At 43.7% G+C, this 144179-nt stretch overlaps 1 protein-coding gene across 2 annotated transcripts; it reads left to right on the top strand.

Moving 5' to 3' along the window:
• Positions 1-56530: 56530 nt before the first annotated feature.
• On the top strand, positions 56531-103598 carry CHST15 (carbohydrate sulfotransferase 15). Of its 2 annotated transcripts, none has more exons than XM_036386100.2 (8): positions 56531-56602; positions 82931-84000; positions 84749-85088; positions 88724-88870; positions 93450-93606; positions 97684-97840; positions 101652-101799; positions 102963-103598. In XM_036386100.2, exons 2-8 carry the CDS (start codon positions 83458-83460, stop codon positions 103151-103153), a joined length of 1683 nt encoding a protein of 560 aa, XP_036241993.1. In that variant the 5' UTR covers positions 56531-56602; positions 82931-83457; the 3' UTR covers positions 103154-103598. The 2 variants fall into 2 exon arrangements, with proteins under 2 accessions (XP_036241993.1, XP_036241991.1); XM_036386098.2 differs by lacking the exon at positions 56531-56602 and adding an exon at positions 74915-74990.
• The last annotated feature ends 40581 nt before the right edge of the window (positions 103599-144179 follow it).

Raw genomic sequence — 144179 nt, 5'->3', positions numbered from 1 at the left:
ACAAAGGATAAGAAAATGAGCTTAGATGGAGGGAGAAATCCATGAGGGTAGGATCAGTGTGGGGCTGGAGGAAGTTGAGGCAATTCTGTGCCTTGGGTGGACCTTGCTGAGCTTCATGGACAATTGTCACTGCCGTTCATTGGCTGGGTCAGGGGTTTCTGGACAAGGCATGGAGTGACAGGACAAGGGGCAGTGGGTTCAAACTGCCAGAGGAGAGGGTTGGATGGGATTTTGGGAATTGGGATTTGTTCCCTGGGAGGGTGGGCAGGCCCTGGCACAGGTGCCCAGAGCAGCTGGGGCTGCCCCTGGATCCCTGGCAGTGCCCAAGGCCAGGCTGGACACTGGGGCTTGGAGCACCCTGGGACAGTGGGAGGTGTCCCTGCCATGGCAGGGGGTGGAAGAAGATTTTTGAGTCCTTTCCAACTCAAACCATCCTGTGGTTCTGTGATTCAGGCTTCCCAAGCAGAGATTTCCCAGCAGCGCTGCTCTCCTGGCTCGGCAGCAAATCCCAAAGGCAAATGCGAGAGCTGCCTTTCCCCCTCAGGATTTCACACCTTGCTGCAGCGTGGGCAGGGAGCACAAATTGGCCATTTCACGCCGTGCTGCACTCCAAAGGCTGCTGAGCTGAGCCCCCAGGTGTGCTGGCACAGCCTGGAATGCTCCTCTGCTCTGTTACCAGCCCTGCTGGGCATGTCCTGCCTGTGCTCAGCCCTGCCAGCCCCGGGATGGAGGAGCCAGGGGGATGGAAAGTTCCCTGAGAAGTCCTGGGAGAGCTGCAGGGCACAAATTAAAGACAAAAAACCCCATCAACAAATGACTTTTTACCTTTGTGCTGTGCAGTCACTTGAAGTTGGTTTTTAAATCTTTCTAATAGAAGATTTCTAATTTTTCCCCCCTTTAATTAACTTTTAAACTTCTCTTAGGTATATGGTCATAGCCAGAAAGGAAACTTAATATTTTTGTTTCTTTGATTGCAAAGGAGGGCATTAAAAGAAAGAATTGCTTTCTCTTCTTAAAGCATTTATGGCACACAACACAGGGAAAAAGGCAAAAATCAATTGTAAAACCTTTTGAAATTATATTTATAATTCTGGAGAGGTAAATAGGCTGGGACTTGGCGGATGTTTCTTTTCTTAGGAAGCAGAAAAGCACCGGAAAGGAAAACCAAACTCTTCAAACCTTTATTTTCACAACAGGGTAGTCTGACTACCATAAGAACCATCTGCTAAAACCAGGCTTTTCTCTCTTTTTTTGACAGAAACTAATGTGACACTGGATCTGGTTTTAACAATGCACAGCTTTAAAAATATTTTTTGTCCTCAATAAAAGGAGAGTTATGACTCGAGACAACATGTTCCCACAAAACCCAAAGCTGGACCTTGCTAAATCCCAACTCTTTTGGTTTTAAATCACCTCCTTGATGAGGATATAGCATCTATTGGGCAAGATTTCACAAGAGCTGACCTTGTAGGTGATGTGGTCAGAGGGAAAGGATGTAGTGAGGCAGGGGAGCTGGCAGGGTGCTGTTATCCCTGAGAGTTTTCATGTGAATAGTCCCAGTGAACAATTAAACACTGGGATTTGCAAGAGTGAGGATAAATCAGCCCCTCCTGTGCCCACGTTTTCCTCCTATAAACTGTGAAGTGCTGTTCTTGCTGGAGTGGCCTCTTTGCCCCCTTCCTTCCTGCACTGCAGCTCTCACAGGGCTGCTCTTGGCTAAGAACACTCCAGATTGGGAGCATTTCACACTTTTAAGTAATTGAAGAAGTCTGCACAGCCAGGTAAGCAATGAACTATGTAAATGCCAATACTAAAATGAAATGGTTAATTGAATTTAATTTCCCTGCGCTGCTGCTTCTGCATTCTCCCAGTGTGCTGCCCTAGGACTGACAACCCCTTCAGGAACAAAGAGGGGCTTTGCATCCAGTGGAATAGCATGAAACCCATTAAAATCCCTGGGACTCTTTCCATGCTGTTTAGCAGGTCTGGCTCATCCCATTTATGAGCTCTAGGGAAGAGTGTTGCTCTTGGCCCTTTCTGCAGAGGCCCCTCTCAGGGGTCAGCGCCTCATCCCACATCTCTGACTTGGGGGGATGGACCCTTGGAAGGAATTACAGCTCAGGCAAGAGGCCAGAACACTTTTTCTCCGGTGATTTTATACCTCCTGAGAGGCATGTGCTGGGCAACTCTGATTTATTGCAGGAGGAGTTGGCACCTCGCATAAAACACCCAATGTTGTGCTAAAACAATTCTCACAACTGCTCTCTCTGAGGCACTGCTCCTGTTTGCTGGCAGCTCGGGGTAATTCCGATGACAAATGAGTGTGAATTTGTGCATGCTGAAACCTCCCCAGGCCCCAGCACAGCCTGGGAGCAGCTCTGCAGAATTCCAGTGGCCTGAGAGCAGAACCAGCACTGTCAGAAGTGATTTGGAGATCCAGAGGTGGAGGAGACCTGCAGCTCTGAGACCTGAGGATCCTCAGCCTCTGATGCTTGTGCCAACACTTCCCAAGGGATACTCAGCATTATCCAAAGCTACCCTGGGGACAGAGGTGGCCCTGATGCTGACGGGGTGACACTGGAGGGTCACAGCTGCAGGGGCTCTGGCATTAGTGCCTCCATTTGAGGCTTGTGCACAGACTTTTTCTTCTTTTTGGACTTCAGATTTTCAGTTGTGGAGTTCTCCATCTGTCCAAAAGTAATATTAATGTGGTCTTTCCCTCCCCTTGCCTCCTCTGGAGCATCTTGGATGTGTTTGGGCAGGAAAACATTGAACTGGGAGAGCAGCAAGACCTGTCCTGGTTGTTCTTGTGCTTTCCTGTCCTCAGATGCTTTTTGTGTCCTCTCTGGCACTCCCACACAGCCCCTGCTCTGTTCCCAGTCCCTTTGATAATCCACTCCTCCTGCTCACTCTCATTTTTGCTCCTTTTCCCATTCTCACTGGATATCCATGGCCCAAATCCTTCTCTCCCAGCAGTCTGGCTTTTAGGGATTTACTGCTTTGCTCATCACTTCCCTTCTCTTCAAAGCTGACATTTTAAAATAGCCCATTGCATCGGGCTTTTGGCCAACAAATCTATGATGACCTGGAGCTTTAAAGTCCATATGGCCACATTCAGCCCTGGGTTTTGATGATTCCCCAGTCTGGGAGTGCTGAAGCTTTTCTTTACTCAGAGGGTGTGAGGTCCAGAGCAGCTGTGGCTGCCCCTGGATCCCTGGCAGTGCCCAAGGCCAGGCTGGACAGGGCTTGGAGCAGCCTGGAACAGGGAAAGTGTCCCTGCCATGGCAGGGGTGGCACTTTGAGTCCTTTCCAACCCAAACCATTCCAGGATTCTTTGATCTTAAGTCTTTGCTGGGGTTCGCTATCGAGGTAGGAGCACTCTGCCAACTTCAGCCTGAGGGACAGAGTGTGCTGGGGGACAATCAGGAGGTGGATTTTGGGGATTGACTAGCTGGCATGCTCGGCTTTGGCTTGCTCAGGCTGCAAGGTGAGTGCAACTGAGCCCATCTGCAGGTTTGTGACAGAACCTCCCAGCAGCCCAGAGCAATTCACAGCACGTCTCCAGCTCTGCACATTCCAAAATTCCCTGAGAAGCCACTTCCATCCCCACAGCTGCTCTTGTCAGCTCCTTCCAATTCATTTTCAGGTTGTACCTGCTGGCTTCCCCTTCCAGAAAGGATGAGCTCTGATTGTTCCAGCTCCTTCTGAGTCTCTCAAAAGGCTGAGCCACAACTTCTGCAGCTGCTGCAGCCTTGAGCTCCCCACGGCCATCAGGTATGCAAAATGCATTTCCTCCTGCCAGAGGCTTGGAAATTCCTGTGCACCTGTGAGGAGCTGGCTCTGGTGCACCTTTCATAGTGTTTCATGTCAGATCAGAACTTTTCCACCCTGTGATATAATTCTGCCTGAATCAGGAAGCTCAGTTCTCAGCTTTTTGTTATACAAAATTGAAGTTGGTGACATTTCATGCTTTGAAAAGCTGCTCTGAAGAAGCTAAGATATTATAACAAGTTATTTGAAAAGCATTTAAACTGTCTCAGCTCCATTTTTCTCCCCAGACTGTGGGGATGAGAAGTTCTGGCATCAGTGTTTAATCTGGAATAGCCAAGGTCCTGCCTGCAGGACAGATGACCAGGGGTGGGCAGGGTCCTCTCCAGGCTTTCTTCTCTGGCAGAATCCAACTGTGCTTGGCCTGCTTTGAGGTGGGATTATCAAAAAAAGCACATTTGCAGGGAGCATTATTGTAAAGGAAGCATTAAATTGTAGCCTCTGCCTGTAGCATGGAGGCATCTGCACTGCAGTGTGGGATCTCAGCACATCGTTCCCGATGTCCAGAGATGCCAGGAGAACCCTTGGGGGTCTCGGAAACCCTGGAATGTTGCCAAGAGTGTTTGGTGGCTTGATTTTGATCCATCCACAGAAGTGACAGAAGTTTGAGGACATGAGAATCACTTTAGAGTGAAGGGTGTAAAAGGAACACATTTAGAGGGTGAAATATAAACTTCAAGGTTTTTGGTACAGGGGGGTTATGGAGACAAGATGGAGGGATCAGGGCGTGTCTCGTCCTTCTTCTTTCTTCTTCTTGTCCTCCATCTCCTGTGGTGATGTTGGCACTTGGGGATTGGTTTATGGTGAAGGTGCACTTGCCAACATGGGTGAAAAGTATCGTAAAATAAAGGTAAATATTATGTACGTAGATTTTAGTATAAAAAGACATGACTGCCCCGTGGGTGATCAGAGAGTGCCTGTGACTGCTTGCAGATCAGACCTCTGTTGGGCAGACAGAAAATTTTGTAGATAAGAAATAATAAACAATCAGAAGACCGAAAAGCTGAAGAGTCCAGACTCGTCCTTTGAAACACGTGCCACCCAAGAACCACCCTACCCGTGTCGGGGCAGAGACAGACAGACAGCCGGACCCGACACTGCAGCTCCTTCATGTCTGGATCCATCAATATGGATCTTCCCCTGCCTGAATCCTTTGGCAGATTTGACACATTTCATCACTTATTTTTCATTTCCTTATTCATCTGATGATGGATACATTGTACCTTGGTGTTTCATTTATGCTTTTCTGTTCCTGTGCAAAAATCCCATGGTTCTTGAGAATTAACCATATTTTTAATCCTACCTCTACCTCCCTTTTCCCCCCCCCCAAACCCAACAATCTTCAAAGGTGCAATTTTAACTTTGACTTAATGTCTTAGGCTACAGAACCCTTTGGTAGCATTTTTTCCAATACAATATTTCTGCTTTACTGGCCTTTCTGGCTGATTTTTAACACTATTTTCTGCTATGACACTTGCCTGAGTACCAGTTTATGGCACACCTAAGTTGAATTGTTCTTTAATGAAGGATTTCGTTCCTCTCTACAGGATTTTGTGAACAAGCTCTCAGTGTACAATTCCCTTCTCTTCCAGTCTGAATGGCCTTTGCTGGATTCTCATTCACTTCTGCTCATTTGGCTGCAAATACTTGGGAAAATTGTTGCATTTCTTTCAGTGCTTGAAGTCCTTTCCCTCAAAATGGGCCATCATGAAGCCTCAGTCTGAAGTCCATGTTTGCTGTTCAGCAAAGAAGGGAGGGAAGTTTCCATGTTCCCCTTATTGGCAGAACAGGCATCCATCACCTGCCTCCCATTGTGGAAATGTTCCCACCCATTTTTCACAGTGAAACGTGAGGGAAGCTGAAGGATGGGAACCCCCTCTTGTGACTATTTTAAATGCCTTGTGCCTGGGAGAATGTCTGGCTTGCTCACTTCTTGGCTCTCCAGGTTTCTTGCATCAGAAGAAGAGCACAGATGACATGAGAGCACAGCTTCTGTTTGCTGCAGGGTTTTATTTTTGTCTACATTTTATGCAAAGAGCTGTGGCCTCAGCCAGCCCGCTCCTCAACACTGACTCTGGTTTTCAACAGGAGAAATCCTCCTTCCCATGGCCTCTGGGGTCAATTAAAAGCCCTGACATCTCCTTGGGGTTTGGTTGGGTCTGGCTGAATTCTGCTGGTTGGAACCAGGAACTGGCAGGGTGTTTTAAGAAAGAGCAATAAAGTGTATTTCAGGGTGAATAAAGTGACAAAGTGCTGACAAAAGCTTGCCCCTGTGTGCTCAAACAGCCTCAAGTCACACATCCTGATGGCTCTCAAACCAGGCAGTCCAAATTTTCTGCCTAAATTGCTGCTTGTGGCTGAAAAACCAGGCCAAGCTGCCTGAGCATCTCTGTTATCTTCCCCAGTGTCTGGATCTTGCAAGCAATTTTCTGTGTTTTCACTTGTATTTCATTTTGCATCTTGCACAGAAAGGTCTCTGTATGTTTCATTTAAGCTGGGATTTACCATTCATTTCCCTGCTGAAATTAATTGAACTGTTTGCCTGGAAAGGCTGTAGCATGCAGAAGCTCTTGCTCTGTAACACATCACAGATTTCCATGTGCTTTGGTTGAAAATTTGTCACTAAAAAACCATGCAAATAACTGAAGATAGCTGGGGCTGAAACTCCGGGTTGTGATGAGTTTAGGACTGCAATTCCCATCTCCACTTGTGGCTCCTGTGTGCAATTTGTATTTTTTTTCTTTTATTTGTAATATGAAAGCAACATTTTTCTGCCTAGAGGTGGATGCAAGTGGAGTTGGTGGCGTTGCTGGAGTGAAGGCAATATTCTCACCTTTTCTTGTTGATTCAAGCTGCAAGTCTTTTCCACTCTGAAGGATTACCATGAGTTTGGTTTTCCAGCCTTGCTAGGAAACGTTTTGTATCCTCTGAAAATAGGAACATTCGAGTTGCAATTGGCATGGACTGAGAAAGGCCCTATTAATGAACCATCCTGTTTTTTCTGCTGTAACTTCCATGCCCTCAGAGTAGGAGCAGGAGGTGACACTTGTGGACATCAGGAGGGGTGGGAGATCAGCTCAGCTCCTCTAATGAATCAGCTCTAATTCAAAATGTGGCCACAAATGCGGTGACCATCATGCCTGGTTGGGACAAAACTGGGAGTCAGGAGCTTCCATTGGTCTGTTTATTGATAGGAAGTGTTGCTGTAAAGCTGCTTTGGTGTTGTTCTTTTTTTTAAAATAAAAAATAAAGACACATTTGTTCCAGTAAGAAATACTTCATGCAGCTGAGCCATGAATAAAAGTAGAAAGGAATAGTGGAATTCAATGCATGATGTTATTTATAAAAATGGCCTTCACATTTCTGTGGTTTCTTCAACCTGGAAAAGCAAATTTGCCCAAGTTTTCGTTTCCTAAGAGGAGATAAGAGCCCCACTCCCTGGAAAAAGCTCAGTGAAAGGCTCAGCCTTGATGTGTGCTGGCTCATAAAGCTCTGCTATATGTAAACCACAGAAATGGAATGTAATTGCAAACTCCTGCTCCATCCCATACATACAGTGCCCAGACAGTCTGGTCAGCTCTGCCCAAAGCAGGGGTTTGTTCTCAGGGAGCCAAAGCTGTCTGGGTGTCTGCTCACCTCTCTGTGCCCCTTCCCTGCCTCCTCCCTGTGCCCCTGCCTCCTTCCTCATGCTTGGGGAAGAGCTGGTGTCCTCAAAATAAACAAGAGCTGAGCACAGGGAGGATGATTTACTCACTTTGCAATGCTCAGCAGGGCTTTTTCTCAGTCTGTCAGAAATCCTGCTGTAAACTGTCAATGTGGCAGCCCTGGGTCTGCAGAGGGGTGCCAAAGAACCCAGCCTACACCTTTCTTCCTCTCCTCACTAACACACCAGTTTTTCACATTTCTCCACTCTGAATCTGAGCCCTCCATCACCCCATTCAATATTTGATGCCTGAGGAGGTGGTACAATCCTGGTTTTGGTCTGGAATTGCCCCAAATGGGACCAATAGCCCCAAATGGGACCAATTGCCCCAAATGGGATTCAATTGCCCCAAATGGATTCAATAACCCCAAAAGGATTCAATAGCCCCAAATGGGACCAATAGCCCCAAATGGGACCAATGGCCCCAAATGGGACCAATTGCCTGCTGTTGCTCCAGCCCTCAGAGCTGGTGTTAGGAAAGGAGTTGTTGTCTCCCCAGCCCTCCTGTGTCCCCTCCAGCCACCCCCTCTGACCTCAGATCCCAATCCTTGCATCTCTCTCACTGGAAGGCAGTTATGGTGCAGTGCCACCAGCCCAGGCCTTGGGGCCTAAACCCCTCACACAATCAGGTTGGAAAAGCTCTCTGAGATCATGGAGTCCAGCTGTTCCCCCAGCACTGCCAAGGCCACCATGGACATGTCCCAAGTGCCACATGGACACGGCTTTGGAGCATGTCCAGGGCTGGTGATGGGCACTCAGTGTTTAATACTCATACAATGGGCACTCAGTGTTTCATATTCATACAATGGGCACTCTCAGTGTTTCATATTCATACAATGGGCACTCTCAGTGTTTCATATTCATGCATCACTTCACATTGCCTCTGCCATCCAGGGCCATTGCTTGGGTCTGTCTGCATTGCTTTTATTTGCAACTATTTGTCTCCTGGTTATCATCAGATCACTTTCTTTCTTTCTTTCTTTCTTTCTTTCTTTCTTTCTTTCTTTCTTTCTTTCTTTCTTTCTTTCTTTCTTTCTTTCTTTCTTTCTTTCTTTCTTTCTTTCTTCCTTCCTTCCTTCCTTCCTTCCTTCCTTCCTTCCTTCCTTCCTTCCTTCCTTCCTTCCTTCCTTCCTTCCTTCCTTCCTTCCTTCCTTCCTTCCTTCCTTCCTTCCTTCCTTCCTTCCTTCCTTCCTTCCTTCCTTCCTTCCTTCCTTCCTTCCTTCCTTCCTTCCTTCCTTCCTTCCTTCCTTCCTTCCTTCCTTCCTTCCTTCCTTCCTTCCTTCCTTCCTTCCTTCCTTCCTTCCTTCCTTCCTTCCTTCCTTCCTTCCTTCCTTCCTTCCTTCCTTCCTTCCTTCCTTCCTTCCTTCCTTCCTTCCTTCCTTCCTTCCTTCCTTCCTTCCTTCTTCTTTTCCTTCCTTCTTTTTTCTTTTCTTTCTTTTCTTCTTTTTTTTTCTTTCTTTTTTTCTTCTTTTTTTTTCTTCTTTTTTTTTCCAAGTGCAGATTTAACTTTGCTTTTTTTTTGTCTTTGCTCTCAGCTGTCTGAAGCAGTGATTTGGATGAGCCATGGCCTCTGGAGGATTGTGGTCTTCACCAGGAGCTCAGCTGCAGCCCGTGGCAGTGCCAGACAGGCCAGAGGACGGGGCCACCACTGCCCCATTCCTGTGTTAAACCACATCCTCAGGGCTGTGTTTACTGATCTGTGCAAACTGCACGTTGAGCTAAATGTTGGGTACTCCAGGAATGTCTCATTCCCTGCAGGGCAAAGCACCTGGGGTGGATGGGCAGGGTTCTAAACCATCCCCTCTCCCAGGAAAATGGTTTCTGGAGGAGGCTGCGCCCCAATCCCACTGGGTTTGCCTCTTGTGGGATTTCTGCAGCAAACCCCTGTGCTCTGTCCCCCCAGCTCCTCATCCTGGTGCATCTCCCAGGGCTGGGAGCTCCTGCAGGCCACAGGAAAATACCCAGCTTTTACCTGCTGCTGGCTTGGACTGGATTGAAACTGAAGCAGGTCTATAAATAAAAGACCCTCCCCATAAATCTACAAATCAAAGACCCTCCAGTCCATTACCTGCCCTCTGCAGTTCAGGCCTGCCAGACTCACTGCATTTCCAGTGTAGCTGTAGAAATAAACCCAGTATTTTGTGGACATGGACACTTACATCTTCACCTCAGCCATTTAGGATCACATGAGCCTTTAAAAGCTTTCCCAGGCTTCAATTGCCTGAGCTGATTATGCACAAATCTGATTTGGGTGCTGGCTCCTGTTCCTGTTATCATCCTATCCTATTTCAGCCACCCCTTCCATCTCTCCCAGAGCTATGGAATCCAGATTTAAGGGGATTTGCCAGAAGGTCCATGACAACCTGTCTTACTGAATCTGAAACTGATTCCAATAATAATTAATCTTTCCAGCAAAGCTTCTTTTGCAAAAGTTCTGCTCTCCCTTTGCCCAGCTACCGACATCCATCCCAGTCACTTTATTCCTTCCCTGCCCTGTTTTATGTGTGTTTTTCCAAGGAATAACTGTATTTTATAACACAAGAGCAAGCAGGGCTAGCTGTATTTCAATAAAAGAGCCAAACAGAAGTTAATTTACACTTGCCAAGCACAGAGATAATCTGGGACTACAAAAATCAGGTACTGAATTTTAGGTTGTCAAGTAACAAATGTTTAATAGCAGAGGATTTATTAATGGAAGGAAAATTGCATATACTTCTCATATTCTCTGCTGGGGCTGTCAAAGTTTGGGGAAAAGTGCTACACAAGCACTTTTCCTCCTGAAGAACAAAAGAACTGCCTAACCTTTCATTTCATTCTAACTTTTGTTTAAAGCTGCCATAATCCTCACCCCTGCCAGCTCCCTCTAGGATTATTTCTGAGTGGGATTTCTCTCTTTGTTTTGCAGCACTAGCTGGAGCATCACCTGTGCTCCTGTTTTTGGGGGATTTCATACAAGATGCATCAGCTGCTGCTGAGCTCCCAGACACGAGGGTGGGAGCCCTTCCCTACAGCACCACTGCTCAAGGTTGTCTTCTAAAACCTGCACATAAAGGATGTAAACTTTATTTTTTCCCCTTTCTCTACAGGCCTGGGGAGATTTAAAAGTCATTGGGAAAATATCCAAAAAAGAGATGGAGTGTTTAATAATGCTATTTCTGTCCTGGGCTCTGTGAATTCCTCACATCTTCCCCTCCTCCCCTCTGCTCTGACTTGCAGGGTGGGATTAATGAACTGATTCAAGTGCAGATTTTGAAACTCAGAGGTTGCTTCTTTCTTCTGCTGAGGTATTTCCCCCTCTCAGCCCAGCCTGACCTTGAATTCCAGCTCTGCAGCACCCAGGGAGCCGGAGGGGGGATGCTGGGGGTGCCAAAACCAGGGGGGATTCAAAGGGGACCCCCTGAACCTGCACCCACAGTGCCTTGAATTTCTCCTCTGCTAATTCAGGATTGAATGTAACCCTTCAGGAGAGGGGACAGTCCCTGTTCACAGGGACCTGAGACAGACCAGGCCTCTCTGGTTCCCTTTTTCTCATCATATTTTTCCCTGTAAGCCTCCTCACAGCCTTGCCATGGCTGACGGAGAAATTTTTTTTCCTTCATTTATTTCTTCTCATCTGGAACAATTTTTTAGCTTTCCTGCTTCACTGGTTCATACATTTCCAAATGATGCCTGTTCTCTCCCTTGTGCCCATTAAATTCCCTCCCTTCCTCGGAGTATTAATTAAAAATATTAAAATTTTAAACCTGATTTGTGATAATCTTTCAAAATCAACGAGGGCTTTGGGGATTTTCTGGGTGATCATGTGTTGGAGACAGAAAAATCTGCAGTTTGATGCTGAGAGTTGCCCTGGTTGCTTTGCACCTGAGTGACTCCAGCCTGAGGCTCTCCTTGGGCATTTATTTGCTCTTTTTAGGTCAGGTGAGAAGGAAATGCAATAATTCCTTCAGTCCATTCTTCTGCAGGATTAAGGGTGTATAAAATATTATAAATTAGCAGTATTTCTACTTCATATTCTGCTTAAAACTAATTGGAGCTAGAAGAAAACTTGAGTTTCCTGATTAAGACTTAATGAAATATGAGAAATTACAGAGTTAGGAGGAAGGAAATGAGCCTCTTGTCTTTGTGAATGCAGATGATCTAGAGTATACTTTATACAATTTTTACATTACTCTACTTTAACTGATGGATCTTCCAGTTTATTTAGAGGTAATTTTCTAATCTGGCATTGCCACCACCTGGATAATTAGTAATTTGAGAGACAAATAAAGCTATTTTGTTTTCAAGGTAAAAACATCACCCTTAAGTAATGCAGATACTTTTTGCCAAACTTATTCCAAATTGCCTTAAGGAGCTGAATCTTCCTCTTTGAATATTGTTAGGAAAATAATTATCTCTCGGAGATGCAAGTAATTGTATAAAACATGGAAACCATGTTGTGAGGTGCAGTTTTAACAGGAGTTGGACAGTGTATCACCATTCCAGCCCATCTTTGCCCCAGATAGTATTTGCTCTTGATTTATCGTTGTTTGGCTTCAGTTTTGCACTAGAAAACCCAAACAAAATGATTTCATGTTTGTGTAATATTTTAAAGCTTACCTATCCAAAAGCCACAAAACCCAAATAACTCTTCCCCCTCATTTCTTTTTTTGTTTTGTTTTATGATGTGGTGAAGCACAGACATACCAGAGGAAACACAAACAGCACATCCTACAGAGATGTCATTTGCCACGTTGTTTATCCTAAGTTAAAATGTTTTGGGGGGGCTGAATGGATTGAAACCATGGGACAGGTGACAGCGGCTGCTCCCAGAGGGATGGGAGAGTGTCACTGACATCTTTTATGGAAAATCCTTTCCTTAGGACTTTTCCTCCTGACAAGCTGAGAGGAACAAAATGTAACCAATGGTTATCTGCTGCTGTGGAATGCAACAGGTGCATCTGGGATTGGGCTCATGTGGTTGTTTCTAATTAATGGCCAATCACAGCCCAGCTGGCTCAGACACAGATTGGAGCCACAAGCCTTTGTTATCATTCCTTTTCTGTTCTTAGCCAGCCTTCTGATGAAATCCTTTCTTCTATTCTTTTAGTATAGTTTTAATGTAATATACATCATAAAATGATAAATCAGCCTTCTGGAACATGGAGTCAGATCCTGGTCTCTTCCCTCACCCTAAGCCCCCTGTGAACACCATCACAGGAGAGGTTTTTTTTCCCCCCTGTTTAGAGGTGTAGGGGGATTGGAGCTCCCAGAGGGATGGGAGAGGTTTATATCACCCCATTTAGGGGTGCAGGGGGGCCCCAGTGTCTCTCCTTGGCTGCCACAGCCTCAGAGCCCCTCCAAACCCCACCTTATGAGTCCTGCGAGCCAGGCCTGATGCTTTCCCAGGTTGCCTGAGCTTCGCTCCCCTGTTTTGGGATCTGGAGCTCAGGGATGCAGGGACACATCCTGCCAAGCCTTTGGACCTGCCAGCACAGCCAGGGGGGCTGCAAATGTCATTGTTGAGATTTGATTCCTCTCAGTCCCATTCTGTGCTGGAGGAGGAAGGGCAGGGCCTCCTGGAGAGGCGCTCTCTGCTGTGTTTGAAGCAATATCTGATCATTGGGATCAGCTCAAAGATCAGGGTTTCCTCTCTAGTTTGGGATCAGGATTTCCTCTCTAGTTTGGGATCAGGGTTTCCTCTCTAGTTTGGGATCAGGATTCCTCTCTAGTTTGGGATCAGGGTTTCCTCTCTAGTTTGGGATCAGGATTCCTCTCTAGTTTGGGATCAGGGTTTCCTCTCTAGTTTGGGATCAGGGTTTCCTCTCTAGTTTGGGATCAGGGTTTCCTCTCTAGTTTGGGATCAGGATTCCTCTCTAGTTTGGGATCAGGGTTTCCTCTCTAGTTTGGGATCCAAGCTGCTTTGCCCAGTGCTGGCAGTGCGGAGCAGCCTAAGCCTGGCTTGGGCAGAGCTCTCAGCTCTGTGGGTGCTGCTCAGCACCCCTGGCCAGGGCCCAGCAGGGATCCCAGCACTGGGAGCACTGGGAGGGCTCCTGTGATCCCAAAACCATGGAAATTTTGGGTGTTTCCCTGAGCAAAAGTCAGCACTGCTCCAGCAGAGCTGCCTGAGCATCCTTGTGAGGTGGGTTGGGATAGTTTGTGCCTTGAAACACTCCAGGGGATGTAAAAATGGGTAAAACCCCATTTAAAATTTAGTGGTGAGTATTTAACTTCAAATGTGACCCCAACACAGAGCAGTAAAATGCCTCACATCAGCTCTGGGGTTTGTGTGTGAGCTCCCTCTTAATTCCAGAGGCAACAGCAGCATTAAGGTGGTCAGCATCTACTTAAAAAATCAATCCTAAGGATACTTGATACATTTTTCTTAGATTAAATCATAAATTTAAATCCATTTATTTCCCTTCCCCCAAATAAATAAATATGGTGTTTTTACTTTTAATGCTTTTAAGAAAAAGCATTTCTCAAGAAGTTGCAAGTGGAGATTTGTTACGTTTCATTTCAGAAGATTTATGGCCTGAACTCGCTCCTGGTGAAAAATGAATCAGGTTTTTTCAGATCTCTGCTGAGGGTTTGGAGGAGTTTTTAATTATATAAATGAGATACAGAAAGAGAAAAGTACATGTGTGTTTTCAATGCTTGAGAAATATTTTCTCTGAGTTCCACACACACTGCTGGACCGGTCTGCTGAGCTTTTGCAGCAGCACAGGTTTGTAAAAGCCTCAGGAAAACAGTTGCATAATTGTATTTACTGAATTTTCCCACAAAGAGCAGTTTTCCTGCCTGAGAAAAACGTTTTCATTACAAAAGGTCTAAGTAAATACAGTCATGTTTCCAGAATTTATTACTTCTTGGGGAAAACATTTTATTGGGGGTTTTATTCCATTACAACTGTTGAATAGGAATTCTGGAGGGGTTGTGTTTGTTTTCTGAAGCGTGCTTAATTTAAGCTTCACCATTGGCCACGACTGCTTCATTACCATACTCAGTAATGGACTTGCATACATTAACATCCATTTCTATGTCCCTGAGAAGATTTTCAGGGGAAAAAAAAAAGAGCATTACATTAAATACCCCATTTTCTAGAAGCAGAAAAGTTATGGCCAATTAGGGATGCAAGATCCCAGCTCCCAGTGATGTCAGAGAGCTGAGAAAAGAGGAGGTTGTTTCCTATTTGACAAATTCCCTCAAGGAACTTGTCATTTCTCAGCTTTGTTTCCCTCTGTAACCTGAAAGTGACTGAAGTTTTTGTTTTATTCCATTTGCAGTCAGCTAATTCCCTCTGCAGAAGGAGAGCTGATGAACAGAGAGGGGAAAGTTTGCAAGTCCCAAAAGTGGGAAAGTTCAGGGGTTGCTGATGAGCTCAGAAATGTGGAGCCCTGCTTGGGGTGAGCAGAGCTCCCAGCCCTCCTGTCTCCAGAAAGATGGGAGAACAAGTGAGGATCAGCACCAAACAAGCCAGCAAACCCTGATTTGAGCTGTGGGAGGGAAAAGTGGAGTTTTTGTTTGAGGCTGGGTGGAGGAGCAGTCCCACACTTGAGTGGGGAGATGCACGTCCTGTGTCAGCTCATCCCTGTGCATACAGAGCCAAGGGACAGGGCTCAGGAGGTGGATGTGCTTCAGAATTATGTTATTCACTTGCAGGCTCCCCCAGCTCTTTAATTTTAATTCTTATTGGCTGATTTGGGTGTTTTTTTTTTTTGTTTTTTTTTTTTTTTTTTTTTTTTTTTTGTTTTTTTTTTGTTTTTTTTTTTTTTACCTGGGATTACTGCAGCACAAGTGGACTGAGTTGAAGAATCTCATTAGCAAGGGAGGAAAGTCTATCATATATCAACAAAATAAACCAGAAACGTAATCAGCCTTTAGAAAAAGGCTTCAGGTGGTGGAGCCACCCTGAAGAAGCAGCTGGGGAATGGTTCAGCTGAGGAAATCTGGTATTGGGAAGAAGATGAAAAGGCACAACACTAAACACCAGGGTGTGTAGCATTTCTATGAGCAGTTACAAGGGTATAATGGCCATACCTAAAAAGAATGCCTTTTGAATGGGCTGGGGGCTTCAGAAAGCTTGAAAAAGAGAGAAATAAAGCAAAAGTTTTGTGTGATGTAACACTTGGGCTTGGTGCTAAGTGAGGGGAGTAAAGGTGAGGGCTGGCATGAGCTGACACTGCCCAAAGTGGGGTGCAGGAGGTGTGATGAGCTGTGCAAAGAATTGTTCAGGAGCAGAAGAAAGCACTTTTTGGCATAAAACCCAGTGAAGGGTGCATGAGCAAGAGAGCTGCTTCCCACAGACATTCTCAACATCATTCAGTGTGGTGAGAGTTCTGAAAAATCTGCACAATCACAGAATTGTTCAGGTTGGGAAAGACCTCTGGGATCACTGCGTCCATTCACCCAGCACTGCCAAGGCCACTGCCACCCACAAATGATGTGTCCCCACAGCCTCACATCATTTAAATCCCTCCAGAGGCTGTGACATCACTGGCACTGCTCCCACCCAGGTGCTGCCAGCCTTGCCCCGTGCCAGTGCCACCCCCATGGCACCACCAGGACCCACCTGCACCACTGCTTGGGGCAGCCACTGGCACGGCTGGCATCAAGGTGCTGAATTATTTCAGCAACAGCCAGCTTCAAAAAAATCGACCTGGGCTCGAGTTTCCTGTGCAAAAAAAGCAGCAGATGAAGCCTGAGGTGCTAATGGAAGTTAATCTGTGGGTGCTGGTGCTGGAGCTGCTGTACACATCTGTGTGAGCCAAGCAGTTCTAGAACAAACCACCAGGAAAGGAAAATAACTTGCCAGCTCCATGTTCCTCTGGGACAATCTATTAAAAAAAAAAAACCCAAACCAAACCATCATTTTTTTTCTCTGTAATTAAAGCTTTGCCGAGAGTTTTAGAGGCACATGCTCAAAATCTTTGGGAACAGAGAGCACAGTCTTTTCCAGGATCACACAGGGGTTCCATGACTGCTCTGGCAGGAGGGATCCTGCAGCCAGCCATGGAGGTGCTGTGCAAGGAGCACACAAGGCAGTGCAGGCTGTGCTAGAGCATTTATGCACCTGGAGACCCCCAAAACCCATCAAGGAAGCACCCCTGGGGCTCTGGGGGACCTGGTGTAAAGGAAGGTTGGAAGTAGGTGGGATTTCCTGTCCCTTCCAACCCAAACTACTCAGTGATTCTGTGGTTCTATGAAAAAAGATGAACATGGGTGGAATGACCATGAATAGGATGGGATAGCTGGCTTGGCAACCCTAGAGGGTCTTTGTGGATTGCACAGCATTTCTGGTTTGACAGCAGCTCCTTCTCCCCAGAAACTGGGGTGGATTAATCATTCCCTGCCACAGGGACAGCATCTTCAAACAAACACCCAGAACCAAGGCTGCTATAAACAGCAGCAAAACCAAGAGGCTTCCCACTTGCAATTACATTTTCTTTGCCAACCACTTCTGGATGGGGAATCCCAGCCCTTGCTCTGAGCCCTCAGGATCTTTTCCCTCTTCCCTGTGCTCGATTTCAGCAGCTCCCATTCCCTGACCTGACACACACACACAGACACAGCCCTGGCCATGCTGGGCTTGCCCACCCGCCCCTGTCACTGCCAGCCCTGCCTGCTGCTTGTCTGCTTGGAGCCCAGCCCTGCCCTGCTTTTCTGGGATGTAGGAAGGGAGAGACAAGGAGGCTGCAATGACTCACCGAGGAGACAAAAGGATTGGGCATGTTTTTCACACTCACTTTGCATGGCAGCTGCTCACATCCTCCTGGCTGTCCCAAAGCAAGTAACCCAAAAAGAGGTGGGAGTCTCCACAAGCCAGACGTGTTGTCTTCAGAATAACACAGAATCGTGATTTAGCTCATTTTTTTTAAACATCCAGCCTCCAAATCTTCTAAGCTAAAGTCTGTTCTTTTGAAAGACAGACGTTTTCAACGTTTAAATTTTGTCTGGACTGTAGAGAAGCTACAGTGGGATTTAGATACAAATCTGCAACTGATAAATTAGAGGTATTAAAATCAGGCAGAAGGGAAAGGCTCCCAGCTTTACTTAACTGAAGTGGATTTATCTGAAAAGGAAGGCTTTCCTTCTCAGTTGAAAAATGAGATTATATAAAAATCCACCACTGGAATGTGGCAGGTATCAAAAAATTTGCCTTCCATATTTAAATCCATGTAGGCAGGGAAAGAATCTCCTCAGTCCCTGACTCCTCACCCACGCAGGTGCTGGGACCCATCCAAATGTTATTGCTTGAGGCAGCTGCAGTGACATAAATCACCAGCAGCTCCTGGCCTGGCCCCCGAAGCTGTGACATGGAGCACTCGAGGCACTGATGGTGAAGCTGCATCTGCCCCTCTGACAAATTAAGTGCAAGAGCTGTTAATTCTGCACTCATGTTCTTCTCCAGGTCATAAAATGCACTCACAAAGAGTTCTGTAGGGTTTAAACCAGAACACTGAGATCTTTTGGGGATTTGATCAGTGAGCAGCTTTCACCTTTGTGGGTCAGCTCCCACCCTGTGTACCTGGCACTAATTCCGTCCCAAAAACACTGACAGGAAGGAAGGTTAGCAGAAAATCTGTAGCACTGCAGTACAAACTTTGGAAAAAAAAAATTGAGGGGGGGAAAAGATGAATCTCTGATTTACATTCTCAGCCAAAAGTTTTCCTCCTCTCTTTGGTGTTTTTTGTGGGTACAAAGTGTCTTGGTCAGGGATGTGCCTCATATTTAGTGCACCCACAGGCAAATCCAGGTGTGTAGGGTCCCCCCAGCACTGCCCTGTGTGTTTTGTTTTGTAAAAACAAAATTTTCCAGGCTTCTTGAACCACCAAATGATGGGAAAAGGTTGCATTTCGCAAATCTTCTGCTGATTTGGCTCACCCCTGTGAGTAGGATGGGTGTTTGCTGCCCCAGCAAGAACAGACCTGTGGACAAATCACTTCCTGTCGGTGTGGCAGGATCACCCACGCAAAAATAGTTCTGATCAAAAAAAAAAACAAACAGGTTTGTTGCTTGCTAATTTTAAATCAAATTACCTACAGATTTGCTTGTTTGGAAACAAAGCTCGGCTGATTTCAAACCCAACATTTCAACAAAAATGTGTGTTGGTTTTTGCTCTGAAAGAATTTCCTGTATGAAAAACAGGCTGCATTGTTACTGGAAGTAAACAAGGCAAATGTTTACAAATAGCCCATATGCAGTTTTGGTTTGGGCAGGACATTTTCATTCCACCCATCAAACAACTGCAAAATCCATTCTTCTTGCACTGCTCTCTTTTAAAGGCTGTAGAGTCAAGCCAGCAGAGCCCAGCCTGATAACTATAAAATAATACACAGCATAAAATTAGGTCCTCAAATACATGCACACCACAGTACTTGACTCCATCAGCATCTTGGAGTTTACATATAAATGAGAATATGATGAGTTAATATCCACTGGTGTACGAGGGCAAGCTCTGACACACTGTAGAAGCAGAGAAGTCTTTTTAATGCAGTTCACATATTTCATTTCAATCACAAGAACAATGTGTTTAGGGAAGTAAGATCAATAGCTCCGTTGCTGCCAGCCCTCTCAAATGCAAAGTGGGCTTATTCTCAAAAGAAAAATCTTGCTTCTTGAAAAATCAGAGTCATAGGCAGGCTTGGGTTGGAAGGGACCCTAAAGATCATCCAATTCCAACCCCCCAGAATGACATCATGGTGATGGAATGCTGTGATCACCACATTGCAGGATTCCTCTGGGCATTGCTGGAGTTAGTCCAAGCTGAGCAACCGAGCAGCACTTCTCAAAAGGGGCCAGCAGATCCAAGGTGGGAATTAATGTCAGGTTTCCCAACGAGCCCACAAGTCCAGGGCTCCAGCTCCAGCCTGAATTTCACTCTCTGCCCCCACTGTTTGGATTCATGCTGAGTTGAGAGGGAGCACAGCTCATCCCCAGGGGGGTTGATGTGCTGCCACTGGGTGATGCACATCCACTGATGCTGGACCCCTGTCACTCCTTAAAACAGCCTCTGCAGCAGGGCAGCACTCCCTGGGGAGGAATGGAATGGGAAGGGGATAGGAGGGAAGGAGGAGAGTGGGGAGGAAGCAGGAGAGTGGAGATGAGAGAGGAAACCCTCCCACCTCTCCCCTCTGGCTGCACGGCCCATGGGAGGCTCTGTTGCCTTCTCCATGTTTCCAATATTCCACTGCAGGCTGAGAGGAATGGAGTTTTATGTCTGAGGCAAACACAGTGGAAGAAAAAGAAGCCTTGCCAATGTTTGTGTAGCCTTGCCTGCCTGATGTCCTGCAACCCTAGTACTGGGATTTGCATCGTGTGCCAGAACTTGATGAGAATGATATTTCAAGATCAGCTCAGAGCGTGGGTGGATCCTGCTCCAAGACATCATTTTTTCTGACTTGAACTAGAATTTACTTATTGGAGAGTCTATTTACACTGCTGGTAGGCTTTTGTGTGCTAAGGACCCGGTTAAAATAAATGTTATAAGGAGTAGAGGCAAGCCAGGGCAATCAATTTAATAACTGTGACCATTCTGGGGCACCTCTGGAGTCCATCACATCAGAGCAGTAATTAACTCCCTATTATTTATAATAAAGTCAAGTATTTGATGTGAGTGAAAGACGTAGGAGAGTTTTGACTGACAGCCTTCCATTATCACAGGCTGCAAAGGAATTTGTAGAGTTGTCAAGCAGGAGATACCCGGCGTGTTGGATTTGTCAAGCAGATGTCATCATATCTGTCTGATTGCTGGGATTGTGGGGTTTACAACTCAGGAGCATTCCTCCACCTCCAGGAGCACTGGCAGCTCTTCCTCAGCCTGGAAGATGAGCTGGCACAAGGGCTGGTTGTTGGGTCCCTGCCTGGATGCACCACAGCATCCCATGGGTCTGCTGAGCTCCCATCCCAAACAGGGAAGGATTTGAGCCCACCAAACTGCTGCTCCCTTAAAAAAACCAGAGTGATTCACACTATCAATACCTCAGTGACATTTTAATTAACTTCAGGATGGCCAGAGTGCACAGAGCTCCCTGCAAAATCCCCATCACGCTGCTGTCCCATGTGTGGTGAGTTAATGCCACGTGGTGCATCCCCAGCGCGCTCACTCAGAGTTTATTTCTGATTCTGACGAGGTCAGCCCACGATGCACAGGCTTGTTTTGGAAGCTGATTTGAGTCATCCCAAATATTTGCTGGGGAGCTGCTGTCTCCCCACCTGCGTGGGTGAGCCCTGCAGCTGCTCAGCAATCCTGGGAAGCACCCATGGCATGGGATCCCAATGGGATTGGGAAGCCCCAGCTCTCAGTCATCCTACACTGGCTGCTGTCTCTTCCAGGCTGCAGGGAAAAAAACCCTCACTCAGGTTTCTTTTTGTGTGCAAAATTAACAAATATGGCAGTGAGAACATTTTTTTCAACTTGAGGTCTATGGAGAAGAACTCTGGGAAAATGGGAACACACCCTAATAAACAACAGTTCTGGTATGAGTGTGATTGCTTTAAAAGCTGTGCACAACTGGTTTGTGCTTCCCAGGTAGTTCCTTTGAGATTAATTAGTGCAAGATTGTTTGTTAATCTTGTGTCAGGGAGGAAGTTTGGAAGAAACAGTCGCTACTGACCTCAAAGTTCTGGGTTCTAGGAAAACCTGAAGCAAATATATTTAAAATAAAGTGTACTTCTCTCTTTAATTCTCTTTAGACCCGTGCTGTTTCCCTGAGTTAGAAAGTGACATTTGAAAACTGCTGATGGAGATGAGAAATCTTGGAAAGAGTTTGTCATAGATATCACATGGAAGTGGAGAGAAACTTCAGTATGTTGATGCTAAAGCATTTCCATGGGAGGAGGACACAAACTGAATGGAGTGATATTTTCTGTGATTCCAGGCCTGATAAATAAGGAAAGCACAGGGAGCACAGTGCAGCATTTCCCCACTAGAATCTGAGAAAAGCAGGCTAAAAATAAACGGTTTGGAGATAAATACTCTGTATTTATGTGCTGAGCACTGGAGGCTGTTGCTGGCCCTTTGTAGCTGTTGGTTGCAGCAGTGAAAATCACACGCTGAGGGAATGTCTGAACACCGCGAGGCTTCAGCACCAGCCCTGAAATTACCAAGTATTTTTAGAAGGTATTTTACACCACAGAGAACCCATTGGATGTCCATTGGTTTGCTCAGAGAGGCTGTGGATGCCTCAAACCACGTTCAAGGCCAGGTTGGAAGGACTTGGAGCGGCCTGGGATGGTGGAAGGTGTCCCTGCCCATGGCAGGGGTGGCACTGGGTGAGATTTAAGGTCCCTTCCAGCCCAAACCATTCTGGGGTTCTATGAAAATCAATCATTTCAATCAATCAATCATTAGGATCTTCCTAAGATCCTACCACAGACAGCAGGGGTGGGCACCTGGTCACATGAGATGTTATGAATTAAAATCAGCAATTCTGTAGAAAGCATTCCATAAACCCCAGAATTCTGGACACCACAAAGGCAAGGAAACCCCACTGCTCCCACCATTCACAGAGACTTTCTGGTTGTTCCCTAAGCTGGGAGTGTTTTTAACCAGGTTGCTTGCCATGGTTTATGTTCACCACCCCAAATGATGAAGGCACATTATTAACCTGAAGATTTCAGCTGAAAGCTCCTGCAGTGTACAGAAATTCATGGAGAGAGCACCCAAGTGCTTTAGGAGGAAAAGACCACTGAGAAGACAGCAAGGGAATATTAAAAATATTTTATTTTCCTCCATCAGTAATCACTTCCCTCCAAGTTACCACTAAAGAAAGCAATTCCAGAGCAGAGGATTTTGAACAGCAGTGGAACCATAACAACCAGGGAATGTTATTTAATTACAGAGCCATAACAATGCCCAGCATTTCAGCAGCCTTACAACATAAGTCTTAGTTCAGTAACTTTTAGGGTTTGTTAGTCTTTGCCTTACCATGCAGCTGTAACATCATCCAGGTGGTTATCTCTACAAGGTTTAAATTTCTGATCTATTAAAGCAATCTTAGCAATCTATTATTTCTAGGCCATTGAGGGAAGGTTAAAATGAAAATTACACTGGAGGGAGTAAGTTCTGTTCCAAGTACAGGCTGAAAACATCTCAGAAGTGGAAAGCAGTAAGGTTTCAGTGGAAGAAGGGAAATGAAATGACTGATAACAGTCATTTAAAGTGATTTAAAGTGATTAAAGCAGCTTGAGAGAGGTAATGTGAAAAGATTCTTTTCCCCCCACTAATGTAATGGGGAATTTTCAATGCATGATTTAGACAGCTCCTACCTCTGAGCTGTTTTTGTACAACTGAGTTAGGTTTTAAGCACTACATTACAGGAATGGAAAATCTCATTTTCAGGAGCACACAAGAGGAGCAGCATCCATCTCCACACAGCCATGCACCCAATTTAAATAGAGCTGTGTGGCACGGGAGAAGCAGAAAATAGAAATATTTGGGAACAAGGCTGAACCCAGCTGAAGAAAGATTCTTTGACATTAAGACCTCATGGACCCCAGGTGGATAAATCACAACTTTTATCCAAGTAGCTGTGATGGGCAGAATCACAGACTGGTTTAGGTTAAAACTCACCTCATTCCAACCCCTGCCACGAGCAGGGACACCTTGCACAGAAGCAGTTGTGCCACAGACATAGCAATGCTCTGTTTTGGCCTAGCTGAGTGTCATTTATCTAATTTAAATTATCTAATTTCCCCCTGTTCCTGCCAGTGAGATAAATCCCAGGGAACAAAACCCATGTGTACCTGTTGGTACAGCAACAGCAGCAGCAACACAACCTTGAATAAAAAACCCTTTAACACCAGGTCTGTTTATTAATTTATTTTTTTTTTTGCTAGAATAGCAGCAGTTGATTTTATTAATTTTTATGGTGCTATTGGGAAATTTAATAGTCCTATAAAAGCCAGTTTAAAACTTTCTGATTGTCTTATCTCTTCAAACAAATGCATACTCTGGGAATTAAAAAAAAAAACAAACAAAAGAGAGTATCAACTGGATAGAGCCATTACTATGAATAATTTCCCTCTTACTCAACTCCAGAGCCCTGACACAATACACAAGAGCCTCCATGGTGTTTTTTTTTGGGGGGGATATGCCAAAGCTCACTAAAAAGGGTGTTTTGTTCCCTGCCCCCTGCCTGCTGAGGGCTCCCTGGGAGCTGCCACGTGTGCAGAGCAAATGGCAAGGCACCGAGGGCTCCTGTCAAACCAGGGGTTGCACAGCCAGTTGTTTGAAAACAAACAATTCAGTCATTTAATGGATTTTCACCCAGTGAAAGTGGTGAGTGGCTGCTGGGGATGAATGGCACACACTCAGTGAGAGGAACAACCAGGCTGGGGCCACTGCAAGTGAGGCAGGAGGAGGTGGAGGTGAGGGGAGGTTTTGAGGGTCCCAATTTAGGCAGAGGGAAGAGGGAAATGGACATTTCATGAGAGTGGGGTGTGAGGTGACTGCACCTCTGTGTGCCCTCAGAAATGTCACTGTGCTCATACAAGGGCTTGATGCACTGTGATTTGTAACAAATGAAGTGGCAGGTCAGAAGTGAGCAGTAGAGATGTGTCTGTATCTGCAATTTCCCTGTACAACACGCCACAGACACACAAGAGGGTGTAAAAATCCCATTTTCTCCTTTTCACTTTATATAACCACAAAGCTACACCATACAGGTATCCACTAAATGAAAATTACTGCCAGGCCTGTTTTGCTGCTATTTTTGTGGCATTCTGATCATTTCAAAAGAAAACCAAGCCTTTCTAGCTCGCCCCTTCTTAAAACACACAGCAGGCAGAGTGGTCCAGCTCCATCCCAGCATGTCCCAGCTCCATTCCAGTATGTCCCAGTCAATCCCAGCATGTCCCAGCTCCATCCCAGTATGTCCCAGCTCCATTCCAGTATGTCCCAGTCAATCCCAGCATGTCCCAGCTCCATCCCAGTATGTCCCAGCTCATCCCAGTATGTCCCAGCTCCATCCCAGCATGTCCCAGCTCATCCCAGTATGTCCCAGCTCCATCCCAGCATGTCCCAGCTCATCCCAGTATGTCCCAGCTCATCCCAGTATGTCCCAGCTCCATTCCAGTATGTCTCACCTCCCTCCCAGTATGTCCCAGCTCATCCCAGTATGTCCCAGCTCTATCCCAGCATGTCCCAGTAGCCACTCCAGCATTCTCAGGGCTCACCACCACCCTGAGTGCCCAGTCTGCTGCAAACAGGGTTTGTTCCCCATCTGCTCAGCACAGGGTTTCTCACAGATCACGTTTCCATTGAGTTATTCTTGGTTCTGACAATGCCCTTCACAGCTGCAATTTTATCAGAGGTAAATGAGACTTTTGAGGCAGAGCCTATAATGAGGAGGTTTTGCCTTCTGGGATCATCTCTGCTGCTGACAGAAGCTCTAAGATGGATGTTTTATGCTCTCCTGCGTGAGGGAGAAAATGAGAACGAGAGCAGCAGATCTTGAATGGGGTTTCTGCCTTCCTCCATGAGCTCAAGCAGCTCCTCACAATCCCCTCAGGCTGGTGCCAGGGTGGTTCTGCTGTGGGCTGCAGATGGAGGGATGGGGAAGGACATGGGGCAAGGAGGTGACTGAGTTTTGGAAGAGAAGGTCCCAGGCTTGCTCTGCGTCCTCCAGATGTCCTGAAGTGCTCACAGATCACCTTCTCCCCATACACTTGTATTTTACATTTTATTTTTTACTTTTGATTCTACTTTTAAGTTACTATACTTCCACTTTTTAACCTAAAAGAGGATTGATTTAGGTTAGATAGAAAGAGGAAATTTTTCACAGTGAGATGAGGTGGCACAGGTGCCCAGAGCAGCTGGGGCTGCCCCTGGATCCCTGGCAGTGCCCAAGGCCAGGCTGGACACTGGGGCTGGGAGCACCTGGGACAGTGGGAGGTGTCCCTGCCATGGCAGGGGTGGCACTGGGTGGGATTTAAGGTCCCTTCCAACCCAAACCATCCTGGGATTCTCTGCTCTACCCCAAACCTCCACTGGACAGGAATAAATTGGTTTTGGCCCAGTTGTGTAAATACTTAAGATGCTGTTCTCCCTTCTTCAGCCTCCTCTGCATGCTGAGCATGCAACAGGCAGATAGAAGCTACATTTTGATTTTATTTTTTATTTTTTTCAGAATGAAAGACACCATCTGTGCCATATCCTCCTGTTTATGTCTGCTGCATCTCTGCAGGCTGGAACCACTTGTGGCAGCCACAACAGAGCCTCTCCAGCTGATGAACTTCTGGGTTTGGGTTTTGATTTTCCTTTTTTCTCACATAATAGCTTGGAGAGAAAGAATTTCCAGTTGCAGGGCTATTTCTGAAAGCGTGCTTGGCACCTGAAATCTTGCCTGAAAGAGAAGGTGTAAAGTCCACAATACCCAAAGGCAGAGTCCTGATGAATTCCTGACAGGGAGGAATTCATCCATCAACCTGGGGAAGACTCTGTACCTCTCTTCCAGATAATTGAACTTTAATTTATTTAAATTTAATGGAAAACCATATGGAGAGGAACAGAAAGCTAATTTAAAGCACTGCTCAAAGCAATCAATATGTTAACAGATTCCTTCAACATTTTACACTCGGTTGCTGAAAAATATTTAAAATGTATGGGTTTTTTTTAATTAGTATTATGAAAACACAGGATTTCTGGCATGTTGTATTCAAAACTCAAGAGCCAAAATAAGCTTCTGTTGTGAAAATTGAAATATACACTGGAAACACAAATCATTTTATTGGAAGTGGAAGTGACAACTGTTTAATATTTTACCAAAAAATCCACATCTCTGAAGACTTCTAGGAAGACACCTATAAATCCTGAGGGCTCACATCACTGGGCTTCATATGGCCCTGAAATAAAAGCAGTAAATTAGTTGTAGGAGTTGCATTAAGAGATTGAAGTTGGCAGGAAGAACACACGAAGGAGCAGTTCAGTGTAAATGGATTAAACACAAATTAAAGCAGAGGAATGCAAAATTTCCAATTATGCACATCAAAATTTTAATTATTTTCATATTTTCCTGATTCCTTTGATGCTTCTCAAGGTCAGTTCTTTTCATTCTGGCTTTTGAAAACAAGTTTTTTTCAATGGCAGGATAATTAACACTCTCTTTCTACTCTTAAATGTTGATCTCCTACCATTGACCATGTTCTGCCCCACAGCCAAATGCTTTTTTATTCAAGGTACAAGTTAATTTACTTTTATATTAAAAAAAAAAAACCCATATGTGTAGGCAATTTAAGGTCCTAGAAAAGAATAAATGTCCCAATTCTATTTTATCTTATAAAAATACAAGGGTTTAATGATGACAGTGATTCTTATACCTGCAGTTTGTAATTTTCATTATGGTTTCATCTTTGTCAAGCTCCAAGAGTGCAAGCTGTAAAAATAAGTGAAAGGTTCTTTCAGAAGGTTTAATAACTTGGGGTTGGTTAAGAAGGCTGGAATCTGAAAGGAGCAGCAATGCTCATGCTCCCTGCCATGAAATTTCAGCAACCCGAACAAAGTCTTATGGAAATTCCATAAATAGATTTCAGTCAAACCTCATTGAGGGCAGGTCTGACTTTCCTGTGGCTTTTTTAAAGAGCAAATTATTTTAAGCACCCTTTTTGAAAAGTTTATTTTCCCCTTTTGCTAGGGAAATGATCCTGCAGCATTTTTCATGTCAGATTTGCCAAGTCCTCTCCCAGAAACTTATTAGCATGATGGCTCAACTTTGCAGAGACTAATAGCTCCAATGGAAAAAGAGCAAATAATGGCTAAAATATCTTCTGGTTTATATTTTATTTTATTTTATTTTATTTTATTTTATTTTATTTTATTTTATTTTATTTTATTTTATGTTATTTTATTTTGTTTAATTTAATTTTATTTTATTTTAATGTTATTTTATTTTATTATTTTATTGTTATTTTACTTTATTTTATTGTTATTTTATTTTATTTTATTTTAATGTTATTTTACTTTATTTTAATGTTATTTTATTTTATTTTATTTTAATGTTTTATTGTTATTTTACTTTATTTTATTGTTATTTTATTTTATTTTGTTTTATTTTATTTTATTTTTTACAATGCAATATTAATTCATTTTCTTTGTATCTTTTGCCCCCGGATTTTCAACCTCTTGGCATAGTCCTGACTATAGAAAAACAGACAATTAAAATGCTGAGGTCCTGCAAACTCTGCTTATTCCTTGCAAGATCAGTGTAAAAGTAAATGGTGGATGCCAAATAAAAACGAGGGGCTCTTTTAAATAAAATGCATCATAAAACTGGTCTAATTAAACGAAATTTGTCTTTCATTGGCCAGTCTGCTTGAAGGAATTTCTCTTACAGTGGAATGTGGAGGAGCTGGAAATTGCACTTTCTATGAGCATTTTAAGGCCCTGTGAAGTAAATCTGAATGATCAGCAGGAAAAAAACCCCTTAAAGCCACTAAAATTGCAGCCAGGTTCCAGAACAGGTGGGAAGTGAGGTGAGAGGGGCCCGTCTGATGCTCAGGGTGGGACCCTCCCTGACTCCAGGTGCAGCTGGAGGGATGCTCCCTCCTGAGCTTTCAGACCTTTGACCATCCTGGAAATGTTTCTGAGCCCACCTACAGAATATTTCTGGGATAATATAGAATATTTCTATATCACACCCCTCCAAGTACCCCAGCTCAGAGTGGGACCAGCCCCTGCTGATTTGTAGGAACACAACAAAACCTCCTCCCATCAGAAGGTTCTCGTGGTCCTTCAAGCAACCAGAACTCAGAAGAACAGAAATATTTAATAGCCTGAAAATGATTAAATCAAAATTCATTGACAACTACTCAGCAAATATCCTTTCATCTCCCTGTGGGCAAAACCATAGTTCAAAACCTTTAATTTCTAATTTAAGATTCCTTCTGTTCTGTTACCAAATCCGACCCAGAAAGCTGCCAAGATGCTTAGGTTCCTTCTCCCAGCATTATACTTGATGGAGGGTTTCTAAAATTCAGTGTAGTGATTAGAGACCTTCTAATTCCACACTTAAATATATTCAGGGCACATATATATAAATATATTACATATATATATATATATATATATATATATATATATATATATACACATAGCCATTTGATCTTATCCTACCCTTCCACTCAGATAATTCTTCTGGTTATCCCCAGATGATTTTTAGAGAAAATTATCATTTCCTTCTTGGTCTTTAATCTCCTGATTTCTCTGTGATATCTGAGTAGCTGAGCTGGGTAAGCCACAGGACTCAGGCTGCAGCACGTGAGCCCCTGTGCTGATTTTCCTTTACACCCATCCTGCAGTTCTGGTGGAGCAGTGCCCACCTTCACTGCCCTCCTTGAAGTTTTGTGGAAAATTTGTGGCAGTGGCAAGGGGCAAACAGAGACACAGCATTGCTCTGTTTGCTGAGCAGATCCCCTGTGGCAGCAATGGTGATGGTTTTATGAAATTAGCAATGTTGAGGGGCTGAAATGATGAAAGGAGCAGGCAATGAGATGGTAAGCAAGTATTTCACCTGGAATTTCAAGGGCTTGCTCATGAGCTAGATTGGTGTTTGAATTTTTATGCTATGAGCAGTGATTTATTTTATTGACTTGAGTCCTCTCAGAAGTCTACACCCAAACTTTGAGAGTCCCCTAACTTGAGACACCTGACTTTGGAAATTATTTCATGGCAGAAGCCTCAGTGACCATCATTTGGGGTGGGCATTGAAGTGGTTTCAAAGCCCACAGGTCTCCTGTTTGTTTTTCTTCAGCCCCCTCAGAGCTTGGCTGTCCACACATGGAGCACAGAGCACCCGTGGGGCTTGGAATGGGGAAAGGACCATGGAAAGCAAAATTCCTGATGGCCAAAGGCCCCTGGAGCCTTTCCCTGCCTCTGGAGCAGCAACAGTGTGCTGTGGGGGTGAGCAGAGGCTCTGGTGCAGGGCCAGGGAAGCAGATTCCAGCGGGGAATGAGGAGCTGTGCACACAGGAGGGGCCTGGGGGAGGGATGGAGGAGCTGGGACCCCCACTCCCAGGTGGGAGCAGTGCTCCTGGAGATGCGGCAAAGCCATCTGAGCTCGCCTCAGCGGCTCCTGAGAGGTCCTCAGAATGCTCTGAGATCATGAAAAACACTGAAATCAGCTCTGATTTCACTCAGAATTCTGATTTCTGAGTCACTCAGAAGGTTTGGATGGCATCACACAGCGCTGCCAGGGACTAGCTGGGGTTACAAACTTGATGTGTGCGTGTGTGTGCCCCAGGGCCATCCATCACCAGGAGAGCAAATTCAGGGAAAAGCTGAAGGCATCATGAGCCCTTGATGGGCTGGATGGCACCAGGAGAGTGTCCTCTCCCCAGCCTGAGCCTGCTTTGCTGCTGTGAAGTGCTCCTGACTCAGCCTTTTCCATGTTTGCAAGAGCAATGGTGAGCATTAAGGGAATAGGAAAGATATAATCATTGCTGCTGTGGATCACATCTCTGCTGTGATGTCTGAGGGCATTTGCATAATTAAAACATGCAGTTCAGCAAGAGAAGTTGCCTTAATGGATGACTCCCCTCACCCTCTACAACCAAGCACCATCTGTCATTTACAAAGAAAACTGGCTTTTCAACCAAGTTCTTTCTTCACTGGAATTTAGTATTTTTTTATTTCCATGGCAGGAAGCCTTTTCTGGTTCCCAGAACTCAATTTGGGATCTATAAATCAAGAAGTGAAGGAAAATGGCTGCTGCCTAGAGTGTGTCTGGCATGTGCCTGTGCCCAAGACATGGACTTAGTTCTGGAAAACCTTGCTGAAATTAGGAAACCCTTCCTCTGACGGACCCTCTCATTATTTGGATTGCACACAGGGAACAAATCCTTTCCTCCTTCAGGATTTCCTTCCCATCATCTGTGCATTCCCTCCCACCTGCCCTCACCTTCACATCTGCACTCCTGTCTGAAAGCAGAAATAACATCAGCCTCTTCCATCAGGTTTTTCCAAGCTGGATGGAAAGATTGGTTGGTTTGCTGTGATTCATTGTTGTTATTTCCCTTTTTTTCCTCCCTCAGAGTGGGAATTTGTGTTAGATGCTACCTGGCAGAGAAAGCTGAAGGGAGGAGGAGAGGCTGGGTGTGGGTTTGATCCCGGGGCAGGGCGGGACTCTGGGGGTGACAAAGGAAGAATCTCAGATCCTTCAGCACTTCTGCTCCTTTTAGGGGAGGAAAAAGCCAAGCTGACATATTTTCAATTCATTCCCTTTGAATTTTCTGTGAGCAATCCTCAGAAAAAGGAAAAAAAAGCCAGAGTGAAGCAACATTCCCCTAACAAAAGATTACAGCAGGCAAAACTGGAGATCCCAGCATTCTCCCCCAGTTGTGGTGGTGTTTTCAGGGGTCTCAGGATGAGGGAAGAGATGAGAATCTTGACTCTATGTTTCAGAAGGCTGATTTATTATTTTATAATATATATATTATATATTATATTAATTATAATATACATTATATATATAATTACAATATATAATAATATATACATTATATAAAATATATAACAATATATAATAACATAATATATGATATATAATGATATAATTATATATATAATATATAATTATATATAATTATAATTAGAATATATATTATATTAAAAATCTATTAAAACAATACTAAAAAATAAAAGAGAAAATTTCATCAGAAAACTAACAAAAAATAGAAAAGAAAAATGACAAAACCTTATAACTAAAGAGTCTAAAACAACTAAACTGTAATTAAATATTAATTAAAACCAACTACACGAAACCAATCAAGGTTACACTTGTTGCATTCCACAGCAGCAGTTAATAATTATTAACATTTTGTTTCTGAAGCCTCTCAGCTTCTCAAAACAAAACCAAAACAAGCCCTCCCTGGAGCACTCAGTCCCCAGGCTCTGCAGCGCCAGGGGGTTCCTAGGCTGGGTTAAGAGCTGTCCCTGGCTCGGTGCTGTCTCCCCATGGGAGCAGCTTTCCCATTGCTGTTCCCAGCTCCCAAGCCCCCCACAGCCCCTGATTTCTGCACAGATTCTCTGCTCTCGTAGCACACAGCAAGGAATTCCTGTGGTGGTGTCTCCCAGTGCCAGCACATGTGGGCTGTTCCTTGGGTGCATTTTTGTGCTCTTTCCATTTCAGCATGATTTAAGGCTGTGGGGAAAACAGTTACAAAGGGGGGGGGGGAACAAAACCAAACCCCAGCCTCTCCCAAACTGTTGGTTTCATACTCACCAACCCAAGCTGCTCTGAGATAATTAGCCACAAAAGTCAAAAGAAACAAGCCAGATGTTCCCAAACCTGTTCAGCAGAGATTCTGCCTTTGATTGTGACAGTTTAGCATATGAAATAAATCTGTCTAGAGTAGGAACTGGAGTTTAATTTCTAAGATGGTTAAAAAAAAAATCTGCTTCATAGGACAAAACTATCCCAGGAAGGAGCAAAGGGCTTCTGAAAACCAGCAGGATAAAAGGCACAGTTAAGTAAAATATTAATGAATTTTACCCTCTGTAGAGTATAAGTCCCAGCTACAACAGAAATTGGAGTATATAAAAGGTGATTATGCACACAAAGAGACAAGTAAAAATCCTGGTCTTTACAATCTGCATTAAAAATAATAATTATGGGAAACAAGTGAACAGGCCATCCCTGCCTATCAAAGAATTTGAAAGGAAGCACATGGAAAAGCCATGATACTTACAACATTTCAGCTGAATTTTCAGTAGTTTTCATTTACCTTCAGTATTAGACTGGATTAAGTCAGCAATGGTGCCATGAGTTATCCCATCTGAAGAACTCACCCCATTTTATTTGTTTGGTGGTTTTTTTTTGGTTTTTTTTTTTTTTTGGTGGATCTCAATTCTGGAAGCAACTGAAGGGACTGTAGGATGACTGAGAAAGGAAAAAAAGAGAAGTATGAGAGAAGGAGCTAATTAAGATTCTAGACTATTGGAAAATCCCAATGCCACAGAATATGAAAGGTCAGGTAACTAAGAAACAGTCAAATTAAATTTACTTTCCCCTTTAGCTTTCCAAGAAAACCTCTGCAGCCACAGAATATTTCACCCAAAGGAAAACTGCATGGAAATATGAGGTGAACTTCAGAGAAAGGGCTTATTGAAATGCTTTCTGAAGAGCCCTGGAACACTGCACTGAGCTGCACAGACACCTGGGAAGTGCTGGGGCAGAAATCAGTGGCAAAGCAGCACTCAGGTTGATTATCTGATTATCCCTCCTGATGAGGACACTCAGCCAAGCCTGAGCTGCTCAGAGTCCACTCTGTGTGTGACCTTTCCTGCTGCACTGCTCTAATCCAATAACTCCCAGTGCTTAATGTGAAACGTGTGGTCACGGATAAAATCTCTCCAGAGCAGTCAGGAAGAGGAATGACTGCAGCTCTGCCAGAAGGAGAGAGGTTCCCAAGTTCAAGTCTTTATTGTGTTTGACTGCTGGGGGAATCAGTTCCATCCTGCCCAGTGGCAGCTGGTGTCAGAGCTCACCCTCTGACCAGCCAGCACTGATGGGGCTGATCTGTAAATCTGGGAGCTCTATTAATCACTTCCCAGCTGGAATCATTTGCTGGGCTGACATAATCTAATGGTTCACTGCAGTATCACAGACTGTGATATGGTTTCCTTTCTGATAACATTTTTAATTCACAGTCCATACTGATTATTTTTTTTTAAATAAAATATCCCACTGAGTTTGCACATCTGCTCAAGGTTATCTACAGTAAGTTTGTCATAATTTTTGTACAAATTTGTAACAAGAAGGGTGATTTTGTAATACACTGTTGTACAATAACAAACAAATCTCTTGCAGCTACAGCTACCCAGTATTGAGCAGAGTCCTCAAGCAATTGTTCCCAATTTGTTCTCATTCTTCTGCTTCCCTTTTAAAAGACATCCTTATCTAGATTTCTGTAAACATGCTAGCAAAGCCCATCTGAGAGCCATTCCTAAGAAAAACTGACTCAAATCTGAGTTTAGCTGAGCCTGGTATCATAGAATCAGAATGGTTTGGGTTAGGAGGGACCTAAAGCTCATCTCATTCCAACCCTTGCCAAGGCCATTACACCCATCCCATTGCCTAACCCCAAGAGTCAGTGTTCTATCAGGTGACACCAATGAGGATGCACCAAAGGACAAAAGCCTTAGACATAAATATATCTAATTTTCTAACATTGTCTTGTCTAATGACGAAGTCCCCAGATTCCCAGTAAAACTGAGCTTTTCTTCTGCTGTATCAGAATGCAGGCAGCAACCCCCTGGGTGGCTGCAGCTCCCACATCAAAGGTAGCTGGGGAAGATTGATGGCTGCTAAATATTTCTTCACATAAAGCTGAACAAAACCCTGCAAGTCGAACCAAGTTGATTTTCAATAGCAGTGAGAAGACCTTTAAAAATGTGACTTGTGGAGGAAAAAGCATCTGCAGAGGATGTTCTCTTTAGATCCTTGGAAAAAAGCCACTGCTGTTTCTTTGCTGCTTTTCAGGCTGATATCTACTCACTCTGCTTCCCTGTGAAGGAGGAGAGAGTTATCTTCATTTCTCACAGAGCATGGCTGAGTTTCAGACACTGCCTTATCTAAGGCCACAGGATGACAAAAATAGGCACAGAAGGACATCCAGACCACTTGAAGCTGAGCATGTCGAAGCTGTTGAACTTCATCCCTGTGAGCAGGAACTGGACTCATAGCTGTATAATATCCTGTTTATTAGGGCCACTTGTCATAGAGAAATGTTTTCAGGGAAAATCCATGTTTAATGAATTAGTAAAAAGAAAAGCTGCTTTTAAAATAGCTTCTGCCTCTAATTATAGTAGGAGAGGAAGAAACACTTCAGCTTCTTCTGCAAAATTCTATTTGCTTTAGTTGGAACCACAACAGAACTCAGATCCTGCAGGAATACAGTGAAAGATTACGTGTGTCTTATTTGTTCAGTATTTACTGTCTTCTTTTAAAATATTTGGCCAAGACTTCTCTTCATAACCACCTTCCTCCTAACAGAACCCACACAAAATACAACTACAGTTATTTGGAGGAATGTTTGGGCTTTTTAGCACTCACTGGTCTGACAGGTAAATGTTAATTGGCTGAAAATGCCTCCCAATTTAATTAGGACAAAAATAGTCTGCACCTAGTCTATTGATCAGAAGAACACGCTGAAATATAGCTGAGCATCAGACACAAACAAGTGTCATTTCCAACAGCCCAAATCTTCCAGCAAATCAAAATATACTTTTATTTACTGCTTGGAATGCTGTGTAGAAATATGATCAATGGGGCTATGAGGGTGCAATTCTGGCATTCAGAACTTAAGGGAAGAGACGAATTTTTAAAATACATTTTAGGGCTTTGGTGGGTGAGGACAAAGCAAACACGACAGGTCACAGTCCGAGTGCACGCTGAGACCTTGGTGTCCCTTGGTGTCTGTTTCATTTTCTTGGGTCTGCCTCCAGGGAATTATTCCAAATAAAGTTTGAGCTGCAGGGAAGCCTTTGGGAGGTTTCTCATGACCCATTCCAAGCGTGTCCTCCCTGGTGGAGATGGCTCTGGCACATGCCTTGCTCCAAACAGGGCCGGCGGCTTGGTCAGCTCATGGCAGATGGGGAAAGAGGTCCGTGAGTCAGGGGGGAAGTGGGAGCTACGTCATCTGTGAGCTCCACAGGTCACATTTGTGACAGGATGAAGCCAGCTGGACATGGGCTGCTTTTCCATGGGCTGGAAAATAGGGTCTGGATTGTGCAATTGGTGTCTGTGGTGAGGGGAATCCGGCTGTGACACAGGAAGGGTCACGCAAGAGAGGACTCATCCCGGGAAGCGTGTGCAATCAGCCGGGATCATCTCCTGTGGAATGTTGTTATCAAGAGAGACAAAACCCACACAAACCCAACCTGAGGATGTGCTCCTGGGAAGCAGGAGCAGCAGTGTTTCATTGCCCAGCACTCACCACCTTGCAGGTAAACGGGAGGGAAGGAGCCCCTCAAGCTGTGAGCACTTTCCTCCTCTGTGTCCTCCTCTACTGACCTCTCTGGCTATTCCTATTTGGTTTTGCAACACTGATATCTTGATTTCTCCTTCTCCACTCCCAAGCACTCCCCTGTGCAGAACCAGGACCTGGTGATCCTTGTGTGTCCCTTCCAACTCAGGATATTCTATGGTTCTATGATCTCTGATTTTTAAGTCCCTCTGTGTGTTCTTCCTTGACCCAGATTTGACCTCTTTCTGCAAGACAACAACTTGTTCATAAAATGTTTTCTGTCTAAGCCAGTTCTTTATTTAGGCAGCTGCTTTTCTCTTTCTGTCTGCATACCATGCTAAAAAAAAAAAGTTGCAGGTTTTGTGTATGGTGTAAACCTCCACAGTTCTGCTTTTTACTTTCAAGCCTTGCAGTGCCTTTCACAACAAAGATGCTCCCACCCTTGTGGGATCTCCCAGTGTATCCAATAGATCTTTCCCGTGTTTTCATTTGGGGTGAAAACTGGAGATGGGTGACTCTTCAGGCAAGCAGGAAAGAGAACATGCAAACAGTCAACCATAAATTCCCTGGAAATCAGCTTGGATATTTATATTGGTTCCTTAATTTGATTTTAATTTGGTTCCTTGATCTCTTTTTCCAGGCTGAAAAATCCCCCAAGTGAGGACTGCTTTTCACACATCAAATAGCTCCCCACACCTCTGCTTTGCTGGGAGTCTTGGAGAAAGCTGGGCACTGTGGACACAGGAGCTATAACATGGCTGGGAATTACCTTCAGTCCCCTTCTAAACACCCTGTGCCACACTATTGATATCACAGATGGCCGAATTCCTGCAAAATCTACCCCTCAGTTCACAAAAGAGTGTGCTATCAGCAGATGTCAAAGGGAAGAGGGAAGACATAAGGAAATGGGGCTGAGCTCTACAGCATCTTCCAAGGGTAATTGGATAACCAGAGCTCAGGCTTGGGGCTGGATCTTTAATTTTAAAGTGGTGCAGGGAGAATTGAGCATTAACAGGAAAGGAAGTCCTCATGAAGCAAACCAAAAAGCCTGAAAATGCGAGTTTAAGCACAATAAGTGGCAGCAGAGAGATAATTGGGTGCACTTCTGGCCTTATCTGCAAACCCTGCTGTACATGGAGTCATTAAAAGCAATCTCCCAGTGAAGAAGAACACCCGCCTCACATTGAGCTGTTTAAGTGGTTGCTGTAATTGTGCTTACAGATGTTTTAGCAATTCACATGTAGGAAACTGCAGGTCTTTAATTATAGGTAGGCTAGCAGAGGGTGCACCCTGCTCCACAGCAAACAAGCCTGGGCTGACCCAGGAGTCACCTCCCAGTGCCTGGCTGGGACGGCAGAGGCTGATTCCTTCTGCATCCCAAACCAGCTGCAGGGACAAGGACCTGCTCTGAAAGGACTTCCCTGCTCCAGATCTCTGTGCTGATCCCTCCTGGAAATGTCGCTGTGGATGGATAGATGGATGAATGGATGGATGGATGGATGGATGGATGGATGGATGGATGGATGGATGGATGGATGATGGATGGATGATGGATGGATGGATGATGGATGGATGGATGGATGGATGGATGGATGGATGGGATGGATGGATGGATGCATGATGGATGATGGATGGATGGATGGATGGATGGATGGATGGATGGATGGATGGATGATGGATGGATGGATGGATGGATGGATGATGGATGGATGATGTATGGAGCATGGATGATGGATGGATGGATGGATGGATGGATGGATGGATGGATGATGGATGGATGATGGATGGATGGATGGATGATGGATGGATGGATGGATGGATGGATGGATGATGGATGGATGGATGATGGATGGATGGATGGATGATGGATGGATGGATGGATGGATGGATGGATGGATGGATGGATGGATGATGGATGGATGGATGGATGATGGATGGATGGATGGATGATGGATGGATGGATGGATGGATGGATGGATGGATGGATGGATGATGGATGGATGGATGATGGATGGATGGATGGATGGATGATGGATGGATGGATGGATGGATGGATGGATGGATGGATGGATGGATGGATGATGGATGATGGATGAGGGATGGATGGATGGATGGATGGATGGATGGATGGATGGATGGATGATGGATGGAGCAATGGATGATGGATGGATGGATGGATGGATGGATGGATGGATGGATGGATGATAGATGGATGATGGATGGATGGATGGATGGATGGATGGATGGATGGATGGATGGATGATGGATGGATGGATGGATGGATGGATGGATGGACGGATGGATGGTGAAAGACAAACTTTTACTCTTCACTTCTGATTTTCTAATTGTAAACCAAGGTACTCAGGGTATAATGTTTTCCTGAAGAGGATTAAGCCCTTTTTAAAATTAAGATTAAATATTTGGAGACAGTGAATACCACACGATTGTCAAGAATGTATTGCTCATATTGCTCATATTTTTTTTCTTCTTTTCTTTTTTTTCAATTTGGAAAGCACTCTGAAATAATAACTTTCCCCTCTCCCAGATTATCTATGAACCACAGGTGTGGTAGATCCACCTGTTTTTTTCCAGAGAAAGATTTTCACACCCAGATACCTTTTTTTGATTGTGGAGTTACCTTTGAACTGAGCAGTCCTGGAGAGAGAGGATCCTAAAGAGGACCCTAAAGAGGCTGAGCTTAGGGGAAGTCCTCGAAGAGGTCCCCCCTTATTTTATTAATGAAAAAATACCCAATAAACAGGAAGGAAGTGCATGTGGACAGACCACAGAAGATAGAAAGAAAAGGGAGAAAAGGTTACAGGGTGGTTGACAAATTAAGATGTGAATGTTTCCAGACTCTCTTGGAACTGGATGAAAGGTGCTGATCTCCTCCAGGCTATTCTCAGTGTTTTGGTTCAGGACTGAGATTCTGCATTATGTAAAATATGCTTTTCTGCTACAGTTTCACCATTTCCTGACCTTAAAACCCAGAATAATTTAACTGTTTCAATTGGTTGGCCACAGGATGTCTCCTGATAACTTGGAGTTAAGGCCTTTCCCACATGTAAAACCTGTCAGCTTTTTTTTACTAAAATTATACCAGTTTTTTAGCAAATGCCTTCAATGGCAAAGAACTGTGTAGAACACACATAGAACCATCTGGGTGAGGAGAACTGCTGTCCCAGTGTTGGGGGTTTGGTAGTGGAAGGTACACACATAAATGAAATTTTGAAAACAGCCCTAAAAGTAGTGACTAATCATAGAATAAAATCCAGGAGGGTCTGGGGAGGAAAGGACCTTAAATTCCATCCAGTCTGACCCCCTGCTATGGGCAGGGACACCTTCCACTGTCCCAGGCTGCTCCAAGCCCTGTCCAGCCTGGCCTTGGGCACTGCCAGGGATCCAGGGGCAGCCACAGCTGCTCTGGGCACCTGTGCCAGGGCCTGCCCATCCTCACAGGGAGGAATTTCTTCCCAATATCCCATCTATCCCTGCCCTTTGGCAGTTTACACCCATTTTCTCTTGTCCTGGCATCAGAGGAGCTGATTCTCCTGTTTAGGAAAGCAGTAGTTGGTTTTTTAGCCCTTCACCCTACATGTGGATTCATGAATTTTTGGCTGGAATGTAAGTGAGCACCATCTTGGACTGAAAGGTCTAGTCTGGACACTTCATCAAAATCAAGGAACTCATCCTGTGGGGTTTTAAAATTGAACTCCATTTCAATGTGATTGAAATTGTAATTGTAATTTTGTCTCCAAATCCACAAGCTTATGGGTTATGAAATGTCAGCACCATAAAATGCCTGCATGCTCCAGCCTGTGCTCCTGGAAACTTGGGTTTATTCTCACACCACTGTCCATGAGAGTCAATTGAACCACTCCATTTTCCAGAGGCTCTGGGGGAAGCCTTGTGCCTAAGGGGCAGCTTTTCCTATCAAATGAGGTATGGGAGAGAGAGATATTCAATGAGGAGCTGAGGCACATCCTGCAAACACCACCTCTGACTGGAGTTACTCTCCCTTCCCCACTGAACTGCAATGAGGAGCACAGCCAGGTTATGCAACAGAGCTGTGCCATTGCTGTGCATTCTGTACAAATCTCTTTAGATAAACAGATTCCCGTCTCCTTATCTCCATAATCATCTCTGGAGCTGGCCATGGAATTTCCACCACGATGGTCTAGGGTTCAAGTGGAGTAAAGTCTCTTAGGAGGAGAAAGTTTATCTTTCATTGGATTACTCTGAAAGGACAGATAAGCATCCAGGCATGCAAGTCCAAATGTTTGGAAAGGAATTCCTTGTTGGAGACCTTGGCCTTTCTCTCCAGTTTTTTCAGTTTGTCTAATAGAAGTATTTTTCCTTGCAAAGCTTGCCATGGCTGTTCCTGAAATGCTGCACAGAAGTCAGGGAACAGCAGCCTGGATTCCCAGTCAGGAGAGGCTCAGAGGCAATTTTCGAAGGGCTGGAACACCAGGCACAAACATGAGTTACACACAGGTCTCATGGGCTCAGATAGGAGCAGGTCTGATTTTTTTCTTTTGGCTGCAGACACTCAAGCCCATTCCTTGGCAGTGTTACAGGAGCAATATTTACACAAGGGTGAAGGACAACTTTGTCAAGGCATTTGCACAAATTAAAAACGTTATTTTTCTTTGCTATTATTTATAATAGCAGACTGAAAAAACAAACCAACAAAAACCAAAACAAACCCAACCCAAAGCTGGTTTCCCTATGAAGGAATTTTAATTGGTTTTCATGGAAGGAGTGAGCGACACTGTGTTTTCAAAGCACAGGCTGCATCTTGAGTGAATTGTTTGGGTGAGGAGGAAAAGGAAAGTATTTTTCATTCTTATTGGAATTCTGTATTGATAATGAGGAGCAGAGGCTTTAACACAAGGGATCAATGCTGAGTGATCTGTGCTGAGCTGGAGAACAAACCATTTTTTCACTCATACAATGAAGAAAATTTAGTTTGGCTTCAGGCTGATCCCTGAATATATGATAATGTAGATAAAAAAATTATTGAATTTAGCTTCAACTTTAAAAGAATAAAAGAAAAAGGAAAAGTCAGTATTTAAAAATCTGTGACCACATATGGACCTTGGTAAGGTCTGTTGATATTGAACACTCTGCTGGAGCTGCTCAATACACAGGAGATACACTCTGTGCACCAAAGAGCAGAAAAACAACAATGAACTACTGAGTTAACTCCCCTGATTGCTCTAGAATTGAACATAAGACATTACATAAGTTTTTGAAATGAATGATCCCATAGACATTTCATGCAAGAAATAAACCTGTATTATTATATAAATCTGAAATAACACCTGCATGGTTCACGGTGGCAGAAAATGGGACTGTGTCCTTGGTGGCTGATTAGAGCTATTTGGAAAACAGCAGTTCCATTTTGTAGGTGAATGCTGGAATTCCTTAATCCCTTCTCGTTCTAAACTGGAATAAAATGGTAACATTTGCTGGTGCAATAATCACTGAGTTAGCAGTATTGTGGTTTTATAGTTGGAAAAGCCCAGACAAATAATAAAAAAAACCCTGAAGGTAACATCTTACTGAAATGAAACATTGATAGATTCATCAGGAAACCAGAAAATGGAGTCCAAACTAATTTGTCACCTCAAACCTGCTGCTGTAAAACCAGCCTGGTCCTAGTGCTGCCCCATGTCTGTCTTAGCAAGGGTTTCTGGATACAGCCCCAGATGTTCTCTATTTCTGCCCCAGCAGCACCCAGAGGGTGTGAAACACAGTGAGCTTCGCTGATATATTTTGGGGTGAAAAAACCAAATATTTGGGAATCTACAATGTCTATATTTCTACTCCCAGCCTCACTTCCTCTCTGAAGTGCAGATTTGATCTCACACTTCAGTTCTACCTCAGCCTTGCAATGAAGCAGTGCTGGAAATGGTGGGAAACTTTATGGCTGGTGGGCACAAAGGGTGAAGCCAGTCCCAGAAAGTCCATTTTGCTCCAGAGCTCTTTAAAGTGAAAAGCCTCAAACATTTATTGTTGCTGACAGAGTCAGAAATGTATGAGGCTGTCAAAGCCCAACTCAGATGCAGTGTTGTGTCTGTCACGGTGTTGGTGGAGTTTAGATAGGAATGAGAAAAAGAATTTGTCTCCTCGGTAGCAGAAAATTGCTTATTTTACAAGGTGCCACGGAGAGTGTTATCTACTTGGGATTTATGGGGTGGAGGCTTTAATAATGCATCTCAGCAGGAAAGGAATATTTTGTTTTATGACATCCTTCCCAGGGTGGTGCTTGGCTTTTAGATGCACTGTGGCTTGGAAATTACCAATGCACCTATCAGGGAGCAGAGACACCACTTAACCCCGGGGCAAGGCAGGATGTGCAGAGGGGTGGGAGCCCTGATTTTTCCCAAGACTTGGGGGCAGCTGGGCTGCAGAGGCACCCTGGTGGGACAATGTCAGGGACAGAGCATCGAGGCATTAAATGCAGCCCATTGTTTTGGACAGCACCTCTTTGTGTGGAAGCAGCATTAGCTACAACAGTGGGGCTGGAGCTGTAAAAGCCAATTCCTGTAGGACAGCACCAGTATGAAACACTGCCCGCTGATATTTGATAACAACAGCGAGATAGCACGAGCATTTTGAGCCAAATAAGGATAAAAATGATGCTGTTGCTTCTATATTGAAGCCAGAGGCTCCGCAAACAGGCTGTAATGTGAGTTTTTTTGGCCAGCAGCAGCTCTGTCAGCTGAGTGGAACGGCCACAGCCGGCTGAGCAGGGGGGAAGCGCCGTGTGACAAACAGCCAACAGGAGGGCAATATCATGGAGGTGCAGAGAGTTATTTGTTGCTTAATGAAGAGCCTCTCGAGGCTGAAAATTTACAGTGCTTTCACAGTTCAATTTGGTTGGAGGAGGGAATAAAAATAAGCCTTGAGTGCAGCGCGGTGAGGTCGCGGTGCGCAGAGGAAGCGGCGCAGACCCCGCAGACCCCCGGCCCAAAATTGTACTGACAAGGGAAGGCAGGCTGAGAACACGAGCCAGCCAGGGCAGCCAGGGCATGGTATGGGGGTGGTAATTAAGCCACTAATTAGATTCTCTAGGGCAGGCTGGGGAAGGAAGAATGCTTTACAGTAGGAAAAGGAAGAAACGAATTCCCGGCGCGCTGTCAGACGTGTCCCTTCAGACCAATCTGCCTCATGATGGCCATGGTGAGCCAAGTCCTGGGGGAAATGAGGAGCAGCTGAGCAGCTGGGGGTGGGCTACAAGGACCTTGTGACAGGGGTAAGGAGGTTTTCTTCACCAAAGAAACAGGGAAGTTCAGAGAAGGACCTGCTGCGAGTCCTCCACCATCTCCAGAGGGAAGTCCTTGGTCAAACAAATGGGGTCAAAGCTGGGTTTGGTGAAGGAAGGGGAGGATTGGAGGTGTTCAAGACAGGAATCTTGAGATTCCTGGAGAACTGAGAGAGAATTGAGATTGGAGAGATCTCACTGTCTCTCCATAATGTGTAGGTAATGGGAGTGAGGTGAATTAAAAAGACTGAAAATATTCCCTGGAGAAAACCAGGTCCCCAGTGAGGACAAGAAACTGAATTTGTGTCGTACAAACACTGCAAGATGATTTTCTGAGGTGGATTTCTTGCAGAATCACACTCCTCAATGACTTGTGCTTGGCTTCATCCTGATCCCCTCCTCCTGGTCAGATTAAAAAATCACATTTCATCATATTTTTCATTTCTGGGGCTGTGAGATCAATAGTCTAGTCACATATAAACATAATCCAAATCTTCTTTTTGTACTGTTTTTTGTTGTTATCACAGAAAGGACTTGGACTGAAAAGAACATTTTACAAAAGATTGTTGATTCTGCTGGGATGGATCAAAGCTAGAGCTGTAACACTGAGGGAAGAGAATTCAAACAGAAAGGAAAAAGTGAAGACATCTGGGACATACAACAAATGAATCACTTTAGGTATGATTTTTCACCTCTGTTTTACCTGGTTCATAGGAGGAAATTTTTCCCTGTGAGGGTGTAAGGCTCTGGCACAGGGTGCCCACAAAAGCTGTGGCTGCCCCTGGATCCCTGGAAGTGTCCAAGGCCAGGTTGGACAGGGCTTGGAGCACCCTGGGATAGTGGAAGGTGTCCCTGCCCATGGCAGGAGAGTCATAAATATGTGAACATATCTCCAATCTATCCACAAATAAAATCAGTGAACTGTGCTGGGCCAACCAGACAGGAGAGAAACCGAGCCTAATCAACATTACACTCTACTCTTGTGGTGTTTCTTATCTCTGTGCAACTTGAAACTTTGGAGTCAGGTACAGATCATATTGAATGTACAGCATGGAAAGTCCTCCCCACAGTCAACTATCCCCAACAATTAAATCTGAGGGGGAACAATCTTTTTTGTGGATGGTCATTGGAAAGAACACAATGCCTTCAACTCCACTGAAAAGAGTTCCCTATGGAAAAGTTGCACTCCAAGAGAAACCCCCAGATTTAGTGGTGGAACTTTTCTGGTTGTATCTTCTTGGAATTTGGATACTTTGGTCAGAATTACATCCAATTCAATTAAGACCATACATGTCAGCAACACTTGTCCTGTCACTTTTTTGGCCCAGCGCTGGGACAAAAAGAGGGAGACTTTGGATAAGGGAGAGGACTTTTGGAGCAGTTAAAAACTGAGCTGTGCTCCTTGGCTACAGTGAATGTAAGAGGTCATTGGCCCAGAAAGTTAATCAGAGGTCACCTTTTCAGCTCCCCAAAGCAGAAAGCACCAGCAGCCTTCGCTCAGCTGGCAACCACTTGAAAAGGAAAAAATAGATTGTCATTTTTTTGGGCAGCAGCACTTGCCAGCCTCAGCTGCAGCCAGTGGTGAGATTCCTTGTTGCCTGAGGAAGTGTCCAGCAGAGCTGCAGGGAACACAGAGTACGGAGGAAGGGCTGGCTCTGTGCTCCTGGGCTTTGGGAATGCTCTCCCTCCATGGAGCTGCCAGCCCGGCAGCCAGGGTCAGCGGCGGAGCATCAATCCAACCACAACTTCTCCTGGCAGAAAAAGAGAAGAGAAAAGGAGCAAGAATAAAGCTTGATTGTGGAATTGGAACATGAGGGATGCGGCAGGAGGGAGAGGAGTGCCTGATTTGGCTGGGCTGAGGTGCAGGGGGTGAGTGGAAGTCGGAGTGGAGCATCCCACTGCACGCCCTGGCCAGGACAACAGGAAAGGCTCAGCTAACATGGAGCCCTGGGGACTAAAGCAAATATTTCAGCTTGGGATGGAAGCACTGATTTTATTGTATGACACAAATTCAGTTTCTTGTCCTCACTGGGGACCTGGTTTTCTCCAGGGAATATTTTCAGCCTTTTTAATTCACCTCAGTCCCATTATCTACACATTATGGAGAGACAGTGAGTGCACGCTGGCTTGCAAGGGAAGATTCCTGTCTTGACCACCTCCATTCCTCCCCTTCCTTCACCAGAACCCAGCTTTGACCCCACTTGTTTGACCAAGCACTTCCCTCCAGAGATGGTGGAGGACTCACAGCAAGTTTCAATCAGAGGGGCCACAGCAATGATGGGTTATTTTCTTTTCCTTGAAGGAATGGACAGAAATGGGGAATTTTATCACCTCCCACCCCCAAAAGATGTGCAGGGAATGCAGAGGGAGCTCACAACACCCCGGTGGCTGCTGAGAGCTTTCCCAAGTTCACTGGGCAATACTCTGTGTTATTTGCAGGCAGTAATTGACAGCAGCAATTTAATTAAACAAAAACAGCAAGACAGTTTCTTGCTGAAAGGGCAGGCAACAATAATTTTCCAGAAATGGATCCTTCCAGCTTTCACTGAGGATAAACACTCAGAGCCCTTGCAAATCCTGATAAGTGACTTCGAGCTTGCCTTGTTATCTTGCTTTTTTTTTTTTTTTAAATACTCTGAAGTTGTTGGGAGGAATAAAAAGAGCCAGAAATCTTTATTATTCTTCCTAAGGGATTCATTGCATTCTACTTTGCATTGCTTCATCTTATTACCAATTTTCACTGTACATGCTTTTAATAAATACTTATTGCTATAAAGATAATAACTTTGTTATCACATTAATGGCTTTGCAGTGGTGTAAATGAAAATTAATATTAATAACATTAACAGTAACCTTGATACAGTAGAGCCCCGGTAAGTGGAAATATTTGAGTGTTTTACAGTACAAGAAACCTTTCTTTTCTGGTTTTCCTATGCCAGTGCTGGAAGGGAAAGTAGGAGAGACAGAAATTTAGATATTTGTGGAAAAGGCTTGGTGATAATTTCCCATTATAGATCACTGCAGTCTGGTTTATTAAAAATATCTTCTCATCCCCAATTCTTCCCTGAGGTATTTCTGCTGCCTACCAGCTCTGCAATGAATGAATGCAGACACCATATGGGCACTTGTCTTCCAGCCTGTGTGTGGGTCTTCTGGGGCTCTGCTCAGATTCCAGCAGATGGGTCAGACTGACATTTCTTTTCTGAACCAGAAGAGAGGGGGAAAAAAAAAAAAAAAAGCAATGGGGCTACACTGCCATTCTAGGCAGTTCTGCATCTTCTCAACCAAAAAGCTGAATGAATCAACCACAGAGAATTTTAAATTGCATCCCTTTGCATGAAAGAAAAAGTCACCTGCGAGCAAATCATCAAATATGGTGATTTTTGCCTGCTTGTACATTTCCCAAACATTCTCCTTTGTTCATATGCAGGCTGAATTTGAGATTGGGAGCACATGCAGCTGAGCACCAAAGCTTTTTTGAAGAATTTTTTTCACCTGTGTTGGCCTAAAAACTCCAACAGGAGCTGCTGATATCAGTGGTTGTGTGTTCTGCAGCAGAGAAAAGAATCAATTCTGAGCAAAGAGCTCTCTGTTAGTACAACATAGAGGAAATTCCAGTGTGCTGGGAGTGAACTCAGAGGGAATAAGTATTGCAAGATTTCCAGTACTAAGCAGAGATTGTGAACTGTAAAACCAAGGGTTTACATGAGATTAAGCCTTGAGATTTTCAAGTCTGAAAAATCTGATAATGTCAAAGTTCTTGTCTTCACTGGGATGAGCCCTGTCACACTGCTCATTTGCTTTCATAGTTTGGGGACATTTTTACACACTAAGGCATAAATTTAACAGAATAAACAGCAGTGTAAAAAACTGCAGATGGTAACGACAGAGCAAGCAAGCATTGGCTCCAATGGTGAATTTAACTTTAGGGTTCCCTGCTTTAGCAGATGGCAGATTTCAGGCCTGACTTTGCATTGATGTAACTTTCTTAAGTGCAATCTTTTGATGGGGGGGTCAAATTCACCAAGATTTTGCTTTAGCTGAAGTTGCCTCAAACATCAAATGTATGTTTGGGTATGGAACTCATCTCATCTCATCTCAGGTGTTTGTGTTTGGGTTTTCAGTTTGGGGAACGCAGCTGGATTTTACAGCAGGATGGAGAGTGTCAGCCAACACCTGGTGACAGAAGTTACAGGACATGAAATCAAGAATTCCTTTAATATGATCATGTAGAATAACATATTGCTCTGCTTCTAACTGGAGATGGAAATAAGAAAATGTGGCTGTAGCACTGTAGGAACCTTCATTAACTCCACCAATGACTCCTGCAGAGCCTGAGGAAGTGTGCAAGAGCCCGACCTTGCTGTCAACATATCCTTCTTTTCCACAACATCATGACAGTGTTCCTATCACTAGCTATAAATGAAAAGTAGATGCATTTTACAGGAATATGTAGATCCCAGAAGGCACATTCACCTCTCTAGGCTGGCACCACTAATCTGTCTCTCTCCATCACTCTGATTTACAGCAGTCCTCAAAATGCAGACTAAGGCCTCTCAGTAGTGTTTATCTCACTGTCACTTTGTCACTTTGTCTTGCTCCTGTGCCTCCGAGCAGGCAGGAGCTGGCAGCCACTGTCTCCAGCATAAAAGTGGATTGAATAGATTGAAAGTGGCCAAAGGGTGTTGTGGAAAGCAGAGGTGTGAAGGAAGGTGGCCAGCTCTCCAAACAGAATGATTGAAGATGGCAATGCAGCCCTGGCGGGTTAATGCGGCATCCACTGCCCACAAATAACACCATAATTTCACCATCCAGAAATACTCCAGGGAAATAAACATTTCTCATCATTGCCAGGAAAGAGGAATCATTAAGGAACAGAATGATGATGAAATGCAGAAAGTCTTGCTTCTTGAGCACAACACATTAGTTTCTGGGACATGAGGCTCATTTGTAATAGGGATCTAATTCATATAATCAACACCAAGGCTAAACACTGAAGAGAAGGTTTTCTGAAATAAAGATTGATTTCTGTGCCAGCCTTTCCATGCTAAACACAGTCTCAAACTGCATTTCTGTGTCCAGGAGCGGGGTGTTTAGAAGCCTAAATATCCATTTGTGCATACCAACGGGCAGCTTGCCTGTGCAACCCGAAAAAAAGCAAGAGAGGGATGGGTTTTCCAAATCCCAACTCCCTGGTGGTGCTTCTTGGCTCTGGCTGAGAGCAGGACTGGCCTGGTGTGCTTCTCTGTCCCCAGTGCTCCTGGGCAGGATCCACAAGGCATTGAAGTGCTCCATGGCACCGCTCCGAGCCCTTTGGATCGGGATCAGCCTCTCGCTCCCTCTCATCTGCTGCTACAGCAATGCTTGACATTAATATTTCCCTCTTCAGCACAAGTTCTCAAAGCCCTTCTCAAGCCTTATTAAGGTTCACATCACACTCAGGGATGATGCAGAGGTCCTAATGACAAGGAAAAACGAGGACAAGAGAAGTGGCTTGCTCAATGTCAACGTTTGCAACCCAGGGACCACAAAGGGAGGATTTGAGTCTCAGTAGTTTGCTCTGAGCCCTAATGAATACTAATTACTGGCCATATTGATAATTCAGAGTGCTTCCGCTGGGTTTAACACACACAAAGTGCTGTTGAAATGCTCATTTTGTCAGCGATCACTGGGGCTCTGCATGGTGTTCATCCCACAGCCCACTCCACTCTGCAGATGTGGAAATCCACTGAGTTATTCAGATATTGCTCCACCAGTGGGAAGCTGAGCGTGGAAGTGGTTGCAGGATGAGCCATGAAATAGGATGTTCACAGTGTCTGGCTTCTGGCATGTCACCCAATGCCTGATGGAGGGGTGCTGAGAACTTGGTCTCCCTGACTGCCAGAAGAGGAGCAAGCTCCATTAGAAGCCCATTCAAAGCATCTGAATTAGAAGCTGTTTCTCTCTGCTGAGCCTCTGGAGAGATGAACATTAAAGGTCTCAAGCTAGACATGTGAATATTCTCCCTTAAGTGCTTATTATTATTCCCATTTTGAAGGTGGGTGAACTGGAAAGGACAGGACTGTGCTAAATTAAGCGAGCTGGTTAGGCTCCCTCTCTGCTCCCTCATAAAACTCCTGCAAATGTCTATGAGAGAAAAGAATGTAAAGCTGCATAAATCTCCAGGGGAATATGTTTAGGTTGTAAAAATACAGAGACAGCATGGAAATACCTCCAAGTGCTCTGGGAATATATGGTGAGTCATGAGTAGTGTATATTAAATGGTCAACGCTTCTCCAACAGAAGCAATTCCTCATGCGAGACCACAAGAGTCACAGGAGTTGGCTTTGCCCCAAACTGCCTGATTCAGCAAGATAGCAGCACTGTGCAGGAACCCTGCTCTTGTGTTTCAGCTTTTAGGTACTGGGAAAAGGGAAAAACTGAGAGATTTTTGATGGATTTGAGCACGGCAGTGTTTTAACTGTGTGAGTAGGAAGTTACCAGAAAATATAAAATGCAGTAAGAATAGATAATCACAGAAGCACAGAATGTTTTGAGTTGGAAGGGATCTTAAAGTTCATCTCATCCAACCCCCAACACCTTCCACTAGACCAAATTGCTCAAGATAATTAGTGCATGAAGTGCATCCCTCCCATGCTATTTCTTCTGTCTCTCAGTTTTCTGCCATGTCTGGCATTCTTCCTGAAGCCAGAACTCAGTCTGCAATCCTGGTAGTCATTAAAAATTATCATCTAAGAAAGTGTTTATCAGCTCTATCATTGCAGGTGCACTGGAAGAATGATTGCAAATTAAAATGGCTTTGTAACAAGGCCTGAGCTAGCAAAAAAGGAAAAAAAAAAGAGGCAGAAAAAAGGTATATTAATTTTTCTGAAATTAGAAGGTAGAATAACACTCACAGGAAACATTTATCATTATGTCAGCACAAGGAGGTTACGTGATAGATCTTTTTAATAATGGTTTTCATAACTTTGAAGGTAAAGACAGTTGGTCTATCTTGGTACTTTTCATAGAACATCTAACAAGTTAAATTACTTTATTTGTGTATGTAAAATGAAGGCTAATACAGCAAAAGCAGGCTTGGAAATTAATCTCTTTGCAGTTGTACAGGGGCAGGGCCCATCCTCTGCTCCTGAAGGAAAAACCAGGATGGCACAGGCCATGTCTGTACAAGTAGACCCCACAAACTCAGCATTAACAAAGCAGCCTCGGTACTTGAAATATTTATAAATTATGGCTAAAAGAAACATTTTTCCCCTCAGCACTATGAGATGTTTGTCCAGAATGTAAATAATTTTTAGGGAACGATTCATATGTGCACTCACACGACTTGTATGTAAATGTGCTTCATGCCACAAGCTGTTTTATTAATACTTGAGCCACTCTTGAAGGCTGGGCTTTGCAAGGAACTTCATGAATGAAGAGCAACAGATGGGAAAGGGGAAAAGACTGGGGTATGTAGGGAAAAGAGTCTATAAAATGCAGTTAATCTGTTTTTTTCTGGAGGTAGACAGAAGGGTAAAAATCACTTAAGGAAACAAGGCACACATATAATCCAAGCACTCATTAGAACACATCCCTGATCAAATTTTAAACGGTTCATTTTGAATTCAGAGGCTGGAGGAGGAGTAATAAATGACATGAAAGTGAAAACTCAGGGTGTTGGAGTGTGAATGTAAAGGCCCAGTGAACTTAAATTCCCTACCAGAGGCTCAGGGACCAAATGTGAGAACACAAAATGCACCTGGAGAGCCACAGCTTGTGTATGAGTCATAAAAGGAAAAATGTTCTGTAACAGGAACTAAACAGCTCCAGGAGTGACAGCCTTCCCTCCTTATCCAGCAGAGCAATGTGAAACCACGGGCTTGCTCAGTTGGGAAAAGAGGAACCAGGAGCAGAGATCCTCTGGACTCCAGTGTGTGCCTTAAATCAAAGCCAGACGTGGTGGGGACACAGAAGCCACCTGATCATTTTAGCAGATCTGAGAAGTCTTAGAGCATCTTTCATCATTTAATCTGCTGCTCAGCTATGTCAAGCTCTTCATTAATCAAAGCTCAAAATCAGTGCGGATTTCTAAAGAGTCTTTTTTAAAAAATGTTACTGAAGAAAACTATTTAAACAGAGCTTGAAGCAACCTAATGTGAAGCTCTGGGCAGCTGCCTCCCTCAGTTTTGCCAGTGCTGTGATGAGCCCTTGGGTGCTGTCGCCTCTCTGGGAGCTGCAGGAGGAGCAGTGTGGAGCTGTCACACGTGAGCTGTTCCTGGTGCCAATCTGGATAGTATTTGTGGGGGGAAGGAATGATAAATCTGACTCCATGTTCTCAGAAGGCTAATTTATTTTTTTATGATACTATAGTATATCAAAGAATACTCAACTAAACTATACTAAAGAATACAGAAAGGATACTACTGAATGCTAAAAAACTAATAATGAAAACTGGTGACTCTTTCCAGTCACAGTTGACTGAGTCCTGACACAGCTTGGCACTGATTGGCCAATGAGTCAAAACAATTCACATGAAACCAATGAAACAGCCACCTGTGGGTAAACAATCTCCAAACACATTGCACATGAGCACAACACAGGAGAAGCAAATCAGATAATAGTTGTTTTCCTTTTTCTTTAAGGCTTCTCATCTTCTCAGGAGAAAAATCCTGAAGGGATTTTTCAGAGAATGTGAATGCCAAAACCTGAACCCATCTCCAGCTGTCTTCTGGATCAAAACTTCCCATCCCTTCAGAGGCTCACAGTGCTGTGCATGCAGCAGGTTTCAAAGCTTTGCCCGCCCTGGGAATCACAAGCACGTGCTTCCAGAAGCAGCAGGTATTCACAGGCTCCAAGGCTTCTCGTTGCACGCGGTGCCACAAAAGAATTATAGTAACTCTGAGCACTGAGCCATTTAAATTCTATTTTAATTGATTCCCAGCTACCTCACAACTCCAGCATATTGTTAAATCAGTGGTGGATGAAAGTAGCAGGAGGTAGCATCTTCTGCATTGCTGCAGGGAGAGCATATCTAAAACAAGGCAGTAAATCCTGGGTGCCTCATCGCCAGAGAGATGCAGACAAATTGGAAGAAATTCATAAGAAGAGTAATAAAAATGATTAAAGGTCGGAAGAGACTGAGTTATGAGCGAAGATTAAAGGAACTTAATATGTATCACTTGGCTAAATGATGACTAAGAGGGGAATGATACCCTTCAACAAGTACTAGGAGGGCATAAAGATCACCAATAAAAGGGAGCTCTTGAGGGTGCTGAAGGACACACAGCTCAGGATGAAAGGATGGCATCAGGCAAAAGGCAACTGAAATCTAAAAATCATTAAAATCTAACAGACCATTTGTGGGAAACCAGATTCTGCCACATTTACCTAATCAAGTTTCAGTTTTAATTTTTGCCTGTTCCAGGGACAAAGGCATTGTCTTCAATTAAAGGCTGAGCATGAATTCCCAGAGGCATTCCAAGGATGTGCGTGCCAAGAGGAATAATTCCCAGCCCAAGTTGAGAAAACAGCAAGAAAAGGCATTCAGAGTATCTGAAGGTTGATATACCCTTTACTCAGAGCTGAAGGATGTACAAGATATGAAATTAGTGATGTGAATGTGCCTGTTGCCAGGATACCGGGGGCAAAATGAGAGTAATAATGCATTTCTTTAAAATACACACATTCCATTAATTCCAGTGAGAATTACACCAATATTTTAATGGCAGAGCAGACAACTAAGAATAGCAAATCTCCCTGCAATTTTCCCACAGCACCAACTCCCAGCCTCGGAGTTGGGAGAAGAGCTGAAACAATCTCTGGGGGTGCTGGAGGGCTGGGGCTGCACATCCTAAGCCCAGCCTGCATCCATCGGGATGGAATTGGGCTGGAATTAGTCTGAGCTGCAGCTCTGCTCAGCGCTGAGCCCTCGAGCTGTTAAATACAACATCCATAGCACCTGGTGGTTTTCCAGGCTCACTGCACGGAAACTCCCGGCTGGATTTACAGGGTTTTTTGTTGTTGGTTTTTTTTTTGTTTTGTTTTTTTTTTACCCAGGAAGTTGTTTGCTTCCAGCTCCACCACACCTCTGCTTTTCCTGAGAAAGGGGAGTCCTGAGGTGTCCCTCGGGGAATGTGGCAGGTCCCTTTGCTCCCAGCACCTCGTGGCACAAAGGGGACTGAGATGTTTTGGGGAAGTTTGGGTCTTTTCCTGTCACTGCCCGTGTCTGTTTCTGGTGGAATTAGGATTTGATGTAAGGCTATCACTTTGTGCTGGCACCCTGCAGCAGCATCCCTGGAGAAGGGCTTTGGGAAGCACTGCCTGGGGACGGAGGTCATGGGAAAAGGGCTCCCCAAAAGCAGCTGGAGTGGGAAGCAGAATCCTCCTCGGTCCTTGCGGGCAATGAACTCCTTCCTCTGCTTTATGAGTTTGGGAGAGGGGAAGCACAAAGCAGAAACATCTGCACGTCTAAGCCCTCTCTGTGAGAATAACCCAGAGATGCTGATGCTGGGAGAGGCACGTGGAGGAAAAGCAGCCCTTTTCCTGGGATTAGCATCCCATTACAGCCGTGCTCTGAGGACACAATCTGATTTATTTATCCCAGAGTTTAATCTGGCTATAAATGCACAGCTCTGCTACTGGCAAACACAGCCATTGGACCTGGCCACCAGATTTCTGCCCCAAGCCACAGCCAGCGGCAAGGAGAAAGGACTCACATGGTTAAAAAAATCACCTTTTTAATTCACAAGTTTGCACCACTAATTGAAGGCCTGCTTTTCAACACTGCTAAAGGACTTGTCCATCTTTTTCACCACATAAGCCTGCTCAGAGCTAAGAAATATGTACAAACTTGCTTTAAAAGTGGGATGATTCTTCATATGTTGCAGAGTAAGCATGGCAACCAGCAGAAATCAGATTTACAGAGGTGGAGGTCAGGACCTTTCTTTATATGAAAACCAATCTAGTCAGAGATAGCTCTACTATAATTTCTATATTGAAACTTCTTCATTTCCTCCCTCTTTGAACTCTGAATCATGAGAATTAAAGGTCAGTCTCAGCTTTTAGATTTTCAGGCTGTTTATTCTGATTTTCCTTCCTCTGGCAATCATTACAAGAGCGTGTAGTGACAGGACAAGGGGTAATGGATTCAAACTGACAAAGGGCAGGGTTAGATGGGATATTAGAAATAAAATTCTTCCCTGCGTGGGTGGTGAGGCCCTGGCACAGGGTGCCCAGAGAAGCTGTGGCTGTCTCATCCCTGGAAGTGTTTAAGGATGGGTTGGATGGGTTTGGAAAAACCTGGGACAATGTCCCTGCCCATGGCTTTAAAGTCCCTTTAACCCAAAGCATTCTGTGATTCTGTGATTTTTCCTGGTAGCACTGTTCCTGAGAGGGATTTATCATGCCATTAAAGTTTGTGTTTTCCTCCCCATCTCTCCAGATAACACTGAAGAGTCTGTAAGTGTCTGTGAGATGGGCAGACTCAGCCTTTATGGAGTGCCTCTGTGGAAGTTTGAGCCACCACGTGTGGAAAACACCACCAAGATTTCTACTCCAGCTGCTGCTTGGTGGGGAATAATGCAAACAGAGACTTCCCCAGGGAATGAAGATCTTGTTTTCATGACAGCTTCTTTGATTTTTTTGTTATTTAAAAATACAGAAAAAGGAAGAGAGTGTAATTACACAGAAATCTGGCTAAGGATAATTGCTATTCAGAGCATCCCACGAGGCCAAAAAAAGGCCTTGGAGGGCAGCATATTTAACTCAGAACAGAAATGCTGAATATGTGTGAGTATTTTATAAATCACAGGTGTCACCTCGTCAGGGTCTTTATTCTGAGTAGTTTTTTCCCCTAAAAACCAGGTGAGATTCAGATGTGATCTGAACAGAGATCCTCACGTGGTGCTGTAGGAAATGTGTGCATGTGTGGCTTTTAAAAGCTTTTAAAAGTTTTTATGTGGTCTTACAGGTGCACAATCACCTGCTTGAAATCGTTAATTTGTTTGGCTCCCAATCAGAGCTGTGTAATTTATAAGCTGCTTTGCATTTTACTATTAAGGTATATATGGTTTCACTGCAAAACAGATTCCCACAGAGCTGAGTTTTAGATGCTTCTGAAAGTTAAAACCAGAGATGGGCTTGATCACAAAAGGAAGTACTAAAATAGAGAATTCACTGTTCTTTCATATTCAGCTCGTGCTTCATCACTTCAAGCTCTTAGAAATAATATTGCTGAGCATTAAACACGTGGATTTAAGCTTAACAGTGTAAGGAGGGAAATATGAAGAGTTTTCCTTTTGATAACATTGGCTTTGCAAGTGTTGCATTAAGCCTTTGAGGGAAATGGTGTGTGCTGCATCTCAGAAAGGATGTGTGTGCGTCACAGGTTTCATCACCAGACTATACATTAAACCACAGATTTATCATCATAGAACCACAGAACAGTCTGGGGTGGGAGGGACCTTTAAGACCATCTTGTTGCAACCCTCCTGCCATGGGCAGGGACATCTCCCACTATCCCACGTTGCTCCAAACCAAACCTGGCCTTGGGCACTGCCAGGGATGCAGGGGCAGCCACAGCTGCTCTGGGCACCCTCAGGGCCTGCCCAGCCTCACAGGGAACAATTCCTTCTTAAAATTTAATCTCAGCTTGACCTCTGACAGTTTAACAGTTTTTAGGTATATTCACTTTACACATATATGAATAAACATTTTTTTTTTTTGGTAGGATCTCTTGTTTGAGAGCAAACTTTCCATTCAGCTGAGTAGAAGATTTTGGCTCCTTAGCCACGCTGGTGCTGTTGCCATTCCAAGCCCGGAGCAGGGCAGAGGATGCTCGCTGCAGCCTGCCAGGTGTGCAGCAGGATAGCTCTGATCCCCAGCCGTGCCCTGAGTCTCTTCGGGCTGACCTTTGTCTGCTCACTGCCATTCGGGACAGCCCGAATTCCCGTCGGACGGCTCAGGAGGGGCCCATCTCCTCCTGCATTCCCTCGGCCCATGGCCCGGGATGCCGCGGGGGATGCCCGGGGGATGCCCCGCATCCCGCCCCAGAGGGTTCCGCGGCGCATCCCCCGCTCTGCTCGGATCCCATCCCCGCTCCCCATCCCGGGGGGTTCCGCGGCGCATCCCCCGCTCTGCTCGGATCCCATCCCCGCTCCCCATCCCGGGGGGGTTCCGCGGAGCATCCCCCGCTCTGCTCGGATCCCATCCCCGCTCCCCATCCCGGGGGGTTCCGCGGAGCATCCCCCGCTCTGCTCGGAGCCCATCCCGGGGGGTTCCGCGGCGCATCCCCCGCTCCGCTCGGACCCCATCCCCGCTCCCCCATGCCGGGGGGTTCCGCGGAGCATCCCCCGCTCTGCTCGGAGCCCATCCTGGGGGGTTCCGCGGAGCATCCCCCGCTCTGCTCGGATCCCATCCCCGCTCCCCATCCCGGGGGGTTCCGCGGAGCATCCCCCGCTCTGCTCGGATCCCATCCCCGCTCCCCCATCCCGGGGGGTTCCGCGGAGCATCCCCCGCTCTGCTCGGATCCCATCCCTGCTCCCCATCCCGGGGGGTTCCGCGGAGCATCCCCCGCTCTGCTCGGAGCCCATCCTGGGGGGTTCCGCGGAGCATCCCCCGCTCTGCTCGCAGCACATCCCCGCTCCCCCATGCCCGGGGGAACCCCCACGCCCCGGGGAGCCGCGGGGCAGAGCCGAGCGCTGCACTCCGCCTCCCGGGCTGCGCAGCGCGGCCGGGGAGCGGCGGGGCTGCTCCCTCCCCCTTCCTCCTCCTCCTCCTCCTCCTCCTCCTCCTCTCCTCCTCCTCGTCCTCCGCCCCCCTCCCCCAGGGCAGAGCCGGCGGAGGCGGCGGGCGCGGGGCAGAGCAGAGCCGAGGCGGCGGAGGTAGGAGCGCGGGGATGGGATGGAATGGGGTGGGATGGGATGGGATGGGATGATGGGATGGCGGGGCCCCCCAGGCCGCGGCTCCCCAAGTTTGCAGGCAGCGGGACTTTGCGGGAAGTTGGGCAGCGCCAGGCTCGGCACGGCTCGGGGGACGCGGGGCTGTCCCCGCTCCCCGCGGGCTGCGGCACCCGCGGCGCTGCCAGGGCATCCCGGAGCGGCGGCAGGAGCGGGGAAAGGCGGCAGGAGCGGGGCCGGGCTCCCGGGACCCGCGGGCACAGGGCACAGGGCGCGATGCTGCCACTGCCCGCAGCCGGCTCGGGGCTCGGGGACAGCGGACACTTGTCCGGGGGCTCTCCTGAAAGAGCCTTTCCATCCCGGAGCGCATCCCTCCGAGGAGCGAGCCGGGCGTGCAGGCGAGTATTTTTGGGTGAAGAGGGGGATTTCTGAAATGCAAGCTGCTGGCTGTTAAAAATAGCTTGATAGCTGCTGAGAATGCAGGCAAGGTTCAGTGACGGGTTATTGTGGTCAGAGTCTGTTAAGCAACAATTCACCAGCTGAACTTTGGCGGTCTCATATATGGGCTTCTCTTTTTCTTCCCCTTCTTCTTCTTCTTTTTTTTTAATTTTCCTCTGCTGCTTCATTGTAATACTACAGCCGTACTCTGCAGGGATCTCAGTGTCTTAGGCACAGACAGATTTGTAGGTTAATGGGATATGTGAGAGTATTGATTGGATGGTGCATCCAAACACCTACCAAACTCTCAGATTTGGAATTTTAAATTTTTTTCATTTTATTTCTTACATCAGTTCCCTTCACACTGACTTGCATACGACATCAGAATGGTTTCACTTCTTGAATTGTTAGCCAGACCAAAAACCCATCATCATCATCATCATCTCCTGTAGAACAAACACGTTCCTTTGTGTTTTGAGACTTAAAAGAAAGAGTAGAGTGGCCAGCTGGGCACATCACAGATTAAATCTCAAAGTTTGCTGGAACTGTTCATGAAAAATAAATATTTTTAAGGTTTAACTGCAAATGGTATGTGCTCGTTTGGATAAACAAACACCTGATTGAACAGCACTGCACTTGATACTGACTGGGGACTGCTTGATCTTTGGCAGAGAGGGAAATTTCCACCAATAAAACATCCTCAAGTGGACGTGAACCATACATATATATTTGTATCTGTGCTATTTATAGACATAGAGATGATTTTTTATATACAGTCACTCACAAATAGTGACTCTCACTTAAAACCAGCAAGCACTTACAGAGTAGCTGCCTTGAAGCCTCTTTTTGTCAGTGATTAAAATGTTGTCACACATCTCATGCCCTGAGAGCTTCTCTGCTGCTGCTGGTGCCATTTCACTCTTGGGCATTGAGTCAAAGGATTCATCTGGCTCTTCACGTGCCAAAAGAAAGAAAATCAATTTGAATGCAGAAAGACTACTTGTATGAAGATTAAGTAGTGAAACTACCTTCTTTCTTTCCTTTTTTTTAATAGCACTTAGATCCTGTGTCTGTGAGTTGCAGCCACCGTGCAGTTCTGAAATCAATAGGAAAATAGTTTTATGGTTCGGATTTTGTCACAGGAGGACTAATCTCAAATTCAGAGTGTTTTATTTGGTGGTTTGTAACAGGAAGATGATCAAACAGTGGAGATTTACATTGCAAAACACATAATTCCACTAATGCAATGGAAGGCAGTAATGGATTTTTATCTTCATTGCTAAACTAAAAGCAGCTATCTGGAAACCATATAAATGAGAATGGTGAAGCAGACTCTCATATTTGAATTATTTCATGTGGTTGGATGGGAAGGATGAAGGTGTGTAATCCACCAGCAGTATGAACAGGGATTTTATGTAGGCATAATCACAGAGATGCAAATAAGGTACTGCTTATGTTCTATTTTAACATTATTTCAAGCAACCTGTGGCAGGAGCTCTGTGAGAAGGGGGAGTTTCAGTGCTCAAAGCTTTTGTTGGCTGCCCAGGTGATCTCAGTTTTAAGGATGGGCTGGTACTAAAGCACCTCTCAAAGCAATGGTTTGTGTTGAAGATCAAGTGGGGTGGCAGCAAACTCTGCTAAGGATTTCTTGTGGAATTCCTCTGCTGACTAGGAAGGGGATCCTTCCTTTTATAAACTACTTTTCCTGCACTGATTTCTTCCTCATATGTGCACAGAGCAAAATCTCAGTATTGTAGCTCAGGGCTGTGTCACCACTGGGTGCTGATAGAATTTGTCCTGAGGTGAGCTGACAGCAGAGGGCTGATCTCACCTCAATGACACATGGATTTAGGAACTTGGAACACCCAGCTGTGCTTCTCTTCCAGCACAGATGCATCACTTAGGTGAAGAAAAGCCATGACACCAACAGATACTGATATGCCCCTCTCCCTCCCAATTACCCCTACAGTTAATGTATATCCCACAGTCAGAAATTCCAATGGGATGAGCTCTTAAATCACTCAGTGCTGCCCTGGGTGGAGCACTATTTCAGACATCCCAGAGGGTTTGCAGGAGATGGACCTTGATCTGATCTGGGCTTGTTAATTGCTGGTTTTAGACTCCCATTTAACCCACCTGGTTTCCTCCATACCTCCCACAGAGAGAGGTAATTCTAAATTCCCACTGTACTCCTTATGTTGCTCAGCTAGAAGAATCCAAAGTGCTGTGGAGAGCCATGGTAGATTTCCAGTAAGACAGCATTTTTTTCACTGCTTTCCCACACAAATTAGCATTTCTTATTTATTGATGTTTTTTAGTGAAGTGCCCTGTTTTGCTTGCTGACCAAGTGAGGTGTCAGATCTGGAGTCTGAGCACAGCCATGCAGGGGAAGGGATCTGTAACCTCCTGCAAGTTCTTGTTTAGAAGCAGCCTGGGTTGCACCCATCTCTCTACTTACACTGCAATTTCACTAAAATTCCAGATGATCTATAGCTTTGCTGAGCCATTCTCTTAAAAATTTGTATGGCTGCCTGTGTATCTGACAGAAAACATGTTGTGTTTGTCCCCACAGCCTGCTGGGTTGTGTTTCCCAGGCTCAAAGACATGATTACAATTCTGTCCTGGTGCCTGGGCTGGGTTTTTACAGGAGAGGGAGCCAGGGAAGCTCCCGAGGAGGTGGAGAGCCTTGCAATGGGAGCTCTGTAATCCTTTGATTACACAGCTGTGCCTGACATGCCACTAAACAGCACTTTAGGGGCAAGCAGTTAATGTAGCTTTTCCATGGAATATTTATTAATTTATGTTACACCTGCTTTCCAGCAGTTGTTGAACGTGGGTTGTAAGCTTTAGATTTAAGGAGCATCCTCTGAGGGGACAGAGGCAGGTGATGCCTTGCAAGAGGAAACAGAAGGAAAAATGTTGTCCTGGTGGCAGTGACAAGGCAGCTGAGGGGAGGATGAGAGGCCTGGTGAGGTGGTGGAGGTGGACAGGAGTGAGGGACCCTTGGCACACTGTCCCACTGCCTCTGTCCCCTCTGGTGGCAGCACACAGAGGTCACAATCTCAGACTGGTTTGTGTGGGAAGGGAAAGGGAAGCTCATCCAGTTCCAGCCCTGACATCTTCCACTGTCCCAGGTTGCCTCAAACCCATCCAGCCTGGCCTTGGGCACTGCAGGGATCCAGGGGCAGCCCCAGCTGCTCTGGGCACCTGTGCCAGGGCCTGCCCACCCTCACAGGGAACAATTCCTTCCCAGTATCCCATCCAACCCTGCCTCCTGTCACTTTGAAGCCATTCCTCTTCTCCTGTCACTCCATCCCTTTTCCAAAGTCTCTCTCCAGCTCTCCTGGAGCCCCTTCAGGTTCTCTAAAGTCTCCTGGAACCTTCTCTTCCCCAGGCTGAACACCCCACTGTGACCGTGTTCACAGGGGTCTCAGGATGAGGGAAGAGATGAGGATCTGACTCCATGTTTCAGAAGGCTGATTTATTATTTTATGATATATATTATATTAAAACTATACTAAAAGAATAGAAGAAAAGGTTTCATCAGAAGGATAGCTAAGAATAGAAAAAGAAAGAATTATAACAAAGGCTTGTGTCTCGGACAGAGTCTGAGCCAGCTGGCTGTGATTGGGCATGAATTAGAAACAACCACATGAGACCAATCACAGATGCACCTGTTGCATTCCACAGCAGCAGATAACCATTGGTTACATTTCATTTCTGAGGCCTCTCAGCTTCTCAGGAGAAAAAATCCTAAGGAAAGGATTTTTCAGAAAATATCATGGCTACAGCCCAGTCCCAGCCGTTCCTCACAGGACTGATGCTCCATCCCTCTGATCACTCTGACCTCTCCTGCACCAGCCCTCCAGCCCCAACCTGCTGCCTCTTCTCATTCCCACATTCCCAAATCACCTTCCCCCAGCTCCCACAACAGCCTGAGCTGCCTGAAACACTCATTTCCCAAACCTCAGCACCTGGCTGCTGCTTTCCTCCTGTCCTTGCCCAAAAATGAGGTGGCCCACCTCAACTCCGGGCACATTTTTGGAGCTCCTGGTGGTGTGAGCCTTCCCCTGTTGCTTTGCTGAAAGCAGCCACAGCTCCTGCAGCCTTGGGGATGGTGGGGGGCACGTGGCTGCCTCCTGTGCCACGGGTTTCCTTGGAAATGAGCCCAATCCCGTAGAGAACTGATGGGATGGAGTAAGGGAGCAAGCCAGGCTTTTATTTTGTTTATAGACCAAGCAGCACCAGATACACACTTATTGTTCTAAAACTTACTATGCCATCATTTACTCACCAAGTAAGCAGAGTGTTTTATAAATAAATGGGGTTTTGGGCCAAATCTGTATCTAAGGTGGGTTGTTCCTCACTGTAAAAGGTGCAGATCTGTACCTAAATAGCAAAATACTCAAAATGACATTTTCCATTTGCTTCACGCCTTCCAGTAGGAAAAAATAAGTTCCACAAGGAGATATTTTTTTCCCATAGAAAAATCTTGATTTTCAGTGTGGGTGAATGTACCCTGCTATCTAACCATAAAATTAGAAAAACTGATGAGAGTGAAAAAGGCTTTCGTATTGTTTTATTTTACTTTGGTTTTTGCATTTATTGGTGTTTGGCTTAGATACAAGTTGAAGTTAGACTTGTAACTTCTCAGGATTGCATGGAATAGAGAGAAGGTCATTTCTTTCAAATAAGTCATTGAGTTACAGGTGAGCTTGAACTGGAAGAACTCTGAGGTCAGACAAGAGTGAAGATAAAATGCAAAGTTCAAAGTCATACAGAGGAAACAAGATAAGACTGCTTTGAAAAATGAAAAACTCTACAAGATACAAAGGCAAAAAAATATAGAGATTTATGTGCAGCATGTATACTCAGGAGATGGAAGAAGCCTCACAGTGTTGAAAGAGTGCTCTGAGGATGGGCAGCACGTGGATGTGATATTGGATGGTTTGCCCAGTTTCAGGTCTTGGAACAGTGTGGAGAAAAACCACTTAATTAAAGTGCTTTAGAACTGGCACCAAATGAGTAATGAGATACCAACAAATAGGAGAGACCTCAGGGGAAAAAAGTAGCAGAAATCAGGATTCTGCAGGGTTTTACCCATAATTTGGAGGAAATATGAGCCCAGTGTCAACCTTGCTGTGCCTAAATTGGGATATAATGGTCTGAGTGCCAGAACTTATTAATCCAAAGAAAAAGGACTCTCTGACTGGGGCAGCCAGGAGGTTTGTTTGTGTAAAGCTGGAGATAGGAGGAAGTGGAGAAGGATGGTTTAATAGTTTATTAGGAGAATGTATCACATAATGAGATGGGTTTGCCTGCAGGCCCAGCTCCTCACAGGGGAGCTTCATCTCCTGAAATTCCTTTAGCAGCTCTTAAAACCAACACTTCCTTGCAAGCCCATCAAACACCTTATCTAATATTCCCTCCCAGCCTCTTTGATTTTGGCTGCTTTTTAGTTGTAATTTGTCTTTTTTGCTCAGCTCTGGAGATACTAGATAATCTTAAACAGATACTGGTAATGTTAAGTGGATAATGAATCTCAAACTTTTAAGTTCATCATTTTGTAGATGTATCTCACTGTGCTAGGCTGGTGATTGGGCTCCTGCTCTTGCCTTCCACCCCTTCCTAGTGCATTTTTAGGGCTGCTGCTGTGCAGCTCATCCTTGGGATTGCTGAAGCCTGAGGATATTTCCTGGGGCTGTCTCTGGAAAGGATTTTGGCTGCTGCTGCTGCACCCAAAGAGGAGCAGGTTTTGAACGTGTCCATCAGGTGTGGAGCCCGTGCCCAGGTGATTCCAGGGGAGGAATGCTGGTTCACACTGTGAGATTCACACCTTCAGGATCAGGGATCCTCTGCCTGCTTTGTTTCTCCCTAGAGCTCCGAGACATCTGGGTTGTAACTGCATCCATTGCAGGCGATAAAAATTCAGATAAAAACCCTGCTGTGTGTTAAAGACTGCCAATAGAAACTGCAGCCCGAGATGCAGTGATGGGCTGTTAATTTAAGAAGACAAAAACATGTTCTTGAGCACTCCAGCATGGAGTACTACAGCTTCATGCCCTGAGCGACTCATCGGAGCCGTTCACAGAGTAAATAATTTAGATGAAAAGTTTCATCAATTATAAAGCTCTGAAAACAGTTTCTCAGCTTCAGGATTAACTTGCCTGAGGATCAGATAAGGATAAATCAGAATGAAACCGCTATTGCACTTGACACTTAGTATTAGAATTACTTTGCAAGGCTATTTATACCATCTTTAAAACAAGAAATGAGATGTGAGAGGTGAGCAGGAGGGAAGGGTGGAATCTGAGCTGATCCTCTCGCTGAGGAAAAAGGAAATAAAAATTTGTCTGATGTCACAGACACATTTTCTGAAAAATCCTTTTCTTAGGATTTTTTCTCCTGAGAAGCTGAGAGGCCTCAGGAACAAAATGTAACCAATGATTATCTGCTGCTGTGGAATGCAACAGGTGCATCTGGGATTGGGCTCATGTGGTTGTTTCTAATTAATGGCCAATCACAGTCAGCTGGCTCAGACTGTCTCGGTCAGTCACACGCCTTTGTTATAATTCCTTCTCTATTCTTAGCCAGCCTTCTGATGAAACCTTTTCTTCTATTCTTTTAGTATAATTTTAATATAATATATATCATAAAGTAATAAATCAGCCTTCTGAAACGTGGAGTCAGATCCTCGTCTCTTCCCTCATCCTGAGACCCCTGCAAACACTGTCACAGTCTGACATCAGGTGATTTTGAATAGGGAAGTTTTTAACCCTTCAGAGTAGGTTTTTGAGTGTTTCTGAGGAGATCAGCAAAATGAAAATATACAGCAGAGTAAATGCAATCTAAATTGGTATCCATGGAAATCCCACGTGGATTTTTCTGGCATTAGGCTGGATCAGGAGTAATTCACCTTTTGGGTTTCACTGGTGTGAGGGGGACCAAAATGTGGGAGTGGGAACAGTTTCCCATTTGTTTTGGAGGGGTTCAGAGCCCTGTGCTCACCAAGGAGTGTGGCGAGGCTGGGAGATCTGGGTGACCCTCCAGAGCTTGTCAGGGAGCAGCTTCTGCCTGGAGTCAGTAACTCTCTCAGATGGGCCCACTCACCTGCTGCTCATTCCTGCTTCAGCTGTACAGATTGAGCATTCTCCTGGTTTAGCAGCAGAGCTGGAATGTTGCAATAACTCATTCTGCTGTAATACAGGGGAATGCATAAAAAGCCTCTGCTGAGTTTTGATAGTGTTTTCCTGTAATGATACCCATTAAGTGAGTGTAGTAATCTCTCCAGTTTTCCATTTTTTTTTTTTGTCTTGCTGTGCTGGTACATTGGATAATGAATGAAAAAGAGAAAAGCCCTAAAAATGTGCCCTGAAAATGCTGATAAATATGTAAATGCCAACAGTATCTTTTTTGGACTATTACAATTCCTACAAGTTAAAGCTTTCCAAAACTGCAAAATGAACAGGCACTTGATGACAATTAATATTTATGCATTAAAAACATGCCTGTTAGTGAAACAAGAGTATCCCATCCATCATCACTAAACATTTTGCAGTGCACAACTTTAATACCCTCCTTTCTGTATTGTGACAGCAAATAATTCTAGCAAATAGATAGCAAATTCTAGCAAATGATAGCAAATATCATTAAGTTGCATTTAACAGAAAACTTGGATAGTTTCAAATGAGATAACATAAACCCTGTGTTCATTCCAAACAGCAATTCTCTGGATGAACCTCTGCCTTCATTAAAGTCACTGAAATGTCTTCCTGCTGACTTCAGCATGCCAGCATTTCAAAAAATAAATTGAAATGGGATCTCTAAAAGTTTTCTTCTTGATGAGTGGCTGGAGCTAAAGCCATTCAGCTGTGCTTTTCTGTGCATATGTTATTTAGCTCAGCCAGGAGGTCTCGAGGTGAAGATAATGTCTGGTGGGGATGAGGGAATGTGAGCAGGAAATAATATTTCCCTTTGAAATAATCCATCAGTAGCTGTGCTCTCCCAGAGGCCCCTTTTTATGGAGATCCTGCAGATGTGGAGCCCCCTTTCAGTGCTGAGGGAAGCCAAGCATGCAGGTGGACATTCCTCTTAAGGATATTTAGGCCTTAAAAGTGATGGAAAAGCCCCAAAGTCCAACTCTTATTTATTGCACTGCTGCAGGGTAGAAGTGTAGCCTTCAGGCATGGCTTTGGGGACATTTTTAGCTTTGTCCTTTTGGCATCTAGGGGTTTCTGTGCAGCAATTGAATAGGAGGAAGGAATTAATTAGATTTAGCCATGTCAAGCTGAAAATCTGAAGTTCCTCCTTGCACATCCTTCGAGGAACCCTCCATGGTCTGGATTTAGCTGCCATCCGCTCCATTTTTACTGCTATATTTTTGGACTTCCTCTGCTGATAAATATTTAGAGTCTGTTTATCTTTCATCTCATTTCTGTTACATAGTGCTTACAGATATATTTTTTGCCCCCATAAATACTTATTACTGCAGAAATTAGTGTTGCAAGCCTTGATATTGCAGTGCCAGCAGTTTTGTAATTTTAATTGAGGCTGGCTGACAGTACTTCTATTAATTATCCAGGAGAGGCTTGTGGCTTTCTAAAAGAGAAGTGTATTTCTGGCTGGAGGAGTTTGAAGGGGAGTTGTAATTGCTTTATGTCTGGAGTGCAGGTTTAGGTGCAGGAGGCTTGGCTGGATTAGATGTGGCCATTGCTGAGGATCAATAAAGCATGAAAAGGGGAAAAGCTGTTTCAAATTTGTAAAAGTTGTAGCTACCAGGATGCTGCTGAACTCAGAATGAAAAATGCAGCTGTTTCTTTGGGGTTTAATTAAAATGCAGTGAAAGACAATTCAGAGAGACCCAAGTTGATAGTAATTACTTTGAGCATGTGAATAATTGGAGCAGGTGAAAGATTTCCTTCACAAGATTCTGCACAGCCTTTTCTTACAGCCTGGGTCTATGTGACTCTTACTGATGCTGCCCAGCTAAATCTTAGAGCTGTTTTCCTGAACCTTCCAGATTCTTTTGTGGAGTTGTGTTTTTCCTGATGTGAATAAGACAGTCCCACTTTAATTGGATAACAGCAGTTGTCACCCTGCAAGAGGGATTTTGATGCCCAGGGGCCTCAGAAGTATCTGCATGAAAATAAATAAATAAAACATCTGAAAAGCTTTGCTAAGAAGCAGTAAATTTAAAAACTGATTTGGTTAACAGCATTGAAATGCGGTGCCTTATTCTATTACAGCATAAAGCCACCAGATGTCACTTATTTTGTGCACCACTCTTCTGGGGAGAAGCATGTCCTTGGCATGGAAAAGATTAAAACAAAAAGGACAACTTACTTTAAGTGGCTTTGTTTCTGTTTGTGTTCCTAACTGGCAACTGTCTTCCTTGATAAATATTTTCATCTTAAAATAGAGCATATAAACTCATTTCTCACAGATCAGACAGACTTGCATTTTTTATGAGCCTTAAATGTCAGCAGTGCCATTTTGAGAGCCAGTCTTTAAGAAAATAATTAATAGGCTTACTCCATTTTCAGAAGTGGGAATGCACATTTTACAGATAGGATGGTTTTATTTTTATGAACTGTTCTATCATTAAAGACACCTCAGCCAATGGCTCACACAGATATTCATCTTCAGCCAAGTTAAAAGCAATGGGGGGGAGTTTTAAAGTCATACAGAAGGTGGAAGTCATTGTGGAGGGAAGAAAAGGAATGATTCTGAAATCAGAGACCAGCATCTGCTTCTGGAGTGGAGCAGCTCTTTCTCAGGGTTTAAAGGCTTCAAGGAGAAGAGGAGCAAAGTGGGGTGGGGTTGTCTCTAAAGAGGAAAAACACTTGGTACCCCAGGCAAAGCTGGATTTCCTGGCTTGGATGGGCATGGCCAGTGTCGGGGGCTGGAAGAGGCGACAATTCCTCACCAGTCCTGGGTGTGTCCTGTTCCACTGTGAGTTTTCCCTCCCCTCACCAGAGATGCCAAATTGAGAGGTGCACACACCCTTTCTGCTCCCTGCTAACATAACCCTCCTGCTCTTTCATTCTTTGGCCTGTACTCAAAGGCAGCACCATTCAAAAGAGGAAATTTAATTTGCTGGACTTGAAGCAGAGAGGCTGAAAATTGAGCGTTTTCCTGAAGGATAATTATTAGTGATTTTTTTTTTCCCCCACCTAGTGGTAGTACTGTAGTTTGTTTTTACATTTTAAATGTGTAATTTTTTTACATTTTAAATTTTAAATATGTCTCCTCCCTCAGATTTCAGCTTGGGATGGAGTCCTACTCACTCTGTGGATCTCATGCAGGTTGGAGGCTGTAAATCCACAGCTCTGAGTGAATGATGTGAGAGTTCCTCTCCAAATAATTTTCCATTTCAGTCCTCAGGAGCAGCTGTGCTGAAAGGCTACCTGCCTTCATTTTTCATCTGAGGTGAAAAATGTACTCTAGCATGGCATTCCCTAGCTGGAGGCAGAGTACATGACACATTTTCCCCTCCCTTTTCCCTCTGTGCTTGAGCAAAAATAGAGGTGAGCAAAACACTCCTTAACTAATAGAAACAGTGTTGGCTTCTAAATGCAGCAAATTTGTATTTTAGCACCTCGTATGAAACCAATTACATTAATGAGGGCTCCAGTTCTTAACTGGGAGTTGTTTATGACAGGGAGGGTTTCATTTCCTACTGCAGGTCTTGCACCATTGCTCCTGAAAGTGCCATCTGCCAGCTTTGGACCCAAAAATGCTCCCTGCCACTGCTGTGCAGGGAGATTCTGGCACAGCTCTGGGATGGGGAGCATGACTGCAGCTTGGGAAGCTGGGAAAATTCACTTTCTCTGTAAGTTGAGCTTATGAAAGGCTGAAATTCATTCTGTTTAATGTGGTTACTGAGGGAAAGTCAGAGTCTGTGCTGTCTGCCTTAGGTGGTTTATTTAGAAATTGGATTGCTGGTGGCTTTCTGTCTTGTGAAACACATACCTGAATTTCATTCAAAATCCCTCAATTCCCAGGTAATGGGATTCTGGATGGTGAGTTAGGAGATCTAGGTTTTTCTTGTACTTCTATCATGATATTACAGGTGACACATGTCAGAACTCTGTCATTTTGTCCCCCAGAGGTGGAGCAGCACCTTTGAAAAGCACTCTGAGGTCTGATGCTGAGAGTTTCACACCCTTTCTGGACCATAACCTAACCCCAAGCTACATTTGAGTGCACTCTGTGGTTCCTGTGTATGGCATGAATGGTTACAGCTGCATTTTCTCATTTAATTAATTTTCACCTTGGGCAAAAGCATCTCTGTCAAAACACTGATAAAATAATACATGTTGTATTTCATTGTCCATGTTTGGATAAAACATTTTGTTTGTTCCAGATCAGTTTTGTTGGCCCTATATAAGTAACCTAAAGGAGGAACAGTAAGAGTAACATCAAATGCAAGTTTTCATGTGCAAAAAAAGAAGCCCAAATAATTGTAAGGTTTCATTCTGATTTACTGTTCTTCTCAAAGTGTAATTTAAACCAATGAGCCATGCAACAAAGAAACTGAGGTGTGTTATCAGCATGTGATTTATTTTTTCACCTAATGAGGAGAACTGTGGAATTTTTTGAGTTTATAGATTATTCTGAACTTCTGCAGTCACTTACTTTGATTATAAATGGTTTGGATGCTGAAGGCATTTTCCAGGATTTAAATATGCAGGAAAACGTCAAATTAAATCAAATGATTAGTGGTGAGACTTATTTCTCTCCTGCACCTAGGATGGTGCTCTAGAATGCCTAATTTCCCACATACTGGTGAAATAACTGCTGTAAAAGTTGCAGGACTTCGTTATTCACATGGAAAAACTGTAAAGTCACAGCATGGTTTGGGTTGGAAGGGACTTTAAAGCTCGTCTCATTCCAGCACTTCTACCACCCCAGGCTGCTCCAAGGCCTGTCCAACCTTTCATTTTTGTTCAGGAGGGTCAGAGAGCCCATCCCTGGCTGCCTTCCCTTGAGGACTCTGGTCTGGAGCTCTGCTCTCCTCAGGCATGGTGGGGATGCACCAGGGGATCACCACGCTCCAGCTGCCACCTCCCCCTTGACAGCAGGACAGAGATGAGCTCCTGGAGCAATTCTTTGGCCAGAGCCTGGAGGTTTTCATGGCAGGGCCACCACAGCAGTTCATGAGGCAAAAAAACCCAACCAAAACAACCAATGTAGCTCCAGGCTCAGGAGGGCCCTCCCAGCTGGGTGGCAGTGCTGGAGTGGAGATCGTGGCTCAGTGGTGAAGATGATACCTTGAGAAGGCCCAGGACAAGTTATTAATGAACAGATTTTGCCATCCTTGGTGCTGTGTGGCTACTGCTGATGCCTTGAGAAGGCTGACCTAGAACAGAGGCTGGACAGAGCTAAAGGATAAAGCAGGGATTTATTAAAAGCATCTCCTCCATGGATCCACCTTGGGCAGCACAAGAGCCCAGCCAGGGCTGCACCCAAGATGACCAAAATGGTCACAAAATGCACCTGAGATGAACAAAATGGTCACAAAATGCACCTAGGATGAACCAAAATGGCCCCAAAATGCACGGCCGGGCACGGGGCTCTGTCCCTGGGATCAGTTCTGCTCCATTTGCATCTTGCAGTTCATTGTCCCATTCCAGCTTTAGCCCCTGCAGTCCCACCCTGCTTGTTTTTCTCTCTCCAGCCCACGGGGTTTGTGCTCTGGGGCTGAGATTTGGATCATTTGTCCTTGGTGCCCAGCTGGAGCAGGAATTGTTTTGTCTCCCTGCTCTGTGCACAGAGCTCAGCATGCCCTGATGTGAGCCCAGACCCACACACTAAAGCAGCCCAGAATGGGAAAAATAGAAAGGCTAAAACCTGAGGCATCAAAGGTGGCAGCTTGAGGTTGATGGTTGGGCTCAGTGATCTTAAGGGTCTTTTCCAGCCTTAACAATTCTCTGATCAGGCTGCTGAGTTCACCCTGGAGCTGTTGCTGTTGGAGCCAGGGCAGGCCAGAGCTGCTGGGGTGTGGGCAGCCTTGCTCTTTGGACATCTCCCGTAGAGGACAGAAAGCAGGGTGGAGGGGCTGCAGTGCCCAGAACTGCTCCAGCCCAGCTGCTGAGTCACATTCCAAAAGATCTGATGGAATATGTGGCATTTCTTGGCATTTTGTTGCACGTTGCTGCCTTTAGCTATGAGCGTGGAGTGATCTTTGCAGGAGACAATGATTGATACAGCTTGTTGTGGCACCTGCTGTGCTTTTTAAACACCATTTTTGAGGGTGGAAAGCGTTAAGGAAGCTGAGCACAGGGGCAGCTTCTGCAATGCCTTATTCCCAAAACCACGCAGCTCCTTTCGGTGCCCACTAAAAAGTAACTCGGCAGCATTAGTGATAGGACAGCTGAGGATAGAGCTGTTTTTCACATTTCTCTGGATCTGAGGCACCAACAGAAGTGTTTCCTCTTCCAGCTTGATGCATCAGTTGGGCTGAGCTCTTCTGCTGACCAATACAGCCTTTTTCTCTACAGATACCTGCATATAATATGAATATTTCATTTATCATTGTTTCATCGTGGCCAGGTGTCACTTTTGAGACATGAGCATTGCATTCATCAAAGCTTGAGTCCTCACTTACCTGACAAGGCTTGAGGGGTTTTCCTTAGTGTTATTATTTAGGCTCTACAGCAGGGCTTAGAAGGAATAAATGGGTTTAAAAGCCATCTCTTCCAGCCTAAGACACCCCAGGAAGCTTTTATGTAACTGTAGTCCTTGCTACAGAAATAGATTAAGGAATTTCTAATTTGTTTCACATTAAAAACATCCCCTCCAAATGTATCTGTATGCTCTTGATGCCATCTTAGTCTCCTGTATAGTTGAGAGCTTTGAATGCATTAACAGCCTAAACCGAGTTAGTACATTAATCTCATGAAATCAAAGATTCATATCTTTGACTGAAGGTAAACAACATCAGCAACAGAGAAATTGAACAGATGGAAATGTGTTTCAAAACTTGGGAGGCATTTTTGCTGGAGATTTTTTTTGTTAGATATGTTAATTCTGCTTAAGTTGGAGTTTGTAAGTTCCTGCAAAGTATTTTGTGGGGTGTACTCTGGAGATACTTCTAGCTCTTTGCAGTTTTATAATGTTAACAGTTTCAGTCTTTCTGCACTAGAAACAGCTTTTTGGGTTATCATTAACAGTCATGCATCTGTTCTTGAAAATCTGGCTGCCAACTGCAGTTGATGGAATTTGTGTCACTTCAGATTCCTTGTGCGATTTGCCTCAGCAAAGGGTTTATTTCAGGCACTGGTGCCATTTCAGCTGCAATGTCCTGTAGCGACTCCACATCCTCCTCTATTTGTCTGGAACCAAATACATCAACAAGCACTGCAGTTTAGAAATAAAACCTCATTTTACCTCCCACTGGTCACTTTTGTGCTCTGCTGCCTCCAGGGACACGGGGGTTTTCCATGGCGGTGAGAGATTTCTGGCTGGAGCAGGGAATTTGGGAGCAGTTGTGCTCCCTTTCCCTTAGAACTCTGGGCTGTCTCAGGAGATGCTCTGCCCCACAGGGCAGATCTTGGAGCGTCCTGGTCCCAGGCATCCCTGTGAAGCTCTCCAAAGGTGCTCAGGTAGGGATCATGAAGGATTTGAATAAGGCACTTGTGCTATCTCGGAGCTCCATCAAAGGTGGGCTTTGTTTTCTCAATTTCTCACTTCAAAACCTTAAAAAGTGAATTTTGACCCCTCTGCAGTTGAAGCAGAGGGAGAGTGGAAGGTTAGTTTGGGACAGTTTCCCAATAACAGAATTTAAGTAATTAACATATCCATTGAAATAAAAAAGTCTCTTGGAGCATTTGCCTTGGGTTTCCTCTGCCCACAAATAAAGACCATCTAGTTTGCTAAGCTAAATGTTGTATTTATATTGCAGAAAATGTTGCAGAAGAGACATGGTGTGAGGGAGTGCATGCCAAATTTCCCTTGGTGCATTCATCATTATGCAGAGTTGGGGTTTTGGTTTGCTTTTCTAATTTCTTTTTCCCCTCGGTTTCTTTTCATGGAGATTGAGTAAAGCACATTCTCAGATTTTTATCTTGTTTGCTTACAATCTGGAGGCCAGCTAAGTGCAGTGTAAGGCATGAAAAAGGTATTTGTGGTTGTGTTCTTTCCAAGTGGAAAACAAGCACACTGAAGCCAAACACGGGAGAGACCTGCAGAAGAGAGAGTCCAGTCAAGGGAGTCAATGGTCCAGTGGCTGAGGAACAGATTTTCTTATTACTGTCCTGGATATTACAATATGTACTCACTGGGTTTCATATTTAGCGTGGAATTTTTTCCCTTTTGTTATGACTGTTGTAAAGTGGGGGCTTTGTACCTCTGCAAGATTCGTGGGCTGGATTTTGCCCTGTTGAGAGAACAGCACCAAGAGCTGTGATATTTCTGAGAGGCTGGTGGCAGAGTGCAGCACATCCTCTCTCCTCCACTTGTGGAAATCAGTGAGTTAAGGTATTTGAACTTTGAATATTTGATATTTGAACTCCTTTGAAGCTTGTGGTAGAAATGTTGTTCTTTAGATGTGATCGTGTGAAGACAGGAGAGGACAACCACAGGAGAGTTTAAACCATTATCAAATGGCTTTAGCTTCCACATCTAGAGTGTGCTCTGCCTGGGGTGCAGAGCTGCAGAAATGTCTTCAGAATGATGGGATCTTATAAACTGTTTAATAAAAATGTATTGCACTTTTGTGTCGTTAAAAAGCACAGATTACATAGGGGTGAGTGAGGGAGCCCAAGCCTTTACTGAAACACTTAGGAATAGTGATAGGAGACTTTGGAAGTAAATGTTGCCTGACTTCTGCAGAATAAACACTTTTCTAGGGAGCTGGGAGCAGTGTAATGAAATATATATATATATATATATATATCAAAAAGGTTTTGCTTAATTAGGTGTAGCCAGCAGTTACCTGTAAAAATTTTATCTGGTGATATTTTAGAGATAGCTAATTAGAAATTTCTTGAGAACACTTAGAGCTTTCTTGGGTTTTCCACTTAGGGCTCTGAGTCTGCTGCACTTTGTAATGAACAAAGTGGTTTCTTGGTTAATGGACTGAGGTTTATCTGATGTGTCATTGCTTAAAGAATTAAAGTTGTTGAACATTTAGAAAAGTTACTACTAAGCTTGGAACAGAGTTGGGTTTTTTTAAAGTGCTGAAACAAAGCCCCAGTTGTGATTTGGCATCAATGAATAGTTTGAGTTGAGTAATTTTTGTTTGAATTTACAAGAAACTTTAATGACAGACTCTAATGCTGAGTTTGTCTTTTCAGGATGCAGCTGTGTATGTTTCCTTTCACCCACTCAGCACTAGATGAAAGATGAAATGCCCTATTCATGCAAAAGCACTTACATGGTACTTATGTACAGATGAGATACGTTTTTCCATCCATTTCAATGCATGTCTCACAGAGAAGGCACCGTATATGAGTCACAACAAAAAGAATTCAGATGACTCTGTTAAGATAGTAAAGTTTATGGAGAAAATTCAGCTTGGGGGTGGAGGAAAATCCCTTCTCAGCCACTAAAAAATCAAATGAGCAGCTGCGAGCATTTACGTTGCTCTAGAATTGCCATAAGTCTATTGTGTTTAAAGCAAAGTTAAGCCTCACATAGAATGGGTCCCCTTTCAGAAAAACTGCTTATATATGAAGTGTGAAGGTGTATCAGATGAATTCCAGTAGATACCACTTGGTTGCATTATTGCATGCAAAACCATTTTACCAGAGCATGAGATAAACAGGAACCCGAAGGCATTAAGTGATGCAAATTCTATTTATTCCATACAATGTTATTCATCCCTCAAAAGGAGCCTTAAATTAGCAGCTGATCTCTCACAACCCACAGGATTTAGCAATTTGTGCTGCATACCCCTTGCAAAGTGGCAGAAAGTATTAGAGATCAGATGGTGGATGGAATATGTTCCTCACTTTAAATCAACCTGAGGGAGCAGCTGCTAAAATCAAGGAAAATCAAATGTGTAAAAGGAACAAGATGGTAATCAGAGTAGCTCATAACTGTGAGTTATGCCCACTATTTTGCAGCATGTCAAGGCTGAAAACGCTTGGCAGGACATTGGAAATACTCTCAGAACATTTTTCCCCCACGTGCTGGTTCTGGACCAGTAACCAATGCAAAGAGACAAAGAGCTGGGCTTAAAATATCCCTTCAGCACTGACAGATCCCCTCCTGCAAACCCAACTGTGCTGCACCAGCTCTCCTCCTCTCCCTTGGGTGACAGTCAGCTGGCACATTGACTCTGAAGGTTTCTTTTCTTTTGCAGTGAAGTGATTCCATTATCCCAGGTTGCTCCAAGCCCTGTCCAACCTGGCCCTGAGCACTTGCAGGGATGGGGAATCCACAACATTTTTTCTGGTGTTCAGGTAGAGTGATGGAATCACTGTGCTGTGCTCACCTGACTGAGCTCTGCATGGAGGGAAACCCTCGTGTCTCTGTGGAGTAAGCTGCTCCAGAAGAGCTGTTTGAATAAATTGCAGCACAATCTTTCCAGAGAGTCAATGAAGCAGCCTTGGGAGCCTGAAGTTTAACAGGATTCACAGTGGATGGGAAGAGATAGGTAACTACAGAACAGCTGGGTCTGAGACATCAGCTCTGTCAATACCAGACCAATTCTTTGCCTTGGGCGTTTTCTGAAGATAAACACTTATTTATTTCTGATTACAGCCTGACTGCAGGGCGTATGAGAGCTGTATTTAGAGATGATATTTTTTTCCCTCTTGCCAACCCCCAGACCTCTTCAGTTTGTTTGATAAAAATAACTGCAGTGAAAGAGCTTCATAACAGATTCAGCCTTCGTGCTCTGTGCTTCCCTCTTGCACTCACACTCAGAACAGGAATGTGGCTGATTTGTGGGATGAGAGTGGGATGTATTCCTTGAAAGAGCAGGCAGGTAAGAATTTCTATTATTGTAAATTATCGTGATGTCCTGTGTTGGAAATGAAACTTCAGCGGCTGCCTGGTCTTATTAAAAATGCAATACAAACATTTATGGCAAGACCAGCCTTGTCATATTCACTTTCTGCACCTGAAGTTGGATTTCAGGTGATCCCTGTGCCTTCCCAGGGAGCTCTTAGCTTATTTCTTTTCCCATAAAACAAAAGAAAGTACATAGGGCAAATTTAGACTGAACAGTTCTCACGGATATGAAATCATTGCATGAATTGTTTGACCTTCTGCATCTGTCTTTATCTAATTTTGGTGTTGGTGTCTCCCTGGACATTTAAGTAGGTGCATTTTATCTTAGGAAGTGGTAAAAATTAACTCCCAGTGGCATCAATCCTTTATTCTGGCTCTTGGTGAATCGATCATTTTAATGAGGGACTGGCTGGGCTTTGTTAAATAGATGCAATTTCTGGTTGTGTTCTGAATGTCAGAACTTTCTAATCTGGTTCCAGATTTTTGGGAATGGAATCTGTGAGCCCCACAGGACGGGTGCATTGGTTTATCCTTGTTTCCATGGAGGGACCCCCAGGACCATGTGGGGTCTGTTGGGAGGATGCTCACAGTTATTCTGAGGATTGAAAATAAAGATACTAAACTTTGACCATGCAGAATGATTTCTGAAAGTGGATTAAAGTGGCTTTTTTGTGAGAAGAAATGCACTGGAGTAATTTATGTAAAGACACAGTTTTTTTCTACAGTGTGCATCTCTTTCATATTCAATATAAACCTGTCAGTGATTCTGTAGCAAGGCACTATGTGAGATGAATAGGAACTAAGGGAAGGGAAAAGATGAATTGCTGGAGCTGTTGCACATCGTAGGCAGCAAGTTTTGATCAGGAGTTGAGAAGCCAGTGTGCACTGCAGGCAAAATTCTGCTCCAAACATCCTCAGAAATGTATGAAAACAGCACTCTGCTCCCTGTTTGTACAGAGGGAGGATTTAAACACATTGATGGGAGCTGTGCCCTGACACAGCAGCTCCAGGCGTGTGCTGCCACAGGTTAGGTTGTTGCTGGTGCTGCTTTTTTTCCTTCCAGGGGTTTTGGACCTGTATTTCTGGAGAAATTGCTGATTTTTGGTTCTATTTTATTTTCCTGCCTGCAGTTTTTATCCTGTAAGTAGCCCAAAAAGTAAGATTTTTTTGATTTAGACTGATTTAAATCAGATAGAATAGAAAGAAGGAACACTGAAGTCATTAAATATAATTGGTGGGTTGGTTTTTTTTCCTGCTGAAAAAGGCTTTAATTTAAAAGTGGGTAACACTGAGTTTTGTTATTTTCACATTCTCAAGGCAGACCAAACAACAGCACATCAGAACACGTGGCTGTGGCATTTTAGAGTGCAAGGAGCTGGACCTTGGCAATTTCCAGGAACTTGCACAAGAGTTTAGGTGCAATAATGCATTTCTGGGGGAGGGCACGACCCTGCTGTCACAGATCCAGGTCAGGGAGCTCCCTTTCACAATCCCCACTCTTTTTTCCTTGAATCCAACAATCTGTTTATTCAGGCAGTGTTTATGCCCTAGCTGAGTGGTGATTCGAGCTCAGTAACTATTTCCTGAGCGTTGCAGCCCAAATAATAGAAGTCAGCCTTATGTGATTGAAATGACTACTGTTATGCTGATTTTAGGGGAGTTTGCTGATTTTTTCTTTTTTGCATGAGGAGCAAGGAATTTGTTCCATTCTCACATTTTATTTGGAAGTGTATGGATGAGGAAGGAGCAGATTGTGTTTGGATTAGATTCTGAGAAAGGAACCAGCTGGGTTGTGGAAGAAACCGCTGTTGTTTTTTAGGCGAGATTGCTGATTCAGTGGTGATTCAGGAGGTTTTCTTTGGCTTTAAAAGGCCATGAAATGCTTTCTTTAAATAAAAATTTTAGACTTGAACAAGTGTTCAGCAATTGTTCAACAGGTTGAGTGTGTAACCATGGGCTGTGGCCACCCTTTTCTTGCTTTTAGGATGCACCTGTTTTCCAGTCGAGTGCCTTGAAATTGGTTCCATGGGTTTATACAGCATCTTGGGAGTTGTCTTTATTGATGATTCTTTAAAAATTAGGGGATTTAAGTAAATAAAGGAGCTTTACATAACTTCAGTCTGCAGGAGGTTTCTGAGCTTTGTAATGAGTCCTGTGGCTTTTCTAAATCACTGCAATTGCTTTTTGCTTGTTTTTGTTGTTTTGTTTTGGGATTTTTCCCTTTTTTGTTTGCCAGAAGTTTGCAGAGCTCGGTGATTCATGATCCTCTTTTTATTGACATATCATCTTTCTGGCATCTTTCTGATTTCTCTGAGGTAAATAGATGTGAGTTCAGGCAAAGTTTATTTCCAAAAATGAAAACTTGAGGAGCCAAATGTGTCCAAGAAGCACGAGAGAGAAAATCTACGATTATTTCTCTCTTTTCCTTACATAATGTTCTTTCTTTTTAAATTTAGCTTAGATTTTATTCCTTCTACTGGGCTATTTTTTATTGAAATGGTACAACCTGCCCACTCACAGGATGAACTTCCTCCTGCTGTACAAATACTCCCCTACCCTTGTACAAATACTTCAGATTGTGTGCTGCCTGTAGTCTGCTTCAATTCTAACCATTTCCAGTAAGCTTGATAGCTAAAAAACATCCGTCATGTAAGGTTTTGCGGGTTTTTTTTGTGTCCAGACATGTAAGGTTTTGCAGGTTTTTTTGTGTCCAGAGGTCATAAATTTATCCTGCTTGGGCTGAAGAATTGCTGTTGCACATGGACAGTGTTGCACTGAGTGATGGAGGAATGGAAAAGGAATTACGTGGTTGGGCTGCATCGCTACTGAACATTGTTGGACTTCTTCTTTCCGTATGAAAATGTTACGAGGATTTCACTCCACCAGCCTCACTTTGCCCTTTCATGTTTCCATTCCTCTTGATGTGAGTCATGGAAAGTTGATGGTGGTAGGACTGTGGGCAGCCTTTCAGAGCTGCATCTCTGTGACTAATGACAGCCTTGTCTTCACAGGAGCTTCTCAGGGGGAGACATTTCCACATGGGAAGTTCATTTCTGGATTGTTCCGTGGGGCGTGGGATCAGCTTTGCTCTGAGATTGCGAAAAACATCAGCAGTGCAAACTGAGAACTTGATTTAAACAAACCTTCCTGATCTGGCTGGGAAGGCACTTAGGCAGAAGGAATATTTATCCAGATTAGTGGAAACAATCAGGATACTATGGATAGAATGACATAGCTGTTACTCTAAGAATGGCATTAGATATATTAAATTAGGAGCAGCGTGATGGTCCTGGCCAGATGACTCAGCAGTGTTATCTTTTGCCTAATCTTTTGTTTGGGTTTTTTTTGGATAAAAGTGTTTAATCCTTAATTTTATAGCATCTGTAGCTTTCTAAGTAGGCTTCATCCCATCTAATCTGAGAGCTGGTGGATTATTTTCTCGCTTTCCTTAGATATCCGTATTTTAGGTTGTGAGCTGCCCATCAGGACTGATTTACCTGAAATCTTCAATTCTATTGTGTGAAGGGAGGAGACAAAGTGCTGGAGCTCCACTGACATAAATTCAGGGGAACATTTATACCCCAGGATGAGAAATGTCCTCCTGGTGTACCTGAAATGTGTTTATAACAGGTGTTTATAACAGGTTAACAGCCACCTTTTCGTGTGGTGGGAGGAGAAACTGACTGTGATTAGAAGTAACGAGGCTACAGGAAAATGTGACCTGAAGAGCACCAGCAAAAGTTTGATTTATGTTGATTTTAAAGAGTTATTAAAGAAAGGAAAGCATATTAAATATTAAGGAACTGGTGACCTGGAAAACAGGTCATCCACATGGGTGTATATATATGTGTAAAATCTGTTCAATTTGTTTTATCTTATTCACAGAGGAGCAGAATTTTAGCTACGTGACTGAGCATATGAAAGTAATTGCTTTTTATAGTCTGTTGGTCTCTTCTCCCCAGGGACAAGCATTAGGACAAGAGGAAATGGCCTCAAGTTGCAGCAGGGGAGGTTTAGTTTGGGTATTAGGGAAAATTTCTTCATCAAAAGCCCAGGGCAATGCTGAAGTCACCATCACTGGAGGGATTTAAGAGCTGTGTGGATGTGGCACTTGGGAACATGGTGGCCTTGGCAATGCTCAATTAATGCTTGGCCTTGATGGTCTTGGAGAGCTTTTCCAACCTCAGTAATTCCATGATTCTGAGATTCTGTAGCCATTTTGGTTGCAGTCTTCCCTTACAATCCTTAAAGAGAAAGGGGAGGAATTTCACGAAATGTTCATTCAATAGGAAGAATACAGAATTTCAGATACTTTCTATCCAGTTAACAAAACCCGTGTGGATGACGAAAAATTTTGCACCTTTTTTTTGAGGGGAATGTCTCTTTTTACCCTATGGGTGAGATGAGTAGGGGCTGGCGGATGCTGTATTTTCAGTGCTTTGTGGTTTGTTTTTGTGGTTCCTGCCAGTGTTACTTGCCACCCTCCTCTCCTGCATCCTGAGCCTCCAACAGCCCCTCCTCTCATGGAATGCAGGAATTGTTCAGGGAAACTGCCATTAAAAGGTCTCACCTGTTTGCCATTAAGTTCTGTTGCATATAAATACCTTTGTTAGCTTGAGCCTGCTCCAGTTTGGAGCAAGTCCCCCCTGGCTTCAGTGGGAATATATTGAAATCTAGGAGAGCTTTTCCTTTTCCCCCCCCATTCCGCTGTGTGTCATCTTGTATATCCATGTTTCCTCCTCAGGCTATTCCCAGAGATCCTGATTTTTATGAGGAGGGCTGCTTTTGGCCAAGGAGCCTGCAAAGGTTGCTGTTGATTTCTGCTCTGTGGTTAGGGCTGGCACACATTAATGTACAGCAGACAAATGCAGTATAGACGTGATCATAAATAATTCACCCTTCCCTTCAACAAGGGGAAATTACATGCTACATTATTCAATATACAAAGACACTGCTTGTTGTGTAAAGAGAGTAATTTTCTGCCAGTGAACAGCCAGCAGCTTTGCAGCTAAAATATAAGGAGACACACATGGTTTATTACCAGCTCAAGCCTCATAACCTTCCCTCTGCCTGCAATCCACATCCTTCTGCTCTCAGGAGTGGAATACAAAGAGGTGACGTGTGCTGGTGGCTGTGGCTGCTGGGAATGTTGGATGGGAGGAACAAAAACAGGGCACTGTAGATGTCTGGATTTCATGGGGCGAATGAGGGAAGTGAGGGCTGGGGGAAGATCCTGCCCTTCTGGCGAGCATCCTTCATGCCATGGTAAAATCTTAGGGAAGGAACTTCCATCAAAAACTGCTTGGCAAAGAGAAGGGAGTGGCACTGGGGAATTAGATCCTTTTATGTGTTTATTACAACTCAAATTTTTTATTTCATGAACGTTGACAGTGCAAAATCATGTAAAATGGTGTGTTGGCAACTAGCAGTTATTAAAAAAAAATTAGATCAACGTGTTTATTCTGTTAGTTAAGTGATCTGTCATTGTCCTGTGATAGGTCATCAAACTGATCAGCTAATTAAGCAGCCTGATGCAGTGCTTGTGCATAAGCTGGCAGAGTTATGGTTGCTGGTGGAACTTTAAATCTCCCCTCATGGCTGGTGTGATTAATATCTCAGCTTTACTATAGCCTAAACATATTTCTGTTTTTTCCCCCTTTTATCAGCTTCCTGATAAACAATTTTCTTCACCTGCCAAAGATATAGTTAACATGGTTTTTTCTTGGCTTTGTGATATTTGTGGCAGATTTTCATGGGAAGTGTCTGCAGCTGGGGAGGGTTCAATAAATTCCAGTCCATTTTTTAACACACAAATGGACATAGGACAGAGAAGGTTATGTGGTTTTTCTAAGGTCCTGTGGTCTGCATTCATTAATGTATTTCTGATTGCTCCTTTTTAAAATTTGAGAATTGATGTCAAATACACAAACCTGAATTGATCCCATAAGGCTATCTCAGATAATTCTGTACAGTCGGTGTCACTGAGCAGGATGCAGATGCCTGTTAGAAGAGGACTGGAAGATAAATTGGATTTTTTTCTTTATTTTAAATAGCCAGTGCATAGGAATTGGTCTGTGGAAATAAACAGCAAGGAGTTGGAGAGCAGAGAGGGTACTGAGGTGGATATCAAAGAAGAGGGGTTCAGGGTAGAAGAATTTCATAAAAACAAATGTGTAAACCATGATAAATGTAATTGAAGAGATGCTGTAGGGTAGGTTTGGGTTACAAGATCTTTTCTAGGTACTGCTTTAACCTGTAGCCTCTTCTTTGTGCTTCTTTTTTCAGAGGGGTTTTTTTCACCTTCCTTTTTTATCTTTTGTGATGAAGGCCTTCACCTCCATCCCCCTTTTTTACAGTATTTTTTTTTTGAGCTATCTCTGTTTTCATGACTTCCTCTGTTGGATGTGGATGCTGCCTGAATATGCCCTGACACTGCCTCTGTCTCTGTCCCCCTTTGCTTCCCCTCTGAAAATGTTTGATCAGGGTCTTATTTCTGCCTGAAATATTTACTTGGGAAGTGGAAACTTCTCTCTTCTTGTCAGGACTTCCCTTTCTTGTCCTTCTCACCACCATTGGTGGTGTTTGGACAACCATCAAGGTCTTTCCAAGCTTGGCTCCTTTCCATAGTTCCTCTTTTTCCTTTGAATGTTTAGTGGGGGGATATTTTACACATAAGAAAGCATAAACTTTCTAGGTTTAAAATTACCCATGTGAATCTGATTTAATATCTCTCATTGTCCAAACTTCTGTCAAGGTCATCACAGCTTTGCTCCTTTGGAGAGTTTTTAAGACTGGTCTCTTTGAGAAGTCTTGCACTGATTTCTTTCCCTTTGGTTTGAATATAGTCAATAATGATTATGCTGTGATTTCTGTCTGCCTCATCTGGTTTAGAGAATAAACTCATTAAGGAAATGAACTTTTTTGGGTTGGAAGGAGAAGCATTTTGCAAATACTTTTGCTCAATATTTATCTAATTATTCTTGAGTCCTTGAGACACAGCCTACTTGCTCTGATTGCAGAAATCCTCCAATATGTGACCGTGTTCAGTGGGAGAAACATCAGAATACAAATAACTTTTTACAAAAGCACTTTGTCTCATACAAAAATGCAGCCAGAAGGATGATGATAAATGTGGGATCTGAAGTGACTGCCTCATTTGATCAGGACACTTTTGTAGGAATGAACCAGGAGTTATTATCTAGAATTATAGCAGTGTTGCTTAAGCATTAAAAATAGGTGTTGATAGAGCTAAAGGCAAAACAGTCAAATTGTGGGACTCATAATAGTAATGATTATACTTCTCTGATTTGGTGAGTAATAGAGAACCCATCATTTGGTCCAGAAACCTGAGATGCTGTCATTAGCCTTTTCCTTGTGTCTGTTTTTTAATCCCTTCACTTTGCTGAATGTTTTACTCATGGCTTTTGATTTTTTTTTTTTTTTTGTTTGGCTTTTTATCTCCCATGTTTGAAAGGAGATTGTTACTTTATCCCTGCCTCAAACAGGTCCTGTCCCCACTTCAGGACTGTTCATTTAAGGTCCTCAGGAGCAGATAAAGTGTAATTATTTAAACCTGTGTCACTGGATACTGTCCAGAAATGCTCCCATATTTCAAAAGCAGATTAAGATCTGTTGGGTGGGTTAGTGAGTCGTGTAGTGTTACCTGTAGTAGCAACCAGTCACTGATGTGAGCAGATGGGTGATGGAAAATCAGAGGCAGCTCGCTGTGAACCTGGAGCCAAATGTTCCCTGGGTTTAATGTCCTGAGTGCTGTAATGAACAGGCCTGGCAAATGGCAGGCATCTTTCAAATAGAAATCTGAAATGACTGGTGGTCGGTTGTGCTTTGCTATGGCTGTGGATGGTATGGATATGATGCCTGGGTGTGTATGAATATCTGGGTTTGTTTCTCTAGGTTGGACAATGCATCTCTTTGGAGCCACCTCTGGGAAGATGAAGCTTCCAGCAGCAGCAGCAGTACGGTTTGGAACCTGCTTGTTTTAAGGGAACCTGGAAATTTCTACCCATATTTGCCTATTCCAGCATAAAGCAGAGGAAAATGAGTTATTTTTATTTTTTGCATATTTTCACACTACGCAAGAATTTTTTTCCCTTCTCATTTTGTTCAATGGGAAAAACTTGAGCCAGTTTTGTAGCTGATCCTTACTTCGCCACATTCCTCTTACTGAGCCAAATTCCTGGGAGCCACATCCAGAGTACATCTATTTTTGTGTAGTTCTGGTGGTTGGGGCTTCTTTTTCTTTCTGTGACACATGTCACTTTTTATTCTGTTTTGAACCTGTCCTTTTGCATTGCTGAGTAGCTGTAGAACCACTCCAGGAATGAAATAATTTCAGACTTGCAGAAAGATGACTCATATGCTTCAGAAACATTTTTATGGCTGCGTTTGGCTCATTAACGTAGGAGTTTAACAGTAGTAATATGAGGCATTGTATTAATTGCTGCATACATTTATTACCAAATGACTTGCACAGACAGTGTTTCAGATGCCGTGGACCTGACCACAATAACCAGAAGTGTCCTGTGTGCAGAGGAGAAAATAAAATCCCTTTGTACACCGACAGCAAGCAGATGAAGTGGCTGGCGGTTCTGGAAGTGAGGACTGATCACTGTGAGAGCTGGAATGGGTTTTTCTGCCTGAGGAAGGGGAAGCTCTGCAGTTTGATGTTTGGGTTGATCATAATGACTCTGGTGATGGTGTCCTACATACTGACTGGAGCCAAGCACGGCCTGCTGCTGATCCCGTCTCCTTTCCATTACGGAGCTTTTGCTAGCAATCCCAGCCTAATGGACAATGAAAGCCTTAGTGACATGAAAGACTATTACCAGCCTTCAAAAATGAATATTTCATATGTAAAGGATTATCCAGGCATTAAATTAATTATTGACACCATTACTTCAAAGATAGAGTTTATAACGAGGCAGCGCCCTGATTTAGAAGAGCTGAGGAAGCAAGAGCCACATGTAAGTATGAAGTGAGGTGTGTCTTAAACTGCTTTTAACATCCTTATTTCAAGGCTTGTGGATCAATCTTTTGCCTAGATATAAAAAAGTGCAACTGCTTGGATGTTGATGCAGTGATTTACACCACCTAGAGTCTCCTGATTCACAGCAGCTGAGGAGTTGATATTGTAGATCACATCCCTCTGAGTCACGGGCAGGATGGATGGGTTCTATAAATGGTCTTGACACCTGAAGCAAAAAATCAGGCAGTCTTCTGGTAGCTGTACAACGTCACTGAACTTTTACCTTCTCTCATGCAAAATCATTGTGACTTACATTTACCTGTCACCTGAAATGATAAATAAGAAAGGAACTTTCTAATAACTGCTTGCCAGGGCACCTTCCTGAAAATCATTGCAAACCTTGTATTTCAGAGTTAAAAACCGGAAGGTAATTTGATTTGAGTATTGGGTGTTTGACTTTAAAAATCAGTTCCTGGGATTGTAGAGGAGTTGGGGCGATTATTTAGGCCCTTTCTGGTCTTAAAATAAAATGATTTATTTCTAAATACTTGTCTCCTAGCCCAGTGGGTTGCACAGGGTTTGGTTCCTCAGAAGCAATGAATGAGGTCAGCTTTGTAGGCAGAAATAGTGTTCTGTCCAGGTAGCATTTCTGCTGTCTCACTGCGCTAAGTAAGAAAACTAAGTGCTAAGTAAGAAAAGTTGATTGCTTGCTGCCTTGACTGAAATTGTTGTTCTTTATGTTGCAGATGTTTTCGGTAATTCCTAACAAATTCCTTCCAAACAGCAAGAACCCTTGTTGGTACGAGGAGTACCACGGCAACACGACCGCGGATCCCTACGCCACCAACTCCTACGCGCTGTACTCCAAGCGCTTCCGGATCATTTTCGATTACCTCAGGAAGGTCTTTTGGAACCACCTGTACCACTACAAGGACAAGCACTACCGCCTGCGCTGCCTGCCACACTTCTACATCATCGGGCAGCCCAAGTGTGGCACCACGGACCTGTACGACCGCCTCCGGCTGCACCCCGACGTTCGCTTCTCAGCCATCAAGGAGCCCCACTGGTGGACCAGGAAACGCTTTGGTGAGTCAGAATGTACTCTGCTAGCCAGGTTAGTTGTCCCTCTTAAAATCTTGTGAGTATTTGGGATGAGGTTTATAGATTTGCTGCGTGTTGGCTTGCCTAGGAACCGCTGGAGTTGGTGGTTTGGAGAAATGCAGGTGGTGGGTGCTCAACCTGCTGTTGTTCAGTGGTGGTTTGGGTTAAGCCTCTTGAGAAAATGCACATTTCATTTGGTTTTATTTGCAGCAGTTTGGAAAATCTAAGGGAAAACAAAACCAGTGCATAAAACCGACCTTATGAATTTATAAAGGCAAGAAGAGAAACTGTTAGGTTGTCATGGGGGAGTTGAAGAGAAGCAGTGATAGTTTTGTACTGCAAAATTCTGTAAAGCCTTTCTTACATCAATAAGTGATGGGTCACTGTTTAAAATTTCAGTCCTTATGATTCAATAAATACAACTGTGGCAGGAGCTTCATTAGTGCCACAACTCTGCCAACACTGATCAGTAAAGAAGAAACTGCATGAAGAAACTCTCTCACAGTGAGGGTCCTGCATGTATTTTTGATCCTTTTTCTGGATGGTATCATTATTTCCATCTCTGAAGGCAGACTTGACTAGCTGGGGTTGTGGCCAGCTGGAGCAAAAGGCATCCATCCCTCCTGATTGCACCTCCAAAGGGTGTCTCAGGGCTCTGGGGCTGAGCACAGAATTCATCCATCTGAAGTGTTTTTCTCCTCCTTCTCTCTCTCTGGATGCTGAGGAAGGTCAGTCTTGTCGTTAGAGATTAGATGAGCTGCAGAAGACCTGTTTGAGTTTCCTAACTGCTCCCTTCTAGATGTGGATGAGTGTTGTGCCCTCTGTATTCCACCCAGGCACTGGATTTTCCTCTTCTTGAATCTGGCTGTTAAGTGCTGGTGTGCCCTCACTTTGTATGACTTTGGTATCAAAGACTTTTCAGTGATTTTACTGTTTCCAAGAGGAAGATTCTGCTTATTTTGGTGACATCTTAATTTCTGTTTCTCATTTGCTGTTGCTTTATGGCAGACACAGAGTTTGGATCAGGAAAAACTGGCACTGGAGTGTAGATGAGAACTTTGATCACTGCTTTCTTTTGGTGCTTTTCTAAGCTTCCTTGGAATGGGAAAATGATGAATTTCTGTGGCTAAAGGCAAGAAAGGACACTTTCTGAGGCATTGGGACACTGGCAGTGATGCTTCAAATTCTTTATTTCTCCTGCATGTGGTTTTGTTATTTCCATCTCGTTTCCTTGTGCCCTGGATCCCAGAAGAACCTTTGAGCTCCTGGAGACAGGATTTTGTTCCTTGCTTCTTGGTGAGGAGCTCTCAGCCACAGAGATGGGATTTTGCTGTTAAATTTTTAGTTTTCTCCCTTTGCAAGGGAAGGCTGAAGAAAGAAAGTTGCCTGAACTAAATATTTTGGACATTTTCTAAATACTTTTTTTGTAAACTAAGATGTAAAGCCATGTGATGAAAATGCAGCTTTGCTTTTGAGATAACTTAGTCCTGTTTGAAAAAACCCTGTAGGCCCCTGTGTGAATTGAGGTGTGAAACCAAGTCAAGCAAAGAGAAGCATCATGGTGCTCCATGAAGACCCATGAGAAGGGACTTTTTCATCAGTCAGCAGCTGACTGAAGACAAAACATGGGAATTATGGAATAGTTTGGGTTGGAAGGGACCTTTAAGCCCCTCCAGTTCCACCCCCTGCCATGGCAGGGACACCTTCCACTATCCCAGGTTGCTCCAAGCCCCAACCAACCTGGCCTTGGGCACTCTCAGGGATCCAGGGGCAGCCACAACTTTTCCTCATGTTCAGATAAAGTGATGGAAACAAGGGACTGTCAACAAAAACTGTGGAGGATTTTGTGTTCCATGGTAGTGCTGGCAGGAAAGGCTGAACCCAACTGATACCCTAAACTAAAATGTTTTACACCTCCACTTACATTAACCTCAGCATAAATGTCTGGAATGAATTTTGGAGGAGGTAATGCACCCAGCCTCACTTCAGCAAGACTGGGCTCACTAAAGCTCTGAACCTGACCTACCAAACAGGCAGAAGAATGTAAAAAATCAGGCTGGAGTGCATCTAACTTGAGAACAAGGGTGAATTCCTATCTCTGTCCACAAGCCTTCCACTTGCAGTCTTGTGGTCAGCCACTGGGGACCAAGTGCTGATCCTTGAAGAGAACATTCTTTGCATAATTCAGTTTTTTTGAAGTTGTTTTGTAAAGCTGGAGAATGAAGAAACATTGCAGAGCTCGTGGTCTCATGGGAGAGGGATCTGTAGGGATGACCTTCTAATCATCTCAGCTGTCTGCCACTGAGAATGAAAGATCAAGTTTATTCCTGGTGGCTCAGTCCTTTAATTCTGCCTTTAAAGTACATTACCTAATGGTTACTATTTAAAAATTAAGAAAAGAAAAACAGAGGATATGACAAACACTCTCACAAGTGAAACTGAGACAGCCAGCAAGTGGCTATGACTCCTATGCTCCTGGCTATTAACTTGGTTTGGTTTCTAACACTTAAGCTGGACAACAAAGTCTCTTTGTTCAATGGCATCCTCTGATTCAGTAGATTTTTATGAGACTGACTAATTTCAGCTGAGGTTAAACAGCCCTCTGGGGAGGCCCCATTTCACAAATCACTCCTTTCCCCTTCTGCTGGGATGGTTGATGCTCCACAGGACTTTGTCTCAGCTAGACTGTGTCTCTCTGCTGGCTCCTTGCCACTGTTTCTGTTCCCAGGAGTGGGGTGGCAACAAACCAAGGCTGTCTGTAGCACCACACTTGCACTTTTTTTCCCCCCTCAAAACAAGTCAAAATATGCTGTTGAACTTTCTCCTACCCTCATTAAATCCCACTTTCCTAAAGGGGAAAATCAGAGGCAATGGACAAAAGAACTCCCTTGCTGAGTTTTCCTCTCACATAATTGATAATTATTGGCCTTGTGGGAACAAGAAAGGGAGAGCTGAGAAATCCTGTGTGGGGAGCATGTGCAGCAAATGGAGAAGTGAGACTAGATTTGGAAACAGGAGCAGGAGAAGGAGTATAAAAATCACAGGATGCAGCTGAGGATGCTGAGAAACGCAGGGGGAAGGTGATACTGAACTCACCCTGGAGTGAAGGAAGGAGAGGAGAAAAACAAGATACTACCGTGGAGCTTTATTTGCATACCTGTGAAAGGAAAAAACCCATGAATGATTTCCCAGTGTGTGTTCATTTGCATATTTGGCATCAGAGCCTGTGCTCAATCTCAAAACAGTAAATCTAGTGGGAGTCCAATATTACTGCAATTTACATGGGTGCAAATGGAAGTAGAATCTTATCTTCTATATTCCTTCCAAAAGCTAAATTTAGAAGAAGATAAATCCAAGCTCATTCATGCAGGGACTACAAAACAGAGCACTTAAAATATTTCCTATCACTGCGAATTTATGGTGTAATCATTCAGTATCTCAGATCTCAGCCACTTCATTATTGGCACTTTTATCTGAGGGTTGCACTTGGTCGATCTGATCTCGTGCTGATGTTGGCTGGCTTGGGGCCAACCACCTTGGTTTGCACCAGTGGTTAGCCTTGCCCTGTTGCTGTCATAATTGCTGATTTTAGTTCTCTCTTTTTGGCTGTTTTTCCTCAGGAATCATCCGGCTGAGGGATGGATTTCACGACCGCTACCCGGTGGAAGATTACCTGGACCTGTTTGACCTGGCAGCGCATCAGATCCAGAGTGTGCTGCAGAGTGATGCAGTGAAGGAGCATGGCAAGAGGAACAACATCATCATTGGTAGGGCAAAACCAGCCCCCAAGTTCTCTGTAGCTCCATCCACACTGGCAATGCTCAGAGCTGAGGCACCAGAGAGGGATTTTGTGGCTGGTTCTCAGCACTGAGCCCCTGGTGTTGCTCTTCTCTTCTCTGCCTGGAAGCTCTTGGCTTTCTTTTCCTTCTTTCTTTGTTAAGAAGCTGTGATTATCTTCAGAAAATTCCTGAGCAAATGCTGTATGTCTGATGAGCATCAGCATTTAATTAATGTGTTTTTTGAGTTTTTTCCCAAGAATGAGAATGACCTTGGTGACTCGTTCAAACACAGTTTCTGTTTTGTTTTCACAGGACCATTTAGGTTGGAGAAGCCCTCTAAGGTCATCACTCCCATCCATTCCCCCAGCACTTCCAAAGTCACCACTAACTCATGTCCCCAAGTGCCACATCCACTTTAAGCACAGTTATGAGGGGGTTGCCTGTAGTGCTGGGAATTGTGGCTTCACTTCCAAATGCTGGAGCAATGTCTGGGATAAATCAGTAACTCTGGTGGTATGACACACACTGGGTGCTGCAGAAATCCTGGAGCTGCTTGGAGATGTGGTAGCAAAAGCTCCCGGTGGCTCTTAAGCTCCAACAGAAGAAATAGATATAATTAGTTGGTGTTAAATGACCTAATTAGCACTAAGAATGGTCTAGAAGTGCTGTTTTATTGTACTTTGTGGAAGTCCATGGCGAGCACGGGGCTCTAGGGAGGGATCCTGGATTGCTTTCCATGACATCCACTGGGCTCATCCACTCTGGCCCATGGTGTACTGGTTTACAGTGCTCATGAGGAACATAAACTTCTAAATTCTGCTTTTGCTGTCTGCTAAAACCAGAAAACTGAGGGGATGGGAATTTTACCAGTCTTATTTCACAGGGAAAGCAGACACGTTCCTTGCAAAAAGTAGCTGTGCAAGTGACAGTTCCCTGTCAAAAAGAGACTTTTCAAGTAGGCTTGAAGTCACAATTCTACAGAAAATAGAGACAAGATTTTACTGCCTGCCCTCAGAATTACTGGGGGTTTGGTCTCAAGATATGCTAAAATTTTAACCTATTGCTGGCTGGATGAGATGGTGACGATGCCTTAGGTTGGTTAAACCAGAGCCCTGTCTGAGTCACATTTCTTCAGTACTTCGCCAGCCTCCCTTTGAATCCATCATTCACTTTATTAAACATTGCAACACTGAGCAACTCATGCAAGATGGGGTTCTTAAAAAATGCTGCCATCAAGGACATCTGCAGATTTTCCTGCTACTTACAATAATATCTCCTGTTCTTTGATGGGTGAAGTGCTTGTACTAATTAAATTCACTAATCTAATTGGCAACGTGCATCTTTGATTACCCACCTCCTGTTGCAGCTTTTTGTAGGGTTCACTTTGTGTTTCTTTTTCCTGTGGTCTCATTTCTTGTGTCATTAAGGTTCTGCTGGGTTTTCTTATTAAGTTTACAGGAAAAGTCTTGAATGATTATACTCATTAAGGCAGTCTTTTATGACCTTGGTAAAAAACAAAACAAAGCCATCTAGCCTAAAATGAATCTGTATGAACATCAGGTTTTCTCATAATCTTCCTTTTCTTATTTCAGATGACTGTAAAGAAAAATCAAATTAAAACTGTAAATATTTCAGTAGTTTATCATGTTATATTATTTTGAAAAGTTAGGCTTCTTTGGATATTAAACCTAGTGGGTAATAACTGCATTTTCCAAAAAAAACCCCATTATCTTTTTAGAGATGAACCCCAGAGGACAGGGCTGATCCAGCCCAAGGCGTTCTGAACAGGATTTGTTTATGTGGAATCATTAATAAGATAAATTCAGAGGAAATACTTGTGAAAACACAATATGATGTTAATCCATTAATGACTGAATGAGGAGGTTATGCACCATTCTTTAGGCAATTTAATAATTCATATGATCTTTAGGTCCATAAGAAAAAAAACCAATTCAGTTGCACCGGCGTAATTAAGCACAAATAATTGTTGGTGATTAATTTATCTCATGTTTAGTATGGCTTGTTCTCTTTGCAGGTATTAAACCTGTATTATATTATAATTATATATAATTATAATTATATAGATGTAATATATATTACATATACAATATATAAAATATATACTGTTCTATAGCATATATAGAATATAATATATATTCTATATAAAATATATAATAATAGATATTAATATATAATATATAATATATAATATATAATATATAATATATAATATATAATATATAATATATAATTATATTATATTAAACCAAAACCAAACACTGTCAAATTGTCAGAAAAATTTTTGTTTGCCTGCTTCAGGAAATTAAAATTATAAAAGTCAGCAGGGACCAGAATGATTATTATATTTTTTTATATATATTTTTTTTTCCCCTCATTAAATTCATTACAGTCATCTTGTGGGAAGATTTAGCCTCTTGAGCCCAGGTTTTGCTGGCTTGGAGCAGCAGTTTGAGCCCTGTTAATGCTTTAGCATGATTTGGTTTTGTGCCTGTGATCTTGGGTTGGACTTGACCACCTTGGAGGTCTTCTCCAACCCTTATGGTTGTGGGATTTGTGTCCCTGCCTTGTGTCCTGCCTGCAGACTGGGGGTGGTGGAATTCACAATGCCTGTGGAAGGTGGGCTCTGATGTTAGGAGAATCTCCCATCTATGTGTAAATGCACTGGGGTTTTTCTGTAGCTCACAATGCAGCCGTGTAGGGAGGTGTTTGCAGGTTTGGCCATGCTGATTGGGATAAATCCAGCAGAACACCCAAGGTGATCAGGGAACAGAGCAGAGAGCCGTGAGGGATGATCAGATCTAGTCCCGAGAGGAGTAGGTGGCTCACAGATTTTAATTTCCTTGCCATGATTGAGGCAAACATTTCTGAGGGAGCTGTGGGAGGCTGTGCCTGCCAGGGGATGGAGCAGGGACTTCCCAAGGTCACCCCCATGCCTGGAGTGCCCTCCCCAGCAAATCCCTGCCTGCAGGGGCTCCTTCCCTCTGTGTTTCCCCACGTCCTGGTGGTCAGCAGGGCTTTCTGTGGCAGGGCTGTCTCAGCTCCTGGCCTCTGGTTAATCCTTTGTGTTTCTGCCTCACCCAGCGTGGGAGCTGGGCTAATTGAGTTTTAATTGACAAGTGGAAGCCTGCTGGTGATTAGGCAGTGCTTTGGCTAATTAATTTAGAATGGGAGAGCAGAGCTGTTGTGGACACCCAGCTACAGCCAATGGAGCTGATCTCCTCCTCCTGAAAAGAGGCAAAATGAACGTGACAGAAGATTAATGTGTTTTCTAACAAGTCCCAGACTTTATTAATGAATCACATTATGTTCAGGCCAAGTTTGGAGCCAGTAGCTTTCTCATGTTGTGTTTTGTCCATCTTTTTAAATCTTTATTGGGCTTTCCCAGCAGAGGAAGGAATTAAAAACCAGGAAGTAATGTACAAGTCCATAAGCCTACAACATTATTATTTTTGTAATCTCCTTCCCTTTGATTTGAAAAACCTCATAAGCAAGAGTTAGCTTTCATTAGATTGTCAGAGTGTAAGTCCCCAAAAAGCTTCTGTACATGTTTTATTGAACAGTACTGTGCCACATAAATGCCAGGATTACTTAAAAAGACAGAGAAGGTTACAAAATTCAAAACAACATATCAGATCATTTATTTAGCAGCTGAACCATCATATATCTCACTCTGGCAGAGATTTTTACTGAATATATTTCTCCCTGTAGCATTGCATTTCAAGTGAGCTTCTTCAGCCACTAAAGATACCAGAATCTGGTATTTTACCAAAGTGTGCTATTTATTCTATAAACCCTTTATCTATTTATAAATAGTTGACTTGTTCTACATGAATAATTATATAAAAAATAACCTTTCAAACCTTAATGATGCATCTCAGCTGCTTTTTAAATATTTCTCATATGCTCACTGATTCTCCTGATTATGTTTCCCACACTGTCGATCAGCAGGGGTGGTGGTTTCCACATTTTTCTGTGGGAAATTTTACAGTTTGTTAGCAAGCTGCTTCTCTGAGATTGGGAGCATTAAGGCCAACCTGTGGGTGCTACAAGGAGCATTGCAAGGCTTCAGCAGGGACAAACTCCTACCTCCTCAGGGTTGGGTTGGATGAAGTTTGGAGCCACATGGCCTAGTGGAAAGGATGTGAACAAGATGATCTTTGAGGTCCCTTCTAGCTTAGATCGTTCTGTGATTCCGTGATTCCTCACTGGAGAAGGTGCTAAACCCCTGAGCAGTCCATTCCAGCCCAAATTAAATCTATTTGCATGTGTTAGCCACCAGCAGGAAGCAGTGTGGCTGTGGAAAGCAACATTTCAGGTGGAATTGCATAAAACCTGCCTTGAGCATCCCTGCATTCCCAAAGGCACAGAGCAGAGGGATTGCTGCAGCTCTGGGAGCTTCAGCCAGAGCAGTCTACAACAACTAGGGTGTGCTGGAATTCATTTTGAGTCAATTTTGATCTGCCTTATAGCACTTAAAAATTCAGCCAGTTTCCACTCCAGCATGAAGAATGGAATGAGTTCCAGCAGAGATGCTTTTCATTTCCAGGGGAGGCCAGTGCCTCGACAATGTGGGACAACAATGCTTGGATTTTCTTCTATGACAACAGCACTGAAGGAGAACCTCCCTTCCTAATCCAGGATTTTATCCATGCCTTCCAACCAAATGCAAAACTTATCATCATGCTGAGGGACCCTGTTGAAAGGTGAGCAAGAAAATTTTCTTGTTATAATAATATTTTCAGCTCTCACTCTGTTGCATGCAAGTCAATATTCAGTAAATATTCACGTGGTGTTTGAGAGCTACTTGGCTGTGACAAGAGGGGTTTTATTCTGTGTATTTTGGCACAGGTAACAGTGATAATGTTTTAAAGAGAAGCATGTGAGTGTGAATGCCATGAGTGCCTGAGCTACTCTGAAAAAAAAGAATTTTTAGGTTTCCAAATGCAGTCAAATGCCATTACTTGAGCTAATATGCCCTGGTTCTCAGCAGGGCTCTTTAGACTAGGAGGGCACTGTGTCTCCAGATCTCAGCAGAAGTAGTCCTGGGAAATGTTTCATTTCATTTAAGTAGTAAAATCTATGTTTTCATGGGGTTTGCAGTTCAAACTGATTAAATAATAATGATTAAGAATGATTAAATAGCTCCAGAGTCAGCAAATGATACAACTTTTTAAAACTCCTTAAAGGTGCTTGGTGAGACAGTCACGTAAAGTTTCACTGGGGGTTTGTAGCTTGAACAACCAATGGCTACAGGAGTTCATCCTTGATCTTCCTGAGTTTGCAGGGAAAGGGCTTGGCTTTTCCCAAGGTATGGGCTGTTTTAAATGTCTGTGGAGAGTCAGGATTGTCCAGCTTTCCACTTGCATTTCACTTTTTCTCTCTAGTCTTCCTCCAGATTTCTGGCTCATTCCTTCCCACTGTGTCCTCTGAAGCAGGATAACCATGATGAGGGTGATGGGGAGACTGGAGGGGATGGAGGCAGAGTCCACAAGGATCAGAGTGAGGGGGTATGAACGAATTCCTTCTCACTGTAGGTCCATAGGGATACTCAGAATACTTGTGGTAGGGTCAGTGCTCAGGGGCAAAGCACCAGAAAAACTCAGGGAAGGAAGGAAGGAGATGAAGGTGATGGTGGGGATGCAGGTGGTGGTGAGGATGAAGATGATGGTGGGGATGCAGGTGACGGTGAGGATGCAGGTGATGATGGAAGAGGCAGGTGATGGTGAGGGATGCAGGTGATGGTGGGGATGCAGGTGATGGTGGGGATGCAGGTGATGGTGAGGGATGCAGGTGATGGTGAGGGATGCAGGTGATGGTGGGGATGCAGGTGATGGTGGGGATGAAGATGATGGTGAGGGATGCAGGTGATGGTGAGGGATGCAGGTGATGGTGCAGATGCTGGTGATGATGGAGGAGGCAGGTGATGCTGAGGGATGAAGATGATGGTGGGGATGCAGGTGATGGTGGGGATGCAGGTGATGATGGAGGAGGCAGGTGATGCTGAGGGATGAAGATGATGGTGATGATGCTGGTGATGGTGGGGATGCAGGTGATGGTGAGGATGAAGATGATGATGGAGGAGCCAGGTGATGGTGGGGATGCAGGTGATGGTGGGGATGAACATGATGGTGGGGATGCAGGTGATGCTGAGGGATGAAGATGATGGTGATGATGCAGGTGATGGTGCAGATGCTGGTGGTGGTGGGGATGCAGGTGATGATGGAGGAGGCAGGTGATGCTGAGGGATGAAGATGATGGTGATGACGCAGGTGATGGTGCGGATGCTGGTGATGGTGGGGATGCAGATGATGGTGAGGAGCAGGCTCTGGTGGCTCTGGCAGAAAAGCAGACCTTTGCTGTGTGTGCAGGCAGCCTGCAGCCACTGCCCAGCAGCTTCCAGAGCTGGGGTGGTGCTCCCCAAGGAGCTGCCCTGCTGGCAGGACGTGGCTGTGGTGGGAGCAGGGCTGGGAGATGCTTCCCAGCTCCTGTGTCAGGAAATGCAGCTCTCCACATCAACGGCATCTCCTGACCCCAGGAGTTAACAGATGGTAATTTTATGCAAGAGAGTGGCTGGAGTGGCTTCCTCATGTAAATTAGTGACAAACTCCCTGATTGCCTTAGCCACCCTCTGTAATGGAGGTGTAGCTCTTTGCCAGCTTTAGCAGGGGTCACAGAAAAAGTCAGCTCCATCTCCTTGACTGTGTTTATGACAAATTGGCTCCTCTTTGTTTGCAATTCCCTGCATGCCTGATGGCTCATCTGAGCTGCAGGAGCAAAGGCAGAAGGGACAGCCCAGGCATCCATTGGTGGGACAGGTTCCTTGGAGCAGCCAGGAGGGCAGGGGGCTGAGATGGGCTCTGATCTGACCTGCACAAAGTCTGGGTATCCCCAGCTGGGAATATTTGAATAACATCTTTTTTTTTTGAGATGGTTGTTGTCAACTGGTGTCATTATTTCATTGGAATGGACAGAGGTGGAAGGGAAGGAATTCAAGTAGCTAGAACAGCTGAAATCCTAATCAGCAAAGGCAGATGTCCTCAGAATTAAAAACAGATGGGGAAATAAAGAAAAAGAAAAATGGAAAGGAAATCTCAACTGCCCTGCAGAGGGAGCACTTGTCCTCAAGAATGTAGTTTTTCATAAGATGGCAACGAGTCTGAAGAATGATGCATTTCTTTTGATGGATGGTTAGAAGCACCAAGCAGTGATATTAAACCTTTGTAATGACCCCTCAGCCGGGCTCATGCTGTACCTGCTGCCTGCTGGCTGATTTTTCCCAGGAAGAAGCCTTTCACCACTCAGTCCCACCATCCCTGGGACCGGCTGGGTCCTCATATCCACATTTCCTGCAAGCAGGAGATGCTGTTGAGTGTCTAATTTAGGTGAACTCAGCTGGCCTGGTCCTTCAGCTTTTCCCTTTCTTCTTTCTTTTAAAATGAACAGAGAGTCTTCATTTGTTTCACATGGGAATTAAAATTCTATTCTTGCAAAACACTGACATAAATAATGAGTGCAGAGGGGCTGTTCCTGTGCTTAAGTGCTTTGCTGGATTTAGGCCTAAACTTTCCAAATGAGGTGTTTTTAAGTACCCATGGAAATATAGGGAAGTTAAAGGATAAATAAACTAAGTGCAATACAAAAGGTTACTGCAGTAATAAGTGAGACCTAAATAGATTGGTGATTTTATTTCTTAAACACCTGTGGTTTTTTGAAAGCGGGTGAAAAATATGTAGGATTTCTGGAATTTTATCAAGAGAAGGGTATTGTGGAGGCATCAGATCTGTGCTGCAAACACACTTGGGGAAGTGACTCCCTGAGTGATACAAAATTGTCTTCAGAATCCTGTGTAATTGTTGTGGTTCTGGTCATTCTAAGCCTAATTATGAATGGAAGTTAAAATGTCATGTTCAGCAGATCTAATATTTGTGTCATGTCTGAGTATTTCCTTTGCCTCTTTAAAACATGTTTATCTTGCAAAAGCCTAATCAAGGCTTCAGGGCTTAATGCTAAAATTTATATTTTCCTTGCCTGTAGGTTTTGGGTTTTATCACTGCATCACCCCCAAAGGAATTTGAATTTACATTATCTTTTTAAAAGTGATTTTAAGTAATTATGCTAAAAGTGAGCAATGAGGGATAATGCTTTGTAGCTTAGAGAAACTCCTGCTTCATCTTAAAAAAATACAGAAAATCAACAGGTAGACTGCTGTAAATTGGAAGTTTTTTGATGGAAAGTCAACATAAGATTGGAGGTGAAGCTTCCTGTGAAAGGAATGGGAAATCTGGACTCTTTCTAACTCATGACTGTAGCCAGCTTGGTAGTAATGTAAGAACTACTCTTTCTAACCCACCTAAAGTTAAAGTTTCTAAAATCAGCTTTAATCTTAAGAGACAAGGACTGTTCCTGGCCATGGAACACCAGGTGTAGAGGGGCAGCAACATCAGCTGAGACCATTTCTGTTCGCAGAGAACATGAATTTAAAGTCTAAATTTTGCCTTCAGGAGAAAACATTGGCTCACACGATTTCTAGGGTCAGGTCTCCAGAGATGCAGACCTTGAAAGTGGGGATGCTGTTCAAAATCCCCTGGAGAGGGTTTTGCTGTGAATGAAATGAAATGAATGAAGAAACGTCACGGGGTGACAGGCTGTGGGTGGGACGCTGTTCCCCACACGTCCCCTTTCCCAGGATTCCTGCAGCTGATTGGAATTGCCAAATCTGTGGTGTAAATGAACGTTCTTCCGTTCCCTCAGCCCCTCACTGGCACGTTTTCCCCTCACAGGCTGTACTCTGATTATCTGTACTTCGCCAGCGCCAACAAATCCGCGGAGGATTTCCACGAGAAGGTGGCGGAGTCCCTGCAGCTGTTTGAGGGCTGTGTGCTGGACTTCTCCCTGCGAGCCTGTGTCTACAACAACACCCTCAACAACGCCATGCCCGTACGTATCCCTGCCACCTGGGGCTCCTTGCTCTTCTCACACAGTTCACAGAGTGACCAGGTTGGGAGAGACCTTCACGATCATCGAGTCCAGCCATCCCCAACAGCTCAACTCAACCCTGGCACCCAGTGCCACATCCAGGCTTTGTTAAACACACCCAGGGATGGGGACTCCAGCACCTCCCTGGGCAGCCATTCCAGAACTTTATCACCCTTTCTGTGAAAAACTTTTTCCTGCTATCCAACCTGTATTTCCCTTGAGGCTGAGTGCTCTGGTTGTGTCAGTGCTGCTGGAGAAAGAGCCCAGCCCCAGCTGAGCACAGGCACCTTTCAGGAGCTGTGAGAGCGATGAGGGCAGCCCTGAGTCTCCTTTCCTCCAGGCTGAGCACCCCCAGCTCCCTCAGGGGCTCCTCACAGGGTTTGTGTTCCCAGCCCCTCTGGATGTGCTCAGTGTCCCAAGGCCCTTCCCAAGCTGAGGGCCCAGAGCTGGGCACAGCACTCCAGGTGTGACCCCAGCAGTGCCCAGGGCAGGGCAGAGTGACCTCCCTGCTCCTCTGGCCAGACCATTCCTGAGCCAGGCCAGGAGCCTTTGGCCTCCTTGGTCCCCAGGGCTCTCTGCTGGCTCCTGTCCAGCTGTCTGTCCACCAGAGCCCCCAGGTCCCTTTGTGCCTGGGCAGCCTGGTGGAAAGGTTGTTAAAACACCAAAATTCTGTGCAAGGAAGCAGAGAGAAATCAAACCTTTCTCCCTCTTCATTTGTAAAGTGGAGGGTATAAATATATATGTAGACATGCAAAAGATGGTGTGGGGGCCCAGCTGTCTCCTCAGCCTGTTCCCTGCTGAATGCCAACAGGGATAACACAGCTTTCCTATTGTGCAAGTGCACGGAGAGCACATTTAGTGAAGATTACAATTTAATGTGCAAGCTTTTTGCAGATGTCTCCAAAAAAGTAGCTCTGGCAAAGATCTTTGCAGTACCAAATTGCCTCAAAATCAGAATAAATTATGTGTTCTTTTGTAAGAAAAGGCTACCAATAACTAGATTTTTTTTTTTAATTGTCCATGCCAGAAAATTATACAAGAAAACACAGAAACTGCTGGCAGGGAAATGGATAAGTATTACAGGCTTACAATTCCAAAATTCACAGTTTTAGCATAGAAGTGACTTCAGATTTTGCTCGAGGGCAGAGAATAATATGGGATAGATGGACTGGAAGTATCTCATCTGGCCAGTTTGCCATTCAATCCTCTTTTATTTGCTCAGGCTGTAAAGGATTCTGAGGGAATAGTTCCCTCCTTTGCCTCTGGGGTGAAGTTATTGCCTCTTCCACTGGATAAAATAACAGTACAAGAGTGCATTCCATGGGCTGGGGCCCTGCAGCAGCAGAGCAAACAGAACACTGCTCTCCCTTACCAGGTAGGCTGGAGCTGCTCAGCCCTGACTGCAGCCCCCCAGGACTCCCTCACACACCAGTTGCTGCTGGGCAGCATCACAGAATTTTCCAGCCATCTGCTTGCACAAATGTATTCCTTCCAGTGTGGCAGAGAAAGGCAGAGAGAGAACCAGAAGGAAAGATTTTCCTCTTATGTTCATCCTCAGGGTGCAGAACCCGTCTCCATTTGTTGTCTTCAGCAGCCCTCTTGAAGAAGATGCTTTTGGAAACGAGCAGAGGAGGCCTCTTTCCTTCCATAGAGCCACAAGCAGGTGCTTGTAATAAAACCCACATGCCAACTGTGCTCCTCAGTGGCCTTTTTTAGCTTCTTCTTCAGCCAAGTTGCTAAATCTGTTGTGCTCGTGGTTTGCTGTGCACTGAAGGAGTGAGGATCGCTGTCCCTGGTGAGCTCATTAGGTTGCTGATTCTGTGGCTGTGCCAGGAAAAGAAGGGGTTTGCTACTTGTTAATGTGTTTCTGAAACCAGAGAGGTGTCCTGGGCGTCCTGGCTGCTGATGGATGCTGAGGGGGAGGAAAGGGATGTTTGGCACTGGAATCAGAGGCGAGAACGTTACCCAGAGAAAGGCACAGTGACCAGGGTGATCCCAGCCTGCCAGCACCTGAAGGAGTGCACAAGGAAGATGGAGAAACTATTTACAAGAGCCTGGAGTGAGAAAAGAAAACATTAAACCCCAAGTTTGCCCCAGTGCTGAGTGGAATGAGGCGCTGACTGAGGGCTGAGGTGCTGCCCTGTCATGGAGATGTTTTATGAAAAACCCTTTCCTTAGGATTTTTTCTCCTGAGAAGCTGAGAGGCCTCAGAGGAAAAGAAAATTATTATCTGCTGCTGTGGAATGCAACAGGTGCATCTGTGATTGGGCTCATGTGGTTGTTTTTAATTAATGGCCAATCACAGTCAGCTGGCTCAGACTCTCTGGTCAGTCACAAGATTTTGTTATCATTCCATTCCTTTCTATTCCTTTCAAGCCTTCTGATGAAATCCTTTCTTCCATTATTTTAGTATAGTTTTAGTATATAATTTTCTTTTAATATAATAGATATCATAAAATAATAAATCAGCCTTCTGAAACATGGAGTCAAGATTCTCATCTCTTCCCTTGTCCTGGGACTCCTGCAAACACCACCACACTGCCCTGCCAGAATTATTTTTAATTATTTTGAATTATCCCATCTTAGCCTGGTGTCTTCATCAAATGAGAGGTTCCAGGTTCTGGTGTAGCACATCTATAAAGAAATCTGCTAAATGTGGAGACTTATGTTACAAAGAGCCAAAGACACACATCAGAATCGCACAGGATAATAATAATTCAGCAATAATTCAAAATAAGGTATTTTTAGGGGAATTTGGGTATCAGTGTATGTCATGGGGCAATGTCAGGAGTGAAAGGAGCTGTTGTCTGACTTGATGGGCTCTGTGGTAAGGCAAACTGAAGATGTTAAGTCTCTTTTATGAAAGATGCTTAAGACTGGGGATTCATGTTCCTCTCCTCTGAGCCTGAAGGGATTTAGAAAAATATTTATAAGCACAGTTGGAGGCTGGACTTTTTAAGAACACCAAGGCTACTCTTTTTATGTTTCAACTTGTTATGTAAAATTGAGGAGGGAAAAAAAATAGAGATAAGGGCAGGAGAGGCTGAAAATCTGCCTTTTCCCCTCTCTGGTCTGACTCTCTGGGTACTCAGACAAGGCACCATCAATGCTGCTGCAGCTGAGATCTCAAGCTAATTACTGCAATCAGAGGATGCAGCAAAATGCACCCAAATCTAACAGCTGGCAGCGAGGCAGAATATTTGTCCTGCTCGTGGCAGTGTGACCTGGAATGGAATCATTTAGGTTGGAAAGGACCTGTAAGGTCACTGAGTCCAAGTGTTGATGCAGCACTGCTAAGCCCACCCCTAAATTACTTCCCCAAGGTGAAATCAAGCTGAAATAAGCAGCCTTGGGGACTGGAGAAGGGGCAGGACTCAGCACCTGCCCTTGAATCACTGTTCATCCTGGGGCTGAGAGCCCTCAGTGCTTCCATGAAGGCTCCAAGCACAGAGAGCTTGGCTGTGAGGTGGCTGAGCATCCTTCTCCAGGTAATTGTGTCTGTGCAGCACTTTTACACACACACACCTGTGGCTGGTGCAGCAAGTGCAGCTTGCTAAGATGACATCTCTCACCAGCAGAAAAGCTGTTTGCAAAGATTTCTTTAAGCTGTTCTGAAAATGAGAGGAAGATTTAAAAATATTCACATTCTTTCTTTCTGTCATTCCTTAAAAGCACATTTTGGGGGATTTTTTTTTTTTTTGCCCAGATGACGGAGTTGAGTGTTGTTTTGTGTTGTAAGGTGAAGTAATTTGGGTTTTTTTTGTACTTCCAGGTGAGGTTACAGGTAGGGCTCTATGTTGTGTATCTCCTGGACTGGCTGACAGTTTTTAACAAAGATCAGATCCTTGTTCTTCGCCTGGAGGACCATGCATCAAACATGAGGTACACCATGCACATGGTGTTCCAGTTCCTGGATCTGGGTAGGTGCTTGCTGGCTGGTTTAAGTGTGCAAAATCATTATTATCCTCTTTCTTTTAGGTTGGTTTTGCTTTATTAAGGGACAAAAAGAGAAGCAGAGGAATCTGGCTTGAAGAATGCATTACTCTCATTGCCTGGAGCCAAGCAAAATTTAATTCTCAAATGCCTGGTGTTAGAAGATCTTAGTAAGAGTATATAAAGGGAAAAAAAAAATCCAGACCACTCAGAATGCAGGGATTTATCTTCCCACACAGAAGCCAGCCCTGCTTCTGAAGGCACTCAGGGCTTGTTTGCCACAGGGTTACGGAGATGCAAAGTTATCCCTCACAATTTTAACAAACTGAAGTGCTACCAGCCCAGAACCTAAATCTGAGCATGATGAAAGGTTGTGTTTGTAGCCGAGGAGAAGGGAGAAATTGTGTTTTTGCTGTGCTGATTGAGACATCTGTTGCTAATCCTGGGAAGAAACGCCGGCAGACAAAACGTTGCCCAATGTTGATTTGACAGTAGCAAGAGAATGAAAATGTGGCTGAAAAATCGTCTGTCTGGTCCAAGGCTTGGTCTAGATGATGGGAAAGTTTGGATGGAGCAGGCTGAACAGATGAAAAGCTTGGCATCTGCTTCCCGAGTGTGGTTTGTGCTGGAAAACTCCCTAGGTTTTTATCTTGCTGATGCACATTTATTCCCAAAGTGGGGTGTCACTGCACCTGTGTCCACTTTGATCCCACTGCCAGCCTCCAAAATAAACAAACCAGGCCTTTCCTGAGTGCTGAGGGAAGCTTGTGGGGTTTTTGTGGGGTATTAGTCAGCTCACACCATGAAATGAAACAGCAGCATAAAATACCTGCAGCTCCAGAGTGGAGGGGAAGTTGCCTTCAATCACTTGAGTTTTTTCTGAAAATAGCTATTTTCCTCCAAGAGTGATTTATGCTGCTTTTTATAGAGAGGATTAATTAATAGGAGAGGAACATGTATTATTTCCATATTTACCAGTAGTGATTTACTTTACTGATCTAAGCCTGTGTTCAATATTCTGAAACATTGTGGCTGCTAACAAAAATTACATTTTTCTCCCCATGGCAAACCTTCTGATTCAGTCATTAGATTTCTTTAGGGTGGGCATTTTGGGGGAAATATTTTATGATAATGTTCTCTTTTTCCACAGGGCCTCTGAGTGAGAAACAAGAAGCTCTGATTACCAAGAGTCCTGCATCCAACACCCGAAGACCTGAAGACAGAAGCCTGGGCCCCATGCTGCCAACCACCAAGGCAATTTTAAGAGATTTCTATAGGCCTTTTAATACAAAACTGGCACAAGTTCTTTTTGATGATGCTTTTTTATGGAAGAGGACATAACGTGTAAATTTCTTGCCACGACTACAGCGCTCAAAGGAGTTTTTATTTTTTTAAATTCTATTTTTGTGCGTGGATATTTTACGTTTTTTTTTTCCCATTCCAAAGAGCAGCCGATGGATGAGCTGAGAGTCTCATCTTCAGCCAGCACACATCTCAACAGCTCTACCACATTTTCCTTGGGAGAATGGAAAGCATCTTGCTTTAATCAGTTTATTGCAGCTTCTCTCACCCCAGCAAAGGAGTGGACAAGCATCAGGACAATGATGTCTTACACTCTTCCACAGGGGTGTTGAAGTGGAACCTTCTCTGAGATGCTGCAACACAGAGTCAGCATCAGTTTCCTACAATTACACTTATAATCTCTCATTTTCAATATATGTTATTCACTCTTTTTTTTTCAAGCAATCAATGTCATTTAGTCATTAAAATTTTTAATTGAATTCAACCTAAAGTTCTGTTTCTTTTTGTCTGTTTAAAAATGGTCTACACTAACACTTGAGTGTGTTTCATTAACTCTGAAAGAAAGATGAAGTGCATTCACATAAATTTCCAAGTCTCATTTATATCTTCAAGATAAATGGACTTTCCTAGCCACAGTTCTTGTAAAAGAAAATTTTGTAATCCAGGTGAGAATGGATGGCTGAAACCTAAACAGGCCAATTTGGTGCTTAGCATAACAAATTCATTGCCTTCCATATTTTGTTCATGTAAGTATGAATATGTATAATTTATTCATGTCACTCACACATTTTCCCAGGAAAACACTTTTAAATAAAAGTCTATTCCTGGCCATGAAGAGCTTTTATGGATATTCCTGCTAAAATTCTGCAGGATTACTCTTCTCCATTGTGAAGGAATACACATTTTAAAAGCCATAGGAAATTTTGCTATTAAAATCAAAACTGAGAAGGATTCTCAGTACCTTACAGAAATGATGTGTTACCTGAGGAATTAGGTTATGTGTTCCCTTCTTCAGGAAAAATGTCTATATTTAGTTAAAGAAGCTGATACATGCAGACTTGATGAAAAAAACCCAACATTTTGAAAGTTATGGAGAAACTTTGGACCACCTGAAAGTTTTATTTGACAAAAAAAGATAAGTTTTTTCCATGGATGTGCAACAATTCAGTCTTTGATTTCAAACACAGCTGGTTATGTCACTGTCAGCTGTAATCTGCAGCCTTCCTCAGGTGGAAGTCCCACCTAAGTAAGGGATTTTTTAAGAAACAAATCTAAATGCTACCTGTTGATCATTTCCTCTCGTGGGCTAACCTGTTTCCTCCTGTGTGTTGAGTGGGTCAGAGGAAGCTCGTGTCCTGCTGCAGCCATCAAACCCCCAGAGAATCGTCCCTGATCGGCTTCACGTGTCCTTTCAACCACAACGCAGTTTTATTGACAGACTCACAAGTACATTTACAAATATTACAGGTAACTTCTCCCTATCCCCCTCCATGGGGACATATTAATTCATTTCATGTGTTTCTAAACTGAGAATTAATGTGAAAACTTGATGGATCCTGCACATTTCACACAGGGATATGATTGCTGACATGTGAGATGTTTTGCAACAGAAGACTGTTCCTAGGTTCTTTGCCAACTGGTAATGTGCTGTTTAAAAAAGGATTCAATCTGGGGTTTGAAAAGCCTAAAATAAGTGATTTAATGAAGTATTCTAGACAACCAGAACAGATTAGTTCTAGTTCAAAAATTCTCAGAGACCAAAAATGGTTGGAGAGCTGAGAATGGACTCCTTTAATAAGTAAAAATAAAAGGTATCATGGGACTGTGAAACAGAAAATCAGAATAAGTTGCCACCATTTGTAGATATAAAAAATTTAATCAACAACTTATTTACACCAAAGAGTTCACCCAGCTGTGCTTTGATTTGGAACCAACACTGTGTGGTCAGGATAACTCCATACAGATGTTTCCTAACCTGGCCTGCCACAGTCAAATATTTCCATTTAGTTGTCAACTACAGCCATGATCTAATGATATTATTTTACCAGCCCTAGAAGCTAATTAATACATCTGTCCTTTTCATTAACTTGAGCTCACACACTGATTTGTGCCTGTGGTCCTTCTGAAAGTCTTCATTGAGGCTGATTTTATGTCTCCATCTCCTTCACAAGCTCCAAAATAGGATCTCCTGATTTTAACACATTGTAGTGTGTTGGGTTGTGGCATGACTGAGAATCAAACAGCAGCAAGTATTGTTCAAGAAGTTGTTTTGGAGGTAAGGATATCACTCTGTAGCTCAGGCTGCAAAAATAAAATTGATCTGGTGACTCAGAATGAAATAAACCAGCGTTTCCTCATGTGATGTGGCAGTGCTGGGTGTCAGAGCCCTTCTTCTTCAGCCACAGCCAGCCAGTGGCTTCACAGCAAATCTCTCACAGGACAAGGCTCCCCCAAGTTCTTCCAGTTCCTTTTACCTTTCTGCTGACAATTCCAGCAGTGAAAAAAAAAATCAATTTTATTGTTATTAGTCACTGTAGCACTGAGGTGACCCACCTCCCCAAAAGAGCAATTTGCCAAGAAGTTGGAATTAATGTCAAGACAACATGTTTTCATTTTTGGTGTCTTGTGCCAAAGCACAGCAGTGGCTCCTTGCAAAGACCTCAGAAACTCCGTGTCTCATGCTGTGCTTTTGCTCTTATCTCTGCTGAACAAAACTAATCAGACAAAGATGCAGCTTTCCTGAGTGCAGAGGCACTGAGGAAAGGGTTGTTTCCAAATGTTCTCGCTGCTACTGCAGAGGAATGTGAAATGTGTTTTCTGTGAGACCTTGAGCGTTTGGGCCAAGCACCTTGGCTGTCTGGAAGAGGGACAATAAAAACAAAGGAAAACAGGCACTGCTTGACGTGGAAAAGGATGTGTTGTTATCTGCTGAGTCCAAGCCACAGACCTTGAGCTTCAGCTTGGAAAACCGGGGATAAATGGTGAAGTTGTTGCCGTTCTGAATGTATCTCTCTGCCAAGAAATTAATCCCTTTTCCAGCTAGGCCAAACGTTCTTTTGTTAAAGACAAGGCACAAGAGTGTCATAAAGAGTCATTCCTGCTTGATGCCCCTCACACAGGTGAGGGGACATTCAATAGGATCAGAGGACACGGCCTAAATCTGCACCAGGGGAGGTTTAGGTTGGGTTTTAGGAGAAATTTCTTCACTGAACGGGCTGCCAGGCATGGAAGAGGCTGTGCAGGGCAGTGAAGTCACCACCTGTAGAGGGATTTAGGGGACCTGTGGATGTGGGGACATGGGTTAGTGGTGGCCTTGGCAGTGCTGGGGGATGGATTGAGATCTCAGAGGTCTTTTCCAACCTTAATTCCATGTGCAGTGTGTTTGCAACAGGAATTCTTGTCTTGCAGTACCATCTCGTGGCCAACCCCAGCACTGCTTTGTGCCATGAACACGGGTTTTTCCTGCTCGGGAAAAAGAAGAGCCAGGTGCAAAAGGAAAAAAAATAATTTCTACTTCTTTTCAGATGCTCAGGAATACAATTTCCAGTGCAGCTCAGGAGCTGGTGAGCGTGTGGAGAAGTGCTGGCTTGGCACAGCCTCAGCACTGTGGAATCACAGAATCATTTAGGATGGGAAAGACCTGAGATCATTGACAGAGACCCCAGCCCTGCCAAGGCCACCACTGCCCCATGGCCCCAAGTGCCACATCCACACAGCTTTAAAATCCCTCCAGGGATGGGGACTCCACCAGTGCTGGACAGCCTTTTCCATGTAGAATTTCCCCCTAAAATCCAATTTAACCTCCCCTGCTGGAAGCTGAGGCCTTTCCTTGTCCTGTCCCTTGCTGGGAAAAGAGACTGACCCCACCTCATCCAGGGGAAGATGTCACCAGGAGCTGCTCCCCTCTGCTGAATTCATCCCTGTCCTGCTGGGGACAGATGCTCTTGAGCCACAGCTCCTGTGGAAAAAGCCCTGCAGTGCCTCAGTCAATGGAGAGACCCCCACAATGATTGCCAGCATGGCAGGGGCCTAATGGGCCACCAGGCTGGAAGCTGCCATTAAAATTAGAGGCCTGCTGTGTCGGTATTAAGGCACAATTAGCAGAAAATAAGGTCTGAAAGAGACATAAATAGTAATCACTGCATCCCAGCTCAGAGGAAAGTCACTTTCCCTCGCCCCCATCATCTCTGAACTTGCCTTTGCTGGGTGAAAAACTTCCAGCAGGAGCTGATGTGATGGTGCCTCAGCTGGGCTGGCAGGGGTGGAAGATCCACTGAAAAAAATGCTAAAAATACAACTCAAGTGGTTGAAAATTGCAGTTTAGTCTCTGAAGGAGCAGTTTCTGTGTGACACTGAACAGCAGGGCAGCTGCACAGGGCACCTTCCTTGAGGGAAATGGGGAAGATTTCCAGTTCTTTCCTCAAGCTGGGAATGTCCCACACACTTAGAAAATTATTTCTTCCTCTATTAATGAGGAAAGGGAAAGGCTCTGCTGCTACTCAGAACACTGCAGTCGATGGACAGCTTCAGAGCAGCTCCCAAAACTTCATTTAATTTTGAGCTATAGAGGCCTAAGCCGTAGATGACTTGCAAATAACTTGGAGTTTAGCTTTTAAAGAAGCTAAAACCAGCACATCCTGATTGTTGGACACATTGGGTGTCTCAAAGACCAAAGATTTGGGGCTGCTGCTGCACTGTATGGGTGGTTAATTGGGTCAACACACATTATTTCCTCCTCCAGATTGTTGAAATTAGAGATAGAAAGCAATGAAAACTTCTGTCCATCAATACAAGCTGGGCACTCCCACAGGGCAAGGAGGCAAAGGCTGTGGTAGAACAGCTACAGAAAGGAATGGAGAAATGGGAAAAAATTAGAAAGAAATCCTGCAGCTGTGTCTAGTGAGATCCCGGAATGCTGAGAACAAATTCCTGACACAAAATTGCACGAAAAAAAGTAAAGCCAAGCAAGGCAGCCAAAAAAACACCCAGAAGAAATAAGACAGAGAAATAAATAGAAAGGGATGTATGGCTGTAAGATGAAAAGGTGGAATTATTTTTACCAGCTGAAAAGGCTTAGGAAAGGAAAATAATCTTATCACCTGGGAAAGTGCGTTGGCCTGACTGGAAAGGCATCAGCTGAGCCCACTGCAGACTTTGCTTTTGTTGTTTATTGCACTGAGAGGTTTAAATTCAGCATCAGGGATGGGATCCATAGAAATGGGGGTTCCTCACTTCCTCTGCCTGCCTTGTACAAGACTCAAACGCCCCATTTAAGCTTGGGAAGGAAGAAACATTGAAAAGGAATAGAACAATTATGGAGGGGAAGGTCTGAAAAGAACAAGAGGTGCTTGGCTGGATTAAGAGTCTGAAGGAGAAGCTAAAAGCTGCATTTCTGGCTAAAAAAGAGGAAAGGATTGGCATTAGAGATGTCTCAGGTATCATCTGTCCCTGAGTGCAGGCTTTAGATGAGAGGACCCATAAAAGAGCAGGACATATAACAGGTGGCAAAAATACAACATTCCTTTTATTTTGGGCTCTGTCTGGGGAAAACTCACTGATTTCAGGTGCTGGGGTGCGCTGCTGCTGACAGAGACAGGTGAGGTGCAGCACTTTGCCATCCCAGCCCTCCAGCTGCAGCCCTGAGGGGTCACCAGACAATTTTTTATTTTCCAGTGATGTAAAAGCAGCAAGAAATAAGCATGACTGGGCCAGCAGCACACCACGAGAGGGCAGGGCATAGCTGGAAATTCAGCTGCAGCTGGAAATCCAGTGCCACAACCAGAGCCAGCTCCTTGTCCTGCATCACAGGACACCTGGAAGGTGGGAAAAGGAGGGACTGCTAGTGAGTGTCTGGTGGGCAAAAACCTCAGAGATTTCACCAGAATTGCAGCAAGTGGCGGAGAGAAATTGGTTCTCATGCTATGGAACATGATCACACATATAACACAAGATAACTTGTATATAACTTATGCAAAACAAGCTGGGAGAGTTACACAGAAGGGCTGAAACACTCTCAGCAGTGTAATTTACTCACAGTATAGAATCATGGAATTGTTTGTGTTGGAAAAAACCTTTAAGGTCATCAAATCCCCCCTGATGGCATTGATACTCTGTGGTGGTGCTCACAGGGGTCCCAGAACGAGAGAAGAGACTGAGAATCTTGACTCCATGCTTCAGAAGGCTGATTTATTATTTTATGATATATATTACATTAAAACTATACTAAAAGAATAGAAGAAAGGGTTTCATCAGCAGGCTGGCTAAGAATAGAAAAGGAATGATAGCAAAGGCTTGTGACTGACCAGAGAGTCTGAACCAGCTGGGCTGTGATTGGCCATTAATTAGAAACAACCACATGAGCCCAATCCCAGATGCACCTGTTGCATTCCACAGCAGCAGATAACCATTGGTTACATTTTGTTCCTGAGGCCTCTCAGCTTCTCAGGAGGAAAAATCCTAAGGAAAGGATTTTTCATAAAAGGTGTCTGTGACAATGCTCCTCACACAGAGCCAGTGGCATCATAATCCCACTTCTCTCTCCTGCATGAGCCAACCAGAACTGGGGGAACTTAGACTCACTCTGATCCACACTGCCTAACCCCCTTCCTCAAACCTCAATGCATTTTGAAGGTGCCAAATAAAAATCCCAATTCCTTGCTGTGAGTGGCAAACATAAACCCAACACCTCTGAGTTTATAATTTCAGTGGGATATTCAGTTATCCTCTATCAGGATATGTCAGGAAAAGGAGCCATGAACAATTGATTCCCACTGGCACACTCAGCAGCCAGCTCAGCATTCATGGAATCCTTAACAGCATTTCCTATGTGCTCTGGTGCCTCACAGTGATATTACCAAACCAAGCACTGCTGGAGTATTTTTCCTTCAGTAGTTCTATTAATCCATGAAAGAAAGTTTCTTGGACTGAAAAAAAATATTAAATAGCACCTACCAAACTGGCAAATGTGAGTCAGTCCTTGGCAGTGCTGTGTCATACAGCCCTGGGTGAATCTGGAACATTTGCTCCCAGTCCAAAGCCAAATGAGCAGGAAGTCTGGCCTATCCCAATGGTTAATATGTGCCTTCCTAAAACTGGATTTAAAAAGATTTCACTTCAGCAGGTGGTGCTGCAGAGCAGTCCTGTCCTTCTAACCATGCCTGAGCTTTTGTGCTGCTGCATTTGAGAAGAGCTGAATTTATACATTTTCATTGGGCTGCTCTCAATAGTTTCCCTTTCCTCTGTACAGAAGTGAATATTTCCTAATGAACACCCCAGTAGGTACCTCTTGCTCTGGAATTACAGGCTGGGGGGCAAAGGCAGCACAGCAGGAGCTTTGAAACAGAACAATTCAGCAAGAAATCAAAGCCCTGAGCTTCTGAAGGCAGGAGGCTCAAAGCACTTGGAGGAGCAGCAGTGAATGGTTGTGAGCACGCTAAAACCTCAGGAGGCAGGAGCTGTAGGTGGCCAGCACTGCAGGAGGCAGGGCTTGCTCAAGTTAACAGCTGCCAGAGGCAGCAAATTGGGAATCTGAACACTTGTGTTGAGGAACTGATGTGGGGAGCTGAAGAACTCAGGGCACAGAGGGGTGAAAGGCTCCAGGTGCAGCCCTGGTGAGGGTGAGCTGATTCATTTTAGGGAAACTGAGGCATGTGCCAGGTTTGGTCCTTCAGCTGCAGAGAGAACCAGCACAAGAGATGTTTGCTCACTGCTGGCTTGGCAGGTATCTCAGACATTTTAGACTGCAAATCTTTAAAATCTGAAGGGCCTTCACCTGTGGGTGTTCAAAAATCTGCTACTGCTCCAAGGACTACTTTTTTTAAGATCCAAGTTTTCTTCATTTTTCATGTCTCCTGTATTTTCTTTACTTCCAGGAATGCTCCATCAAGGGTTTTCCCACAGACAACAATAAATCCAGCTCATGGTTGTAGTGACAAAACCTGAAGAAATTATGATCTTCAGTTATCCCCTGCTTCCTTGGGATTCAGAAGACCTTAAGGACCTTATCATCCCCATTTCCTCCCAAAACCTCAAGGAAACCTCTAACAACAGCCCTGGGCTCACCTTGCCTTCCCCTCAAACCTCAGGAGGCAAACCAGCCATGCTGGCTTGGCTTTACACCTAAACTGGGACTAAAATAGCACCAAAAGTTCCTGGTCTTATGAGATAAACTGGGAAAAAAATAAAGAAGGTAACCTAGGTAATCCAAGCTACTCACACAGGGCTCCAGGTGAGACTGAAGGACAGTGGAGAGAGTTTGCCCATCCAGGCATGGGGAGAAATTCCCCTGCTGCAAGGAACCAGCCCAGTGTCTGCTTTCTGGTTGATTTAAAAGGACAAGGCAAGAGGGGATGTGTGGAATGCAACTGATTAGAATGAGGAGCTTGAACAATATCCTGAGATTGTTTTGGTACATGGAGCTGTTCACAAAGCTTTGTGAGGGTAGCCAAAAACTGGTTGTCATTAAGTCCAAGAACCACTAAAATATTGAATTTTATTTTTTATAAAAATATTTTATATACTTTGAAACATGCACATTGTTAAAAATGCACATTGTTATTTAGCTCCATCCAGGCCTGGCTTTCCTAACATATTTATCCTGATTTTCCCTGGAGCAACCAATCTCCACACACATGCTGCAGATTTTCTGCTTTGCCATTGAACCCATTTCCCAGAATAAGCTGGGCTGGTTCCTGGCTGTCCTTGAAGCATTTCCACACCAGCCCAGGTTCAATGAGCAGAGGCAACACAAAGGGCTCAGGCCTGCAGGTCAGGGAGATGCAAACACTTGCAGAATGCCAAAGTTTTTTCATGGAATCACAAAAAGTGGAAGGGACCTCAAAAACCACCAAGTTCCAATCCCCCACCACCATCAGGGACACTGCCCATGTAACACATGCATTTTAAAACCCATCAGGAAGAATATTAAAGTATAAATATTTTTTTTTTCTCTGAACTACAATCTCTCAAAGTTACTCCACATTAAGGATATGGAAAATGCACACATTGACATGCAAAGCCCTGAGAATATTATTCCAGAAAAGCATCTCTGGGTGAGTCACAATAGGAAATACAGATGCCCAAAATGTGCATGCAGTGCTGTTCATTGCAGTTTAGAAATCATTTTACATGTTTAAAGTCAATTTGAATGTGACTGTAAGGGGCAGCAGCAGCAGTTCCCAGCATCTACAATTTTGTTTTTGTGTTTTATTGAATGTATTTGGGAAAAGAATTGCCTTCCCTTGCTCCAGTGTGAAAATGAAATGAAATGAGACGAGACTCACCCTTGCACAGCAGAGCAGAAGCCTGGGTGTTGGACAGGAGATGGTGCCACCACATTCTCATCAGCAGGGACATCCATCCCTCCTGCAGACACCCAGGTGTGCACTGCAGGGAACGGGGGACAGCTGGAGAGGGAGGGACAGTGCCAAAGTCACCCGTGGAGAGCACAACACAAGTTCTCCAAAGCCCTGGGCCTCCTCTGGGTGCTTCTTGTGGTGAAAAGACACTTCCTTTCTTCTCCACTAATCCTGCTTTGCGGGAGCAGCCAGTCCCAGCTGTTTTCTCCGGAGTTTGTTCCACCCAGGGCAGGTCAGAGCTCAGCAGGTCCTGGGCAAACAGGAGTGCATCCAACACACCTGCTGGGACCCAGCTGGAGGCTGGGGAGGAGCTTGGCCACTGCTGGAGGAGCATTCCTCGCACCAGGAGTTTGTTCTGACCAGCAAATCCAAGCTCCAGGCGCGGGCTGCTGTCCTGGCTGTGTGAGTCAGGAGGCTGGAGTGGCCTAGTTCTGGTAAAAGAGGCACTTTTGGGGTGAAATGTTCAATCTTCTCATCCCTGGAAGAAAATGTCTCATCAAAATTTTATGCAGCCTTGGGATCTTGGTGTTTCATCAACAAGGCCTTTCCAGATGCATAAATAAGTAAAGACTGGAATATCACAAATTGCTGGTCGAGAGGAAAAATGAAAAGTAGATTAAAAAAGAAAAAATAAAAAAAAAAAATCAAGCGTTTACTCAAAATTTATGAACATTTATATACACATTTGGGAGTTTTTCCAAACAGCAATACTGTTGCTCTTGCAGGAAATAAAAGTAACTGGGAATTTCCTACATCACTCCTCCTTTCTCCCTGGGGTATTTCACCTTTGAGCTGAGCTCCTGAATGTCTTTCTGGGATAAGGGGTGCAGGGTGTGGGGATAGGTCACCTCAGATGGGGTTTTAGGGACCTCCTAAACTGATATGGCAACCCTGCATTCCATGGGATGGGAGTTGATGACCCAAGTGGTCTTTTCTAACTTCTTATTTAATAAAATTAGTGAAAGAAACGTTTGCTGTTCTGGGGCTCTTTTTAATTGCCAGGATGAAGCTCTTACATAATAAAGAGAAGATTTTAATTTGCCATAATAATGTAAAAGAAGGTTTGATCTCTTTGTACTCATCAACCACCTCCCTAGTGAAAAAAAACATTTTTTTCTTTACAAGAGAAATAGACAAAAATTACTGCTGGTAGCGAGGTTTTTTTTCAGTCTATCCATACAGAAAGTCCAGTTATACACTGCCCCAGGCCAGGTTGGATGGGGTCCTGAGCACCTGATCTAGTGGTGGTTTGCCTGCCCATGGCAGGGGGTTGGAACAACGTGAGCCTTGCTGTTCCCTCACAACCCAAACCATTCTGTGATTCCATTAAAAATGTAATCTTCCAAAATTTTTAAGAAAATTACAAGCTTTTAAGAAAAGAGAGATTTGGGCTGCTAAAGTACTCTAGAGTGCCTCAAACACTGCGTTTATTTCCTATGCATTATTTTCCATCCTTCCCAAATATACTTGAAATTATTCAGAATCCTCTGCTTCTCATGGCCCTGCAGAGCTGCTTGTTGGGCTAACACAGACTGGTAGAGAGGATTTATCAACTGCAGGGTGGCTACCCCACCCCAGAAGACAAAAATAACCCAGGCTGCTGTTAATGGAGCCCTTGGGGTGGATTAGAGTGAAATGACACTGAACAATCAGTGATTGTAAATATACACATGGAGAGTTTACTGTAGAAAATTGGGTTGCACAGGAAAACAGTCATGGAGCTGTTGGGGTTGCTGTTATCCATGGGAATATGGCAATATAAAAGCATAAAAACATCACTTGAGAAAATGTAGAAGAAGGAAGGGATGAGAAGAGACAGATCTCACCACCTGTAAGCCTTGTGATGAGACTTGTAGTAATTTTGATGAGCGTTGGTCAAAGCCACAGCTGCAGTCTGGATCCATGGGGTGGTGGGAGAAATCCCAAAGAAGCAGGAGGCAGAAAGCCCCAGGAGCATCTGTTGGCTTCATATCACCCAGTTTTAATGGGAACACCCAGGTACCTCCCCTGGGGCAGGGAGATGCAACTGGATGATGGAATGCTGTGGGTCAGACACTTCAGGAGCCTTTGGCACCTTCCAAGGGGATTCAGCTGGTGCCACATCAGTGCAGCTGGGTCAGCTGTGGCCCATCAGAGAGGGCAACACCTTCAGGCCATGTGTGAATTTACCACAGCTGAGGACAAAGACTCAGTCCCTGCCTGCCAGGGCTCTCCTCTTTCTTTGTCTCATTCATCACCAGCTCTGGTCTGACATGGGCTGAGCTCTGCATCATTCTACAGAGGATGGGATTCAACCAAAGCATCTCTAGGACATTCATTCTGTACAGTACTGGAAAATGTCAGTTTTACTGAGCATTTCTACACAAGGTTCTTGGACCATGGTGTGTCTACAAAGCAAAAGATCTCTAAAAACCATTTGGTCACATAAGAAATTCTATATTTTCAGATAATTACAGATTAATTAAATGAAAAAATATTGTATAAAACATGTGAACTGCTGCTAATGCCATGTACTGAAAAATGCAAACTCCAAACCCACGAAATATGAGATTAATTAAAATAAAACATTAGTGCTTTTTCTGAAACTTGCATTTCCCCGTTTCCTACTTCATTTTCATGCTTGCCTTCCCAGCCACATAGGCTAGAAATGAACCTCTTTTTAAAAGAAAGTTGAGACTTTTACACCTTAAACAAGTTCAGCTGAAGGAGCCCTAAAGAAAATATTCATTCCCAGGTGAGCTGTAATGAAACCTGCCATGGCTGGCACAGGCTGCTCTCCAGGCTGGCTCCTGGGAGGGCTGGGGGTCTCCTGGTGCCTGGCTCATCTCCAGCCCTCTGCCAGGTCAAGGCAAACACTGGAAGCCAAGGCAGTGAACAAACCCCGTGGTTTTGTTTATTCATTACTCTTTTTTTATCTGTTTATTCATTACTGCCTCATTATTTATTTGTTTATTCATTGCTGCCTCATTATTTACCCCATTACTGCTGCAGGTGATTCGGTTCCTCAGGTAGAGTTCCCCAAAGCCAAGCATTTGCATTCATCTGTTTTCACAAGATTCTGCTCAGGCTTTGACCCTAAACCAACACATTTCTGTGCTTTTACCGTGACAAACACCATTTAAATAAAAAATGCCCTTTCTGTTCTAACACCTGAGACTCTCAGGAAATACCAAATCTGTGCTGAGCTAAAGGAGGAGGAAGTGCCAGCACAGGAAAATAGAGCAGGCCTTGAATCAATTAGCACCACATGGTTTTATTTAATGCATTTATTATGGTTTCTACTCAAAAGCCAGCCCTTGCCCAGTTACATAAAGCTATCATTTTCTGGATGGCAGGACTGGAACTGTCTCTATAAAATCTGATATTTTGGTTCATTATTCCAAGAAATGTTACTCTTTACTTTTGCTAAGCTCAAGGAAGCAGAAAGAGGCTGACACAGTTTGGAAGAAAACAGGCATGAATTTTGTAAAGCAGTGATTGTATGGGTGAGGTGAAATGTACAGAGAGACACTGTGACAATTCCAGGTGCCATCGTGTTGAGTTGGACACCATTCATGGAGAAAATGGGACAAATACACAAATCAAGTTAATTTATTATCCATTAATTACTCAATCCATTAAACCCCAAACTTTACTTTTTATCCCTGCTCCTTCCCAGTCCCTCAAAGCAACCTCCTGGAGGGTGGTGGAGCTGGTGCTGAGAGCCTGGAGGGAAATCCTGAGTTATCAACCTATCTACCAATTACAGTCTTCCTAAACTCAGAGGAAAATTTTGTTCCTTATTAATTTTCTACAGTTTTTTTAAAAAAGTGATATATGAAGCCAGTGAACATCAGCCTTTGACAATTGTATCCAAATTCTGTAATTTTTAAATATGCTTTTGATCCTCTCTGAAAGTGGAATCATGTGAATCCTGGGTTATCTACCTTGGCATTGAGGAGTTGATACCAATGTACAGCCACAGATTTGTGTCAGCTGGAGATCCAGCCCTGGGGATGTTCCCATATCCTAAGAATATTCTAGTGCTCATTGTGTCCCTGCCCTTCCCTTCTTATTTCCTCCAACTCTTCTTTATTTTTCCTGACCTTTTGTTGCCACTTCCCCTCCCCTTAACACAAAATCCCATAATCAGTTATATCGTACTTATTTTGGGGTTTGTACTGTAGATTTAATTTCAGAATGTACATTTCCATATATTTTCTATACAAAATGCCATATACTTCTGTAAAACTTTGGCTTACGTGGAGAATAAAAGGAATAAAGTCAGATTATTAGAAATTTTGAAGTTAGCTTTAAAAATTAAAGGAAGAGTATACATATTAAAAAAAAAAAAAGGAAGAAATCAGCATTTGAACACATCCTCCTGAAATCTCCTGTGTCCTTGTTCTTCTTCATGGTTGAACTGTCAAAACCCTCTACAAAATGATCTGTGGATCTACTTTCTTTGCAGAGCTGACATTTTTCAGCTGGAAACAAGCACAGAAGCAGCAGTTTGTGTTACTGTTGAATATAGGACCAGCCTCACTGATTTCCAAGGTGTTACCTGAGCAATATGTGACTTTTTGATATAATTATTTTAAGAAAACAAAAGAAAATTCAAATTAAAATCTGAACTGAAATCTCTATTTTAATGAAAATCACTTTCAAGGCCTGACCCCACTCTGCCTCATTCCTGACAGTGCTACAGACTGAGACCTCATAACTGAGAAATTGTTTATTTAAATCACCACAAAATCACAAATAACTGCAAATAAAGTACTTGAAGTTTCCAATTGTTCAGGACCTGACTTTTAAGTCCATGGTTTCAGTCCAAGTTAGTTAAATAGAACATGAGTTGGTTAAATAGAACAGTGGGGTTTTGAGGATATTTTCTTTGGGAATTCCTGCAGTAGTTACTGTGGAATAGCACATAACATAATCACAACCTTCCAAGTGTTAATTGCTCTAAAAAGCAGGATAAAGATTATATTCCTGACATGCAGCCAACTTGGAAATGATCCCATTATTAAAGCTCTAACCTGAGAAGAAAAAATCTGTGACTCAGGACTCATGAGAACATTAAAAAATACAGTAGGATCTTTTCTACTTTTTGTTCCCTCTTTCCTTCAGGGATAACAATAACAGCAATAACAACAACACAGGTTCTACCATTTTTAAAACTGAATATGTTTCCTTAGTTGCATCATAATGACTTTGCTTGGATTGCCTGGACTCAACATGGCACCTTATAATGAGCTTTTTTATTAGTGTTTAAGGTTAATTATCTTTTTTTTTTTTCCAATCAGAAAATTGGACTAATTTTACTTTTTTTTTGGATGAAAATCCAGATGAAACTACTGGCACATATGTCACTGACTGCAGCACTGTAACAGCCCAGGATGCTGTGTCACACCATGGGCTTGTTCTCCACAGAGAGCAGCATCTTCTGCTGGGCACCTCAGAGACTGCAGGGGTCAAACTGGGGAAGGCTTTGCTTCCTTTTTTTAGGGGAATCAACCAGGACCGGGATTGAAACCTGTACAGATTGAGGAATGCCACTGAAACCTCTCTGCTGGGCTGAACTTCTTTGCTTTTCTTTACTTCACTTAAAGAACATATCTGGATGTGCTTTTTTTTTGTTCCTGGGATAACCTCTGGAAAGCCTAGACTGACTGCAAGCAACAAACCATATTTTATTAATGTAATGTACCATGGGTTATTACCAAGAAATGGTAGCAAATTCAGAAAAATCTGTTCATGTTTAAATAAAATAAACGAGCCGGGTTTGAGATTTGCAAAAGCTTTTAAATAATATTTCTGTCTCAGAAGATGCATTTTTTCATGCTGATAGATATGAGAAATAACCTTATGGAAGTTGCTGGAGAAAAATGAACAAAGGGGAAGAACTAAGGAAAGTAATCTGAAGCAGAAATCACAGCCTCATGGTAAGGGAAAAAGGAAGTGTCTGTTGTTTCTTGTAAGTGAAATTTATCTGTTATACTGACATTTTGAGGCTGTAGTTGGAGGTCCTTTGAGAGTAAATATTATTACACAAAGAAAAAGAAATGGTAGGGTCCTGACAACACAAGTTGTCAGCAATTTGATTCATTGCCTCAAGTAATTCTTGCATGTAAACAGAAGCCCCCCAAACCCACTCCCACACACTGCTGAGAATGTTCTGTGTTTTGTTTTGTCAGCTGGATGAAAAGCCATGCCACAGTTTGTTTAAAGAAAAAGCTTTTTATTTCACAAAACATACTCCTCAGGAAGCCACCAGAGACCAGCCTGTCGAGCAGAAAGTACAACAAACAGATCCAGGGTAATCCTTACCCTGAGAATACCAGGGTAAGCAAAATACATTTTCCAACATAAAAAAAATCTCTGCCTTCCTTGGACACATTGTGTGATGAAGCCACCATGGATTTACCTTCTAAAATATGAACAGGGATCTTCAAGAAAAGAAAGTTTAATTACTGTTTATCCCCTTGAGTGTGTTCTGGGGGTGTTATTGATTCTCTGTTTATGTATCCACACCAAGAGTGGCTGAATTCAGGGATATTCCCACACAAGGAGAAGCATCGTGGTGCTCCTTGGAGACCCATGAGAAGGGACTTGTTCATCAGAGTCAGCAGCTGACTGAAGACAAAACATGGGAACTATGGAATAGTTTGGGTTGGGAGGGACCTTAAATCCCACCCAGTGCCACCCCTGCCATGGCAGGGACACCTCCCACTGTCCCAGGCTGCTCCAAGCCCCAGTGTCCAACCTGGCCTTGGGCACTGCCAGGGATCCAGGGGCAGCCCCAGCTGCTCTGAGCCCCCTATTCCATTGGAAAAACCTCTGCCATTGATGTACTGGTGACATTTTCCTGGTCAGTTGTGGTATCTTTGCCTTTAAATGCTCCCCACTCCACATACTTGTGTTCCCATCCTGGTTGGAATCAGACTCATTTCAGACTCATCCTTTGCTGCTCAGTGGGGAGGGTACAGAAAAGTCAAAGCAGCCAGAAAGTTCCAGCTCCTTCAAGAGAACAGTAAATAGGACACCCCAACTTGAATTACTCTGTTGGATCCTGGGAACATTTTGAATACTTCTGGCTTGGTGTTGTCCCAAAACGTCGAAATTGTTCAGACGCATTAATTAAAAAAAAATAGAGAACAATCCATTTCTTTTCTAACTGGAGCAGATCAAAAAACACTCTCACATCTATTTTTCTTGTCCAAGTCCCAGACAACATCCCTCAACTTTGTGTTCTTGGTTTTGTGAGACTGAAATCAGACAAAGAGTGAAAAGCAGCCAAATATGGAATAAACATTTTTCAGGGAAGGCAACTTTGAGAGTCAATCCATGATAACTTCCTGAATTACAGTCTTCATAAACTCAGAGGAAAATTTTGTTCCATAGTAATTTTCTACAGATTTTTTTTTATAGTGATATATAAAGCCAGTGAACATCAGCCTTTGACAATTGTATCCAAATTCTGTAATTTTTAAATATGCTTTTGATCCACTCTGAATGAGGAATCATGTGAATAATCTCTTATTCAATTAAAATATTATTTTTATCAAAAATGGGTGTTTCCATTAATTTTTTTTCTCTTTTTTTGCACTTGGCTCAAAGCCTGTAAAGGCAACTCTGCTTGTGGGCTGCATGGGCTTTGTCCCAAGACAGAATTCTGCCAGCTTATCATTTCAGTAAAGAATTTATATTAGAATATAAGGTACAGACAGGCAAAAAAGAACTTGATTTTGATGTTTCTGAAGAAAAAACATAATTCAGATGACAAGTCATTCAGGCTAAAGAACAATGACCAGACTGAAAGGAAAAGTTTCTGCCCTGGGTAAAAGCCTAAGCTGGTGAGGATTTGCATTCAGCAGTTTCAAAGCATGCTCATTTTGGTTGGTTTTTTCCCTTTTTGCATAAAAGTCTGAATGTTCTGCAGAGAGATTGAAGTCAGCATCTCACTGAGCCTTTTTCAGCAGAGATTTTTGCCACCATCTACTGAGGGGGATTTTCACTGCCAGGGAAAGCAGGAGACTCCAGTTCAAACACAGCTCTCTACAAAGGCAGCTGCCATTCCTCCCCTCATTTCTGAACCTGAGATTGATCCATTTTCCCCTCATTTGTGGGAAAGTCTCCTGACTTCTGTAATTAAAGCATTTTAACCAGAGGATGGGAGAGAGAAGAAAACAGAGGCAGACAGGGTAAAATCATTTACCTAACCTTTATTCCTTAATTCAGATGGAGACCTTGAGGAGACCTCAGAGCCCCTTCCAGCACCAAAAGAGGCTGCAAAGGAGCTGGAGAGGGACTTTGGACAGGGGCAGGAGTGTCAGAGCACAGGGAATGGCTTCCCACTGCCAGAGGGCAGGTTTGGATGGGATATTGGGAAGAAATTCTTCCCTGTGAGAGTGGGCAGGCCCTGACCCAGAGCAGCTGTGGCAGCCCCTGGATCCCTGGCAGTGCCCAAGGCCAGGCTGGACAGGCCTGGGAGCACCTGGGACAGTGGAAGGTGTCCCTGCCCATGGCAGAGGTTGAAACTAAATGAGCTTTAAGGTCCCTTCCAACCCAAACCCCTCTGTGATTATGTAATTCTATATAATAATATAGATTATATAATTCTATGTAATTCCCACCTTCCCACCACAAGTTTCAGCAAGATCCCAGCACAAACAACAAACCACATCAAAGCATCTTTGAACCCAACAATGTCAGCACACAGCAGAGCCCTCTGCTCCATCAGTGCCACCTCCACAAAGCTCCTGTGCTGGGACAAGCTGGGGGACAACCTGCTTGCTTTCATTCTGCACTTTTGTGACACTCAGGGGGACAAGAATGAGCAAGCCAAAAGTTTGGGAATTCCTCTGAGTGCATGTGGGGAAATCATCAGGTCTCAGATCAGCACCTCAATCCGTCCCTTGGCATGGGAGAGGCATTCCATGGCATTCCATGGCATTCCATGGCATTTCCCGGCATTTCCTGGCGTTTCTGGGCATTCCATGGCACAGCTGGTTGATAGTGCTAACTGCAGCAGCACAAGGTTGACAATGGCTATAAAGAATTGTTCCCTGCACATTTCAAAACCTGTGCCACTTGGACAAAAATTGTTATTTTCTTTCCCACTGACTGATTCCAGAGAGTCCCTGGAGCCTGCTGGGTCCCCAAGCTGGTGAGCTCATGATACTTTTAATAATCAGCATTTATTTCCATGTGGCTTGGCTGACAGACAGACTGACAGGATTTACCTGCAGGGCAGAAATTGCTCTGAAACTGTAACAGCAGCATGAGGGATTGCTGTGCAGAGGTGCTGGCTCTGTCTGCAGGGGCAGCGCTGCTCTGTGCCAGGGCAGGAGGAGAGGTGGGCTGAGAAGCTGAGCTAGAAAAAAAACCCAGTGTTTCTATTTTTTTGGGTTGTTTTTTTTTTTTCCCCAGGAAGCAAGATCTCTCAGCTGGGGGGTTTTGAAAGGTGTTCAGAACAACGAATGGGATTATTTAATATATTTCTTTTAGTTTTTGTGTTTTGGGTGCTTTAAATCAACTGTACCAGATTTCTGCCCTTCACAGCCATGGCAGTGCAGCTGCCTTGAGGTGGCTCAGCAGTGACAGCCACTCTGGGGGTCATGCCAGCATCCTTTGGGGGTCTTCAAGCCACCACAGACATCAGGGGGATCAGGGGGGCCCCGAGCCTGGCCACTGGGCCCCCATTTCAGACCTCACAAGAAGGGGGCTCATGAACACCCATTGCAAGGTGTGAGGGACTGTTGGAACCCTGGATGCTGGGAATTCCAGACTTTCTGTGCTGACAGGCACAGACTCCCAGGAGAGCACTGCACTGACCTGAGGCCGTGGAGAAGCTTCCAGAATGGAATGATGGAACTGAGATTGTGGGTGTGGAGTTTGGATAGAAGTGTGTGATATCACAGGGTGGAAAACTCAGAGTTTAAGGGTTTAGAATACAGTAATATATATAAAGAAGATGGAGGTTTTAGGGCAGAGGATGATCCTTCTTCTCTACGTTCTTCTTCTCCTTCTTCTCCATGGGTTTGGGTGGTTTTGTGTAATTGGATAAAAAAGTCCACATTGTGGGGCATGGTTGGTTATTTGGGTTAAAAGTAAAAATAATTGAGGTGTCATTTCTTAATTGGACAGTTTATCCTTAAAAGGCCTTGTAGAGAGAGAGCTACAGCTCCATTTTTAGTTTGTTGGAGTGCTGTAGAACTCGGGGTTTGTGAGACTGCAACATAGATAAGAACTAACAAACATCTGAGTCCCAACAAGAAATTCCATCTCACACATTTAATCCTGACCCTGGCAAATAATAAGTTAGACTCCACAAGGGACACTGCTGTTTCTTCCATCCCCTCTGCCTTTGTGTCCAGCCCTGCCTGCTGGAAGTAGAAAATTTCCTTTCCCCAATTTGCTCCTTCTAATTGCCACCATTTTCAGCATGAGGGTTTTAGTGTTAATTTGATTTTTGCTTCAGCCATGCTGTTTTCTTCTTATCCCCTGAACTCCCTAAGCTTTTCATCCTAGCAGAGCTGTTGGATGCTTTGTTTCTGCTAGTAAATCTAAATTATATTCCCTAACCCCATTTGTATGGAAGATTAGTAGCAAAGCATGCTGAGGAGAGGGGGTAAGTCAATCAATGAATTAACCTCCTGGTTGAATGTCACAACATGTGACAGGACAAATGCATCATGGTTTAGAAATGCAAATTTCAACAAGGGGGATTAGTGCAGCTTATAATGACCCAGAATGTTTGCCTTTAAAAAATGATGCCCCAGATGGATTCAGCCTCTGGAGCTCCAGCAATGTGCCTGCCACATGAAAAATGTGCTCCCACTGAGGAGTGCAGACTCCAGGCTCAGTAGTGATTGAAATTTATCACCATGTTTCACAGGCTTTATTTAGTGCAGACAACCGGCTGAAAACAATATTTAGTTGCTTCCCAGGGCTGAGCAGAGAGGTGTGTGGGCAAAATTGTGCATGGGGAAAAAACCAAATCCTTCTTTCCAAGTCATAGAGAAGGGAGATCACTCCTGAGCCTGAAGGAGCAGCTCTGGCACAGGAGATGTGATCTGTGGCACTGGGAATGTGGCAGTGGGAAATCAGCCATGGGACAGCTGGAGCCTGGGAAACTGCAGTTCTGCACCTGGGGGAGAGGAGCTGCTGATCCCTGGGGCACCTGGAGGAGCTTCTTGCTCATTACTGAGGGAAGAGCATCCTGCTCCTGTCCCGGCACTCCTGAAGAAGGGACAGCTTAAGAGAATGATGAGTGAGGATCCAAGATTTGCTGTAAATGCCCCCATTTCCCTGGCTTGGCCAGCTGGGGCCAGGAACTCTTCCTGAGGACACACATTTCCCTGTTTTCCATCATGGATTGTCTCCTGGCATCCCCTTTGGCAGGCTCATGCTTCTCCTCTAGCTGTGTTGAAACTGCCCCACAGGTCAATGAAACAAGAAATTAGGTTGAGGGAAAACCTCCAGCTTGCAGGAAAACTCCTTTGGATTTTACTATTTATTGATTGGCACAGTCTTATTTTTATTTTATAATGGAAATTTTATCAGTTACAGATTTCTGCAACTCAGAAAACACTGACTAAACTAAATGGAAATAAAGCACTTTATTAGAAAAGCTGCGCTCAAGTTCTTCTTTAGAGTGTATGTACCTGTCCTATGTATGAGAAAAGCTTCAACCATCTGTGGATATATCAGAGGCAAAATGTGGCAGAAAATACAAGATGAAACTTAAGGTTTAGATTTATACTGAGATGCAGCATCCAGTGATTTAATCTAAATTAAGCTTTTGGAAAAACAGAGCAGAAAGGACAATGAATTTTATATATTTTCAAAATAATTTCATTAATCAATTAATAATACAATCGAGATTACCTCAGTAATTTAACAACTATTTATTTCCACTACTTACAACACAGAAAATAAAAATCTGGCATCTTTCTAAAGTCATATTTTCTTGTAGCAAATGCATCTGTAGTTCATGCAGACTAAAGGAGTAGAAAAAATTGAGATTAAAAACACAGAATAAAAAGTTAAGCTTTTATTTAACAACTTCATAATAAAGGTTCTTGCTGCTCATATGACACTCACTGTTAAGTATAAAATGTGTTTTAAACTGGGGCCTTTCTCCTCACCTGGGAAGTGCTGCAGCATGAGGATACTGAACTGAACTCTGCAGAGACACCCATGTTATGTACTCCACTCTGTTTTGCAGATAGACCCTGAAGAAAGAATTTCTCACTTAAAGGGAGACTAATTATATGACCTTTGAATTTTGAGGATCCATCTGGAGAATTTTAATCACTCAGACAGCATGAATGGTTCAAGTCAGCCCTACTTACAATCAATTACTGCACATAAGCAGTTTTATCATTTGCACAAGCCAAAAAGAGGCACCTTGATGGAAAAAATGCTGTTTACATTCATACTGTAATTCACTTCAGGTTTATCTTTCCCCTGATTGCAATCAGGAGATCAGGATGCCAGCTCTGATCAATATTTAGTAGCAGGGACAATGCTTGGACAAGCTGCATTGAGAAGCAGTGCAAGACATTTTCTAGATCAAGAAGAAAGGCTTCCATTGACTTTTGAAAAAAAAAACCAACCAACATTTAGTGGGATATGAAGCACTGTGCTCTTTTACACAGCAGTCCAGAGCCATGAAGCTCCCAGAGATGCTCAGTAAAATCATCCTGGTGCATCCTCAGAATTACTGTGCCTTTGGACAGAGCAACACAGCCAGGTGGGAAAGGCAGGGAAGGAGATGGGATGCATGAAAGAGAGGCAGTGAGTGGAGAAAGTGAGCTGGGATGGCAATAGAAAAGGAATGAAAGGCATCAGTGCAAGTGGTCTGAAATGCTTGTGCTTCCTCAGCTCTGGGGAGGTTTTATATGTGCATTTCTCACAGTCATTAAGTGCCATCAGGCTCTGGAGAAGAGCTCTGCATGTTTTTCCATGAACTTGACAGCTGAAGAGCCCAGTAAGATCACTTCTCCCCTTTCAAAATGCAAATTAGATCAGAGATAACTTGATTATCTCTGCAACTTGCAAAGATGTTTTCAGTGCAAACAAGAGGCTCTCAATCTTCACTTTGTTACGCAGAACAAATGTGAAGTTTCTCATTAGAAGGCATCTCTTCGAGGCTTTAAATTATGTATTGCTTCTTAAAAGTTCTGCTTCATTTCCTTTTCTTTGCAAAACTTACATTTTGCTATGGAACATCACATTTTACTGCAATTCCCATTAAAGTTAGGGCATCAAGCTACCACTGAATATCCTGGCTGAAGAGTTTACAGGTTTCACCAGTGATTGTCACAGTTCTTGTCAATCATCTTTATCTTCTGACACCTCACATTTGATAATATCCAGCTGCCTCAGCCATGTGGGCTGAGATTCACTGAATTTTAATGCTAAACTTATTAAAAGATATCACTGCTATGGCTGCTGCTCAACGAAGGTTTCTGTGGGGCTTCTGTGCCACTGCTCTGTCAGTAAAGTTGTTTCTTATTAAAACACTGCAAGTGAGGATGTGTAGAAGGCAAAGAGCCTTTTACAGCATCAGAAATGCAAAGAAGGTGCATTCTTTAGCTCTGGAGCAGTTCAGTAATTTTCCCTAAAATACTAACTCAGCCTCCTTGTATTTATAAAGATGAATAGATTTCACTGCTCATTATCAGAGAAGCAAATACTGACTCAGTACTGACTCACAGATAAGAAAACATTGCAAAAGTACAAATCAAATTGTTGGCATTGTTGGGAGTTTCAGACATAGAAACTCCTGCCTTGCTATTGCATTGCAACTAATGATAAATATCAGTTTTAGGGAGCACAAGGCAGGTCTGTATCTCCAGACTGAATGAAATGAATGTTGCCATTTGGAATTGAGCTCAGCTCAGAAATGAGAGTTATCTCACCTTTGGGCAGGGCAGATCCTTAAACCTGGGCTCATGTGGTGTCTTTGCTTCCCAGAGGAATCCAAGAGCAAGGGGAATGTATTCCATGATTCCTCTTGGACCACAGGCCATGAATCAAACCAATAGCCCATCCCTGAGGTTTTAGTAGAAGATTTTATACATATGCATATTACCAGCTGGTTCTTGCCAGAGGTCCTTTGTTGTTTTCTTAAATACTACCAGTTCAGCCACAGGAAAAAATATTAGGAAAACATTTGGGAGATTTTATTTCAAGACTTGGTTTTCACCCCAGTATCTGAAGCTGAACAAAACCATTTCCCTTAATTGCAAATCTACTTTAAGATATTCCATCACATTTTGGACAAACTGACCCAGAGCCTGACAAAGAATCTCTACCTCTCCATGATTTCTCTGTTTTCTGCTTTTCTGCTGAGAACATCAGAGGCAGGACACAGACACCTACAGATGATCCCTTGAAAATTCATGTGGAGGTGATCTAAAATATTATTTCTTCACGTGGCCACTGTCCCCTTTGCTGTAAGAACTTTCCATAGCACATTACAAAGCTTTTTCCAGCTCTGCTGTGATGTTGGTGACCTGTAGTGGCCGTGGAGCCTGAACATCTTGGCCCCTGTGGAGTCTGTGAGGTGGAAGTCTCTGGGAATACCTGGTGCCAGGTATCTGCATAAATATGGAGACACCAGCAGCAAAAATTGTGGATACTGACAGCCTGGTCAGAGAGAGAAAAAGTCAGATAAACTTTCCCAGGAATTGTTCTGGAGAGTTTTGAGAAGGCTGAGAGAAAGAATTAAAACAATCTTGCAGCTGGTGTTTTTGAACAGTTGTTTTCTCATAAGATATTTTACCAAAGGGTGTTTCCTTAATTAGCCAATCATGTGAGGTGTGTTGATTAAAGGAACAACCAGGTCCACCTGTGTCAGAACAGTGTCTAAAAAGGAATGGGTTCCTAATAGAATTACTATTAGCCTCCTGAAGAGATCTGGAGTGTGTCATTCATTCATCCATTCCTGACTCAACAGTGACAAAAAAACTGGGTGGGATATTCCCTAGTACAGAGCACCAAAGCTGTTCAGATTTCAGGAGATGAGCACTTCCCCTTCCTGAACCAGCAACTTTGATTTGATCAGCTTCTGCATCCAAACCTGCAGCCAGAAATTCCTGTGATGGGCTTAGGGAAATCTACAGTAGGAATAAAAAATAGCAACACACTGCTGATGTGAAATGCATTATGGTTTTATTTCCAGAGACACACTCTGCCATCAGATGACAACAGCCATGAGTGAAGCCAGGAGGTGGTTAAAAGCAGCATTTATGGGATAAACATCACCCAGGCCTTCTGCCCCTACTGCTGATCATGTGGGAAACACGCTGGTAGGGCTGGGGGCCTTACAGAATTTTTAGTTCTATATTCCTGCATGGGGGAAAATTAAATATTTTTCTGTTGTGACAGCTGTAGAAAATGCTTAGATGTACTCTTTAATTTTCTCCATCTATCAGCTCAGATTGTTTTTAAATGGGCATCTTAGGGGAGCCATATGCTCAGAGACATTCTCAGTACATTGCTCAGTCAAACCCAACTGCACTTGCTCCTTAGCAGGCTAATTTTTCACTGTGATGCTGATTTCTGATGGAGCTTCCCAGCAGTTGTTCATTGTGCAAGAGCCACTTCAGTGAACTCCAAGCTCATATGGCAGAAGAGCTCTTCCCACTCTTCTAATTGCTGCAGACCTCTCCAAATGCCAAGGATGCACACAGGTTCTGAGCAGTGACAATGCACACAGGTTTTCTGCTGCTGAGCAGATCAAAGCAGAAGATTGTTGTGAGGTGCTGTATTCATTATTTGAAGGAGTCTTTCCTTTGTCACCAGACTCATAAACGTGGCTGGATCTGCCTTTAGCTCCCAGAGGGGCAATGGGTCCTTCTCACCCCTCTGAGCACTCAGCAAGGTCTGTGAGCTCGCCCCTACCTTCCCCTTTCATCTGTTAGGTTTCCTCAGTGGGATTCAAGCCTTGCAGAATTCAGAATTTGAAGAAGATCCTGCCTCACATCCCTTTGTGTGTGAAGAGCTGCACCTTTCTTTTATTTCCAAAAAGAGCAGTTAGGTCTGAGAAGTTGCTGGCACTGAAATGCCCACAGTTGTGATGAGAGATAAATACTCACAAATGCCCTTTTTCTTTTTTTTTTTTTTTTTTCCTGCCCAGCCTTTTTTTACTCATGAAGGAGGCCCTGGAAACAAAAGGAGGGTTAATTGAGATGAGATAAAATGATTAAAATTTGATAAGGATGAAGTTTTTTACAGTGAAGGTGGTGAGGCTCTGGAGCATCTTCCCTCATCCCTGGAAACATTTGGGTTGGATGGGGCTCTGAACAGCCTGGTCTGGTGGAAGGAGGGTGAAAACAAGATAATCATTCAGGTTCCTTCCAGTGCAAGCCACTCTGTGATTCCATAACCTGCTCATTTTCAGGGATGTGCAGTTGGACCCTCTTCCCTGGGGTTTTTTCCATGAAAAGGAACAGGGTTCTGCATGAGGCTCAGCCCAGTGCCTGGGGGCTAAAAGGTGGCATCACCTCCAAGGAAGAGCAGAAAGAATAATTTTTGAGGCTGGTGGAAATGCCAGCACTGGACATTGCATAAATATCACCTGCTGCTTTCTGGGTGTGTAAATCAGGATTCATTCAGAGTAAGAGATAAAATGTTATAAAATGCTGTACCTGCAAGGAAAAAAGGCAAGAATTCTGTTTCTTTTGCTGTCTGCAGCCTGCAGTAACAGCCCCCAGCATGGGAGATATTTTATAGAACAACATCTGGTTACAGAGTGCAAACAAACCAACAATTTACACAGGGGCATATGAAAAGGTTTGACATATGGTATTTATTTATGAAATTCAAAGAGCTGCCTGTATTCAGTTTACATTCAAATATTCCCTATGTCCCACAAAGAGACCCCACATGTGGGCTGAAATAATTTCGCTGTATTCACTCATGATGCTGAGCTAAGTAACCTCTAATTGGCAGACTCAGATTATACAGACATGAATCACAATTTTCCCCATAGAATAGATGGATACTGCAATGTTTTCTACAATAAATATCAGCAACAAATTCAGAACTGAGAAAAAAAAAATCACTTGATAAAATGTGAAAATTCTGTGGACAGCATTTGCGTCAAAACAAATTTCTAGAATACCAACATAAAAAATGCAAGAATTAAAATCATATTGACCACCAAATCCTCAACTTTTAATATTTCTCACAGGGGAATAAGAAGCTGTAAATTTGGAATGGATTGTTAAGATAATCCATTTTGATCTACTACATAATACCGGCTAGAAGGAGTGTTTTATTAGGTTATTTCTACAGCAAAATTCACTTTTAAAGACACTCTCACTTCTCTATCACATCTGTCAGCAGTTGAGCTGTTCCAATAAAGTTTAGTCTTGCTGTTTAAATTCACAGCTCATTTCTGTTCTGCTTTTAATTTGTTTTATCAACTGGTTTCAGCTACCAGGGCTGACAATTCCATCATTTGCTGAGCCAAAAGAGCCCTCTGCTGTTGGAGACCTACTTCCACCCAGGGGATTTCTAACCCACAGCCAAGAGTCCAGTTGCATAGTGCAGAAAAAACAAGTTTTTAAGCTTTTGGAAGGCAGAATTTCTTATGCTGGCAGCCTTCTCGTAGCTGTGTTCTGAAACATTTCTAAAAGCTGCCAAGAGGTGTGTGGGTTGGCATTGCAAACTCTGGCATTTCAGCTGTGGTGGGATTCAAAAATACCTTCTCCCCTATTTCCCTTCCTCAAACTTTTGAAGTCTCAGATTTCACCTGGAACTTGTTGTTCTTCAAACCAATATTAAGAAAAATGGCTCAAGTTGAGAAATTGTGTTTGGTGAGAGCCAGGCAGCCACAAGGTGTGGATTTGACACAGAGAGAAGGTCAATTCTGTGGGGTGTTGGTTCTGTTTTGGACTGTGTGGCACAGCATCACCGTTCAGAGCAGTTAAAAATGTAAAATTACAGTGCTTGCAAATGCCACCAAAGCTAGAACTAGTCCAAAGGCTGAAGCTTTCTGATTGATTTCCACAGCTCTTATTAAAAGTGTGTGAAGACCTTTAACAAAAGCTCTGCAACTGCAAAGTGGAAGCAATGTGCTGGTTGAAACTCCAGGTTTGTGTGATGCCTTGTGAAGGCTGACCTAGAACAGAGGCTGGACAGAGCTAAAGAATAAAGCAGGGATTTATTCAAAGGCCTCAATGGATCCACCTTGGGCAGCACAAGAGCCCAGCCAGGGCTGCACCCAGATGAACCAAAATGGCCCCAAAATGCACGGCCGGGCACGGGCTCTGTCCCTGGGATCAGTTCTGCTCCATTTGCACCTTGCAGTTCATTGTCCCATTCCAGCTTTAGCCCCTGCAGTCCCACCCTGCTTGTTTTTCTCTCTCCAGCCCACGGGGTTTGTGCTCCTGGGCTGAGATTTGGATCATTTGTCCTTGGTGCCCAGCTGGAGCAGGAATTGTTTTGTCTCCCTGCTCTGTGCACAGAGCTCAGCATGCCCTGATGTGAGCCCAGACCCACACACTAAAGCAGCACAGAATGGGAAAAATAGAAAAGCCGAACCTGAGGCATCATCTGTTCTGTGAACATTAGCTGGGAGGGTTTTTTCTATTCTGGTTGCTGCTCCCCTCACCCTGATGGGCCTGGATCCCCTTGGGCTTTCCTTGGGGCTGCTGCATCCTGCAGAGCAATCCCTGGTGAAGAAACAAGGATCCTTCCTGGCACAGGGGCACAGGGAGGGTCCCTTGACTAGCACAGACATTTAAGGGCCGCTCAAGAAAGAAAAGGAAGGAGAGGACAGGGCAAGCTGGCTGCAGACACATCATTAAAGATAGTCCAAGGAGAGGAAATTCACTTTGTGGAAGCCAGGACTGGGTCATCTCTTCCAGCCAGAATGAAATGCTGATTTTGTCTGCACCAGATTTGCAGCAATTTACAGCTGCATGTGCTTCAGCCTGGCAGGATCAGCTCAAACCAGGAGGCCAGAGCACTCAGCTGTGGCAGCAGTGATGGGGCTCAGCATGAGCCACCTTGGGGGCTGGAGAAATGAGCAGGGATGGTCCTGACAGCTGCTTTTTTTATTAATTATAATGAACATTTCTGTGCAACCTCTTGTAAATGGATCCATGGAAATGGAGATTATTTCAAAGACATGTTCAAGAAGCTAAGAGTAAATATGTTCCCCTTAGACAGAGGCTGACCTTGGCTCTGCCACTGTCACCAGTTGCACTGCAGAAATCTCTTTAGAGATCTCTAAAAATATTTAAATTTTTTAGAGATTTCTAAAAATCTCTAAATTTTTTAGAGATCTCTAAACTTCTAAAAAAACTCTAAAAGTGGACTCTGCTTTAGAATTGATGCCCAGTTGATCTGAACCTGATCACCAGACCCCTCTCACCTTTTCCTGATGTTCAAAGGAGACTCCAGTCATAATCTCTTGGCCCAAATCATCACAGCATGTTGATTGCAGCCATGTAATTAATTTTATTAGTGCTCTGGATGTGGTTACCAAATCCCAGTTTGATTCCTTAATTAGCCTATTTTGTTAATTAATTAGATTTTTATATCCCCACTGTGAGGGTGTTTTCTCTAATAAACTTCTGTTTCAACTGGCCTGGCTCGTTGGATTTTGATGGAGAATATGGAGGCTACAGAGATTTAAAATTACTGCTACAGATTTCCTCTCCCATAGTCTGAATTTTATGAAATACAGATTATTGATACTCTGGGTGAGGGACAGTCTATAACTTGAACTGATTTGTTAACAGCCAATACAGCATTTATGTGAGCAGATACATCATAAGCAGCTCAGTCACCATAAAACATTATTAATTTTAAATTTTATTGCAATGTGTTATTATGTAGTGTATATTATAGTTTTTGTTCTGATTATGAGACAGATTTTGGCTCCATATTTGAACACAGCTGCTTCTTGGTGTCTGCACAATGACGCCCATGGATTTTAGGGAAAATCAGGATCAGTGAGGCAAACACCCTTGGGAAACTCCCAATCACCCCTGCCCACATGGTGAACTCACAATAACATACAAAGAGAAGAAAGAAGAGTTAAAACAAGGAAAAACTAGATCCCAAAATGAAGGAAATGATGGAATCCCAGAGGCCCTCAAAGCAAACAGGGAATCACCCTCCTGCAGCTCCTCTCCCAAGGAGATGCTCCCTGGGCTCACTCACTGCCTGTCTGGGGGACACAGGAACATTTGTCTGGGCTCCTGAAAATTCCATTTACAGCTTAAATCAACCCCTCCTCCTTGGGCTTGTCACAGGATACATGCTGGGGGGATCTGGGGACTCAAACAGGTCTGGGCAGGAGGGATGGCTTGTAGAATTAATATCAATACAAGCCAGACGCAAGAAACTCCCTGAGAGAGCATCTGTCTGTCCAGAGCGGGACACTCACACCCTCCTCCTAATTTAGGGTCATTATTTGTACTGGGCTCATTTGCATGTTATACTTAAAGGTCAGCTTGGCTGCTGCTGCTGTTTATTTGGTATTATGACCTGCATTTATTTAGAGATGAAACAGGAGCAATTTGAGCTAATCTCTTCTGGCCACTATCATGAAAACAGAAGTGAAAGTCATTAACTCCCCAAGCTGCACAGAGAAAAGAGTTAATTAATTGTAGGCACACACATGTATTAACCTTTTATTTAAAAAAGCTGCATGATGACATCAGCCTTCGAGAATGTCAACAGACATTTTAAAAAGTTTCTGCTGCTTTTGTCCAAGAGCATTCAGCTCCCCAGAGCTTCTGGAAAGGGAGTTAAATATCCAATTATAACAATTTTTACCATCCAGCTCATGAGCCTATTCTTCAGAATTAGCCTGAATTAATGAAAAGTGTGGAGAAAGGAGAAGTTACACATCATTACCAGCTGCATGTTTTTCTGGACAAACCCAAATCCCCTACCTCAGTTTTAAACCCTCATTAGCAGCATTTGCAGAGGAGTTGAGGCTGCTCCACGCCCACCAGCACAGCTCCTGCTGCATCTCTCCTGGTGCTTCCTGGGCAATCCCTCTGACATCCCAAAGGACACAGGGGGTCATGGCCAGCACCACCAAAAAACCAACGCTGACACAGCCAGCTAAGAGAAGCCCACAAATCCTCTTGGGGTACCAGCCCTAAATTCAGGAACTGTGGAGCTGTTTTGAAAAGTAACTGATCTTCTACCTTTCTTTAAAAACATAGCCACCTATCACATTTGCTTTATGCAGAAATTGGTATTTAGAGTATAACTCAAATTTTTGCACACATTTCCCGTTTGGGAAATGTTGTAATTTCAGTGAAAAGTACAAACATTATTTCTTTTGCCTCATTTTCTTTGGAAAGTAACTTTTTATTTGATCAACTATAAACATAACTGGCATTTTACATATTCCTTTTTTTTTTCTTTTGTTGCAAAGGAAAACCATGATTATGCTCTATCACTAGTTTAACCAGGAAATTTGCAGAGATGAGACCTCAAAAACTGCCTTAGCAGGAGGGAGGCTCTTATAATCCCTTTTGTAAATGTGCCTGTAAAACTTATTGAGAGTTTACAGGTTGTAAGTTCTTCAAGAAATTACAAAACAGAGTGAGTGCAGGTGATACAATTGGAAAGATGCCAAGAATTTTCCTATCTTCTTCTCATTAGGATGGTGGAGCACCATTTATAATCAACTTATTAATGGTTACTATAAATACAAATTTTAAAAACCCCAACAAAACCACAATTATCTGTGTTCAATATACAAGTGCACATGAAAGAACAAGTGAATAATGCTGATAGGTCTCCTCAGCTGCATAAAAATGGAGAATAAATGGAGGAAGTGAGTTACAGAAAGTTTAAGCAACATGGGCAGAGTTCAGAGCAGCACTCAGAGCTCTGCTATTCCTCAGCTTTCTGTGCTCGTGGTTGGACCTTGTGTTGTTGTAGTGCAAAGAAAGAAAAATATGCAAGGAGCTCTCCTGTGCCTGGGGGAAAGGGAGTAACTTATGGAAAAAAACAAGTTTTCCTCTCTCTTGACTCCTAAATCTGATGTTTAAGAGTGCAGTATTGCTGCTTATCTGTTGAAAGATGAACTCCCATTTTTGGTCCTCCAGAATGAATAGTTTCTAATAGAACAACACTGCCCACTCTGAAGAGACCATGATCACAACTGTGCCATTTTAAACCCTTCTTTGTAGCTATTTATTATTACCCTTCTTTGTAGATATTTATTTTCTGAAAAGGAACTGAAAGAGACCGACAGAGCAAGCAGAAACATCTGTCTGTAAAGGCAGTATTGCCTCAATAGATGGATATTTGGGCTGATAATGAAACCTCCTGAGTTTGTAGAAAACCTCCTATTTTTGTAGAAAAGCAGCTATTGGAAAAGCTGGCACCGAGAACACCAACAGAACCAGGGGCCACAGGAAAGGATGGCACAGGCATGGAGGCCCAAGCTACAAAATAACCGGGTTGTCTGGAAGGGAATGGAGACAGGAATCCATTCCCTTCCAGAAATACAATCCAATCCAGAATTCCAAAGGGAATCACTAATTGGAGTGGCCTGAAGGAAGCTTTTTGGGGCTGCTGGAGGCCGGAGCTGGCTGCAGGCCCCGGCACCGCGGGGCAGGGCCGCTGCCGCTGCTGCCACCGTGAGGAGCAGAGCTCTGTAAACAGCGCCTCATTAGAGCTCCCTGGAAGGAAAATCCCTGGGAATTAGCGCTGGGAGCGATGTTTTAGAGCTGGAGTGATGTTTTAGAGCTGGGAGTGATGTTTGCAGCCAGCAGATTTCACGTTCCCGGCAGGGCGCAGGAGGGATGAGGTTGGGGTTGGGTTTGGCCTGGCTCGTGGTGCTGTCTCTTGATACCTCGAGTTTTCACTTTTATTTTTTTCAATTCTGTGCTGCTTTAGTGTGTGGGTCTGGGTTTCATATAAGGGGATGCTGAGCTCTCTGTACAGAGCAGGGAGACAAAACAATTCCTTCTCTAGCTGGGGACCAAGGACAAATGATCCAAATCTCAGCCCAAGAGCACAAACCCCGTGGGCTGGAGAGAGAAAAACAAGCAGGGTGGGACTGCAGGGGCTAAAGCTGGAATTGGACAATTACAATATACAAATGGACCAAAACTTGTAAAAATGTGAGATCTGGTGACCAAGCCCTCTTTGGCTTCCATCTTGCAGCCATCTGGGCAGAGCCATGACTGTGGCCTATGAAGGCTCTTCAATAAATATCCACTTTATTCCCCTTAACTCCAGCTAGCCTCTGTTCCAGCTGCTTAAGGCATCACTCTGCTGTGGCTGAGGCAGGTGCGCGAAGGCCGGGCCATTCCTGCAGCAGGAAGGGCAAAAACGCTAAAAAGAATTGAAATACAGGAAGTTGAAATCTTAGAAATTGCAAGGATTTTTTTTTCCCAGTTTACTGTTTATCTGTGGAATTTGGCTGTCTGTCTGGAATTTACTGTTAGCAAAACTACTTTTGCTACCCTACTGGCTTGTTTTAAGCTTCTGGTGTTTTCCAGGGTATTTTAAACATTGCCTTTTAAGTATTTTTTTTTTCCTTTTGTGGCAGTTACTTAGACAAGTAGGCAGGAGGAATTTGCACATGATTGGGCAAAATAGCAAGAAATAAATATTTTCCATTGCAATTACAAGGTTTGTCTCCTCCTGTAAATTATTTATGGAAAAATACACTTAATGCCATTACCCAGATTTTCCAAGATAAAGGAAGATGAAGCTAAGGTTGCTGCACTGTAATCCATTAGTCTGGTATGTGTGATGGCTCACAGTCAGAAGCAAACCATGTAGAAAATAGCTGTAAGTGATCCTCCAGCTGGACTTTTGGAGCTTATTTTCCACTATCAAGGTGTGGATACTTCTGGTAGAGCAGAAGAAAACTTTCTAGGCACATGACATCCTTTCCTCCCTGCTGTGTTATTGGGAGGGAAGTTTCCTTCTCTCTTAGCACTTGGGGTGAATATATGTGATCTAAACCAAACATGCCTCTAAAGCTCCATTCCAAGTGGTGATGTGCTGCCTACATGTCTGGAAGAGAAGGAAGAGCTTTTGGCATTCACTCAGGAAGAGCTTTTGGCATTCTGCCCTCCTGCCCAGCCTGTCAGCCTTGGGAGGGCTCTGCAAATCACACACCAGAGATGCTGGTGCAGTACTTAAAGGAGGCTTATAAAAAAGACAAAAAGTGACTTTTTACAAGGAAAGGACTAGGGGGAACAGTTTCAAACTGACAGAGGGAAGATTTAGATGAGATATTAGGAAGGAATTGTTCCCTGTGAGGGTGCAAGGCCCTGGCACAGGGTGCCCAGAGAAGCTGTGGCTGCCCCTGGATCCCTGGAAATTCCAAGGCCAGGCTGGATGGGGCTTGGAGCAGCCTGGAACAATGGAAGGTGTCCCTGCCCATGGCAGGGGATGGAATGAGATGATTTTTGAGGTCCCCTCCAACCCAAACCATTCTATAGATTCTATGATTCTTCTCTAGGGACTCAATGCCTAGGGCCACTCATCGCTCTGAGTTCAGTTTTTCTTCATATCTCCAGTTCCCCTGTCCTAATTGAGTACCTCTGGCTCCCTTCCACATCCTCAAATTGTCATTTTTGCAAGAGAATTCCTGTGCTTGACTTGGTCTGCAGCTGTCTGTATGTTGAGAAATCAGCTAGCTAAAGAAAACAGAAAATTGTTAAATTCACCAACACAGTTTTCCATCCCTGGGGTTATTAACTTGGCTGTGTTTTTACTATTCAGCCAATTTTCATAACATGTGAAGGGAATTTATTTGCCATCTCGATTTTTTCCATTCAGTTCAAAGCAAATCCATCAGGAATTGCAGCATCACTAGAGATGAGGGCACTGCAGATGGACAGACTTCTGGGAAAATGAGCAGACAGACAGCTTGGTGACAGGGCAACACAATGGGACAGGCATTTCCAAAGAAACTACTAAATCAATTATCTTCCATGGGGCTTGAGGGAGGAAAAAATGAAAAAAATGATGCTTCTGTAACAGTTGGGATTTGCTGGAGGTGATCCAGATGTATGGGAAGGGTGTGGCATTTTTGTTAAGACCAGTTTTCAAGGGACTGTTCACAAGCGACTTCTAAAATGTATAAAACATTTTGACCTCGTGTGACTGTAATCTCATCTAAAATACATGAAAAGTACCCTTAAAACCTAAAGCTGTCACTGAGCATTAAATAACCAAAATTTGTGAGTCCATGATGGAGTTCTCTGGAGAAAGAGGAGCCACATTTTCATTTTCCCTCATTTGCCAGCAGAGGCCTTTGGTAACACTCCCTGCAAATGCCTCTTGTGAGGCTCCAGATCTTGGGAGTTTCTGCTGGGATTTTGTCTGAAGTGAATAAAACACAGATGATGAATGCACTTGAAAATGCCTGGTTATATTTAGAAAACACATCCTATTTGCTACAGCTCCAAGCCACCTGTGAAACGAGATGGGGAAGATAATTTTGGGATGGTGTTGGCCTGCACAAACACCAGGCCAAGCTCAGGCTCAGCTCTGCAGATGTCTGTTAGGGATACAGAAGAACAGGGTTGACTGAAGACGTGTTTAAAAGATGATTTACTGCAAAATCAGTCTCATGGAAGGGTGAGACTGTTGGGTTGTTACATCCAAAACCATCACATTAGAAGCCTTGCATCAGAAGCCATTATAATTCAAGTTACAATGTCTTTTATAAATTTCTTATCCAATCAGCTACTTCCACAAAGCTCGCTAGCATCTTCATAACCAATTGCTAATATGTTTTACACATTTACCACAGTGTGTCTTCTTCTATCCAATCATATAACTCTACAGAAGCTTATTGCTTCATCTACTTTTTATCAACTCTATAGCAACTTCTATTGTTAAACCCTAAAATCTTCCATCTTGCTTAACATATTTGTTCACTTATATGAGGCCTATATCTAATTGCTTAAAGGATATTTCTGCTCAAACTACAAATCTTTATTCTTATTTTGTGTCTGTTTCACTATTCTATTCTGAAGCTCCGAGCCTTCTCCAAGGCCTTAGGTCAAACATCTCTATCTCTGAGCTGGTATGCTCGAGGCCTTGGGAGCTCTCAGTGCTTGCATTTCCCACAGATGTCCCATTCCCCAGGCTGCCAGCCTTGCAGGAGTTCTGCTGATCTCATTCCCAAACCACTGCAGATCTGAAATCTCCCATCATGTGGAGCCCCGAGCCTGTGGTCACTGAGAAACAGAGAGGAGCCATAAAACAGGACACAACCCCAAGCATGGGGGAGGTCTCCTTAGCAAGATTTGTGTGGAAATCTGGGAAAGTGGCACTGGGAGCCTCCTTGACTCCATCACCCCTCACCATGTGGAGGAGAACCTTGGCCCTTGCTCAGCCTCTGGGCTCAGCCTCTCCCCTGACACACTGTGCTGAATATCAGAAAATATCAGTAACAGGAGGCCCTTCCCAGGGAAAATGTGTAGGGACCATGGGAAGGAGAGACAAGAGAAGATCATAAGCAATAAAAGCACATAACAGCATCTCTAAATGTCAGAAAAACACTGAAATTGCTTCCTGCCAGTTTTGTTATCAATCCAGTTATGGCAATAAATAGGGAATAAGAAACTCCCTTGTCTAGGTGCTGATCAAAGGAACCAGCAGATCTTCTTCCTTTTAGTCACAAGTGGTTTCCTTTCAAAAATATTATCATTATTTCTGAGATAAAACCATTCAAACCCTGATGGATGGTTCTGGAAATTACTCCCCACTCTGCTGACAAGCTTATCTGGCCTCAAGTGAGCCTGAGGTGTTTTGCTTGGACTGAGTTTGCCATAACCAGTAGGAGCAAACAAAACCATATCTGAACTGCACTGTGGGGTGCATTTGGCTAAATTTCAGTACTTCCAAAACCGAATTCAGTAACCCAAATGACAATGACACTCTTTAGGGTAAAACTGTTGGACTCAGTGGTATCCCCTAGCTCTGTTGATCCCATTAATGAATAGGATATACAACCACACTGTAAGAAATATACTCTGTCTTAGAGATCTTATAGTTTAAACATATAAAGAAGGTTTAGAAAAGGAGATGCTGATATCACAAACATCTCTTTCAACCTAAGCTATTCCACAATTTTTTGAAACAAAATTACTTTGGATAAATTTTAAAACACAAGGTAATTTCTATATCCTGCTTTTTTTGGCAAAATTAGTGTGAAGTCCTGTGTGGAAAAATATATTAGTGCTTTTTAAACAGTGAAACTTTATAATTTATGTTATGCCACCTATTAGCAAGAATCTGCCAAGCATCAAAACTTCACTGTGCCTTTAAATCCTATCATTTCACCTCTCAAATAGCCTTGTCCAGCATGCTGGCACAAGCCCTTCTCTATTGGCTACAAGTTAAGTTCAAACAAGTTTATTACACAGCTGTGAAATTATATTGGCATATCTGGTAATGTAAGTCTGACATGAATCTCTGTGTGACAAGTGAAACCTCATTTCATTGCTTTCCTTTCACATTAATTCTTGCATTTTCACTGTTTTCATAAGTGAATGAACTGTGGAAGGTACCTTCAGTATACTGTCAAAAATATGTGATTATGAAGATAAAATAAGATCTCAGATATTGGCTTTAAACATCACTAAATTAATCAGTCTGGGGTTGGAATTAAGCTATGCAGAGACATTGTTATCATATGAAAATGTTGCATTATATTAAATATTTCTTCACCCAAAGTAATCCCAGCCATGAATAGTCTTTGTACCTGAAAGGAATAATTCCTGGCTCTTCTCTCTTTAAAACACCATCTTTAAATACAGAATTTTAAGGATAACTTTCCAGTGATGTGTTTGCCAGCTCATCACATCGAGCATAACAAATATTTCTACATTTATGTGCCATCTTCACTTCCCACTGGACTTTCATCCGTGACTTCTCAGGATACACTTAGGCTGTGGATATTGAAGGAATCCCAGGAAAAAATGACCTTTCAGACGAACTGCACACTGCATTTCCCTGCTGCTGCCTGGGATGTGTTAAACATGCTGCTCACACTCCACATGGCACATGTGCAGCAATTTCAGTCCAGGAAATACCAGACTGAAATGTGAGAGTCGTTACTTTTTGGGATTCAGCTGTTGGCAGGTAGATGATGTCCATGGGGACTTGCTGGAAGTGGCTGTTTTCATCCAAGTGAACCAAAAAGGGACGTTCCAGACAGGCTGGGAGCACAGCAGGGGAATTTCATCCCATTTTCTCCAACTGTTCCACATAACCACTGTCATCCACTCATCTCTGTTGTCTCAAGTGCTGTCTCAGGTTTTACAGTTAAAATAAAATTTACACATTCAACTTGCCCACTTTTGGACAATGCAGACAACTCTAAACCATTGACCAGGTCAGAACTACAATCTTTCCAATGCTGATGAATCAACAAAATACTAATAGTATTTGAAAAAAAAAGAAATATTTGTTATCCTTTTTGTAGTGCTAACATTTTTTAATCCCAAGGCTGCCTCTCCAGTCCCTTTCCTAGTGATAACCCTGCTGGCTTTGGTCCAGCAGTGGCTGCCAAATGCCAGGGTAATGGGTTGTTAACACAAAATCTACAGACATTCTGGGGCATGAAGAAATGTAGTTACCATAATAATAAAAAAAAAACCCAAAAGCTATTACATTATTTGCAAAAAATGCCAGAAATTCCTTTTCTGGCTTTGTTTATGTCACTGGTTAACTTTGCCTTTCTTAAAATTCTGTTTTTTCTCATGTGTTCAGCACAGAAGGAAAAAGTAAAGAAAACTCTGGGAAAGTGTAGGTAGAGAATTTTCATTTCTGCAGCAGAATGGGGCTGATGCAGATGGATCTGATGTAAATATCCCCAAATAATGATGATGGTGGGTGCAGCCTCTGCTTGGCATTCACAGCATTTGTACCATGAACTGATCCATCACTTTGAGGTGCTCGAAACAGGAAAATCCCACAATTCCATTTCTGGCTTGGAAAAGTGTTCATATAGTGAAAATGATATCACAGCATGGGGAAGTATAAGAGAACAAGGAACTTTTGTTTCCATGGCAATCTGAGATCCTTCTCCAGACACAAGCACAAAGGCAATATGCTGAATGATTATCTGAAGGTCATGTTGTTCTTAGGAGAAAAAGTTAGGGAGAATGCACAGGGATAAATTCCCCAGCCAGGATGCACACTGCATTTCTAACCAGTTCAAATAAACAACTGCTGAAGGAAATAATTGCCTTCATTAATGGCATCAGTTTATTTTAAAATCTCTTTGCCCAAAGGGAACAGCAGCTTGCTCAGGAGGATATTTTGTACTATTACTTGATATGTTCAGAGACAAACATTGAGATTCTGGGTATATTTGGCATCCCTCACCTGGTAAAATAATTATATTCCCTTTAAAGTTCAATGTGTCTTAAAACTGAGCAAAATGTCTCCATGTAAGAGCTTGTTTATGTCTCCAGTCATTTGTTTCTGTGGTAAGAACAACTTTTTCAAGGATCTGCCTTATCAACAAGTGCAAGCAGGGCTTTAAATGCCAGGATGCTGAGGGTGAGCAGGTGAGCAGAACCTCACTACCTGTCTCTGTTACATGTGTAAGAAACAGACAAAAAGCCACATAAATGTTCAATGCAGTTTCCTTTGTATTTCCCAGTGTCATTTTTAGGTTTCCATTTCCTCTGAGATGGTTTGACCTTGTTGACAGCAGGGGTAAATGCTTTATGCAGCACAGAAAATGACTTTAGAAAGTGTAATTCTCTTTTCTTGCTCCATTCTGTGCTTCATGATTTACTACAGAGCTGAAGTACAAAGGAACAGAAACTTCACTGGTGTTCAGGAGGAAAGTTATTTTTAGAGTCATTTTGTTGCCAAAGCATATAGAAACCTTATGTGCTACCTCAGAAAGTTACCCTGGAATGGCAAGGAAAACAGAGATGCCTGGTTTTTTGTCTTTTTTTTTTGTTTTCCAACCACGTAGCTTTGCTCCAAGTAAAAACTGATTTTCCAAATGAGAAGTTGCAGGAGTCACTGAGCTGTTTGAGTGAAACCTAAATGTGTGGTCACTGATTGAGGGGTACAAATACAAATCAAGATCCTCAGCAAGGACTGTGCTTACAGGTACAACTTTACTTTCTCCACAGTGAAAAGCATTCCTGAATCTGCACTTTCCAGAGTCATGTAGGTTGGAAAAGATCATTATCCATTCACCTGCTAACCCCACACATGTCCCCAAGTGCCACATCCACTAAGCTTTAAAATCATTCCAGGGATGGGGACTCCACCAGTGCTGTGGGCAGCTCCAAAGCTTGATCACCTTTTCCAGGATGAAACCTCCCCTAATATCCACTCTAAACCTCTCCTGGCAGGGCCAAGGAAGAGCTGGGAGTGCCTCTTTTTCCAGAGGTGTTGTTGAAATTAGCCCAGCTTAGAGAGCAAAGCATCATCTTCCAAATAATTCCTTCTTGGGAGCAGAGGGGGAAACCCTGCATGTTGTGTCTCCCTGCAGCAGGACAAACATTTCAAGCAAAGTGTGGAATGACTTCTACACTCTCACTGGCATCATTTCAGGGAGGGAGGGAGGGTGATGCTAGTTACAGCTATTTTCTACAAAAATCTCAGTTTGCTTTATCTCCTTCCACATCAGTGGCAGGTTTTTATAAGCTATTATGATGTTTCCCAGGCAAAAGAAAAGAAAAAAGCCCTTAGGCCCAAAACATCTGAGCCCTCAGTGATCTTAATACTTCTGGGCCACTCTTAGAAGAAAAAACTCCTTTCCTGTAAGTTGTTTCTAGGATGCTGACAGATAAAAAACATTTTATGGTGAAGTGGATCAAAATTGTGCCTAGAGACAGACTTTTGTGTGGTCCCAACTGGCTGAATTCATGCACATCCCAAAGAGAGAGTGGGTGTGGAAGGGGAAGCAGTGAATCCATAGCCACACCCACGGAAAGTATTAAAACCCCAAAAAAGAAATACAGGGGAGCTGGTTATTTGCACAGGTTGATACCCAGGAATAGGTATTGATGAATTAATCTTTCTGAGGGGTAATTAGAGACAGAGAGGAAAGGGGAAGTTATTTGTGGTGACTGCAGGAGGAGGAGCAGCAATGGGCTTAGTGCTGCCTCATGTCCTGCACAGTTCTTCCCAGTGGAATGCAAAATTTCCCAGACTCACATTCCTCAGACTTTAATTAAAGCACACTCAGCTTTGTATTTTGTGAAAATGCTTCTTGTTATCCTTGAAAATGTAAATACTTGTCCCTCTGTCCATCTTTATACACTACAGCAAGTTAAATAATGATCTGCAGCTAAAGCTCCTTTACTTACCAAACAGCCAACTCCTTATTGACGTCATGGAAAAGTTTATTTTTCTACTACTTCTTTAGGTATGTGAATATTCATAATGTTTTCAGAAGACTGGCTGTGCTGCAAATGGCAGCAAAATTAAACACATTTTCTGGAGCTTGTGCTCCGCCCTCAGAAATTAGGACCAAGGAGGGAGAGGACTCTGGAAAGGGAAAATGAAGTCAGAATATTTGTGAAATCACTAAGAGGGGATTTCCAGGATATTCAGCCTGCTCCCACACTGCTCCCAGAGGCAGAGGGGACAAAACCATCTATTACTGATAAAAGGGCCTGAAAGTTTGATGGGAAGCAGCTTTTCATCAAATGAAGTTTATTTGTGTATATGTATAAAATTCAGCAAAGCAGTGAAAAAGAAAAGTACACTTTATTCCA

This window comes from Molothrus ater, chromosome 8, assembly GCF_012460135.2.
Source record: "Molothrus ater isolate BHLD 08-10-18 breed brown headed cowbird chromosome 8, BPBGC_Mater_1.1, whole genome shotgun sequence".
NCBI classification, from domain to species: Eukaryota; Metazoa; Chordata; class Aves; order Passeriformes; family Icteridae; genus Molothrus; species Molothrus ater.
This window is presented reverse-complemented; position numbering and strand designations above follow the sequence as displayed.

Coding starts and splice junctions, on each gene's coding strand:
- CHST15 (XM_036386100.2), top strand. CDS start 83,458: ATGAGGCATTGTATTAATTGCTGCATACATTTATTACCAAATGACTTG. Junction 85,089..88,723: donor GTGGACCAGGAAACGCTTTG/GTGAGTCAGAAT, acceptor GTTTTTCCTCAG/GAATCATCCGGCTGAGGGAT. Junction 93,607..97,683: donor CTGAGGGACCCTGTTGAAAG/GTGAGCAAGAAA, acceptor TTCCCCTCACAG/GCTGTACTCTGATTATCTGT.